This window comes from Eleutherodactylus coqui, chromosome 13 (genome assembly GCF_035609145.1).
Source record: "Eleutherodactylus coqui strain aEleCoq1 chromosome 13, aEleCoq1.hap1, whole genome shotgun sequence".
Lineage (NCBI taxonomy): Eukaryota > Metazoa > Chordata > Amphibia > Anura > Eleutherodactylidae > Eleutherodactylus > Eleutherodactylus coqui.
The window spans coordinates 63,271,932-63,375,695 of NC_089849.1; the positions used below are offsets into that span (position 1 = coordinate 63,271,932).

Below are 103,764 nucleotides of genomic sequence, written 5' to 3' on the forward strand. Positions count from 1 at the left end.
TGGTGCGGTATGGCTTGGTATTGAGGGAACGTCCTTGCAGGTTGTCATCAGGTTGTCTTCATGTCCACAAGTAAGGATTCCAATAGTAACTAGAGATGAGTGAGCATACTCGGTAAGGCGATATACTCGAGAGAGCATCGCCTTTTTCGAGTACCTGCTGGCTCGCCCCTGAAGATTCGCAGGGGCCACGGGGAGGAGAGTGAGAGAGATCCCCCCCTCTCTCCCTCCCGATCCCATCCGCAACCCCCTGCATTTTCAGGAACGAGCCAGCAGGTACTCGAAAAAGGCAATGCTCTCTCTGGAGTATATCGCCTTACCGAGTATGCTCGCTCATCTCTAATAGTAACATATATCATGGGTTTTACACAATTTCCTGATATATTACTTTAGGCAAAACCTTTTACCAGAATCATCGGAGGACATTTCCCATTAGCACAGACATAATGTTTACACAAATGAATTTGGGTTAAAAGCCATGAATTGGTTCAGTCCTCAGCATGGAAGTGATTAACGAACATTAAAAAGACACGGAGAATGTCTTCCAGTAAGTGCTTAATGGTGTATGGACCCTGAGGAAGACTCCACGCATGCTTCGTAATGGGTTATATTTGTTCACTTGACTCCAATGGTAAAAACAGGAGGTCCAAGGTGGCGATGACATTCGCATCTACACACCTCTGCCATTAGTTTACCATGATCGTTGATTGTCCTCACAATGGAAAATCATTATCCATCCCAAATGTCATAGAACACTAGTCCGTTTGTCCCTCCTTTATATCATTCTATGGGATGAACAGATATCGAAATTCTGCACCATCCAGAGTCCTAACCGGCTAAGTGGGCTGCAAACACCTCAGAGTTCACCCACATCTGCTAAACTGATCCCCAAGAACTGAGATGTCAATGATCCCATAGCCTCCTGTACTTTCCCTCTGTACTGGCATAACGTCGGGCACCGTGCCCAGCGGTTTGAGAACTCAATGGCAGATGTCTCTTAGGAAACCATACACAGAGGCCGCGCCAGTGATTGCCTATTAGCACAACAGCCCCTACTTGAAATATCTTCCCCAGCCAGTATTTCATTGTCCGAGCCCTCATCCAGGTCACAGTTGGAGCTGATCTCTGCCCAAGCCTCCTCCGTGGCTTCTACTGTCCATATGGGAATACTGACTTTCATCTGCATATCATGAAGCATCCTTTCCACATGCTCGATCTGACCAGCCAGATCTGGGGAGCAGGGTCTCTCGCCTCTTTGGGGGTTCTCTCGTACTCGGCTGCTGGGCGACTTGATGTTGCGTGCTCTATAAGCAACTTCTGACGTTTTACCTATAACCCCCGTGTTGACCAGTCTCTTCCGTCGGCCATGGAGAGGAAAGAGTTGGCAGAGTTGGTGCGCTTTACACAAATCCTGCTGGAAGAGCTCTAGGGTGGAGAGGAATAGCACCCAGGTTCGCTCCAGCTCCACTCGATCCTCCTGGGTCACCTCCTGCTCCATCAACAGGACCATCAAGGTGTTCATCAGATCTATAGGGAAATGGGTAAAGAGATCGGATTAGGTGTACAAAAACAATCAACGTGTCAATTCCTGATGCAGAAACGGAGCGTGGATCCTCACGTAAGTCTGCGCAGAATTCCAAGGCTCAGGGTTCTGCCTTGTCAGATCTGTCACATAAAAAACTTCACTTGGCCTCTGGGTATGTTCACACCGAGATATTCTGCAGTGGAATTGGCTTTAGTAAAACCACAGTAACTTATAGTACAGATTGTAAATCCATAATATCGCATTAAAATTCTACACCTCGCTTTACATGCATATTTAGGCTCAGATCTGCTCTACCCAGACGTAGCCTTAGGCCGTATGTCCTCTTGTACACACAGATTCCACTGCTGAATCCCGCAGTGGTAGCCATGCGTGCCCGCGGCCATGGAGAGTAGAAGAATGTTTCTTACCTCTCCGGGTCCTCTGAGCCAGCAGGATCTTCTTTCTTCAGCACGGCGGATGCGTCCAGAAGCGTTGGGTGACGGGCCCCAGCGCATGCACAGTGCTCACTTTTTTGTTTTTGGATCCCCTGCTTTCCCGCGGATCTGCGGCACCTCCACAGTGATAACTGCGGGTTTGCGGCAACAGGGACGGCTTTCCTTGATTTCAATGGAAGCCGTTGCTGCCGGAACCACAGAAAAATAGAGCATGCTGCGATTTCTGACCGTGCGTGCGATACGCATGCTGGGGAAAAAAATAAATAAATCACATCCGCATGCTTTTACTTGCAATGGGCGGCAAAAGGTGCGGATTTTATAGTTAAAACATTGGGCTTTAGGGGCTTCACGTGGTCGAATTTGGTGCAACTTAATTTGCACTGCAGATTTTAGTGCACCACATAGTGTGGATTTTGAAGTGGATCCAAAACAGATTTCACCCTTTCAATAGAAGGAGTGAAGCCTGCTGTGGATCAGCTTCACAATTAATGTCAAAACTGGTACTAACGGTGCGTATTTTAGTGTGGAATAGGACACCGATTTTGCTTTAGATTCTCTTAAGTGGAAATCTGCACCAAAATCCATATTAAAAACCACTCGGATTTCTGCAGTACCTCAATGCTCCAATTAAAAGGGTGAAATCTGCCGCAAATCCACGTTAAAAATTGCACAAAAACCTGGAGAAATGCAGCAGATTTGGGTATGGATTCGCAGCAAAATCCACTGAGCAAAATATGCCACGGATCCACACTAAAAATACGCCAAGTGTGAAGGTAGCCTAATGGTCGTTCACGCGGCAAATTCCACCATTGCAGTTTCAGAACGGACTCCGCCTACAAAACTGCAAGCAGATTCCACCCTGGCAATGGCCTAAATCCACATGTGGCGACTCCATTTTCTCCATCCCTCCCTAAAGGGCTAATCTAGCAAAGCCTCAGAAGCGTCTACTACACCGCACTACCATAGATACTGCGGTCCAGATTCATTGGGCAGAGCAGTGTGAGGTTACCGAAGTTTGTCCTCAGCCGTCCCATTCGCGATGCTGATCAGAGACGGCCACTGACAGACAGGACTGACCTCACACTGCACTACCCAATCTATCTATCAGACCCCCAAACTACTTTGGGGACTATGAAAGGGGTGCTCCTGGCGACTACTTCTAGATAGTACAAGAGTGCAATACTAACATGTTAGGGAATTGTTATTTATGCACTCCCCCAATAATTCATGTAACGTTCCTGGTGTTCCCCGAGGCCTGCAGAAGATTTAGTGCAAACGTCTGCTTGATAAACCCAAATGAACTACTAAAATGTGTGTTTTATGAATCACTTCTATTCCATTAGCGTCTCCTGCTGCCATTAATATTAGCATGAAGGATCCTGCCCAGCAGCCATCATTATCCCGTCACGTCTGCGCTAGATGGAATCAACCTAATCATTTTAATAGAGAACTAAGCGATTAAGAATAAGTATCCAGTAGGAAGGGGGAAGATTCGCTGCAGTTGTGTCCCCTGGAGCCTCCGCAAGGATCTCATTCCCCTTGTCGGCAAGGACTCAGTACGGTCGTGGCGCAGGATGATTCATGCGGGGGACAAGATATGCTGCAATGATGTCTCCGACTCCAACATGTGAAGAGAAGAGTACTACAGCGGGTATAGAGTCTACACACCTCTGTTAGAACGCCATGGTAAAAAGTGCGACAAAGATGAATCATTTCCGATTTATTTCCACCTTAAAGGGGTTGTCCCGCGCCGAAACGGGTTTTGTTTTTTTTTAAACCCCCCCCCCGTTCGGCGCGAGACAACCCCGATGCAGGGGTTAAAAAAAATAACCCCCACAGCGCTTACCTGAATCCCGGCGGTCCGGCGTCTTCATACTCACCTGCTGAAGATGGCCGCCAGGATCCTCTGTCTTCATGGACCGCAGGGCTTCTGTGCGGTCCATTGCCGATTCCAGCCTCCTGATTGGCTGGAATCGGCACGTGACGGGGCGGAGCTACACGGAGCTACACGGAGCCCCATTCAGAAAAGAAGAAGACCCGGACTGCGCAAGCGCGGCTAATTTGGCCATCGGAGGGCGAAAATTAGTCGGCTCCATGGGAACGAGGACGCCAGCAACGGAGCAGGTAAGTATAAAACTTTTTATAACTTCTGTATGGCTCATAATTAATGCACAATGTACATTACAAAGTGCATTATTATGGCCATGCAGAAGTGTATAGACCCACTTGCTGCCTCGGGACAACCCCTTTAAATGTGACCCGTTATCGGGACAAGTCTGAAATATTTTGGGGTGTAACAAAAATGTGGTTGCATAAGTGTGAACAGCCTCTTATATTTGAGGATGTGGTTGTGTTCAGAATCAGCCAATCACATTTAACCTCCTATTAAAGAGTAGTCAGGACTCCGCTGCTGTTATTTACAGGGATTCTGATTTACCCTATATAACGTTCAGCTCTTCTACCCTGTTTCCCTGTAAATAAGACCTACCCTGAAAATAAGACCTAGCATGATTTTTTTAAATGGTGTCCAGGCAGATATACATGTAAAAAAGAAATATTTTGGAGCAAAAAATATTATAAGACCCTGTCTTATTTTTGGGGAAACACGGTAGGAGGATTTTCCTAACATTGGTCCGTAAAGGGATCCGATTGTTGGAAGGTATCAGTCAGGAGAAGGGGACCCAAACATTACTGAGGCATTACATATACCATGGAACATGGTGAAGACGGTCACCAAGGAATGGATTCGATTTGGCACAGCAGTAACATCACCAAGAACTGGACATCCCTCAAAAATTGATCTGAAGAAAATGGGTCCGGGAGGCTGCCAAGAGGCCGGCAGCAACATTAAAGGAGTGTTTACACGTAGCGGGTTTTCCGCAGCATTTCCACAAAAGACACCGGCAGTACGGATTTTTACTCAAAATCAGCTGCGCTTCCTAACTATTTCACAAGATAACGCGCTCCCCCCACCCCCATGGTGCAGAAATGCTGTGGAATCCCCGAAAGAGCAGCATACCTGCAGTGAGGATGGTGGGGCAGCATTATGCTTTGGGCTGCTTTTCTGCTGCTGGGACTGAGGCTTATAGTCAAGGTGGGGGGAATTAGGAACAGTTCCAAATATCAGTCCATTTTGACACAAAACTTTCAGGCCTCTGCTAAAAAGAGGAATTCACCTTTCAGCACGACGACCCAAAGCAGACCGACGAATAAACCAAAGAATGGCTTCATCAGAAGAAGATCAGAGTTTCGGAATGGCCAGAGCCGGGCTGGGCACATTCATGTAACCACTGCTTCTCCACCCTAAAAGATCTCAGTTTGTTTTTCAATGTGATCGTAGGGATAGCGGGTGACGGGGGAGGGGGAAAGAAGTCATCTTTGTCCGATTTTTAATATGACAAAAACCTGGCATTATAACGGGGGTGTAGACTTTTTATATCCACTCTATGTGCTGAACATAGGGGGGGCGGGTCGGGTCTAGGCAATATTTTAGGAGAGCAAGCATTTCCTGTAATAGTTTAGGAACCGAAATGTAGCATCATATATTACAGGCTAGATGTATATTGTGTAGGCTCAGGAGGACTAAAGCTCCGCCGTGTAACCCGCATTATCATCATATATTACAGGCTAGATGTATATTGTGTAGGCTCAGGAGGACTAAAGCTCCGCCGTGTAACCCGCATGATCATCATATATTACTATAGGACTCCCAGGAGCTCCCCTGACCAGCAATGTTAGCAGAGCAGCAACGCTGAACAAAAACGGAAAGGAGTCACAGCGACGTATCTGCATCTACTCAACAACCTCCGCGGCGGCACCCTCGCACCAACCTCCGGAGATCCACCACTGTGGTCTCCTAGGCTAAAGCCATAGACCATCCGAGAGCACTTTTGAGCAAAGGAAGTATTCTATATGCCGATATGTCACCACGACCCTCGGCAGCATAGCCCTCAGCTAGGGTTTGGCCTCTTTATTACTACTGATAGGTTTCGCAGTAATGCATCGTTATCTCTTCTAGCAGCTACTCCCTTCTATGTTCCGTCAGCCTCCTGTACCGGTCAGACGGCGCTCCCATATCCATACGACGACTCCCCATGGAGAGGTATGTGACCAAGACGTTATGGCTCCTCCATTAATACAAGGTGGGCCTTCCACCTGAGCAGGTCTTGAACTGCAGAATTTGAGCACACTGTGCATCAACAGAGGTGGCATGATGAAGCGCTGGCCGCATACCACTCCATGGGGTGCCATCTAATGGATGGGAGGGTGGTGGCTTCTAGAGAATGCTGAACGGCACACTAGAAGAAATAAGGCGGTATTAGGAAGTGCAGAGCACATTACTCCGCTTCTCTCTCACGTGTTTGGGGGGTCTGGCTCTTCCCCTAGCGAAAACTTTGGCAATATGTAGGGTCCTAATTCCAGAGAAAAACTGCATTTTAAGTGTGGCACACTGCGCAAAACTGTGTTATGCCTGGCACTGGGTCGGAGGGGTGGTATACGACGTGCGCTGGGTATAATACAGTCTATCAGTGTTACAAGGAGTCACCCTTAAAGGGGTTGTCTGAGTTATAGATTATTACAGGTAAAACCCCTTCTACATGCAGTAACACAATGGGGTTATACTCAGCTCTCCCATTGTGTGACACGCCAGTGCTCAGTCCATCCTGCACTGACGGCTTCCACTGAAGTCAATGTAAGACGTCTGATCTGCAGCAGACACTGCGGGCGGGCCGCGGATCTGCGGGAAAGCAGGAGATTGAAAAAAAACCCAAACAAACATGAAAACTGTACTGCGCATGTCCGATGGGGAGCCGTGAGGACCGTGTGCAGTACAGCGAACCCCAACGTGGCGAGATCGGTGTGGATGACGCTGCTGGGGAAATACAGGTAAGCATGGGTCACTGGCCGCGGGCAGGGCTGGCATCTGCACGTGCCATGGACATGAGGACTAACTCAGACAACCCCTTTAATTAATCAGTTGGCATTCAGTTTATGGTGCAGTCATCAATGTGCCTATACAATGGCGTTGAGGCAACTAATGACCAAATCTATGCACGTAAGTAAACTGCAACACATTATGGCGACTCCATAGTTGGCACAGATGGCACACGTGCCACTTCTGTCTGTCCGACCAGAAGACACTTACCAGTGCTTAGCTCAAAGGCTTTCTTCCTGCTCTCCTCCAGCTCCTCCCGTAGCCGAGGACAGTCCGACGTCCCCCCGACGCACATCACCAGCTGCCGATAACAGGCGGTCACCTTATTTAATGAGTTATGAGACTTCTTGCAGTCTGTAACCGTGTCGTGATTGCTGCTCTCCACCGTGTGCCCACGGATTCCCCGCAGGGTTAATGTTCTGCCGACGGGGTGCAAGTGCGGCGGTGCCGGGCTGGCACCTTCTGGGGCTGACATGCTTAATGCGTCTCTTTCCTGGCATAAGAGGCACCTGGGAAGTAAAACAAAACATTTTTTACACTTGCCGCTAAAACAGACATCCAAGTCAACAAGCACATTAAATCCCCCCACCGCCCCTTCGGTAGTCACTAGTGCGGAGCAGGAACCATTCATTAGCAGGCTGCTCGCTCCCCCGACCCATCACTCCACAGGAACCAATAACCCTCCAGTGTGCCAGCACATAATGAAGACGAGGATTGGCGAGGACTTGCGCCAGCTTGTTGACATCTCACATTGATGGGTTTTACTATATTTACAGGGCAGTGACATCCACGCTGCTAATCTGCCCACTGACCTTACCCTTACCTCCAACATGTGCCTGCAGGCAGTATAGATGCCACCCGCTGCAGGCTGCTTTAACCCCTTAGTATCACAGCCTGTTGGCACCTTCACCACCAACTAAATATTCAGTTTTTGTTTTTTATTGTGGCATCCTAGTGTTTGTATTTCCCCATTGACGGATCTGGGGAAAGGCTTGTTTTTTGTGGGATGAGCTCTAGTCTTTATCTCATTTTTGGGTACATATAACATTTTTGATGATTTTTTTATGACATTTTTTTTCTAGAGGCAAAATGAACAAAATCTGCAATTCTGGTAGGCTACGTTTTTTAAATTAATTTTTCACTGTGCGACATTTTTTATGTATTTTTTTCTCTATAGCCACATTCAAAAGACCCCCCCCCCCCCCCAGTCCTAAAAGTCCATTCAGACGTGTTTTTTTTTCACGTGCAGGAAAAAAAAAAAAATCCAAAAAAAATGCAATATATCCTATTTCGGTGCGTATTACACCCATATATATTATATGCATGTTACTTGTGTATGTAACGGTGTACTGCGTATTACGCATGTAATACACAGACCCTATATGTCTGTATGAAGCTAGTTTTACGCAGCAATCGCAATTTTGCCACGAGAAAAATCGCGGCAAAATCATGTCTTTGTTCCCGTGGATTTTGAGAGTCAGCAATGCGCTTTTTTCCCCAGAATATTCTTGCATCGCATTGCAGCCGCCCGCAATAAAGTCACGCGCCAAAACTAAATAGGACTTTCTAATATTAAAATCGTATTGCATCGCAACGCAAATTTGTTCGGATGCACTAAAAAGAAGGCTCCATATATATATAAAAATGTCGCACATCGCCGAAAGATAGAGCACGTCACGCACCTACACGCCAAGATAGCACATGCGGATTTGTCGGCACGCAGCATTACGTAACGCATTGCGCACTCACCACGCGTGAGACATGTCTACAGGAAACACTCATCTGAGAAAGCCCTAACTTCGTGACTATCATTCTGCTTGATGGTTCTTATAATACACTGCTGTAGCCAGTATTGCAGTGCGTTATACTGCCTCTGAAGCTCCTGTACATGGCAGACCATCTCCAAGCCTCCTGACACTATAATAACCCTATTGGGACGTCCTGATCACATCACAGGGGTCCGATGGTTGACAGGTGAAGCCCCCTCCATGCATCAGCCTTTTACATGCTGTAGTCCCATTGATTGCCAAAGAGTTAAAGGACAGGAATCGGAGTTTTCTCTGGTCCCCTGCTGTTGGAGCAGATGCCAGGCTGTCATTAGACAGCAGAGTACCCATTCCCCCTGGCAGACCCATGCCAGGCTTGTGATGCAGCACCGTAAAAAGGCACATGCATCAGAATAAGATGTATGGGTGGTTGTTAAGGGGTTAAACGTAATGTCGGAGAATTGCGTTATCCATCGGATCTACGGATGGGGGTCATCTGCGCAGCACATGGGTGGATGTCCACGAACCCCGTCCGTATATACTGTACGCCGGAGCGCCACGCCATGAGGGGTACGGATGAGAAGCAGACCCCATAATTACTGGATGGAACCCGGATTATTGGGGCTATTTAACGAGGTTTCCAACCTTACGGAATGTTAACGAGCCAAATGTATCTGGTGGTGCTGCAGCAGACTATAATGGGCAGCCTAGAAGGGGCATAGGTACCCCAAGTCTGGGGGGGCTCAGACCCCCCAGACTATAGCAAGGCACCCTGTGTACCCACAGCCTGCATGGCAGGGAGCCGCCGTGTAACCCTGTCCTGCCCGTCTTACCTGTCACCTCAGCAGCCGCCTCACATCCCTCCGCGGCTCAGGCGGTGTAATAGGATAATGGCAGGAAGCAGCTGCTCGGCTGATTAAAGCCTCATGGAGCCGGATTCCCCGGGGAGCTCGTCCGCCCCTCAGTGTGGGAAATGCACGGCGCCGCCCCCGACCGCAGCCCCGGCCTGAGGGAGGAGGAAGCCGCGCACTCCTCCATGACACCGAGCTGTGGGACTACTGCTCCCAGCAAGTGCAGGGCTGCTGAGGTAGCCTGGCAGTGATATACCCGTGTGCCACCATGGCCGGCTGCTGCACGCCTTATATAATCAGTGTATAGTGGAGGGAACTGCAGGCTCCTCCATGACACCGAGCTGTGGGACTACTGCTCCCAGCAAGGCTGCTGAGGTAGCCTGGTGGTGATATACCCCTGTGTGCCACCATAGCCGGCTGCTGCACACCATATATAGGCAGTATATAGTGGAGGGAACTAGAGGCTCCTCCATGACACCGAGCTGTGGGACTACTGCTCCCAGCAAGTGCAGCGCTGCTCAGGTAGCCTGGCAGTGATATACCACTGTGCGCCACCATGGCCGGCTGCTACATGCCTTATATAGGCAGTGTATAGTGGAGGTGACTGGAGGCTCCGCCATGATACTGAGCTGTGGGACTACTGCTCCCAGCAAGTGCTCGAACTGCTGAGGTATCCTGACGGTAAAATACCTCTGTGTGCCACCGTAGCTGGCTGCTGCACGCCATACATAGGCAGTGTATAGTGGAGGTAACAGGCTCCGCCATGACACCGAGCTGTGGAACTACTGCTCCCAGCAAGTTTGGGCTGCTGAGGGTTGTAACCTGGCGGTGATATACCACTGTGTGCCACCATAGCTGGCTGCTGCACGCCATATATAGACAGTGTATAGTGGAGGTGACTGGAGGCTCCGCCATGACACCGAGCTGCAGGACTACTGCTCCCAGCAAGGCTGCTGAGGTAGCCTGGCAGTGATATACCCCTGTGTGCAACCATAGCCGGCTGCTGCACGCCGTATATAGGCAGTATATAGTGGAGGGAACTGCAGGCTCCTCCATGACACAGAGCTGTGGAACTACTGCTCCCAGCAAGGCTGCTGAGGTAGCCTAACGGTGCTCTACCACTGTGTGCCACCATAGCCAGATGCTGCACTCCGCCATTAGCCAGCAGCGCCTCAGGTTTATGGCAGCAGTGGCATGTTACGTGGCACAGTTACCCTGCGGTTATGCAGAACGATTATTGTCGCTGGTTCGTTCGACAAATAATCGTTCCGTGTAAACCCCGCGCATTAAAGTCAATGGATCTGTGAAAATAGAAAACAATGGAAATGCGCTCGCGGGGCATGAAGATACGCTCCGTTTTTTTCTCACCCACCCAATTTAATGGGCGTTTTAAATTACATCAATTTGGCCGCTATTTTTTTTTTAATTGCATGTGCATGAAAAGCGGATCACATGTGAACGACACGCTTTAAAAAGCTGAACGTAAACTGATGTAAAACGCACCTCTTACCGCTGAATTCCGTCGTTTTTCACCGACTAAAATCGCACTGGCGTCATTTCTGGCTTTGACCCACAAAATTACAGCAATCTGCAAAAACAGCCGCGTGTAAACCCTCCCTAAGGGTAGTCTGGCGATCGCAATATTGCCACGAGAAAATCGTTGCAAAATCGCATATGTGCTGATGAGCGGTTGGAGCGCCAGCGATGCTTCTTCCTGGCAATCTCGCACTGCTGCCCATTGCGATTTTCTTGCGCCATAGACAATAGGAGATTCTGATGCTACAAATGCATCGCATTAAGATCGCAAGTTCACGCGTTGTGATCCAATAAAACAAAGGCTCCATAGGGAAAGGGGGTTTCTAAATTTGGCTGCGCACATGAGAGAAGACATTGCAGATGGGAATGAAACCATTGAAAGGCACAGGTTTCATAATCACGCAAAAATCACGTGATTTTCTTGCAAGTGTGGAGGCGGCCTAAGGGGGCCAAAAACACGTGAGATTTGTGCATAGGGTCATATATGAGTGATTTCCCCCCCCCCCCCCCCCCCAATATCACATCACGGTGTAAACAGGCTCTGCGTGCACAAAAAGTACAGTAAAATGCGCAGATACACGTGCAAAATCACCTCGTTTATGGCGCAAATTGCGCTTAGGCACAAACAAAAATGCATATACAGGAGCCCTAAAAGAGTGTTCAGCCGTGTTGGACTTTGGTGTGGATCTACTAAAATGTCACCATTTGGTGCGTATTTTTAAAACAAATCTGCGGATCCTTGTCAAAAACTGCGCCAAATAGCGTGCGTTTTGGCACAGATGTTGGTCAGGATCTTTAGCTGTACATAATCAGCACCAAATTCACCGCCTGATCGCACTCTTAGGCTCGTTCAGACGAGCGCTGCTTTTGCGTATTATTGGCGCGTGAAAGGACCGCGGCTATACGGCACTAAAGATTACGCGAACGGGGGATTTAGAGCGGTTTTAATTAGCCCGTTCACAGGATCGGAGGTGCGTGTTATCCAGCTCCCATAGGAGTCTATGGAAAGCCTGCACCACAGAGGGGTCCGGTCCTATCTTTTCACGCACCGCGGACCTTAGATGCCAGCTTTGCAGTCGCATGTCCTATCTTTGTTAGGTGCGAGGATTTTGCGCATCTAAAATTCATTCATGTGAACGTTTCTACAGGAGACCATTGGTTCTATTAGAGGCGGCTGTAACGCGTGAAAACGGCGCTCGTGTGATCGAGGCCTCAGGCAATATTCACATGGGTGAGCGCGATATGGAGCTGAAAAATTGCTAACGTGTGTTTTTCTCGCCAGCGAGGCGTTTTTGGTTCAAAAACACCCCGCATCACTTCAGTGAAAGTTCGACTCTCGGGCACGTGTTTCACGCACGTCAGAGGTTTGCAAGCGTGTCACATTGTATTCAATGGGAAGCATCACATGGCACCCACATGCATATCACACGGCATGCGGTGTCTTATAAGGTCCTGTTAAAAGGAATGTGCACATAGGGGCGCATGTATTCAACACTGACCTCTTATACGCTGATCTTAGAGGAATGCCATTGCCTTTTAGTGCATGTGTCACATATTGGGACATACGTGCACCTAAAATGTACGCCAGCTACAATCCGGCGCAGCTTTCCGCTATTACGTAAGCAAGTCTCTGGAATAAGGGCCCCTTTACACGCAACAACTGTTCCGGCGATAATCACTCCTGAACGATTATCATTCCGATTCCCGTGATCCAGTGAGAAGCTGAATCGTTCAGTGTAAGGCCACCCTCACGATTGTGGTGTTTTGCCGTGATTTTACCGCCGTTTTCAGACGCAGGTTCCTGCCTCCAACGGTGGGTTTTAATGCGACCCATCATTCTGATTGGTGATGAGGTGCGTTAAATGCGGCAAAATAGAGCAGACAGCACTCCAAAATCGCGGTGCTTTTTTAGCGCACGTCTGCAAACCCCCATTGAGAACAATGGGAGCGTTTTACTGCGGCGTTCAAAACGCCGCGGTATTCGCAGTAAAAAGCACGTGTATGAGAGTAGCCTGAAAGGGCTTAAATTATAGTGAATCCACAGGCCACTGGCTGCCCTGCTAAGCGCTTTTACTCACTAGCGGTTTTTTTTTTTAACGCTGCGATATCGCTGCATTTTTTTAATGGTACTTTTTTTGGGTACGACTTGCAGTCCCGGCTAGTGTTTTTCGAGACTTGGGCGCAGTTTTGGGCGGTGGTTATTTTTACACACACATGCGATTTTTCTTTCTTTTCAGGATTTGTTTCCTATGAAGAAACCTATTGGAAAGCGCCGGTAAAAAAAACACCATAGACCCCCAAAATGCTCCAAAAGTTAGAAAAAAATGCTGTGAAAAATGCTCTGTCGCTCATTTCATAATTTCCTATTGACCTACCGCTAACACCTGGACACGGCGATAAAGCCTCTAACATCACCAGCAACTGAGCCGTTCACCTAGAAACTACATCTAATAATGGGCTTGTTTATATATATATATCAAACTTCAAATCCAAATAGCAAATTCTAGCCGACTGTAGACGCCCCTAGGGAGAGTCCACCGTATACAGGCTTCCAGCTACCAGTCAGTCCGTTGGTTTATACTGTAAGCTACCTGTAGGGGCAGCCAGAAAGTTAGCATTATTTTAATGTCATGTGAAGACAAGCAGCCTACTATATGAGGCTCTGTAAGGTAAGCCGAGCCCCCACCTGGTTTAGGCCGAATGCACGCGGGCGTATTTGCATTGCAGAGTCTGCAGCGGGCGTCCGCCTCTGGATTCCGCAGCAAATACTGCCCACAAACATGCTATTGAAAACCGCTTTTCCACGTACACGAGAGGAAGTCAATCGCGATTTTCCTTTGAAGTCAATAGAAGCTGTCCGATCCGCGGAATCTGCGTCATCGTCTGGCGACGGCACGGCATAATCTGTACTGCGCTTATGCGACGCCCGGGCCATCTGCAGTACAGATTAGAAGACCATTGGACAGATATGCAGGGGGCACAGGGTCGGATTCCGCTATGGGATCCCGCATGCAGAATCTGTCCCGGCTATGTGCATTCGGCCTTAGAGCGATATGGCACTATTTCTGCCACCAAAAAATACCCCCCCTAATCTTACCAAATTTGAGGCATTTTGCTGGCAAAAATGCCTCCCATCACTAGGGTGAAGCAGCAATCCTCCAGGGCGGCTTTCAGGCGCATTAGAGGATCAGCAAGTGTTTCCTATGGTAAAACTTGCATCGCCCTTGCATGCACATCACACGCCATGCGATTTGTATTACTGTCCCATTGAAAACAAGGGGCGATGTGTTCTGAGGAACGCAAAAAGATAGGAAAAGAATGCCATCATTTTTTTCCGCAGTCAATCCGCAAATGTATTTAAATATATTTGCAGATGCACAGTAGATCCTAAGCTTCCATAGAGATGAATGGAGCCATATCTGCGCGTGATCCGCGGTAAAATGGAGCATGCTGTGACTTATTATCCGCGCGTGGCATCCGCAAATCATTAAAAATCAAATCCGCAGTTGGTAAATGAAGAGGATGCCCCATGCTTCTCTATGGGCGGCTTGAACTGCGGATCACCCGCGCGGATTTTGCAAATCAAATCCGCCCGTGGATGTTGGGCCTAAGGCCTGATGTCCACGGCACGCATGGATTCTGAGTGTGGAATCTTGCACAGAATCCACCTGTGCCAGCAGCCATGGGACCTCTCCGGATCCAGTGCGTGTCTGTAACGTCGCGGCTGGACCTTCTTTCTTCTGCACGGCGGAAGTGCTTTTTTTTTTTTTAATTCTCCTGTGGGATCTGCGGCACATCTGCAGTGTCAGCTGTGGCTGTGCCGCGGATCAGACGGCTTCCGTTGACTTCAGTGGAAGCCGTCAGTGCGGGATCAGCAGAAAAATGCAGCATGCTACGATTTTCTCCCGCACGCCAAGAAAAATCACATCCACATGCTTTTAATTCTTTTGCGGATGCTAATGCATCCCTATGGGCGGCTTGATTTGCGGGTGACCTGCGCGGTTCCGCAAATCAAATCAAGCCATGTGGAGGAAATCTAAAAAATGGTGCCGAAACGTGCCACAATGAATCTACAGCATTTTTGAAAAATGCTTGGGATTCTTATGCCCAATGTCCATGGGCGGATTTGATTTGCAGCACCAGCACAGGGAATGCGCAAATCAAGCCGCCCATAGGGATGCATTAGCGTCCGTAAAACAATTAAAAGCATGTGGATTATATTTTTTCCAGGCGTGCGAATCGCACGTGTGGGAAAATAAATTGCAGCATACTCCATTTTCTGCGGATTCCCGCAAGGAAGTCGATGGAAGCCGTCCGATCCGCGGCACACCCGCAGCTGACACTGACATTGGATCTAAATCCACAGCATGTCTACTAATGCTGCGGAGTTTAACCCTTGCAATACAAGGGCTAAATCCTGCAGCATACCCGCAACTAAAAACGTGTCCAAATCCGCACCATTTATGTTTGGATTTGGCCACTACAGTGTAATTGCTGCGGGTTTTCTGTTATGGAATGCCCTCAGCGATTACGCTTATGTGATGGCGGCCTAAGAGAGACTATTTCTATTTTGCTGCTTTGGGTTTTCTAATGCCAGCGTCTTGAAGAACAGTCTTTTGAATAAAATGCAATTGATTAAAGCGGTTGTCTGTGACTTTACTATTGATGACCTATACCCGGGATAGTTGATCTGTGTAAGACCGCTGCTTGGGATCCCCATCGATCAGCTGATAATGGGCCAGGTGTTGTTGCTGTCCGGCTATCATTGTGAACATCGGTGGACCACAGCTGTCTGCTTCCGACTATCCACAACAACAGCGGGCCTGGCCAACAGCTGATTGGCAGGGATTACCCTCACCAATCCCCACTATCGCCCCACTATCATAAAAAAGTATGATAGAATTTTTGGTACAGGAGTAGTAAGGGATTTTGCTTTAGCTCCATACATTGTATAGGGGGCATTGTAAGCTCAGTTCTATTAAAGAGAACAGTATTTAAGTTGCAGTACCAATCTGGGCCACCGCACACAGTGTATGGAGCTGTCCTAGTTTCAGCACACAGTGGCTCCAGGAAACAGTTGATCGGTATAGTGCCAGGCATTAGGCTCCCTGTAATATTTTAATGACCTATCCTGAGAATAGATCATCGGTATTATAGTCCGAAAAAAACCCTTTAAGGATTGAGAACCTTTTCTCTATATGGATCTAGAATTTTCAAGATGCTCCAATTTCTGTTTCTATGAACTTTTTTGTGTAATATTTTGTTAAGTATCATCCACTTGATAATAAGTCTGCTTTGTAGAATATCATCCCTAATCGGGACGTATATCACATATACAGTGCAATTCATTAGTTATTACTTCCCTTCCATCATGGCTCAGTACTTGTGCCTATTAGCCATTTCTGTTCATCATCTCATGCATAGTATACAGACTGATTTTATATATATATATATATATATATACATACACATACACACACAGTGGTGCCTTGGGTCAGGGGCTTATCTATAGAGGATGCAGGGGATGTGGTTGCACCCGGGTCCAGGAGCCTTAGGGGGCCCATAAGGCCTCTCTTCTCCATATAGGGAGCCCAGTACTATGAATAAAACATTATAGTTGGGGGCCCCGTTCCAGGTTTTGCATTGGGGCTCAGGAGCTTCAAGTTACGCCTCTGCCTTGGGTTAAGAGTTTATTTCGTTCCGTGACGGAGCTCTTAACCCAAAACACTCGTAAGTCAAATCAATTTTCTCCATTTAAATGAATGGAAAAGCCATTAATCCACAAAGCTCCCCCACTAATTTCAATGGGGATGGCGTCGCCCCATTGAAAGCAATAGTACGCCGGCAACCCCTGCAGTAATTTTCGGGGAAGGGCTTTAAATATAAGCCCTTCCCTGAAAAATCATCCCTAGCTGTAGAAAAAAAATATATACTCACCTGTCCGCTGGGGCTCAGGCGCGTCCAGCCTGCAGGTGTTGCCGGCAGGCCATTGCTTTCAATGCGGGCAGCGGCGGCCCCATTGAGAGCAAGGCTCGTAACTCAAGTTTTTGCTCTTAAATCAGAGCAAAAATTTGAGAGAGAGCCTACTCTCAAGTCAAAAAGCTTGTAAGCTGAGGCACTCTTCACTCAAGGTATCACTATATATATAGTGATAGCTCTAGCTTATTTTAGTCTACATGTCCCAGCCTGCACATTGTAAACATGAGTTCCCGAATGCTACAAATGGCTATCCTTAGGGGTTTGCCTCCTTTTCCGTAAAGCCTACAAGCCCCCTCCCTCCTTCTCTTTTTCCACTGAAGCGTACTTGTCAGCTTGTGGGAGACGAAGTCTACAGTTCTGTAACGCATGAGCCGGGTAGAGACCTGCTGCTTTTCGCACCACCGTTACTTGGCAACCAGACAGCTATTAACCCCTTCTTAAGTTCAATAACTGCGTCAGTATAACCGAAGCAACCGAGAAACTATATTTCCATCATTCATGTCATGTCATACACCATCCACTTGCACAAAAGAGTGTGGACAGAATAAATAGGAGTCGGAGGCATACAGGTATTGGAAATATTATTTTTGATATTTTTGCAATGCATTGCACGTCTACTGAAAAACAGTGCAGACATTATAAATAGCACTGCCGTTGGATTGCCAATCTGATCGATGGGCAACAATAATGAATATTACAGTCATCGTCCCACTGCAGTAATAAAGTAGTAATATTATTACTTATGGACAGCATATTTAAGGTTTACAGTTGTAAGATAAAGTAAGTGAACCCTTTGTGATTGCCTGGATTTCTACTTTGATTACTAATAAAATGGGGTCCGATTGTTCGCTAAGTCATAATTATAGAGAAGAAATCTAATAACACACAAACTGTTTCACTGTTAAGGTATTTTATTGAGTGAATACCCACAGTGGAGGACAAAAAGCCAAGTGAACCTCGATGTAAATTACTTCTCTAAGAGCTGATTGGAAAAGGGGTTTCACTTGAGATTGAAAATGTGAATTTCACCAGTGCTTTGCCCATGATATGAAGAAACAGAAAGCCTGGTTACTGACAATTCTGTTCCTTCTCAAGAAACATTGGTTAGTGTGAACCATGCCTCTATGCACACAAGTTTCAAAAAACCTCACAAGACATGTTAGAAAGATTAATGAGACTGGAAAAGGTTACAAACTTTATAAACTGAATTTATTTGTGTAGCCATAAAGGCAGTAAACTTTGTAGATTATAAGGAGAAGTTGACATAGTGGTCTGGGACAAATGAAGAAGAAAGGGAAAAAAATGTCTATAAGCAAAGGTGACATCATCTTGTGGGCAAATGGATTTAACTGTACTGTATTCCCATATGTGGTTTGCAGATCGCCTGTGTAGAACTGTTATCCACCACTATATGGTAACTGATAGGGTATCTTGCAATACCCTATCACAACCTATTTCCATAACCACACCCTTTATTTGCACAGCTACACCAATAAACATGTTGGTGACTGGATAACGCCACCTATGCTTTTAGCTCTGCTTATGCCGCCTCAGACCCTAGACCGCTGGTGTATTTTAGGGGTCTGCCCCCCTGTTTTTGCTGCTAAGCTGCCTTTAGTTGTAAACGCAGACACCCAGCATATATTTTAAATCTACATCTATGAAGAGGAGTTTGAACTCCGACCGCTATAAAGGCTCCTTAACGTGCGCATATTCGCACACGTATTTGCGCACACAATACACAAATAATAGAATCCATTGATTACAATAAGCTTGTTCACATGCGAGTATTTTGCACTCGGATTTCGGTCATGCAAAAAAAACCCTGCAGCGTGCCCTACCTTTCTGTACATTTGCGCACCATAGGTCCCCATAGAAATCAAGGGTGGGTGCGCAAATGGATGTGCAATACTCAAGGAGATGCATAATACACTGCGTACGTCCTCTGAAAAAGAACACATCTGGAACTAATTAGCCATTTCAAGTAGCATGTCTTGTTTGCAGTGCGCAAAAGAGCTTGCCCTACGGACGGGAAAAGCTCAGTAAAATACACAGATACACGCACAAAAAACATAGTTCGTCCTGCAAAAATGCAGCATCAGGGCTTATTCAGACAGGCATATATTGGTCGGGTTTTCACGCCTGTCCGATATATGCTCGGGGGAGGAGGCGGGCCTGGCTGGGAGCTAGTGCACTGAGCTCCTGCCCCCTCTCCACCCCTTGCCACTATTTGCAATGGGGGGGGGGAGTAGCTAAGTTCCACCCTGTCCCGCCCCCTCCCATTGCAAACAGGGGCGAGAGCGCAGGGACAGCTTATATCGTGAAAACCCGACCGATATACGCCCGTCTGAGTAAGCCCTCAAGGCGCGTGCAAATGTGCACGTCTGCGCAAAGGAGCCTAAAGATATATTTAACGAGATTAATCAGCACAAAATAGTAAACCAATTTGCATTTACAAAACTATGATATTCATGAGCGGAAAATCCCTTTTAGCCCGGCTTGATATGGGTATATTTGCGCGCAGAGAATAGAACCCATGGATTTCAATGGGTTCATGCATATTTTCATATTCTGCGTGTGCTTTTCAGTCGTGCAGAAAAAATTAGATCATGTTCTATTTTTTAGCGTTTTTGCACATCAAAGGTCCCCATAGAGGTTAATGGGGTAAAACACTGCGTAACTGCTCTGGAAAAAGAACACATCTGGAAGTGATTAGCCATTTCAATCAGTGTGATTGTTTGCTGTGCGATCATGAACATGCCTTGGGGCGGGGCTAAATATACGGTAATATCCGCCAAAGCATGCGCAGAAAAGCATAGTACCTTCCGCAAAAACCCAGGGCCCTGACGCGGGCAAATATGTATACGCCCATGTGAAGCCGACCTAAGAATAAAGGACCATGGAGTGCTGGTTTCATGTGGTCACATATTTAGCCACACGACGATGACACGCTCCCATGATGTCACCCCCTATGCTAATCTACGGAGTAACCCTTATTTTCTGGGATTTGTGACGACATGCAAATATCTAACGTCTTAAAAAGGTAACGCTTTATACTAGAAGACAACAAGACATACAGCAATTTAACATTAAATGCTTTTCCTGGAGCCTACAAAGCACTGACTTTGCCCCATTGGTAGTGTATAATGAGCTCCTACCTATCATGGTCTCCCCTGCCGCCACATATCAGTTACTGCTGGAGGAGATGATAAGTTTTCTTAGTTCAGGGATGTTTGTTTCCCTTCCTGCTCCCTTCTTCTGTAATCCCTCCCTGTGTTCTTAAACCACTTCTCTCCCCACATGGAATGTATCTATTTTGGGAAGACACTACACATCCCCCCTACTCCGTCCCTATGGGCTGACTCTCCCTAATTATAAACAAGCTGAAGAGGGACACGCAGGCTCAGAATAGTTCACATTCCTCTGTGAAGAGATCTCTACATGCTGCACCTGCCTCTAACCATCCCACATATGTTGCAGAACATCTTCTGTTCTCTTACAGCCCGGGGGCGCTCTACATCTGTCATATAATGTGCAGACGTGCATCTTTCTGGCTTTACAGCATTATTGAACAATTGAGTTATTTTTGCACCTGTTAATTACTGATTAAAATGTTGCACTTTTTATCGCCGTTTTCTATTTTCAGCACCATTCAAGAGCAAGCATGTACCCAAACAGACCTAAGAAGTTTTCCATCAAATCTGCCAAACCGTCCATCATTTACTGAAAACTCACCCTTCAATTGCTACCAAGATAGATACAAAGAATGATTGAACTGATCTACTACTACCCCTATTGTCCACATAGGATTCAAATTAATTAACTAAACACAGCTATGTTCAGTGACCTAAGGCCCATTTACACGGAGGGATGAGAGCTAAAAAAAATCGCTAAAAGGCGATCGTTTTAGCGAGAATCGTTGCGTCTAAATGTGCGCCCATAGTGCACGTTTCAATCACTGCTAGCTGATTGTTAAATTCAGTCCAACCTAAAAATCATCAGTCAGCCTTATCAGCAGATCTCCACAAAGAGTGCTGATAGCATTGTTTCCCACTGGAGAACAAAGGATCTGAATGCAGATAAGAGCCCTCGGGTTATTAACTGCTTTCAGCTAAGGCTTTATTTGCACACTAAATTGCTCTTAACCACCCTCAACCCATTTGTGTCTAACCCAATGTACCTTATATTGTAATTGTTGTATTGTTTTGCATTTATCCATGCCTGAAAGCGCTGCGGAATAAGTTGGCGCTATACAAATAAAGATTATTATTATTATTATTATCTTAAGTAGCTGAGTAACTACTTAAAAATTTATGCAAAATGATCACTCAAAGCTGTCACTCAAACTGTCCTTTGAGCGATCATCGGGCCGTGTAAATGGGCCTTAAGAATCATTTCTAGGCACTCCAGTAGATTTTAGCACATTTTTCAATTAGCCCAAAACAATCAGATTGGCACCATAGGACCAGGTACTATTGTTGTGACTGCTGAATTGAATTGGGATCAAATGCAAATGTTTCTACAGCTACAGTATGTCCATGCTAAAATGTAAATTCAACATCAAGGGGCTGTCCCCTCAGGTTAATTAATGCCCATAGGCCTGTTAACAAAAATATTAGCTAATTGGTTTGTTTTCAGGTATCTAAATTAATAGTTAAATGCTCGATCATCGAGGAAGCTTACAAATCACACACACTAGATATGATTGGAAGTCATCTGTTTATTTAATTATTAAGCAGAAGTATACATATGAAGATATTTGAAATGAGGCTAGACCACGCCTCACTTGTAAGATTCTAATTTGTTTTAATTCATTTTTTATCATTAGTCAATAAATCTCAACAGAACAGTGACATCTTTGAGGCAGGACTTTTTTCAGGTCGAATGGAACTATTTCCCATGAGACTTCTGTGAAATGACCTTAAAGGCGGCCTTGCATTCTTATAACACAACATCGGTATAAGCTAAAGAGAGACAGTGAAGAGCTGTAAGAAGAGCAGGTTACAAAGCATACAATGGAGAATAGGAAATCATATTGTTTCTCTCACATGCCCTATTAGGCCATGTTGGAAACCCTCTCTATTATCCAGAGTGTTAGTGCTTCTAACTCTGGAGAACTCAACACAACCATGCATTACATGGGTTCCCATCTATTTAAAGGGGTTTTCTAGAACTGAAAAAATCTAATGTGCAGTGAAGGGTTTAAAATACAGTAATAACTAATACTAATCTCTTAAATTCCCGTCCCATTCCAGTCCCTACCTCTCCGATCCCAGAAGATACATCAGTCACCTCCCATTCATTGTTCATGTGACCATCTGGCTTCAGTTGTGATACTGCATGAACATCACGTGACTGCTGAAGTCATTGATTGGCCGAGCGGGCACATGTATAATGAATGGAATATGATCGATGCCCCATCTTCCGGAATCGAAGCAGCGGGCACTGGGGTGGCTGCACTAGACCTGGGGGTGTGGGGGTGGGGCATTTAAGAGGTGAATAAGGCTTTTTTTTTTTTTACTTTACACCATTCCCTGCCCATACTGCGCATGAGCCTTTGCTGAAAATAAAGCAAGATTCTGTCAATTAGTCCAATGCACGAATGAGCAGAGCTTCGGAGAAAAATAGTTTCCTTTGTTTATGAGCTGCTCCCGTTCACAGGGATGTTTAATTTTTAAATATCAATGTGTGACATTTTGAATGCGCACATACTGTATACTGATAGACTGCCCAGGGGATGTGTGAAAAGCTATCTTTACACTGTTTTCATACAGAGTGATTTTTCAGAAAAGTGACACTTTTTTGTGGCTTTTTTGTGTGTTTTGTCTTTGCTAAGAACGCTGTGGCCAGATGCTTCTTTTTGAAGTCTACTGTGCAATATGAAATGCACTACAATGAGATTCTGATAATGACTAAGGGTAGCCTTACATGGGACCACTATTATCCAACTAGTTGCTTGAAATAGTCGCTACAGTGAGTTGTCAGTGTACGAAGGGCTGTTGTTCCTGTGCTTTAACCCTTTGCAATCCAATTTTGGATTCAGGGTTTCCTAGGGGGCTTTCTCTTTCTGATATTATACAATGGTGCCATCTGCTGAATAGAGCCAGTACTGCGGTATTGGACATGCTGGAGAAGCCCCCGACAACAGAGCGGCCAGTAATATACAGTAAGAATACCCTGCCGGATGTCTTCCGACATCGGAGCTGTACAGCCTTCAATCAGAATGTCTTCAGACGTCAGACAGTGGATTGGAAAGGGTTAAAATAAAGTGATTGTTCAAGTTCAGTAAGAGATAATGAACAGCAGGCTAGTTATTGAAAGACAGACAATTGCCTGTTTACACCAGACAATAATTAATCAACCAGCGACTATTTTTTAGATGAGCTAAGCCAACGCGACTAGTGAACACATCCTCGCTCATCACCCTGTTGGTGGCTGTTTTTACACAGAAATCTGTTGTTAAAATTCACTGTATCAAGCGACTATATGGATGATAGTTGTCCTGCGTAAAACCACCTTAAGACCTTGTTCAAACGGGCGATGCGCCTTCCGGCTGACCGCAATGTAGGCGAAAAATCCATGGGTGGGTGAAGGTCGAGACAAAGTCGCAGCTAAATCTCGTGTTTTCTCGACCATATAGATGCAGCAGCCCGGAATTCTGTTAGCTGTGGAGAAATCCTTCAACTGGCTCAATAGAGTCTGCTGACATAGTTTAACAGCGCTAGCCGTTGCTAAACTCCCTCTCCCTCCCTTTGCCGGCAGCTCCCATAGGCTTCTATGGGAGCTGCTGGCTAACAGTGGCCAAAGGATAGGGCAAGACCTATCTTTTTCTGCCACACGTATAAATTGGCAGCGTATGTACTGTCTTTTACGGCCGGACGATTTTACGCGGCTAAACATCGCCCTTCTGAATAAATGTATTGAAATCCAATGCTTCAGATGGTCACAGTTTTTGACCAATGTTTTATTGCGATAAAGCTCTCTTGTGAATAAGGCCTCGGTCCAATAACTCAGTGTTCTGTTGCAAAATCTTGTGGGAAGCCTTCCTGACTTTTCCAATACACATATGTATCTTTTTAGTTCCACCATCAAACACTGTCATCATTGAATAATCTTCTACTTGAGCCAGACGAAAAGTCCCGGTTCTGATTGGCCGGCTGCAGTTCAGCTCTTTCACCAATAGAAAGCATTTGGTGCATTATGAAATGCAAAATCCGGCAAAGACTACCCGGGACTGTTGACCAACAAGTATCCTACATCACACAAGAATGGGACAACGGTCCTCTTCCAAAACTCCAGCAATTGGTCTCCTAACTTCCAAAACTGCTGTAGGAAGAATAGGGCAAGCTACACAATAATAGACATGGCTCTGCCCCAACGTTTGTCAGATGTGTTGCTGCCATCAATTTCTAAATTAGTACATTTTTAAAAAATGAAATGGAAAAATGTCTCCCTTCCACCTTCTGATATGAGGTCCAAGTTCTACTGTGAATAAAATATGATTATATGAGATTTCCAAATCATTGCCTCCTTTTTTCTTCTTTACATCTTGCACAGCATCCCAATTTTTGAGGAATTGGGTTTTATTAAGCACATTGTACACCGGGGGAAATCCTACTAAGCCTGGAGTTAAAGATGCTGGGCTTAGATGACTGTAGGATTCTATGGGGGAAATTTACTAAGTTCCAACCTGTGGGGGGCCCAGATCTTTAAGCATATGGATATTAACCCTTCGCAATCCAATTTTGAATTCAGAGTTTCCTAGGGGGCTTTCACTTTCTGTCATTATACAATGGCGCCATCTGCTGGCTAGAGCCAGTACTGCAGTATGTGACATGCTGGAGAGGCCCCCGACAACAGAGCGGCCAGTTCTCTACAGTAAGAATACCCTGCCGGACATCTACCGATGTCGGAGCTGTACAGCCTTCAATTTAGAATGTCTTTAGACGTCAGACAGTGGATTGGAGAGGGTTAAAACACAACTTTCATATGACCATGAACATCTGTTCAATGTGTAGAGATTTTTTGGATATTATCAATGAAAATGTTGTGTAGATTGATCAACTGGCCAAATCAGTAAGATCTGAAATGATTCCAACTGCTAGAATATCCAATCATATCAATGTTACTGCTGTACTTGCAGCCTGTAAGTAATGTGTTGTATGCGCTGCTTCTATGTTATGTACACCATGCCGTAGGTCATCCCCTTTCCTCCCACCCTTCATGCATATTGTTTTACTTAGCATTACCGAAATGTAGAAGAGCAGCACTTATTCTCCGAGCTGTGATCTAAGAGATTTATGGTGAAACTTCTGTGAATCCCATTGCATGTTTACGTTCCCATTAGTCTGCTTAATTAGCATCTTATGTAACCAGTACTGTAACGCGGCCAGCCCTCCAGCCTTCCTAAATCACAACTCGATTTCTAATGAGTGCAGATTTTTCCAGAACAATTTAGAGGTAAGATGTCAAGGTGACTTGATATCCTACGATAAATCATTGCTGAAACCCTTCCAATTGCACGACTTGACTCTTATTTGCTGGAGGCTTGAGGCACATCTGCTTGATGATTATCTGTTAAAACATTCAGTGCGTGTCTTTTTGAGCGAAGACAATGTATCCGAGAGGAAGTGAGTTCCAAAATGTAATTTACTAGAAAAGACATAATTATTGTGATATTAACCACTTGCAGACCAGTAGCTTATCTCCCACGTTTTCATGAATGGAAGAGGAACACACCAGAGACACATTTTTTTTAAGCTGCACCTCCCAACCCATAATGTGCCCGAACCAAACAGTCTTGCTTGAAGGGGTTTTTCAGGGCCTAAGTTTAAATGCCTATCCATTGCCATTAACCTGCCAAAACAAAGCTTGCCCCTCCTAGGATCCACAACGATCTGCTTTTCCAAGTCATGACCTCAAGGACCCCTTCATCTAACCTGGATTTTGCCCACCTCTATCCCAGGCCCTTATCTCCACTAGTTCCAGCCCTGTACTCAAGGATTCTTATTTCTCTTTTCTCATGCCCTGCTCTCAAGGGCCCCTCTCATAGCACCTCCTTTTACAGGGGCTACCCCGTTCAGTCTGGAGCACTTCACAACTGCACCCATTAGGCTGAACCTCCACTATAGCTTTTTTTCTACTCCTCACAGAACTCGCATGTTTCACAGTCCTGCCTGGATTCAGCTATGGCCTCCCTTAAGTTAGCACCACCAAACATGCCCCCCTGGTTGCTTCGAAGTTAACATGATTTCCACAACAGATATCCCTGGAGCTAATCTTACCCAGGCTGTCAGCACATTCAACCAATAACATTTAAGCGGCAGCCAGCTCAGAACACTGCAAACCACCCTCCTCCATAGCCAGCCTCCCTAGCCCAGGTTTTACAAATGGTTAATCCATTAGCTTACTATCTGTGTCCATTATAACAAGGCCTTGCTCAACAAAGCAGACAAGCTGCTCCCCTCCAGAGATTGACCTTCTCCGTTCTTCCTCCTGTAACATATATAAAGGTTTCCATCATGTCCTCCTCTCCCTTCTCTCCTCCTGTAACATATATAAAGGTTTCCATCATGTCTCCCCTCTTCCTTCTCTTCTCTTGTAACATATATAAAAGTTTCCATCATGTCTCCCCTCTCCCTTCTCTCCTCCTGTAACATATATAAAGGTTTCCATCAGGTCTCCCTCTCCCTTCTCTCCTACTGTAACATATATAAAGGTTTCCATCATGTCTCCCTCTCCCGTCTCTCCTCCTGTAACATATATAAAGGTTTCCATCATGTCCCCCTCTCCCTTCTCTTCTCTTGTAACATATATAAAGGTTTCCATCATGTCCCCCCTCTCCCTTCTTTCCTCCTGTAACATATATAAAGGTTTCCATCATGTTCCCCTTTCTTCCTCCTGTAAAATATGTGGAGGTGCCCATCATGTCCCCCCTCTTCCTTCTTCCCTCTATAAGTCTTTCCTAATACGTTTTGTTCTTGAGACCTTCCACCATTTTTGTAGCCCTTCTTTGGACTTGTTCTATTTTATCAATGTCTTTCTGTAAGTGAGGTCTCTAGAACTGAATGCAGTATTCCAGATGCTATGCAAAATGTATGCAGATAATTAAAAGTCCATTTAGCTTTGTGGCTGGAATTAAATATGAATTGAAGCTGTCATTTATAACTTCTATATATTGCAGCTTACTTCTACTAGATACAAGTGCTGGATTCTATCTCAAGAGAGCTTTAAGACAAGATTAGCATTAGCTTCAAAGGACTTTCTTCTTCCTTCAGGATCAACAGAAAAGGGGATATAACCAAAGGGAAGTTTGTAATAGAATATTTTAACCCCTTAACGACCAATGACGTACCTGGTACGTCATGGAGCGTCGGGGTATGTATGAAGAGAGGTTGCGATGCAACCTCTCTTCATACAGTGCGGGCATCAGCTGTTTATAACAGCTGACATCCGCGGGCAATAGCCGCGAGCGGCCGCGCGGCCGATCGCGGCTATTAACCATTTAAATGCCGCTGTCAATTCTGACAGCGGCATTTAAATCCCCCGAACGATGTTCGGGGGTCCCGCACGGCCCCCCCGCGGTGAGATCGGGAGAGCCGTGCATGTGTCATGGCAGCCGGGGGCCTAATGAAAGGCCCCAGGGCTGCCTTAGCAGACTGCCTATCAAGCCGTCCCCGTGGGGTGGCTTCATAGGCTGCCTGTCAAAAAGCAATATGACGTAATGCTATAGCATTACGTCATACTGCAGGAGCGATCAAAGCATCGCATCTTAAAGTCCCCCAGGGGGACTTCAAAGTAAAGTAAAAAAAAAATCAATAAAGTTTTTTTTTAATTGAAAAAAAAAAAAAAGTTGTAAAAGTTTAAATCACCCCCCTTTTGCCATATCTATTATTAAAAAATCTAAATAATAAATTAAAAATATGTATTTGGTATCACCGCGTCCGTAAAAGTCCGAACTATCAAAGTACCACATAATTTTTCCCGCACGGTGAACGTCGTCCGAAAAAAAAAATGAAGAACGCCAGAAATGCATTTTTTAAGTTACCCTGTCTCCCAGAAAAAACGCAATAAAAAGCGATCAAAAAGTCGTATGTATTCCAAAATGGTACTATCAGAAACTACAGGACATCCCGCAAAAAATGAAACCTTGCTCAACTACGTCGACGGAAAAATAAAAAAGTTATCGCGCGCACAAAATGACCGCAGAAAATAATTGAAAAAAATTTTATGTCTTTAAAAAAAAAAAAAGAGGAGTATAGTAAAAAAAAACCTATACAAGTTTGGCATCGTAGTAATCGTACCGACCCATAGAATAAAGTTATCATGTCGTTTTTGCTGCCATTTGTGCGCCGTAGAAGCAAGACGCACTAAAAGATGGCAAAATGTCGTTTTTTTTTCATTTTACTCCACTTAGAATTTTTTAAAAGTTTTTCAGTACATTATATGGTACTTTAAATAGCACCATTGAAAAATACAACTTGTCCCACAAAAAACAAGCCCTCATACAGCGACGTGGATGGATAAATAAAGGAGTTATGATTTTTTTAAAGGGGGGAGGAAAAAACGAAAATGGAAAAAGAAAAATGCCCGCGTCATTAAGGGGTTAAAGGGGTTTTACCAGAATTTGAAGTTATCCCCTATTGACAGGATAAGAGATAACTTCCATATCATGGGGTCTCAACGATGAGACCCTCACTGATCTCGAGAACTCTCCCATATCCCGCTGTCTTGTCACTGCAGGAGTTGCTTCTTCCTCTGCAATGATGTCAATATGAAAAGAGTGCTGGCTGAACATGTGCAGCCAACACGCCATTTGTTTCAATTGGGTTAACGGAAATACCTAAGCGGGTGCTACCCGGGTATCTCGGCAGTCCCACAAAAGGTAAAAGAAGTGCAGGTGCGCTTGCGCAACCAGCGCTTCATTCAGTCTCCTACTCACTGCCAAGGGGGCAATAACCTTGCAGTGAGAAGGATGGGGGACATGGGACCCCGTTCTTGAGATCAGCAGGGGTCTCAGTGATGAAATCCCCACCGATCTGCAAGATATCCCCTATCCTGCAAATTCTGGTACAACCACTTTAACATATATAACTATGTTAATTGTGACTCTTGCGGTCTTAATGAAAAGGACACCTGTCTTACCCTTCATGTGCCACAGGCTCTAAGCCTGAGCTTTATTTAGCTATGACGAGGACTGACTGTCATTTTCAGGCACAAGAATATTAATTACAACAATATATGCTGTAATAACCAAAATGTCATATACACTGGGCTCCTTGTGTCAGTTGCTGAGCGCCTAATACGTACTTACAGTATTTGTGTTTAATTGTTAGCCGAGGCTATAAGTAATCATTTCAATGAGCATTACCAGGTAAGCAAAGAAATGTGCTCTTTGGCACCTTGTGGTATGACCACCTTCTTGTACAGTATGTGTACATATTGTAAATCATACTATGTTTACAGGCATTTACTATCATTTAGAAAGTTCTAGAGAAAAGAGTCATAATGTGGCCCCAAAATGCATTGCTGCTTAATTAAAATGCAATCTGCATCTTTATTATCTTGAGGTCTTGCTAACTGCATGTTGACCAACCTTATTCTTTTTTTCCACATAACGTGGATCATTTTGCATTCACAAATTAGGATCTAAGTGACCATTTGTGAATGGGAAGCCTTTGGACAATCTCAGGAATTTATGTGCGTTAGATCTTTTATGCAATTATCCCTAATAGAGATGAGCGAACCTACTCGGCCACGCCCCTTTTCCGCCCGAGCGCCGCGATTTTCGAGTACTTCCGTACTCAGGTGAAAAGATTCGGGGGGCGCCGTGGGAGGCGTGGCGGAGCGGGGGGTAGCAGCGGGAAACAGGGGGGAGCCCTCTCTCTCTCCCTCCCCCCCCCCCACTCCCCGCTGCAACCCCCCACTCACCCACGGCGCCCCCCGAATCTTTCCACCCGAGTACGGAAGTACTCGAAAATCGCGGCGCTCGGGCGAAAAAGGGGCGTGGCCGAGTAGGTTCACTCATCTCTAATCCCTAATCTTTATATTTTTGAGGTCGTAGCTAAGTAGCATCTCCTCTTTGTAGTGCCCAACTCACAACTTCATCAATTGCCAGTTGGCCACAAAACAGAGGAGGCTGACATGAGTTGTGCCACAGGGGCTGCTTTTATGGAAGTTATTCTCCATACACTTACTTGAAAAGTACTCAAAAGTTCCAATCTTTACTAGAAAGTCAGTTTTCGGGATTGAATGAAATTTCACATGTGATTGTCACAATGATATAAGTGATTACAGTATTAGAGCAAAAGATTAATTTATGGCTGAAGGCTGAACATATGAAGGGAGACTCTAGTACCCTGTTGGACCGCCTCTAGCTTGGACGCAAGATATGATATGGACAGGTACTGTATGGTATCCTGCAGCCTATCAGTTCATATTTGCTTTAACTGAGCTTCTAGATTGTGCAAACTTGTAGGCTGTTGAAATTGGCGTCCCATATGGTCCCATATATGTTCTACTAGCGATAAATCTGGTGACCAGGCAGGCCATGAAAGTGTGGCAATGTTGTGGAGGCATCCTGTGACACTCTTGTGTGTAGCTGTGTATTATCCTGCTGGAGAGGAACACATGTGGCTGCAGGATGTCCTGAACATATAACGGAGCTGTCATTGTCCCTTGTACCACCACTAGGGGTGACTGGCTGTTGTATGCGATGGTCCTCCAGACCATAACACCAGCAGTGGGGGCAGTGTGCCGCTCCACAGCAAAGGCAGGATTGAGGTGCTCACCCCTAGGTCTCCATACACGAACACCTGGTTTTGTCGTTGAAGACAACCCGGTCCCACTCCATAACAATCCAGTTTTGTCATTCACAATGCTACTGCAAACAGACACGATGGTGGGTGTCAAAGGCAGTACATATAATTGGCACCATAAGGCCAAATGTCCTTCAGCCAAGCACCTGGGAATGGTTCAGACAGACACAGAGGCCTGTGACAATGGTGTCACATGTTTGGCGGACAACTAAACAGTTGGAGCTGCTTGTGTTTGTCGGGCAATCAGTTGATCCTCTCTACTGTTGGTCTGTTGAGGACATTCTGAGCCTGGTTGCCTTGTGTGTTTGCCCTTACACATCCACTAGCCCTAACACCTCCTAATAGCCTGGTCAGAACGGCCCAGATGGCGGGCAGGTCATTAATACGACTATCCATTTTATTGCATTGCAATAATGCTCCCCCTCTCAAACTCTGTTAACTGGGCGAAATCTCTTTGATTGGTCGTGGAGATATGTCTAGGGGTCAACAAGCTCTACGCAAGCGGAAGAAGAGGTCACTAAACACAAGGAACCACTGAGTGCCTTTTTATAGGCCAAGGAAGGAATCACTTTTAGGACCTCAGGTGGCAAGACTGTTCATCTAATCACACCACAACTCTAATCATTTGCATATCTGCCAGAAATGCAACTGCATACCGAGTTTTGCAAAAAAACGACAACTCCTTCTAGGTGCTGGAGTTGTTTTTTTTTTTTTTACAAAAAATGTACTTCTGCAAACCAAAATATTCCAGTCTATTTAATTGCTATTCTGATAAATACAGAATTCCCAAAGAATCGCTAAAATTATCTACATCTCAAATGCAAATAAGTGTCAAGCATCTCATGATCTCTGAAGGTATGAAATATTTAGCCTATAGACGTGCCGATATAACACACAGCTGCTCTTATGAGACATTTTATATTTTAGGATTAGCAGAACTTTAAGACTGAACTTTACAGAAATGTATTTTAAGGCATGCGGCTGATTCTCTGAATTTATATTTTTTCACTTATGAATCATCCATCCTTGCACATGTTTCTGCAGGCCTTATTTGGAGACGTGAGGATTCCAATTTTACTTTCTCAAAGTTCATCTTACCTGCTGCCTTTGTGACTAAATAGTGGCTGTGAAGACTGCTTTTTCAAGGAGTTAGATGCAGAATAGAAAAAAGGGGTGGAGCAACACCAATGTGGTAAGAGTGACCCAAAGGAAAGGCAACGGTCGTATGGGCTTGAAGTGTACAAGATATTACACAGGTGCTACCGACCAGATTGTGCTCCCCCCAACTGGGCATGGGTGAACGGAGAGTTACAGCAATAAAAAAAATGGTGGCTCGGCACAACGCTCCAGGAGCAATCAAATTCTAAGAATGATTACATTCAACTTCTTTATTTGCTAATATGAGTAATCAGCATTGGATAATGTATTTCGGGGCGAAACCCCTTCATCAGTTCATCTGGAATACATACAGTTGGAGACCTGAAGAATGTGAGAAGAAGAATTCCAACTGCTGGGGAAGAATACCAGAATATCGGTGGAGAGTACAACTGCCAGGGACGTCTTTTCCTGCCCTGAACGCTCCACCCTCCACCAATATTCTGGTATTCTTTTCTGGCAGTTGGGACCTCACATACTTCAGTTCTCTGATTTATGTAATCCAGCTGAACTGATGAAGGGGTTTCACCCCAAAATGCGTTTTTTCAAAGCTGGTTGCTCATATTACTAAATAAAGGAGAAGTTGAACTTAATTGTTCTAAGAATTTGGTTGCTCCTGGAGCGCTGCGTCGAGCCACCAGTTGTTTTTTTGTTATATCTCTCTTTTCAAGGAATTATCACCATTAGGAATCTGTGATGAGTGTAATAAAGAGTTGGCAACGATGTTGCGATTCTCAGCAGCCCTATGTGTGAACTTAAAAAAGAATTCAAAGCAAATTAACGTCAGCAGTGAATTAGTTCTAAGGAGTTTCGTGTTACTACTCGAGTGGTTGTGAGACATGAATGGGTTCTACGGGAAAACAACTCCTCTTAAAGGGAATCTGTCCGCTCAAGTAGGCTGTCCAAACTGCAGGTATGATATTATGGAGCAGGAGGAGCTGATCAGATTGATATATAGTTTCATGGGGAAAGATTCAATATAGGGCTTCTTGCACATGGGCATTTTAAAGGTTGTGCCCGAAATTCTCAGGCACAACTGGCATCGGACAGCCCTCAGACATCCTATCCATGTACTAGAGGCGTAACTTGAAGCTCCTGGGCCCCAATGCAAAACCTGTAACGGGGCCCCCAACTATAAGGCTTTATTCATAGTACTGGGCTCCCTATATGGAGAAGAGAGGCCTTATGGGCCCCCTAAGGCTCCTGGGCCCGGGTGCAACCGCATCCCCTGCATCCTCAATAGTTACGCCCCTGCCATGTACTGTCCAATGTGCTGAACATTGCACACTGATATGTGCTATTTTTGTCCAAAAATTAGACAAGAAGCGGACATGCTGCAATTTTCTTTACTCAATCAGAGTAAAAAAAAGTGTCCATATGTATAGGTGAAGGTAAAGTCCCCTGGCGCAAGCACCGAGTCATGGCTGACTCCCAGGGTGAAATCACATTGTGACGTTTTCTTGGCAGACTGTCTTTGCCGGGTGGTTCAATGGAAGCCATCTGTGTGGACACCGCACTATAATAGTGCATGCTGCGATTTTTCCTCTGCAAGCAGATTCCGCAATGCAAATATGCCGTGTGCAGCCAGCCTTAAAGTGTCAAGTTAAACTTTGCTGGAACTGTACCTAAAGCAAATGTTCTTATCTCCTGTTCTTTAAACTGCTAATGTTAAATTAAAATGATTTTTCCATTAATTTCTCCTGATGCAGTCTTATCCAACTGATGAAAATCTATAATTCTCCGCATGTCTTGGGACATGCAGTTTTACAGAAGCTAGAAAACCTGCCTGCTGTAATGAGAACCATAGAGTATATGAGTGAATGATTTCATGTGGTCAACCAGGTCATCAATGCTCTTCTGGTTATGCCAGATAATGGACTTATGCTAAAATATGATTAAAGAAGATTTTTGGAAAATCTTTTTTGCTGAAAGATGAAAAAAACTAAGCTTCTTTTCTGCTCCTGTTCTAAAACCCCAGAATATATTTTCAAGCTAGCAGTGAGATGCTATATGAGCCACCAAATGGTAGTGAAACTGTGAATTCAGTATTGTAGTACAGTGTATGCAGGCATCCAAGTCAGCTAGGGCCCTTTTACATGGGGCGACTGGTGGGTGTAAAAGCGTACGACAGCCGTCCCAGCGATAATCACTTCTGCATAAGAGCGATCATCGCTCAGTGAATGGAAGCAGAGCGGGCCAGAGATCACTTACAGACACCTGCCTGAATTCACAGTGAACAGGCAGTCATTTATAGATGAAGTTTGCACAGGCAAGCTGTCATTTGATTTTTGTGCCTGAATATTCTGAAGAATGAACGAATTATCGATCTTCGTTCAGATCATGAAGGCATTTATGCAGAACGATTATCGTTCATATTCCCGTGCTACAAACTGAATCTGAATGATAATCGGGATTGAGTTGAAATACCAGGCACAGCCACTACGAAATGTATGGCGCTGCATTTGGTATGAAGTGTGGAAGCTGCAGCCCTTTCAAACAGCCAATTGGCAGGGATGCCAGGAGTCAGCCCCCACCAATCTAATATTGTTGACCTATACTAAGTATAGGTCGTTAGTATTTAAAATTGTTCTATCATTAAAAAAAAAAATTCTATACTAACCTATATCTCCCCAGGCAGTCTCCTTACCAGATCTTCTTACCGCTCCTGTCTCCTGCAGTCCTGGGGGGTCACCTCACCTCCAGCTGGCTGAATCTTCTGCTTCCTGAGACGCTACGTACATTCACAGGCAGTCTTCTTCCTGTCCGGCAATGTACACTACGTCACTAGTTCACAGCGTAGCACGGAGTGCCGAGCTATTGCAGAGACTGCGCATGTCCGCTGTCTCTGCAATAGATCAACATTCCTTCCTAGCCGGTGAACACTACATCACAGGGACATGACCTTCACTGACCTGCAGGAAGAAGAATGTGAGGAATGCACGTTTCATAATCTGAGTTTTGTTGGGAATTTACTAGCGGGGGCAGAGGGCACCTCACGTCATGGTTCTTCGTCATGTTAGCAGTACAAAAAAACCAGTAGATTCTCTCCAAACTTCCAACAAGCAGGTCCGCACCGAGCACGTTTATAGCCTAATTCCTTAAATACCGGGACACAATATATTGGGACTCAACAGAGACAAAGGATCAATCCAACAGGACAATACGCTCATCTCATTCTACAGTCAAAAAGAAGAAAAATACATGTATGTTGGATGTGTGCAGGGTTTGTATGAAGCTGGCTCAGGAACTGAATCCATTAGCAGAAGGTAGTGGCTGTAAACCACTACTGAAACCAAGCTGTAGCAACCAGGCTCAGAAAAAACTCCATTCCTACCTGTTTAACCATTTAGATGCTGGAGTCAGTGCTGACTATGACAATTAAATGGCTGGACAAAGTTGAAGGCTCTTTCTGTTCCCCGATTGTCCCCCTCTGGTGATGAGATTGTGGGGTGCTATTTGGGTGTAATGCCAGCCTGGGGCTCAGTGACGGATCCCAGGCCTGTTGTGGATTTTAGCCTAATAGCCGGATGTTAATAAAGGGATTGTCCGAGTGTGGGATAATTTTTTAAATGGAACCTGTCACCAGGTTCATGCTGCCCAAACATTTTGAAGTTTGGCTCCGGAATGCAGCTCCTAGTTGAAGAGTTGGGCCACGTCGGCTTCTTCCCACCCGCAAACAGGTCTCTCTTTTTGCACATAGAGCGAGAGGAGCTGTCAGTCAACACATTGTCGGCGAGTAGAGCCCCACATGGTTCACCTCTTTGACTTGAGAGCTCCATTCAAACTTCACAGTCTGCTTATTCTGAAATGCCTGTGTTTCAGAATAAAACATATACGGAAGCATTGGACATATGTGTCCCCGGTTCTTTCAGCCCATGGTTCGGGCAGCATAAACCTGGTTATTGGTTCCCTTTAAATATCATTGCAAATGTGCTAAAACAGTAAAAGCAGCCATACTCGCCTGTTAGTTTTCCCGGTGATCTAGCGCTGCAGCTTCCACTGTCATCCTGGTCTTTGTTTACGAATGGCTGCCACCTCACAGCAGCAGGTATTCAGAGTCGGCAGCGGTCATGTGCCATTCTCCTAGTATCATGACTCCCAGGAAAATGCCATGTGACTGCTGTGGCCTCTGTCTGGCTTCAGCAGTCAGGTGGTAGCCATTTGTAAGCAAGGATCTGGAGGACCACTTGAGGTGCATCGTGGGATCCCTGGGAAATGAAATGGTGAGCATGGTTGCTTTTACTATTTAAACACATTTGTAGCGGGTTTAAAAAAAAAATCTTTCCACACCCAAGCAACCCCTTTAAATTGTACCATATGATGCGATACTGAAATATTGGAGACTAAAGAAAAGCGAAGTAAAAAATGATTATTATTTTTTTTAATAATAGCATTAAAAAAAATAGATTCAATCTTCCCTTTCCCATTTTTCAAGTAAAAAATCAAAACAAGAATAATTAAAACATAATTGGTATCACCATGTCTGTATAGGTTAGATCTATCAAAACATTATTTACTCTGCGTACTGACTGAAAAAATGAACAGTGCTAGAACAGGAGATTTTTTTGGGTCACTTGATGTCCCAAACCAATTGAATAAATAGCGATTAAAAAGTCGTATGTACTTTATAATGGCACCAAAAGAAAATACACCTCACCCTGCAAAAAAACCCCAAAAACCACGCAACCCCATTGATAGAAATGAAAAAAGAAAAGTTATGAGTGTCAGAAGATGGCGACACAAGCTATTTGTTTCATTAAAAAAGGTGTTTTATTTTTTTTAAATAGTAAAACAACATTTTTTTAAAAAAATGGTATCACTGAAATCTTACTGATCCACAGAATTAGGGCTTATTCAGACGTCCGTAGATCGGCCGGATTTTCACGTCCGGACGATATACGCTGTCCCCCTCTGCAGGGGGAGGAGGCGGGATGGGACGGGAGCAGTGCACTGAGCTCCCGCCCCCTGCCACTATTTGGAATAGGAGGGGGCGGAACTTAGCTCCACCCCCATCCTGCCCCTCCCATTGCAAACAGTGGCGAGGGCTGGAGAGGGGGCGGGAGCTCATTGCACTGCTTCAGTCCCGTTCCACCTCCTCCCTCTGCAGAGAGGGACAGCTCATATCGTCTGGGCGTGAAAACCTGGCCTATATATGGACGTTTCAATAAGCCCTAAAGCTGACGTGTTATTTTTACCACTCTTTGAATGGTGTAAAAACAAAACCTCCCAAAACTTTTTACAATTGCGCTTTTTCCATTTTATGTCACTTAGAAATGTCTTTCAGTACATTATATAATATGTTAAGTGGCACCATTGAAAAATATCACTTGTCCTGCAAAAAACAAGCCATTATTTGTCTTTGTCGATGGAAAAATAAAAAAGGGGTTTTTTGGTTTGTTTTTTTTTTAAAACGGAGATCAAAAAACTAAGAATGTCTGTGTCCTCAAGGGATTCAAGGTGCAATAGTTTAACTGGCCAGATTGAAACTCATAGCTGATAAAAAAAAACTCACTTCACCATTACCACAAAGCCTGGCTTGAAGTTCATCCACACGGGAATGCTTCATGACCCCGCCCACAAGATGCCTGACCTCTAATGCTCTTTGCGCTATGACTCTCCTGCTCTGCCTTCCTACATCCTCTATTCTGCATCTGTCGCAGTGAAGGCATTCATGAGATCTTACGTACGGACTTTTTTATTACCCTGTATCCTTTATGACTTCGGTGTGCTTTGTACACTCTTCTTTCTACAGGGTTCCATTATATCTACATGGAGTTCATGTAATAGATGATGTACTTGTTGTCAATACTAGCTTGTCGAGGATCCAAGACTTTTATCAGATCGGTGTAGTACCCTTTGTCCAAAAATTGGTATGAGTCAAATAGGGCAACAGTATAGGACTGAAATAGCATGAGATCTGTGCCTTCTCACACAACGTGACCCGCAATCATTTATCGCTATCCAGGTATTTAACAAGTGGATAGCAGTTTATAGTTACCAACATAATTCAGGGCATTCCAGCCCCGCTCTGAGACCGCTCAAAAATATCAGGAACACTCATGGACCGCCCACTTTAGGGAAAATTTGCACAAACTCCGCCCTCTTTGAGGTTGTTTCCCAGAATTGTTGGGAATTATGTAAAACGCACAAAACAGGCACATAAATACATCCCATTATTTGTAATGGGTGTATATACATTGGCAATTTTTCTCTTGCTGCGAGACAAAAAAACGCAGCCTGTTGTATTTTCGTTCGAGTCTCGTACGAGGATAGAACATGCAGATGTGCGGTCTCCTGCATGTCTCACAGCACATAGAATGAGTGTCCACTACTGAGAATGTTGGGTGCGACTCACTCTCGCCTGTGTGAATGCACTCTAAGAATCATTACTTCCCTAGCAGGGGAGTAGCTAAAGGCTCATGGGCCTGGGTGCAAAAGTTTATCTTGCCCCCCCCCCCCCAACTTCTCTTAACCCCTTAAGCCAGAGGTGTAACTTGAAGCTCCTGGGTCCCAATGCAAAACCTGTAACAGAGCCCCCAACTATAATGCTTTATTCATAGTACTGGGCTCCCTATATGGAAGAAGAGAGGTCTTATGGGACCCCTAAGGCTTCTAGGCCCGGGTGCAACTGCATCTCCTATAGTTACCCCAGTGTTCCCCAGTAGACCTATATTGTTAGCCCATGGATGTGTCCTGTGTGCTGACCCAGCAAATGTATGTCACGTAACCCAGTTACTTACTGAAATCCAGGGGTCACTTGTCATGTAGAGTGTCACACAACCGATACCATGTGTAGTCCTATTCATTTAGCCCATAGATTCATTACACAGATCTGATCCATTGGCTATACCATTCTACTGTGCGCCTATTCGTCAATTGCACTTTTATAATTAAGGAATGTGTATATTTAAAAAAAGTGTACCATTTCCTGTTCTATAAACCAAACAAATGCAAAAAAACAAAAATTGTAACAACTCTTTTTAAAGATTATGCAGACAAATGCCCCAAATGCCACCTTTAACCAATAGCATTTTCAGCTGATATGATCGTCCCCTATGGTGATGGCATTTTGGGAAGTACTTAGGTTTCTCAATGATGTAATGGGTTTTCCGGTTCCACACTGCCCTTAAGTGAATCACACGTTCTTTGTGGGAATGTATTGGTGATTGCCAGAAACTGGCTTACTTAAAGGGGTTGTATGAGCTATTTAATTAGTAGATAAACAGGTCCCCCAAGGAAAAATAATAAACCAGCTAATTAATTAGTCATCTCTCCTGATTCCCTGCAAATCTCCTGTCTGCAGCTGCAGGTCTCCTCTCTGCCGTATTATCTACAAGCTGCAGCAGCCTAGCAATCAATCACTGAGCTGTGTCATTGGCTGCAGTAGCCTGTAAATAATGTCAGAGGAAATAGTCAGAGCTTCCCACAGGAGACTTGTGGGACGTTGGGAGAAGTATTATCTGGTTTATTATTTTTTACCATAGGGGACCTGTTTACATACCACTTAAATAATTCAGACAACCCTTTTAATGACCTCAATCTTTTCTCAGAATGGTTGGCTACATAATCAACAATAAATGACTACCATTGTAGAACTTGTCTTTTTGACTTAACTAGAATTTGGAACAGGTGGTTGCAGTCACCTATGACTATATGTCTTTCTCAGAGTATGTTGTATGAGCCCACCCAGCCCCTAGATGTTGCCTTCTCCTGCCTTTTCAGTATCCCTCTCTCAGGTCCCCACCACGTTCATGACTGCTTTCTCTTCTCTTTGACCTGCCCTTATTAATGCACTTACCCATGATTTACAGACATCGGCTGTATGTATCTTTGTGATTTCTTCGTAGCTGTAGGAACTTGTTAGTTCTTCTCTGTATTCAGAACTTTATCTTGGCCAATACTCCTGTTTTACCTACATACCTATTGGCTTTTGATACTTTGCGTATTACTACCTGTTGATATTGTGTTATAGTAGTCCAAGACGTCTTGCAGGATACGCCTGTTAATTTGTGTATGAACTTCTGTAATATGGTAATGTGATCTTCAAAGTATACCCAGACGCTAGGACTTTTGTGCTGTCTTTATTTTGGCAGATGTGTGAACTTCTATTATTACACTCAAGAACTGTACAGTGTTACTTATTGGACTTGTCGTACTTGCATGTATGGTTGCTCTTATACATAAATAAAGTTTGACTGTTTAATTAAAAAAAAGTGCTCCAGAGGAATGTAGAGCTTATTGTACACCTTCCATCATCTTCAGGAACTCTGCAAAGAGATAAAGACAAGTGTACATAAGGTAACGTGTAGGGAATATTCTATGCTTCTAGGTTCGTCACAATGCCAGACTCATATGATGACAGAGTCAACATGACGAGTTGGTGGAATCTGCCTATCATAGGAAGGCTAAACTCACCATCAAAGTCAATTTTGCCGTCATTGTTTTTGTCCCCATCCTTCATCAACTCCTCAATTTCCTCATCTGTGATACTCTCACCCGAGGAACGGAGAATCTCTGCCAACTCCTCCCCATCAATGTAACCATCGGCATTCCTAAATGGAAACCAGAGAGTCCGTCAGGAAAGAGACATGGAGAGGGTCACCCGCATACGTGTTTATTTATAAACTTCATGAATTGGGTGAATGAAAGGAGATACTCACTTGTCAAAGATCCTAAAGCATTCAGCCAACTCTTCTTCGCTTTTTCCTTGAGCATCCTCTTTCATCTGGCGCACCATCATGACCAAGAACTCTTCAAAGTCGATAGTACCGCTGCCTGTAAGATGCCATCGTTATTTCATCTGCTATTTACCCAAAGATCTCTATGTTTATTACAAAAACATATTACAGGCCTCCGTTGTCACATCTAAACTATTAACAACCAGAGGATCATCCTCATAAGTGGTCAGGAGCTATCATATAAAGTATATGGCCACAGAACACCCACTGTAACGTATAGAGCATAAGATTAGCGTGTTGTAGAAAAATAAATGGGTCCAACAGGAATATAGATAGTAGGCAGAGAACTCGAATAACTTGATCTTTCTTCCATTTCTACCTAAACTCACCATCTTCATCTACTTCCTCAATGATGGCATCCAGTTCTTCTTTGGTGGGGGTCTGTCCAAGCATGCGCATGACAGTACCCAACTCTTTAGTGCTGATGTCACCGCCGCCATCGGTATCAAACATGTCAAACGCAGCCTTGAACTCTGTAGAAAGAAAGAACAATAAAAAGATATGTACCCGGCAGTGGCACCACAGGCATAACATATCTGCTCCAACATTCAATTGCTTGGAGGGCTTTTCCTCAAACCCTTGGACTACATTTCTCCTTTCAGATAATCTACTTTTCCAGTATACTTCTCCTTGCTCGTACTATACTAGCTCTGATAACCTGTTCTCCCATCCACCAGTAATTCTCTAACTGCACATATCTGGAGAGTAGCCTGCCTTTCTTTGACCACCACCTGTCTTTTACTACTCATCAAGATCATCATACTCAATTTGATGCTAATTCTAAGTTACCCCCCCCCCCCCCACTCCTGATATTATTCTTTAGGAACTATATCTCTTCTTAAAACTAATTTTGAATACTATTCCAATATTTTTTTTATTCGTACCACTTTTTTTAATCCCCATTCTTTACAATTTTGGTACTAGGTGTACAAAAACTGGGCTGAATTCACACATGCAATTTTTGGTGCAATTTTGTAAACCAGAGACTGGAGTGAAACTAAAAGGCTGGAAACAGTATAAAGGAGGAACTTTTATATTTTTCCTTTTTTTGTATCTATTCAGCATGTAATACTACATCAAAACCGGCATTTGTGAATCCAGCCTCAGAGAAAGCAAAAATGGTAGTTATACTAAAAAGTTGTATATTACGCATATATGTTGTTTAGAAACCTAAACCAATTGCCTTCTTGTCATAAAGTACAGCGTATTAGACATCATAATGGGCCTAATACAACTAATTCCATCTGAGCCCTTATTATATATATATAATATGGCTCTTATTAATCACTATGACGCCATTTTGAACCTAAAATATGGCTTCTAAACAGTTATTTTTCAAAGCCTACATCAGTTTGATATTACAGAATCACACACCTATACTCATGTAAAATGAGACGTTTTAGGTCTAACCACTTAGTAATATATGCAATTTAGTAAAAATCAAAGAAGAGAAATTCTTACCAGCGATCATTTCCTCGCTGAGGAAGGACCTCGCATCTTGCTGCTGGTCTGTGGGCTGCAAACCAAACAAATGTATGATATAAGTGCTGGTACCGACTGATAGAGTTTCCCAACCATTATTAATCCATCCATTAACTGTGTGAGAAGAATGGGCTACAGAAGAAGAGCTACAACTCCACTCCTAGGCAAGACATAGAGTGGAAGAGTAGGGCCTACTGGTGCCAGTGCTTTTTCATATTCCTTAAGTCGATCCAAATTTTGGTAAGCAATCCAGGCATTTTACGTATCCACAGGAATTGGCAGCTCAGACCAAACTTTCCTCTGCCAGATTTTATGTGAAAGTACAAAAATCCCACCCATGCCCAAAAACTAAGGCAGCAAAAAGTAAAGAAATAAAAGAATAAAAATTTAAAAAATAAGGCAGAGCTGGTAAACTCAAAAGCAAAGGTTCTTGAGCAAGGCTGGTGACACCAGAAGAATGCAGACTGACCTGCGCCATGGTGACTAGGGACACAGGGCTTCGTCACAGCACTATGTCCACAGATGTCTGAACCCCAAGTGGGTGCTGCTGGTGCCCAGATGATAAGAGCTGGTATAATTAGCAGAGTCTTCAAGGCTCCTTATAGGGAGAGGAGCTCAGAGGGGGATTATATTACCTTCTTACATATGAACCCCCTAAGACTGGCAGAGAAGGAGATGCTAGACGCTGCCAAACTACTAAATATACATTCTGCAGACCGAGCAAGCGTCTCTAAAAAACACATTTAGATTTCAGTTTACGACCCAGAATCCTTTGTTTTCTCCATTATCTATATGGTTTCCATATTTTCAATCCCGATCAGTGTGGACAAAGGTCTCTGGCAGCAACTCATCATAATAGAAACTAATATACACTAAATGTGCATGTTAATAGGGAATCAGTGGTGGTAATTGCCGGCTGGAGATCTATCAACTAAAAAGTAATTGATGTCCATGGGCAGCTTATTATGGCTTGTTTAGATTCTTAAGTACACTTAAGTGGGCCATAGACTGCTGAAAGATCTTTTGGCTAACAGTTGAGATGGTCAAGTCCCCCATGACATTTACACTCAGCTCAGATGATTCTAGGGGGACTGAGTGAGAGGAAGGTGGTCTTCTGCCAGACACCTCAGCTAATGCTTAGCTCGGTGGAGACAACTAAAATGGATAAAAGTGTCGGACAGTGTCCGCAGACCATATATGATGAACAGACCCCTGTAAGCATTGGCAAAAATTGTCTTCCATTGGTGCTACCAGTTCAGGGTGCCCGTGCACTCTGCGGCCGATTCACGGTAATCGCATACAGATTACTGCCAATGAGCACCTGGACTTGCCTATTGGAACAGTGGAAAGTTAAGGGGCACCCAGGCAATTAGCAGTAATCAGCATGTGGTTACTGCGGGAGGTCCGTAGCGTGTATGAGCACACTTAGGGTGGTCTCACATCTGTGGCAGGGATTCCGCTTTCCTGCTCCATTTGGGGAGCAGGAAAAGGGAATCCCCGTGGCCGAACGGTTTCATCTCTGGACGGAACCAAATGTCGCCAGCTGGACCCCATTGACTATAACAGGATCTGCCCAACTGCCCGGCTTTTGGGCAGAAGAAGCGCTGCTTTTGGCGCTTTTTCTTCCAGTATTTTCAGCCCGATCTACGATGGAACCTCCGGACGGGGATTCCGTGGCAGATGTGAAACCAGCCCTACTTTGGCTGATGTCAGATGAGCGTATTATGGCCACATTTCTGCATCCATAATACGGATGTGTGTCTTGGGCTGATAGTTAGGTTTACTGCCGAGAACTTGGAGCTATGATGCTCTAAGGTCGGCTCAATAAACCCCACAGACAGGACCGAACGCATGTCCGTTTTGCGGTTGCAGAAATGCAGATATAATACGCTCATCTGAAAACAGTCTTAGATGACCGTATGGAAACATGTCCGTTATACGGATCTGTACTACGGATGTGTTCCAGATGACATTACAACTTGTATGATATCAATATTTTCATCAGTATATTTTTTTTCCAATGGTCCAATAGAAAAGAATAGCTAAAAAATAGGTCATACAGAGTTTTTAAAAAACAGCCCTAAAGTACAGCCTTGTGAATAGACATATAGATTAAACTAGGTCTGTATCACCGTCCCCAAAACATGGACCAAAGATTGAGCTAAAATCCGCTCCTCTAAATCTCATAACCATTTGCCTTGTGCACGGTGTAGCTGGAGATGGTGGGGGTTGTAGTTCATGATGTAGGGTAGACGGCGCAGGTGGAGAGATTTTAATTTCTGGGGGAGAAAGTCTATGGGATTTTGATTACAAAAAAATGTGAATTAAAACTAATCATTAGCAAAATGAATAACAAATTGCTGATTTAAGCGACTTTAATGTCACTTCTAAATATGCAATCAGAGAAAGCAAATTCATATGCCTAAAAGAACAGCTGGTTTGCATATATTTAAGTAGATGTTCAATACCCTTCTACGTAAAGTAGGATAAAAGGCAGTGCAATGAGATGAGGGAATGCTCCCAGAATATCAACCTCCTTCTCAAGAACATAGAATGTAAGGTCGAAAAAAAGACATATGTCCATCCAATGCAGCCAACTCCCCCCCTCCAATGTTGATCCACAGAAAGGCAAAAACCCCAATGAGGTAGAAGCCAATAATCCCCATTTAAGGCAAAAAATTCCTTCCCAACTCCAATCTGGCAATGAGAATAGTCCACGGATCACCGATCCTTCTGAAGTAACCAGGCCCCTCTTGTACTCTTTTACCATCACCACGTCCTCAGGCAGAGAGTTCCACAGTCTCACTGCTCTTACAGTAAAGAACCCCCTTCTATGTTCCTGTAGAAACCACCTTTCCTCTAGATGTAGAGCATGCCTTCTAGTTACAGTCCTGGGTATAAATAGATCGTGGGAAGTATGAAAAGTCACACGGATTAGATATATATAGTCTCTGTGTAGGAGCTGTATATTTATAGCCAAATATAGGTCTTTCCGGGCTGCTGATCACGCGCCATGTAATTTTGGTACCACTAAGACTAGTGGTTGGCTGCAGCAGTCACAAGCTTTGGTAGCATGTGATTAGCCCTCTTGAAGTAAATGGGGACCAGCAGGGACTGGAGTGGCGGTACAGTAAGGCTAATTTCACATGGGGAAGTGCAACATTGGATCGTGAAACTTGGCCTGACATTATGCATCGCATTGCGTGCACCTAGTATGTGGTGTGATGCTGCACAATGGGTGATGTGAGGGCCCGCTCAAAGATAAAACATGATGCAATTTTTCTCCTGTAACAGTGCGATGCGGCAAGAAAATCGCTCATGCGTATGACCCCATTCCAAAGAAACCGTGTGACGTGTTTTCCTGTCCCACTGAAAACAATGGGCGATGCTTACCAAGGAACGCACAAAAATTAACCATGCAGCGATTCAAAAGAATGGTGTTCATATCCGTGCGAGATTTGTCGTCTTGCTATGCTCAAATCTCACGCGATTTACTCGGGGAGATTTATCATCCTTTTTGGGGATAAAAAAGTCCCAAAAGTTGACACCAGCCCAAACATTTGCGGCTTTTTGAGAGGTACACCGCTTTGCAGCTCTTTCCCCCCAAAGGGGCGTGGCTTGTCAGGAGGGGCGTGGCTCCCCAGACTCACACATTTATCATTTTTTTCAGAGACCGATGTAAGGCCAGATTCACACGAGCGTATGTGTATTCTCTTGCTCGCGAGAGTAGCGTTTTTGCTGGGCAACCAATGTTTTTTGTGTGCATTAGCGTATTTTGCAGTACTTTTTGTGCCCGCAAGGCATGCTCATTTGCGTGCTGCAAACAAAGACGCACCGATTGAAATGTCTAATTAATATAATGAGTTTTGTCCCGGGAAACGGACATGATTATCATGGTCGCATAATGCGAGAAAACCACGCTCGTCTGAATTCGCCCTTATCTAGTAGGACACCCGTTTGGTGGTTTCTGCACTATAATCATGGACACCTAAGGGCTGTCTCACCCGAGCGTGTTGGTATAGCGTATTCCGTGCACGGGGTTTGGCACGCGTAATATGTTGTACCAATCTCCCATACACACCAAGATAGTACATGACAATTGGCGGTACGTAATGTCATTGCTGTGAGATACGTTTGGTGTAACACTGGCCTTGCGCACCTATTTTTTTACGCACGTATATACGCAGCAAATAGGCACATAAGATGCGTATTTACCGAGCACCGTAAACATCCGTAGCCTATAATGTTCATAATACGCACCAAAATAGGACATGCTGAGGTTTTTTTTCATGTGCGTTAAAAAAACGCAGGTCTGAATGGCCCGCTATAAATCAGTGGGCTTTTAGCACTGAGTATTACATGCGTAATACGCAGCAAACATACGCCACTGTGGATGAGCCCTATCATGGATATTCCTATATTCAACCAGCAGAGGTCACTGGAGTGAAGAAGTTGGCGAGGGTTATCTCTCTGGGACTGTCATAAGTGCATGGTGAGAAATGACAAGCACAGACATAACAGGATACACAGGATATACCGAAATGCGTAGTGCGCGTGATACTTTTTAAACCCCTTAAGGATGCGTTCTCTTTTATTTATCCGTTACCGTAGATGTCTGAGGGCTTGTTTTTTGTGGGACAAGTTGTATTTTCCTATATATATATATAATGTACTGAAAAACTTTTAAAAAATTCTAAGTGGAGTGAAAGGGGAAATAAATGAAATTCCGCTATTTTTTTGCGCATCTCTTTTCTACTGTGTACACATTGCAACAAAAGTGACATGATAGCTTTATCACTACGATACCGAATTTATATAGGTTTTTTTTTTTGCTGTACCGATTGTGTAATGTATGGGCCTGACAGATCCGCTGGAATGGTTTGCCGTTATGACTCATAAACCCAGGGTGCGGAACGGGAGAACACCATCTATGACGGGCTCATACCTTAATAGGGCATACGGACAGCGGTTGTCTTTATGAAACCACTAGCTTGTTACCTGCGACTTAGGCCGCATGGAATTTGTATTTTTTTAAATCTAATCTGCGTATATTTTGCTATATATATGTAAAAAGAGGAAGTAGTGAAAGGAATGTAACTGCAATATGCTGTCGGCACCATTCTGTATGCTTTTGGTCTTGACATCTTTTGCTAGGATATAAATGTTTTGTGGGCTGTATACACGTGAGCCGCCACATACAGTTGCGAATGAGAAAAACATGTTTCTTCTAATTGTACACCTGCTACCTCAAGTGTTTGCCCTTGAGTCTTACTGATTGTCATTGCTATGCTGTGATTGGTTGCTAGAGCTCAGCTTTCATTTCTTACACAGCTGAGGTAAAATAAAAGCTGCGCTGTGATTGGTTGCTATGGTCAGCACAGATTTTCTTTAAAATCAATCCATGCTAATGTGTCTTTCGTTCAAGTTTTAATTCTAAGCAACGCAGCATATTTCTGCTAGCTTAATAATCGCATACGTGCGGCAACAATGTCTGCCCTCACGTGTCTGTTCATGTGTTCAGGCCTAGCTTATGATGTGCGCCCCCTTCCCCTCTGCCATGCCGCGGAGCGGAGGTGAGTCTGCGCATCACTAAATCGGTTTTGTCGTGCTCTCTAGAAAACTCTTAAATGTAGCCACTATCCTTCCTCAAGATCCCTGCCAAATTTCATCAAGACAGGCAGAGTTACCTTGCAGTTATAATATTAGTGTGGATTCCTTTTGAAGGGTATCTAAACTTTCAGCAAAATTCTAACATGTCAAAGTGACATGTCAAAACGTTTTGATCTGTGGGGGTCTGGGTGCTGAAACCCTACAATTGTTAAAACGAAGGGGCAGTAGCGCTCAGCTGAGAGTTGTGCTCCTGCGGGTGACTTTGGCGAGGGGTGTAGGGTTCTATAGAGCACTCCGAGAATAGCCGATCATCACAGCACTCAGATGGGCACTTCTGCCCATTTGTTCTAGTGATCGATAGGGGGTCTCAGTGTGCAAATCTCCACCATTCAAAACCTTGGACACATCACTGTGACAAGTCAGAGGTTTCCTGAGGTTTAGTTACACCTTAATGGGGTTGTGCAGGACCATATTGCTGCCCGTACACCTTGGATAGCTGTTAGCAAAATGTTTGCTCAACGAACCACTATTCCTCCTCGTTCCCCCATACACCTGCATGCTCAGGTAACACAGCATGTTCATTTCAGTGGGATGAGGAAAATAAGCAACTGTCTGATTCACAGCAGCAGCTTATCTCCCATGAGTACAAGAATTGGGCATGGTGAAATGCAACATGGACGATCAATCTTTGCACCACATATTCCATGGGAGAATCCGGAGACCACATACACATTAGTCAGTCATTCCGGCCAGCAAAATCGGCAGGTTTGGTGTCTTTTCATTAAGGCCACTCTCACACACCGCTTTGATTTTAATGGGGTTTCTGAGACCTGTGCTCGCACGCAGCGTTTGTACCTCCACGATTATCGAGCGCTGTCTGTTCTATTTTTCAGCGTTTTCTCGTTTCACACACCCCATCACAATGATGGGGTGCATTACAAAGTGCTGTCCAACACTATGACATGGATTCACAAACGCTGCTCGAAAACGCTGTAAAATGCTGTGGTTCTGAGCGGCATTTAACTGAACGCATGTGTGAGAGTGGCCTTAGGCTAACTTTACACTGGAGAGCGCGATGAGGGGCCGTGAATCCCGCCGCCATACCGAGCTCCTCAGTATGGGAATTCCCTGAGGATGCAAGGCGTTTTCATGGCGGGGCGACCTCTCTTCATACAGCACAGGCGTCAGCTGTTTGACACCCACAGGCGAAAGCGGTGATCGGCTGAGCGCGGCTATTAACCCTTTAAATGCCGCTGTCAATTCTGACAGAGGCATTTAAATCCCCCGTTTGCCCCCCGCAGTGAGAACAAGGGATCCGTGCAGGTGTCATGGCAGCTGGGGTTCTTCTGAAGGGCCCCAGGGCTGCCTTAGCAGACTGCCTATCAAGCAATCCCTGTGGGGTGGCTTGATAGGCTGCCTGTCAAATTGCAGTATGACGTAATGCTGTAGCATTATTTCATACTGCAGGAGCGATCAAAGCATTGCATGTTGTAGTCCCCCAGGGGGACTTAAAAGTAAAGTTTAAAAAAATCAATAATGTTTTTTTTAATTGTAAAAAAAAAATGTAATAAAAGTTTAAATCACCCCCCTTTTGCCATATCTATAATTAAAAATCTAAATAATAAAATAAAAATACATATCTGGTATCGCCGCATCCGTAAAAGTCCGATCTATCAAAGTAGCGCATTATTTACCCCACACGGTGAATGTCATATAAAAAAAAAAAGAAAGAACGCCAGAAATGCACTTTTTCAGTCCCCCTGTCTCCCAGAAAAAACACAATAAAAACCGATCAAAAAGTCATATGTATTCGAAATTGGTACTATCGGAAACTACAGGAAATCCCGCAAATGAGATCTCACACAACTACGTCGATAGAAAAATTAAAAAGTTATTGCGCGCACAAGATGACCGCAGAAAATAATTGGAAAAAATTAAATGTCTTTGAAAAAAAAATGGACAGTAAAAAAAAAAACTATACAACTTTGGTATCGTAGCAATCGTAGTGAACCATAGAATAGAGTTATCATGTCGCAGACTTTGGATAAGAACATACCCCCTAATTTACTCAGTAACGTACCATAACCTGCGCAAAAATCAATGGGAAGCCCTGTTGAACAAAGAGATCAAGGATATATCCCCAAATTCCTGAAAATTGATTTCTTTCCTCTTCTTAGCCACAAAACAAACTATTGCTCATTTCTGGCGTGAAGCTTCTCTGGACTTTTCTGAAGTTAAACGGCAAATGAATTGGTATCTGATAAATGAAAAGCTAACCTCGATAGTAGAAGATAAACATCATACATTTCTTGGTATATGGACTCCATGGATGAATTATGCCCTTCCTCCGGCGGGGGTGAGCCTACTAACCTAAATATGATTTCCTGGTGCCTTTGCCCCTGGGGGCGGCAGTCCTTAGAGAGAGAGGGAATACTTCCCCACCCCACCCCACCATCCAACCCTTCCCTTTTTCTCCCCTTGAAATACTATTTGGCCCTGGCCAGGCCATTGCTATGTATTGTATAATGTTCTTCTTGCAAATAGCACTGAAAGCTGTGAACCAAGATTACAATTGATTACTCGGCCGCGGTGATCCAGATTCAGGTATGCCAATCAGAGGCTGCAGCGTCACCATTTGAAACTCCTGGCATCTTGGTGCCCAGCATATGAGTAATGATGTCAGGAGGATGAGCCGTGATGCTGCACTGAATTGCCAGGGCCAAGGATAGGTAAGTACTGCTATCACTGGTGTAACTATAGAGGATGCAGGGGATGTGGTTGCACCCGGGCCCAGGAGCCTTAGGGGCCCATAAGGCCTCTCTTCTCCATATAGGGAGCCCAATACTATGAATAAAGCATTATAGTTGGGGGCCGTATTTCAGATTTTGCATCAGGGCCCAGGAGCTTCAAGTTACGCCTCTGCGAGGTGTAACTTAGAGATAGTAAATGGATTCCCAGATCATGATTAAATACAAAATAATATGTGTTTATGGCATATTCCAAGAAATGTGATAAACTCTCGATAGTAACTCACATCATTATCAACTTCATATGTAGACTCCTTCTGCTGGATGTCCAGGCCCATATTGTTCCAGAGAGCATTAAGAACCTACTAACCACAAGATATGCCATAAATGTCTTATACATGTGGGGGTCCCACCTCTGAGACCCACACCTATCTCAAAAGCAGGCCCCCCTTCCTTACCTGCATTAACTCACCTCGACTGTCAGAAGTGGCCAGGATTATGGAAACAGCTGAACTGTCTCTTCTACACTCCTTCCATAACTCCCATAGAAGTGAATCTACATCTCAGGACTTACGGAAACAGTGCAGCTTACTGTGCTATCTCCATAACTTCCATTCACTTCTAAGGGGGTCAAAAAAACTGGGTAAAAGGCCAGTTCAGCTGTTTTGGTAAACCCAGCCCCTCTTGATCATCACATCCAGATGACTGTTTCAATTTCAGCCATTTTTGACTGAGATGATAATACCTCTTTAAAGGTATTTTACCCAATTTGATGATCACTGCCCAATGTAAGCATGCCAGCAAATAAATAATTGTTTGTCGTGAAAGAGTGTTGTGCTGACAATAATGTAAAGTGGATGAGAGGAGGGGGAACGAATGATCGTTTGTACGAACTCCATCAGCATCGTTGCTACCTGGAAATGATAGTAAACAAGTGTCATTCAATTTCCTATATTTTTGAGATGTACTTGTCAGGCAGTTTATCTGCTTGTGTAAAAGGACACTTCGGTCGGCTCAGATGGGTGGATTCCAATTGCGTCATCTGTGATTGGCATCCGTGTGGAGGATCCGCGCCAAACACAGGCATTGAAAAACATTTACTTTCACTTTTTAGTTCACACTCGTGGACATGAATTGCGTATTCCGCAAGCGGAGGAAAAATCGCAGCATGCTCTATTTTGCTGTGAACTCCGCGTAGACGACCTCCATTGAAGTCAATGCAAGCGATTCGCAGCCCGTACACACTTAGCATTGCGTATGGGCTGCAGGTACCTGCATCATCACCTAGTGACGGCGTGGGAAATACGCAATATAGAAATAGCAGGTACACAGGGTCACCGGCCATAACCTTTTCCGATCCAATTTCCCTGCCACCTGCCCCTCCCCTCCTCTTATTTATTTTGGGTGGGAAAGCGTGTTGTGGATACCTCAATTACTCAACAGAAACATTAAAATGATGTCATCATAATTTTAGTAGCAATTTTTTGAAAATGAAACATAATTTAATATGTATATTAAACTACATGTATATTATTATATATTATTATTATATATGTATGTTACACTGTGCAGGAGAGACAGGTCTGACATTAGAGTTTTCTTCTGTATATGTATATTACAGTAAGGGCTTATTCAGATGATCGTATATCGGGCGAGTTTTCACGCCCGGCCAATATACGGCATCCCTCTCTGCAGGGGGAGGAGGTTGGAAGAGCCGGGAGCAGTGCACTGAGCTCCAGCACCCTCCCCACCCCTCTGCAGTATTTGCAATGGGAGGGGCGGGACACGGCGGTGCCAAATTCTAGGGGGGCCTTAGCTCCACCCCCTCCCATTGCAAATAGTGCAGAGAGGGACACCTTATATCGGCCAGGTGTGAATACCCGGCTGATATACGATCATCTGAATAAGCCCTAAGCCTAAGAGAAGTCCAAAGTCGGACCTCTCTTCTGCGTAGTGTTAGAGACAGGTGTTGGACCTCGCCCGAAATGGAAGCTATGTATGGAAATCTCAATGTCGGATGAGGTCTAATACTGGATTGGAAAGCCACCGCACACATTAGTGAAATGGCATCCCAACCTGCCAATTTCGCTGGAACCAGACGACTCTTGCATGCGTATGGGACACTTCCAAATTTCCCCTGACAGATGATGTAGAGGGAAAGATATATTAACATTGTTAGGCTTGACTGTGTGTTCATGTGTATAGGAGGGCTGGGAAAAATATCAGTAAGCCAACAGCGATTGGAAGTGTATGACTATCCTTAGGGCTCATGCACAAATCGGTAAAACAGTACCCATACACTACTATGCACCGATACATCCACATGCCTCCATTTTTACAGGGAGGTTGTCCTTCGGGGCTTATTGTCCAGGTGCATGTCTCACTATATGCTCTGCAAATCTGCTCATCTGAACAAAAAAATAACGTTGCTTACAATTACACTGTAGTACCTAGTTGCAAACTCTAGATGGCGGTATACATTATGCCAAATCTCACCAAAAGAACTTTGTATGTGTATTTACCACACCTATAAAATAACTTATACATAGCGCTGCACATCGCACAAACCTAAGTCACACAAAGAAGAAATTACAAAAGAAATGCAAGGAAATCACGTTTAAATTAAACAATATTTATCTGGCAATTCTTATTGCAAAAGAAAATGACTGCAGAAATAATGTAAACCAGCAGGAGGCAGCACAGGCATTCAGCCCAGAAGACTGTGTGATATAATGGGGCTCACACTCGCCACCACACGGTCTAGTAGCGTGATTTAGTCCTAACTTGGTGTAAGAATGCCTTCCTTCTCGTCCTACCTTGATCTGGCAGGGGCGCTGCTGCGTTAATGTTAAAAAATACGCTGAAGCCATGGACACCATTGATCGCTATAAAATGCTCGGAATGACCAATAATGCCTAATTAGGGCAGCTGTCTCCTTTTACCAGCGTTCTACGCAGGGTAACTCCCTCCCGTTTTTTCTGCTGCCATATAAGTCTATGAAAGCTTGCTGCGTATCACTGCAAAAGATAGGGCAAGACCTGTCTTATCACGCGCCGTATAAATAACATGACCGAAAACGGTTGCGTATGTCCTATTTTTCCAGGCGCAATTTTTTTACATGGCAAAAAAATAGTTCGTCTGAATGAACCCATTGAAATCCAGCGCTTCGCATGGTGGCGTGTTATGTGCGATTTTTTTTAACGTGTCCAAATACCTGTGTAAATACGGTCGTGTGAATAAACAGTCAATGGAAGCCGTCCGTCATGCTATCTTCCGCTGTAGTACAGCGGAAAAGATAGCGTGAAAACGCTTCCCCGCCCACCGCTGGCCGTGTCATATGACGCTGCTGGTGCGTCACATGACACTGCCGGCGCGTCATGCGCTCTACTGCGCATGCGCGCTGGATTGTCATGTGGAACGTCGGGCGGCGGATCCGGAGGTAAGTATGGGGTCTCTGGGGGGGCGCCGTGACGGGCTCCGCTGCGGTATTCAGCTTGCAGAGCCCGTCACGGCTGTGGGCACTAGGCCTAGTACTGTATCCCATTGTGCCACCTTTTGTATGCTGTTTTTTTTCTCCCTTATGGCCTCCTGCCCACAGACAGAGCAGAGCAGGAATCCCGTGGGGATAAACAAAAAAGTCCCCGCTGGCGATCGTGGAAAAACACGTTTTTTTACCACGTTTTTCCACAGTCTCCATTAATACTATATTAATAGAGACCTCCCACCGCAGAAAAACGCGGTAAAATAGAACATGCCGCGATTTTTCTTCTCGCAGCATAAATCCGCGGCAGAATTCCGCATGTGAGGACTGAGCCCTTAGGTTCAATAGAACCTAATAGCTGCGTTATTCTGCTGCAGATTTACCCGGCGGGGAATGCGGCATAAATCCGGCCGTGGGCATTAGCCCTACGGCTTATTTAGACGACCGTATTTGCACAGGCATTTCTGCACGTTAAAACGTCGCACATAAAGCGCGGCCATGCGTCTCATTGGATTTCAACCGCTTCATTCAGATGAACGTGTTTTTTCTGCACAAATTAGTCCAGGAAAAAATAGGACCTGCTCTATCTTTTTCGGCCATCTTTTTTATAAGGGACGTGAAGTGATAGGTCCTGACTAGAGATCGAGCATTGCCCCGTTAGCGAATACCTGCCCGCTCGGGAGCAAAGATTCGGCTGCCGGCGGGGTCGGGGAGCTGCGGGGGAGAGCGGGGAGGAATGGGGGGGGGGGAGATCTCACTCTCTCCCCTCCGCTTCCCCCTACTCACTCCCGCAACTCACCGCTCTCCCCAGCGCCGGCACCCGACTCTTTTGAGACGAGCCGGCAGGTACTCGCATAAGGCACTACTTGCTCGAGTAGTTTGCCTTAGCGAGTACGCTCGCTCATCTCTAGTCCTGACCTATCTTTGTCCGTGTTATGCAGCAAGCTCCCATAGGGTTCTATGGCAGCAGAAAGGGATAGGGAGGGAGTTACCCTGCGTACAATGCTGGGTAAAGAAGACAGCTCGCCCTAGCCCTTCCGAGCATTTCATCTGATCGTTGCTTCAGCGTGTTTTTTTACATTCGCCCTGCAGCGCTCCGTGTAAATGACTTCAAAAAAGCCAATTACGATCAGGAGTCGAGCTTGTTAAAAATTCATTCATGCTCATATACATTGCATACGGGCGAACGCAAACGCTTGTGTGAAGGAGCCCTTAGGCGAACTTCACATGAGCAAGGGCGATATCAGGCCGTAAATTACGGAGTTCGCTGAGTTTCTCCCATTGTTTTCAACGGGAGACCCCGCATCACATTTTGTGCACTTTGCACATGGTGGATGCTGCCGCCGGGCCCATTGAAAACAATGGGCGGTGCGATGCCAGAGCACGCACAATATAGGACATGCCGCAATTTGATTCCCTCATGGCATTACATCGCACTGCGATCCTATGTGGGGAAAAAAAATCGCTCATGTGTATGACCCCATTCAAAAGATTAGGATTCATATTTGTGCGTCTCGTAATACACGAATCTCACGCGATTTTCATGCCAGTATGAAGCCGGCCTTATATGTATTTGTGATATATATTGTGTGTTATAAAAATAACATTATTTTTTATGTTTTTTTTTCCCTTATTCTTTGCCTGGTGTTCTTTCATTTTGTGTGTTTCTGTTCTTATATGGAAGGTTTGGCGTGGATATTGTCCTTGAGGTTTTAAAAGTCTGTTAAATGTCAGATATTGACTTATACGTTAGCCACCATCCAATAGGTGGCGCTGTGGAGGCTTTATGCCATCGCTCTTTGGGCTAATTCCCACAAACGGATTTCTGCTGCATTCTCTGTGGCAGAAGTCCGTGGCGGAATAACGCAGCTAATAGGTTCTATTGAACCTAAGGACTCAGTCCTCACATGCAGGATTTACGCCGTGGGAAAAAAAATGCGGCATGTTCTATTTTTCGTGTTTTTCCGCGGCGGGAGGTCTCCATAATATAGTATTATTGGAGACCACGGAAAAATACACGATTGCCAGCAGGAACTTTGTTGCTTACCCCGCAGGATTCTCGCGGCGTAAAACTGTGGGCATATCCTGCTCCGTCCATGGGCAGGGGGCCTAAGGCGTAGGCTTTTTCTTTAGAAGATGCTTTATTAGAAGCTTGGTATAAAAAAGCACAAGTTCTGCACATCCAACAAATTAAAGGTAAGCCATGGCCGTGGCAATCCAGTACAAGCAGAAACCCATGGCAACAGCACTCATACACATTTACATCATGGAGTTTCGGTGTTCACATGGAGGGGGATCAGGGGTCAATCCCACTCCATACAATGCCAGTGCCACCAAGGCTGCCATTGCAGATTGCCTATCAAGATGCCTGTCAGATCACGGTATAATGTAATACTATGGTATTTCAGCATACTGCCGGAGCGATCAAACCATCACAAGTACTCGTACCCGCAGGGGACTAAAAAGAATTGTAAAAGTTTAAAATGTTTTTATTAACTATGTAAAAAAATAAACGGCAATAAAGGTTTTTTAAAACTTAAATAAAAAGTACCCAAAAGATATTTGGTATCGCTGCATCCATAAAAGTCCAATCTATTAAAGTAACACGTTATTTACCCCACACGGTGAACGTCATCACAAAAAAATTACGACAAAATTGACCTTTTTGGGTCATCCCATCTCCAAAAAAAAAAGTGATCAAAATGTCATAAGTACTCAAAAACTACAGGATGTCCTGAAAAAAAGGAGGCCTCACACAGCTATGTTGACAAAAATTTTTTAAAAGTGATGGCTGTCAGAAGATATCTGCAGAAAGTCATTTTATTTTTTTCCCAAAGATACTTTATATTTTAAAAACAGTACAGCAAAAAAAACCCTATATAAATTTGGTATTGTAGTGATCGTACTAAGGGCTTATTTACACGATCGTATATTGGTCCGGTTTTCACGCCCGGCCGATATACGCTCTCATCTAATCAGTTCCCCCCTTCCCTTTCCCTCACCAGCTCTCTGCCTCTCTCCTCCAGTCCAGTGTTTAGCTTAGCTCCGCCCCTGTTCTGCCCCCCTCCCATTGCAAACCTCTCGGGGAGGGGGGGAGAATTGCTTAGATGGGAGCGTATATCGGCCAGCCGTGAAAACGCTGGATGATATATGCTCGTGTAAATAAGCCCTAACACATAGAATAAAGTTATCTTGTCATTTTCGCTGCAGTGTGTACACTGTAGAAACAAAACTCTCCCCCAAAGATGGTGAAATTTTATTTTTTGCATTTCCTTCCACTTACAATTTTTTAAAAGTTTTTCAGCACATTATATAGCACCATTGAAAAAAATACAACTCGTCCCGCATAAAGCAAGCCCTCTAAAAGCTAAGTTGATGGATAAATAAAAGAGTTACGATTTTTTTCTAAGTGGAGAGGTGAAAACGAAAATGAAAAAAAAAGGGCGCGTCCTTAAGGGGTTAATATTTGCATAAGAATGCATAACTATTGTATGTACTATATACATGTGTGCTAAGAACCTTACATGTTTATGTGGTTAGTGTATACAACAGTTAGGCAAACAGATATTAAATGTGTATTAGTGCTGCTGCCAAGTGTTTTTGTTTGTATGGTTATTGAGAAAGAATGAAATACTGCAGTTACAAAAACATCCAGCAGGGGGAGCATTTAAACCGAAAGAGAAGGGTGTGGTCCTTAAAGGAGATGTCCCGAGGCAGCAAGTGGGTCTATACACTTCTGTATGGCCATAATAATGCACTTTGTAATGTACATTGTGCATTAATTATGAGCCATACAGAAGTTATAAAAAGTTTTATACTTACCTGCTCCGTTGCTGGCGTCCTCGTCTCCATGGTGCCGACTAATTTTCGCCCTCCGATGGCCAAATTAGCCGCGCTTGCGCAGTCCGGGTCTTCTCCTCTTCTCTATGGGGCTCCGTGTAGCTCCATGTAGCTCCGCCCCGTCACGTGCCGATTCCAGCCAATCAGGAGGCTGGAATCGGCAATGGACCGCACAGAAGCCCTGCGGTCCATGAAGACAGAGGATCCCGGCGGCCATCTTCAGCAGGTGAGTATGAAGACGCCGGACCGCCGGGATTCAGGTAAGCGCTGTGCGGGTGGTTTTTTTAACCCCTGCATCGGGGTTGTCTCGCGCCGAACGGGGGGGGGGGGTTTAAAAAAAAAAAAACCCGTTTCGGCGCGGGACATCTCCTTTAACCACTTAAAGGGAAACTGTCAGCAGGTTCGTGCTGATCAAACCGAGGGCCACTTAAACTGGGGACAGATATGCCTATTCGGTCCATGTATATTTCATTGTGAAATGCTGCAGCGTTCCAGAGAACACCCTTAGATGTTGGACTTGGAGATCAGCTGGAATGGCGTGAGAAAACTGCAGCACTATCACAATTTTGTTTGTGAGATGTCTGAGCGTCAGTCATGCTTTTTCTTGCAAAAACATGGCTGCGGCTTGCGATTTTCTTGCACATTTTTCTCGTGTGATTTTATTGTGAGAAAGACAATATGATTTTCTAATGTTAAAAAGGCATTGCACGAAAATCGCAAGTTCGTGCGTTACAATGCGATAAAATGAAGGATGAGTGAAAACATCGCAAATGTGAAGGAAACATTGAAAAACAGATTTCATAAATTTCCGTTTTCACGTGCTCTCGCATCGCACAAAAATCTCGTGATTTTATTGCTTGTGTGAAACCGGCCATAAGGCTGGATTCACACGAACATATATTGGCTCGGTTTTCACGCCGAGCCGATATACGTCGTCCTCGTGTGCAGGGGGGGGGAGGAGGGAAGAGCCAAGTGCAGGAACTGAGCTCCCGCCCCCTCTTTACCTCCTCTCCGCCCCTCTGCACTATTTGCAATGGGGAGAGGCGGGATGGGGCGGGGCTAATCCTCAGAACTTAGCCCCGCCCCTGTTCCACCTCCTTTCATTGCAAATAGTGCAGAGGGGTGGAGAGAAAGCAAAGAGGGGGCAGGAGCTCAGTTCCTGCTCCAGGCTCTTCCATCCTCCCTCCCCCCCTGCAGATGAGGATGACGTATATCGGCTCGGAGTGAAAACCAAGCCGACATACGTTCGTGTGAATGCAGCCTGAGGTACATACAACCAATTTACTAACTTATTAAAGGGGTTGTCCCGCGCCGAAACGGGTTTGGTTTTTTTTCAATAGCCCCCCCGTTCGGCGCGAGACAAACCCGATGCAGGGGTTAAAAAAGAAAACCGGATAGTGCTTACCTGAATCCCCGCGCTCCGGTGACTTCTTACTTACCTGGTGAAGATGGCCGCTGGGATCTTCACCCTCGGTGGACCGCAGGGCTTCTGTGCGGTCCATTGCCGATTCCAGCCTCCTGATTGGCTGGAATCGGCACGTGACGGGGCGGAGCTACGAGGAGCCGCTCTCCGGCACGAGCGGCCCCATTCAGAAAAGAAGAAGACCGGACTGCGCAAGCGCGTCTAATCCGGCGATTAGACGCTGAAAATTAGACGGCACCATGGAGATGAGGACGCTAGCAACGGAACAGGTAAGTGAAAAACTTCTGTATGGCTCATAATTAATGCACAATGTACATTACAAAGTGCATTAATATGGCCATACAGAAGTGTATACCCCCACTTGCTTTCGCGGGACAACCCCTTTAACTCTTTAACAGGTGGATGGAAAACAGCAATTTGGGCTTTTTTTGGAACGACCACACGGAAATACCGCAAGATATCCACGGGAGGAATGCTACTTCAAAATCTGCAGCCTTTTGCTTCGGATTTTGGAGCGGCTTCGCCGATAAAAAGGAGGGACCGCCCGTGGAAACAGAGAAAGAATTGACATGCCTTGTCTTTGAATTCCATGCGGCATTTCAATTTCAGCGTGGTTTGGCCGCAACGCATCGGCAGCAGGGTGTGGATGAGATTTTTGCAAATCCTGTCCACTTTGCTGGCTAAGGGCTTATTCACATGGATGTATATCAGTTGGGTTTTCATGCTCAGCCCGATATACGCTGCCCCTCTCTGCAAGGGGAGGAGGCGGGACGGGGCGGGAGCTAGTGTGCTGAACCCCCCTCTCTGCCCCTCACAACTGTTTGCAATGGGAGGGGCGTGATGGGGCGGAGCCCTGTCCCACCTCCCCATTGCAAACAATGGTAGGGGCGGGAGCACAGCACACTGCCTCCCTACTCGTCCCGCCTCCTCCCCTTGCAGAGAGGGGCAGCGTATATCAGCCCGAGCGTGAAAACTTGGCCGATATACATCCATGTGAATGATAAAAAGCTGCGGGCGGAGTTTCCGTGCAGAAAGTCTGCACGGAAAATCCGCGGCAATTACGCCCCGACTGAACCGAGCCGCACAGTGATTTATATAGTTTTTTTTTTTTAAGTTTGCCCAATGAAAGCATTTTCCCTTAAAAAATATAGCATTGTCATATTCAGGGGGCCATAACTTTTTGCCATTAATGAAGCTTGTGTTTTGTGGGGTGAGCGGTGGTTTTTATTAGCATCATGTTGGTGTGCAAACAACTTTTTGATTCCTCTTTATTTCATGTTTGGAGGCTGGAGGGTCGTGCAGAAGCCATTCTGGCTCTGCGTTTTGTCTTTACTTTGTTAGCCTTGTAGGGTAAATAATACTTTACTATTAGGGCGAGCACCCACTGGCGTTTGCGTTTTCCGCAATTTTTCCGCGCGTTTTTCGCGGCGTTTTTCGCGGCGTTTTCGCGGCTTTTCCATTAATTTCCATGGAGAAAAATAAGGACACATATGCAACTGACAGTTCCTATGTTAAAAACGCAAACGCAACGCAAAAAAAACGCCAGTGGACAGGAACACATGTTATCTCTATGCCTGTGCAGGAAAAACGCAAAACGCAGGTAAAAAAACGCCAGTGGGTGCTCGCCCTTATAGTGCGCTTGTTGAATGCAGAAATACTAGTTATGTCTTTTTTAACTTTATTTTAGATTATAAAACAATGGTGATTTTTGTTAGATTCTTTAAGGGTGCCTGCACACGGCCGGTTGCATTTTTGGGCAGGCGAAAAACTCAGCGATAGGGCAAACGTGTATCTGCTTTGTAAAGTGCGTCATTGTGCCTTTTTTACCCAAATCGAACAAATGATAGCTTCATATGAAAACATACGTGCATAAAAAGGCAAAAAAAAGCCAAAAGATCGGATATGCCGCGTTATTTTGATATCGCAGCATCACAACAGAGAACACATCGCAGATGTCAATTAAACCATTGAAAGACATTGGTTTCATAAATCTGCTTTCTTACACACTTTCCCGCAGTCATGCGGGACAACATCGCTCATGTGTATGAACCCATGAATGGGGTTCATATTTGTGCGTCTAAAACACACACAAATCTCACGCGATTTTATCACCCATGTGAAGCCGGCCTAACATTTAATTAAACTTTTTTTCACAATGAGACTTGACCATGCAATCACTTGACTGCTTGCATAATACATTTTTATACTTCAGTATTGCAGTCTATTATATGGCACTCATCAGTTTTAGGGCTTATTTACACAAGCGTATATCGGCCGGCATTTTCACGGACAGCTGATATACACTTCCGTCTAAGCAGTTCCCCCCTCCCCTCCAAGCGGTTTGCAATTGGAGTGGGCTGGAAGGGGGCGAAGCTAAGCTCCCGCCCCTTGTCCATAGCCAGCAATGGGAGTGAGCCAGACAGAGTGGAGCTTAGGCCGGAGGCACACAAACAGATTTGCATTGCAGAATCCGCGGTCGGCGTCCGAATTTCGGATCTGCAGCAAATACTGTTCAGGACATACTATGCAAAATCGCTTTTTCCTACACACTCGCGGAATTCAAATTTCAATGCCTGCGAGTGCAGGAAAAAAAAATTTGCAGCATGTTCTATTTTCATGCTGACTCCGCTTGGTAGTCAATGGAAGCCGTCCAACCCATGGCCCTTCCGCAAGTGATGGCATAGGGAAAAAAAAAAGATTTAAAAAAGAAAAAAAATATGTGCTGTGCATGACCGACAGTGAACCGCCGCAGTCAGCCGCCACACAGAAAATCAAAGGTACACGGGGTCGCCGTCCGGGGACAGGGACGAATTCCGCTGCAGGCTGCCACATGCAGAATCCGACCCTTTCATGTGCCGCTGGCCTTACACTGACGGGCAGCCTAATAAGCTTCTGTAGATCATCATGACATAACCCCTGCTCATGACAGATATATACGTCATAGAGTATGAAGAGGTCAATATTCAGTCCTCAGTGTGGTCAATCTGAAGCAGGTAATTAGAACCCTATTGACTGAACTCCAGGTTAGTAAAATTGCAGTGGTTGGAAATGAAGCCTGGCAAGCTACAACCAAACTTTTTTTTTTTGCATGAAATTATACCTTAGGTATATATTCACATGTAGCAGAAAATGGTGCAGGAAATCCGCATCAAAACCACAACAAAAATGCATTGAAATCTGTGTCATTGGTCTCATTTTAAAGCATATCAGTAGCACTGCTAGAACCACAGCTACACCTCTCTGAAGTGGAGTCAAGCATGCTGAATTTACAGCTGTCACACCTATGTACATGACGAGGGGGCAGCGGAGGACGAGCAAGCAGAGAATGAGCTGTAATATTATCCTGTCTGTCCCCCTGTCCCAGGCAAGGGCTGACCTGTACTTTTGGTCACCTCTTCCCCTTATCAATCAGAGAGCATATTTGCTCTCTGATTATCACATGAGGGTCTTTTTTTCCAGAAAAGAAGTGAAAAGATGAGTACTTGCTCATAATCACTCCTCTGTGCAAAAGCAGTAAAGCATAATAGGGCACATTCAGACGACCATATATTGGTTGGGTTTTCACGCCGGCTGATATACGGCGTCTCTCTCTGCAGGGGGAGGAGGCTGGAAGACTCGGGAGCAGTGCTCTGAGCTCCCGCCCCCTTTCTGCCTCCTCTTCGCAGTTTTTTTTTCCCCATTATCTCCAGCAAAAAATGAATAATGGTTACTCAATACGTTTTATAAGTCCAAAATTGTTTCCTACGGTATTACAAAAAGGACTCGTCCCGTAAAATGCGAAGTGTCATGCAACTACATTGACAAAAAATGTAAAAAGTTATGATTGCTAGAACACAAAAGGGAAAATAATTTACTGGTTGTTGAGGATAACATTAGTTATGTCACTAAGGGGCTATAAATACACTTAAGAGAACTGAGTTCTGCGCCAAATATATTTACATGAGACATTATTTCAAAATCTACAATAAGTGACATTTTTAGAAGGAATTTCCTCATTTTAATGGGACTGTAGTATTACCAAGTTGACTACAGAATGTGTAATCGTGGAGGTCCAACCTCTGAGGATGGGAGGAATGTGTCCCTGTTTGAATATAGTGTAGGCTGAGCTTCCGTGTTGCCACTCCATTCGAAGTCTATGATGGCGGACACAAGCCTTCCATTCTAGTGATACGTGGAGGTTCCAGCGGTAGGATCCCCACTGACCATTCTGTGGATAGTTGATAAATTGTCATTCTGGAAATACCTTTTTAAATCCTGGAAAATCCCTTTAAGCCCCTTTAAATAAATGTAATTGACTAGGACATGGGTTACTACAGGTGGGAACAGTATAGGTGAGCTTGGCCCTGCAGGGAGACATGACACTGCAACTGACACGCATTACTCTGCATGTGACTCATATAATGTAAACTGTCAGCTGGCCTCCCAATATATCTTCCTGTCATATAACGCCTAAGCGTCTAATGATTTGGATATTCTCTTGTGCCATTAGCAATAGATATAGACACTCGATGACCAGATCCATTTTCAGGTATCATCTTCTTTCTTAACCTGCCAATGATTTATGACATAACTTAGGATGGGATTTCACACTTGGAATTCTCCTCCCAATCAGAAGGACAAGCAGATTTACAGGCTGTTTTTTTTTCTAGAATTAGAACATAGCAAATCCAATGTAACAAATCCCCACTATAACCCCCATAATGGAGTCTCCTGTTACCACCACATTCTGCAGGTCAGATACCGGTGGGTCCGGTAACTACAAGTCTTTGTACATTGCAACTATTAAAAGATATGTGCAATAAAATGGGCTGCCCGCTAGTAAATTCAGCCTAAAATGGCTAATAACATGTAGCAATAGATGATATTCACTTACAACAGGCAGTGGACAGGTTAAATCCCTTTCCCACAAGCCCAATGATCAGGTACAAACATTCTTAAAGGGGTTGTCTCGTGAAATCAAGTGGGGTTCAGCACTTCTGTATGGCCATATTAATGCACTTTGTAATATACATCGTGCATTAATTATGAGCCATACAGAAGTTATTCACTTACCTGCTCCGTTGCTAGCGTCCCCGTCGCCATGGATCCATCTAAATTCGCTGTCTTCTGGCGTTTTTAGACGCGCTTGCGCAGTCCGGTCTTCTCCCTGGTGAATGGGGCCGCTCGTGCCGGAGAGCTGGTCCTCGTAGCTCCGCCCCGTCACGTGTGCCGATTCCAGCCAATCAGGAGGCTGGAATCGGCAATGGACCGCACAGAGCCCACGGTGCACCATGGGAGAAGACCCGCGGTGCATCGTGGGTGAGATCCCGGAGGCCATCTTGGTAAAGGAAGAAAGAAGTCGCCGCAGCGCGGGGATTCGGGTAAGTAATAAACTTTTTTTTTTTTTAACCCATCCCTTGGGTTTGTCTCGCGCCGAACGGGGGGCCTATTGAATAAAAAAAAAAAAACGTTTCGGCGTGAGACAACCCCTTTTAGAACTTTTGTTTGTCCAATCACCAGGCCATGGTAAACATAGGAGAAAAGGGGCTCTATAGCAAAATATTAAGGTGCTGGTTTTGACACCTAGAACGGAGGGGTTTTGTGTTTTTGTTTTCCCTTGCACTCCCTTTAATGAGCTTTAAAGAGTACCTGCACTTTCAATCTGCAGAGCTCTTGCTCCATTGGCCGTTTTTCAGATCCTCCCAGCAACTAAAGACTGCCCCATATAGCACATTTTTACTAATACTGTCTAGCTGTTAGACAGTGCAAACTTTGATAAATGTGGCACATTTAAAGAATGTCTATTCTAAGTGACTGTCTAGTCGAGCTTTATACCACCTATTAGTTGGTGTAGTTTACACGAAAAATTGTGCCAAAAGTTTGGCAAAATTGTTGGTGCATATAGGCTACCCCCCCTTTACAAAGATCCATGCTAAAGGCCTCCTAACATAAACAGAAATTCCGCGGTGGGATTTCACGCAGAATTTCTGCCCGTGCCCGCTGCCATAGGATTGCATTAGTTTATGCAATCCTATGCAGACAGCCACGATTTGACCACGTGAAAACTCACGCGGTAAACAAATTGGGGCATGTCCTATTTCTGTGTGACCCTCACAGAGGCCCGCACAGAAACGACACGGCTGACGCGCCGGCTGCGCAGCAGATGGCACATAGCAGAGCGAGATGCCGGGAGGAGGTGAGCGCCGGGTCACTACAGGGGTACGGGTCACATCCTGCTGCGATAATCCTCGCAGCGGGATCCGACCCGGCCGTCTGCAGGAGGCTTATGTCAGACATCTTAGAAAAATGTATCTAAGTGTCTAAAATGCATCATAAATAGGGTGCAAAGTTTGTTAGACAGTTTTGGTGGAATTTGTATAAGACGTTCCCAATAGTAAATCTGCCCTAGTATCCTTCCTTAGCAATAAATTAACATGGGAGCTTATTTACTATTGAAAATTCAACACTTTTCGGGGGCAAGTTGGGCAAAAATCTGTGAAACCTGCTTTGTACCATCTTTATTATGTGGTTAAAACACTTTTGGATAGTTTTTTTTTCGGTGTTTCTGACAAAGAGGTAAACATTATTAGAAAAGGGAGCTTGGCCTAAATTGCACCAAAAAAGTGCCGATAAATGGTGCAATTTTTTTTGTTTTAACCTAAGCTAACTAAAAAGTGGTATAAAGTTAGACGCAACAGTCTTAAAGTTTGACATATTTATCATCCAGCAGAGCCACTGTGATAAATCTAGCATATTTTAAGACTGTGTAGTCTAAGCTTACACTACCTGATGATTAGACAGTATTAGAAAACAAGCCCCATAGTTTGTATAAAGACATCCATCCATCCAGTTCGGCCTATCATCCTGCAACGTTGATCCAGAAGAAGAAAAAAAAAACACTTCATCTAAGGGAAAAATTCCTTCCTGACTCCAAATCTGGCCATCAGATCAACAAGCCATCTCCAGTAATCTAGTGACTAGAACTTGTAAGGCTGCTGCCGTAGACGGTTCGAGAAGCTGCCGCCTATATACTATTTAGAGTATGTGTAACATACTCCTCATCAGTCCATAGGTTGATGATCTAAGGGACTGAAGAAGATCCCTAGTCTTTTTATTCCCAACTATAAATAGGAGAAGGAGCAAACACCTGTTCCCCCTCAGCCTTGTGTAAAAAGCAGCTGTTCTTCACTAGGAATAGAAGTGAGACACAAGATGCATGCCTCCTATCATCCCAAACCCCTGCTCCTCTCCCACCCAACGCACCAACATCAAAGCACAAAGCAGATGGCACTATTTCATGGTCAGGCTATCAGGTTGCTGTCAGAACATAGATGAAGATAGAAGTAGTCCTAGTTGTAGATTCTTCAACAATCTAGTGAGCCTTTCTTGATTGCTTCACAGTCAGTGAAAGGGTTAAAGGTATGCTAGAACAGAGCGTGATATAATTAAAGGGCGTTTTTAGGGGTTTTATAGATTTTTCTTTATGGCAGTATGTGCCCACCTTTATGTGGTCCCTACCACTTGCTGCTCCTGTAATTGCGTGCAAGCTGCGGTTTCTCGATGTGAGGTCTTATACGATGCATGTAAATATAGAGCTCACTTGTCACGATTGAGTCACTATATAAAAGTTTCCATTTTAGTCCTCGGGCAGGCGATACACACAGCACAGTCTGTCCTAACATCTGACCAAAAATGAAGACTAGTAACTGCAGTGTGAAGCTGATGATTGGCTAACCCCATTATGACGAATTTGTGGGTTTTGTGTTGTTACAGTGGGAACAATATGTCCTGCTCCCATGAATACCGCGGCGTGGTAATGGCAGACAGCCTAGTGCTTATATCTATATGTGTTGAGCCAGCCTTATGTGTCGCATCCTTTTTTTTTTTTACAATAAAGGGGGTATTTTCCAAAAGTTATGTTGTTGCCATGTAATAAAATCTTACGGTTCATGACTGGTGCAATGAGATGTCTGAAATCAATTATTTAGCTCACTTATTAGTAACTCATCAGAACATGCACTCTCCACCAAGAGAAAACAGACTGGCCCTTCTAATGCATCTCTGTTAAACAGTTATATACCTCTTCCCGTGACATCACAGCACCGTTCCTTCAGAACACCACCTGTCTGTCCGCTGTCCTCTTTCTACCTAAAACTAAACCTCTCATAAACTGACCTTCTCCTGTTTCCGCCCTCTAACTCATGCCTGACATCTCCATCTCAGTGTGTGGCGCCACCATAACTCCTAGACAACATGCCCGCTGCCTTGGGGTCATATTCGACTCTGATCTATCATTTACCCCCTACATCCAATCTCTGGCCCGAACATGTCAGCTGCATCTCAAGAACATCGCAAGAATCCGCTCTTTTCTCACTGTGGACACACTAAAAACGCTTACTGTTGCCCTCATCCACTCCCGGCTCGATTATTGCAACTCTCTGCTGATCGGCCTCCCCTGCACCAGACTCTACTCCCTCCAATCCATCCTGAATGCGGCAGCCAGGCTCATCTTCCTGTCCAGCCGCTATTCGGACGCCTCTGCCCTGTGCCAGTCACTGCACTGGCTGCCCATCAAATACAGAATTCAATTCAAACTCATTATCTTCATCCATAAAGCTCTTCACAGCGCAGCGCCGCCCTACATTGCTTTCCTCCTCTCAATCGACCACTCAGTCCACCGCCTCCACTCCACTAACGAAATCAGACTGAGTGCCCCTTTAATTCGAACTTCTCATTCCTGCCTCCAAGACTTCTCCAGAGCAGCACTAGTCCTCGGGAACACATTACCCAAAGCTATGCAGGCAATCGCTGACACACAACTTCAGACATGCTCTAAACGCACCTCTTCAGGGAGCCATACCATATTCCCTAAGCCAAACCCCTCTGTACTCCGCCTGATAACATGCTCCCTCTCCTGCCGACTGCGACCTCTGCTAGCTGTAATCAACCAGCACCTGCAGTCATACCAATTCCACCACTATACAGCTTAAGGGCTAATTCCCACGGATGGATTTCGTCCACTTTTCATGCGGCGGGAATCTGCGGCATTATTCCGCAGCTATTGGGTTCTAGTAAACCTCATAGCTTTTCGCCTTGCAATGTTCACACTGTGGAATTCCGCAGCGTGAAAGAAATCGCGTCATGTTCTATTTGACGTAGAAAAATGCGCGGCTGGCTTCCCTTATAGTCAATGGAAGACATCCATCATGCGATACTTCCGCTGTGAGCACACAAATAAGTTGGCAAAATCCCTACCCGACTCCAACAGGCAATTAGAAGAAATCCCTGGACCTATTATCCATGTTCGGCTAGGTGCAACATCCATTTTACATTCACAAAAAACGGTCACTTTTTCATTTGTGAGCAGTTCTATGTTTCCTTTGCATTTGGTCCGTTTTTTTTCTTCCATATTCCATCTTTCTTTCATATTCACAAAAAAAAAATGAAATAAACCCAATTCTTTTCTTCTGCATCTTTTTAAAAAAGCAGCCCATGGACGGCACGCCATCTAAGAGCTGTCAGCTTTTTCCTATCCCCATTGACTTGAATGGATGAGTCTCGTCCATAACATGGATCAGCATAGTGCATGCAATGAGGTTTTTGTTCCTGCAGTCTGTGTCTGGGTGAAGAAGCTCTAGTGAGTGTTGCCACACTGAGTAATTTGGGCCCATATGCTGTCCATGTGTAGTCTGATTTTTTAAATAGGCAACTCAAGGATAATCAAAAACCCGCTATTGAACCATTACTTTTTCCCGCATTGCATCACAGCGCGGGAAAAAAATTGCAGCATGTCCTATCTTTGGGTGTTTCCTCGGAACACCGCACATTGCATCGCCCACTGTTTTTAATGGGGCTGGCACTGCATTGCACAGTGTGCAAGGCACACGTGAGTGGGATGTGAGGTTTGCCAATTGAACACAATGGGAAACACTCCGCTGCGGAGGATCGCTACTTCCCCACAGGGACATCGTACTTTGGCGAGCACGATTTCGGCCTCGCCCATGTGAAATTAGCCTGAGGGTTAATTCACCCTGAGAGCTTAAATACACTGCTCCGGCACAACTACCCTCGTTGGCACGGAGCATAGTTGCGCCTGAACGAGGAAAATTTCCTCTCCTTCGACAGCTTTTTAAACACCGTGCCAGAACGCAGGAGGTTGAAAATAACCGCGGGAATATAGGTGCTGCCCGATCTTTCCCGCACGTAGATTATCACAACTGTATAAAAATCAGTTCCATTCAACTGAATGGGGTCTGCTTTGGCAGCAAGTATATGGATTTCTACATGCCCCATTCACATGAATGGGATAGTCACGTAAATTTGCCCCAAATTAAATAACTAATAATCTCATGATTTTATAGAGAAAAACCCAAATCCATTCTAAATTCATTTGAAGAGATTTTTATCCAAACATTCGTAGAGTTATTGTTGTCCTTCAAGGACTTGTCCAACAAATAGTACTTATCTCGTATTGGTGGGGGGTCTGATTGCTGGGACCCCCACAGATCATGAAAATGAAGATCCCAAAGGTCCCTGAAAAAATATAGTGGTGGTCACACGTGTACTACTGCTTTGTTCATTTCTATAGGACTACCAAAGATAGCCAACATTTGTACTCGGCTATCTCCGGCTGTTAGAATGAATGGAACCGTATTGTGCATACCCATACCACCAATCCATTCATTCGGGAACTGTTGACAGCTCCCATTACTGTGATCGGTCAGACCCCCACAGATGCTAAGTAGTTTTCATGGGACAACCCCCTTAAAGGTAACATAGCTTAAGTGGTCCATTTACACCTGATGTAACATGCACTGATCGACACACATTGATCGGCGCTCATTTAACTTTCTTTTACACTGGCTGAGAATTGGCTTTTGGGGAGGAACAATTGCTAATATGATCCTTTTTTCCCCATAGGCCGGCTATGTATCTCCATGTTCACACAGGGAAATCTACTGCCAATCAGAGAACATTTTTATACTTGCTGAAACTGAACCATCAGCTACAACGAGTGTTTGCTCTTTCATCTGCTGATCGTTGGTTCCTTTACACATCGCAATTCTTGAGCAAACAAGCTTTTGGAGGAACATTTGGGTCCTATTATTGGCCTTTACTGCATTCTAGTCCCCTATTCATACTAGTCATTATGAATTGGGTGTACCGATGCTCGGTAAAACCTCCCAAGTCGTAAAGAGCCTTAACACAACACAGGCATCTACAGGACCTTACTTTACCATGTATCTGATTTCATTGGAATATTTCTAATATATTATTAGAACGTATCTTCCGCACCTAAAGTGTAATAATAGCTTGGAACAATCTTCCTAATAACAACAGTAGTTTTTTTTATCTAGCCTGGGATAAACATAAGTTCATGCTAGAAAAAAGAAAACCTAAAATACATAACATAATGAAAAAAGAAAAAAAAATATATAGAAAAGGTCAAGTAGAACATGTAAAATTAAATTTAAAAAGCCTGGCGCTAATCTGTTGTGAACGCTATAATCATTTTTTGGTTAATGGGCTCCTTAGCTGTGCTGCAAACAGATCTTCTTGAAGTGCCTCCTGACTTTGCATTTGTGTCTGTACTGGAAGCAATGTGTCACTGCGGTGGACGAGGTCCAGGAGAAGGTGGTGAGGAGGGGCTGTAAAATGCAGCTGCGCTACTTGGAAAGCGTGAAGATGTCTGAGTGGAAAATGATACGTCCTAGAACCTTCACACGGAACCATCAGCTTCACACGACACATTCACATGGCTCTCACCATACGATTGAACCTTCACCCAGGGGCGTAACTAAAGGCTCAGGGGCCCTGATGTAAAAGCTGAGCTGGGGCCCCCCTCTATCTGTATCTGTACTCGTACCCATACCTAAACCATGCTGCACAGAGGCATAACTTGAAGCTTCTGGGCCCCAATGCAAAACCTGTAACAGGGCCCCCAACTATAATGCTTTATTCATAGTACTGGGCTCACTATATTGAGAAGAGAGGCCTTATGGGCCCCGTAAGGCTCCTGGGCCCGGGTGCAACCGCATCCCCTGCACCCTCTATAGTTACGCCCCTGCCTTCACCCATACACCCACCAACCATTACTCTCACCTGTGACTGCTACCAACCTCATCCGTCAATCTGGGCACAGGTTCCGTCACTTCTGCCAGGTTCGCCATGTTTTTATCTAAAGCAGGTAAGGTTCCCAGAGATGAGTGAACGATGAGGGAGGTTTCACACACGGTATTATTTTGGAAAAGGCTAGTGCTGTTTTTAATAGTCTTCTGAAGCCAGAAGTGCATCCAGAGGGGAGAAGTTGAAGTCCCACCTTATAGTTCTAATCCTTTTTTAATCTGCTTCTAAAATAAAATGTATCAAAGTGCCAGAGTGTTTTCCAAAACATACTGTGTGAAACCACCCTAAAGGGCGGCTTCACACGGGCGGAGCTGAGCACTTGATACACACAGCATAGAACCCACTGATGTCAATGGGTTCGTACACATTTTTGTATTTTGCGCATGCAAAAAAACCTGTGGTACGCTTTATTTTTTACACATTTACGAACAAAGGTCCCCATAGAAATCTATAGGGGGTGCACAAATGCACGCGCAATATGCAAGTAAAATGCACAATACACTGCGCAATTCCAAAAAGAACACAGCTGGACCTTTTTAGGCGGAATAGCAATTTAAATCGAGGCATGGTTGTGTCCCGCGTGTACAAAAACCCTGCCTTGCACATGGAAAAAGTACAGTAAAATACGCCAACACACGCTAAAAAACAAAAAAAACTTGTGCTACGGCATGCTCAATTGCGTATACGCCCATGTTAAGCCGCCGTAAAAGATAACTTCATGTTTCATCCCGCCCCAGGAACCGTCTCTACTAGAGATGAGCGAGCACGCTCGGTTAAGGCAATTGCTCGAGCTAGCATCGGTCTTTTCGATTAACTGCATACTCGTCCGAGAAAATTCAGGGGGCAGCGGGGGTGAGCGGAGGGAGAGAGAGATCTCTCTCACTCCCCCCCCCCCCGAATTTTCTCAGATGAGTATGCAGTTAATCAAAAAGACCGATGCTAGCTCGAGCAATTGCCTTAACCGAGCGTGCTCGCTCATCTCTAGTAGAGACGGTTCCTGGGGCGGGATGAAACATGAAGTTATCTTTTACGGCGGCTTAACATGGGCGTATACGCAATTGAGCATGCCGTAGCACAAGTTTTTTTTGTTTTTTAGCCTCAATGTGTTTGCGATATTGGGTGACGCTGAAGCGTTATCTTGTATCCATAGTTTGTATACCACGAATACGTTTTAGTTGATTTTACCTATCAATAGAATATTTTATTTTATGCCCATCTTTCCATTTTTTGCCAGTATCAGGCTACGTTCACACGAGCGCGCATCTCACGCGCGTGAAACAAGATCGCTGTTACACTGAAGTGATGCGAGGTGTTTTTGCATGAAAAATGCCTCGCATCCGCGGGTAAAACACACATTGACAAGCGCGATATTGTGTCGCGTTTCTCAGCTTGATTTTGGTACACATTTTCCGCTACAGAATGTTAAAATGATTTTGTATCAGATTTTTTACAAAATTTACATCTAAACCTGCAGCAAGATTCGCTGCATCTAAGATTCGCTGCACACTTCATCTTAGTTCACATTTACCGAATGTGCTTGGGTAGCTTCTGAGACATATGGCAAATAGAGCCAAAGAATGCCATTCACCTGGCGGAGATCAGTTTGGCGGTTTTCATCATGGTCCCTGGGTTTACTCTAAGGATTACTGCAGGAAACTGCGCTATTCCATACAGAGGCATCCAGTTAAAAAATGTATGCTGTACGGTCTACGTTTTCTTTTATACTATGGCAACCTGTGGGGGACTAAGTGACATCCCTTAAACATCCAGATCCCAGGTTTGCATCATAAATCCTCCCAACGGAAAGGTTGGACATACAGAATAGACAAAGTATAGTTTTCTGCATGCAGCAGTTTCATGCATATGCAATCAGGTACTGCACTGTATTATGAAGATATGAAATCTCAGGCATTTAGAGTTACAATAGAGACCCCATAGCCTTCTATAGGTGTTATAGTTTGCCATTTTACAACTCAGGGGTCATATAGAGCTGCTATATGGACTTGCATATGACCCCCTACATGGCACGTGTTTGTTTCCTCAAATTCTGTATTGTGTTACAATTAATAGCATTATAAATTAATCCCACCTAATGATAAGCACAATACAGGGAAGCAGCCACATCAATCTACCCAAGTGTTAGAAGCCGATCGTTTCTACCACATACTTTACACATAATACGGCAGTTGCAATTTTATCACCTCGTATCCTCATATCAGACAACCTTTCACTCCTAAGACTCAACCTCTGCTCATTAACACTTCTTTCTAATCACTGAAATCAACAGCTTCAAGCTACACGGACGTATGAAGACGGCCGTACATCTAGCTGCTGCTGTGTCACCCCAATATGATTATGCCAATGCCCCCTATACCCAATATTTCTATCAGGAAGAAGTATATATATCCAGTTAATATGTGTATTCCATATGCAATATAAATGAGCCCCAACAACACCACACTTATCTCCTGGACATGTGCGATATATGTAATGCAGTCTGGGCACCGCGCCATCCGCAAAACTCCTTCATTCGCTCATATACACAATTACCTTTACCCCAATTCATCTATTTCATCTCTCTACAGATACATCTGGTTCACACATGCAGCACAATCAGTAAGCCTCATGCAGTTGTATTGATACAATGTAACTAAATGTATCATATGCAGCAAAGCCGAGTTAGTCACTTGTCACAATTTACCATTGTCCACAGGAGCTGAGTTGATGTAGTAAGTAATTGATACTAAGGAGTTAAATGTCAAGTTGTACTTTTTCTTCATTGAGACGCAGAACTGATGGAATTCAGACGGCGTCTAATTTTTTTTTAGTGGAAGACATTAGAATATTAGAAATATTTAGTTTTTTACAGCAACAGGTGTCCAACAACGCCCCAACGCTAGATAAAGCAAATCCTGCTATAATCAATAAGCTTGCTCTCAGGAACCCAAGGAGCTCAAGTCACGGCTGTGTTCGTCATAGTAATTTCCATCCGAGACACAGTTGCTCTTCTTTAAAGGTCAGCTGGATGGAAAAATCACATCCCTTTAGTAATATCCGTAACACGGGGGAACGGTCTACCGTATGAGATATATAGGAGGAATGGTAGAAATACCGTAGGAACCAATGTGACCCTGTATCATAGGTGACTATAGATTTCCGTCTTTCATTCTCAGGGATAGTGCAAACTTTCTTGATGATGAGAGTTATGTCAGCAATGTCTAATGACTGCGCCCACGTGTACCCTAAGGCATGTTATTGTGGACGCCGGTGCCATTTTTGAAAACTGTATAAGTCGCCCTCTACTATTCCAGCAATGACTTCACATAGGCATAATCCAAAGGTCTCTGCTCACTTACCATCTTGGTTGGGTCACCTCAGTGCCTGCGGAGAGAATGGACAGGCAGGAGGTGTCTGCTAGTTCCTCAGTACCAACACCCTAAGGTTTCTCTTGCCTCTAATTTGTACTGTGCCCATTCACACACCTGCTCCCACTTCGCCCGTGATTGGATGCCACTAACAACTAACACCCCCCCCACTTCCAAACTTAATCCAGCTATCCCCTGATTGGAGGGACAGGCATTTTACCAAATTTAGACTGTGTCATAGGGAGGGGGGCCAACACAAAAATAAAAGACCAGGTAAAGAGGGAGGGGTCGGTGACAAGTATGAACACATGGTGCTCTTCTCACTGTAAATAGTTAAAGGGAATTTCCAGTACTTGCCATCCCCCCTCTCTATAAGCAAGCCCTCCCCGTGACAGAGCTGGAGCCCCTGGATTTATGACAAGGGCTAGAGGGCCAGAGAAGAATAAGTATCAGATAACCCCACAGCCCCTTCCACCAGGCAACCGATTAGAAATAGAAGCAGCTGCAAACGTGACTAGCAATGGTACAATCTATGTCAAGAAGGTTGTAGGCAAACAGACTGGCATCTCACACCAGGGCATTGCCAACAGAAAGAGAACAGAGACAAGATAACTTCATGTTATTTTGCAATACCCAGTGCCACTCTAAATGTGGCATCAGGTAATACTCTAGTAAAGCTTATGTCTTTGGTGCATATATTTACTCCTTTATACAAAGAGTTGCTCAATTCCCCTAGAATGTCCAAAAAATGCCAGAATCAAGCCTTTAATTTCATTGTAATTTCCATAGTCATCATCCGGGTTACATATAATGTCTAAAGTTACTTAAACTTTTTTAAAAGTAAGCCCAATGCCAGTCACCCTGCAGAAAGGTCTTTGTGTTGTGTCATTTATTCGAGAGATGGTTATGGTATCATTCTAAGATATAAAAAAGTGATATACACACAATTACCCCATGCAGTGCCACAGATGGCGCCACATGCTTCCAACGGAAAAGTTCTCTGTATACCTGGGATTGATTACATGTTTGCAGGAAGCTTTCGAGTTGATCATATTAGTGTCCCATAAATTACAAATGTCACCACTGAAGGCTTTTACTACCTGGATAAACTTCCTGCATCCAAGGTAATAAAACTGGCACCCTCCTTGCTAGGGTGATGAATAACAGGCGGCTGAGGAATTCCCATAGTGTGCCAGTCACAACATTAAAGGGAAACTGTCATCAACTATAAGCACCATAAACTAAGTTATGGTGCTTATAGTTTAGGTGATATGGAATCTGGGGAACCTTTTTTCATACTCACCGGTCCCCGGCCCTGCAGTGTATCCCGCCAGAGTCAGCTTGACTTTTTCATAAGGATTCCCATTCATCTCAATGGGAGAGCATGCACACAGCTTTCTTAAAAGAGTCAAGCTGGCATGATTTGTCGGGATAAACTACCGTAACGGGGGACCGGGTGACTATGGAAAGACTTTGGTACAAGGCAGATGCCAAATATATTTCCAACCTGTGTGTGGGTGCTACAGGGGTCACTTAGGAAGTTACATAGTTGAGGCTAACTACATGCCCATCTTGTATTACAAAAGTGCAATTAAAGTCCTCATGCCAAATACCAGTCGCCCACAACCAATTGACAGTAAATACTTCTGTTTCCACGGAAAAAGTCTGTTACTTAAGAGTCCGAAACTGTAGAAGAGGCTCATGTGAGATTTACTTCTTGTTTGTGAATATCTTCCATAATTGCAATCTTCTAGGTTGAAGTACATTAGAAATAATCTGCCAGCAATACTGTGGAAAAGCAGAAGAGAAGTTCAGCAAAATCAAGGGTTCAGTAAATGCAAGGCTGTGGTTTCCATCTTCCTCCTCTACATATTATACAAGGAACTACTTACTTTCTCATTGAGTATACTTGGGTTGTAACTTACAGCCATACTAAGACTTGTATAGGAGTGCGTGCGGACTTCAGCAGTGGGTACCAGAAAGCGGGTATGTATGAAAATTACAGCAGCTGGCTCCTTGCCACCTTGCCTACCAGTACCACAAGGTAGTTTAAAGTGCTTTAGGCAGGTGACAGGTTCCCTTTAAAGGAAAACTCTGGGCAAAACTGATAACTTTACGAGGCTTCTGGGATGGTGCATGACAGAAGAATTCTCTACATGATACTCTCATACATCTCTGATTCATACATCTGTTCAGGCCATGTAGTAGTCATAACACAGAGGACAAGTTTTGCTTAAAGTGTTCCTTTAAGAGTAATGACCTCATACCAAAACCCTGACGAATACACATTCTTGAAGGAGTTTCCAAGAAGACAAGCCTATAAGGAACCTTTCACACGGCAGACCTGTGAATTGACTGCGTACTGCGGCGTAATTCCGTCCCATGTGAAAGATCCCTAAGGCATGAAAATTGCCTGCTACAGTGCATGCCCACAAGTCAGATTTAGGGCTCCTTCACACTGGCGATAAAATTGTACAAGACTTGTGGGTTTATTCACACTTGCGATGTTTTCTTGCATGGCACTGCATTGTAATGCTATGCGGGAAACAAATCACAGCATGTCTTCTTTTGGCGATATTGCCCGCTTTCTGCAGCGGGGCCGGCGGCGGCAGCGCCGACCCCATTGAAAGCAATGGGAGATGATCGCGATCGTCTGCTGCTGCTGTGACAGCAACAGCAGGGGATTCCTTCATCCCCAGCAACATTGCGATCCTTTGCCACTGCTGTGACAGCAGCTGCAGGGGATTCCTTCATCCTCGCGGGGAGTCCTCTTATCACTGAACAGTGATGAGGGGTCTCTCCACGGGGATGAAGGAATCCTCTGCCGTTGCTTTGACAGCAGCGGCAGAGGATTGCAATTATCTCCTATTGCTTACAATGCGGTCGGCGCTGCTGCCGCCGACCGCATTGAGAGCAATGGGATTCCCCACAGTGATGCGATGCTGTTTCCATGTAAAAACGCCTTGCATCCAAGGGTTGTAGAAGGTTTGTGAGAGTGATATCAGGCCCGAATCACAGCTCGAGGACTTACTCTACTGCAAAACACCAGTGAGTTCCTGTTCGCTGTCTCTAACTTCATATCCTCTCCCCATCTGAAACTGAAGCTTTCAAAAACTGAACTTTTTGGGTTTCTGCAATGTACTAATCTACCTAAAACGGCTTTCACACCTGCGTTGGGGCTCAGTTCAGCTGCTCTGTTTTTCGAGGAGAGAAACTGAAATCAAACTGAAAAAAAACTGATCTGTTTCTTCCCCCATTAATTTCAATGAGCTTTCAGGAACATCGAAAGCAAATGGAAATCAATGTGTTATTTTCACGCATGAGTTCCGTCCATATTGCAATCGGACAGAACCCGCTCGTGTGAATGCACCCTACACCCGTAGTCTCAGGATTCTAGTTGACCCTGATCTTTCTTTCACTTTTTATATTTAACCACTTGCTGGCTCGTGTCACCCGCACCTCAAAAACATCTCCAAATTCCACAAAAACTCCTACTGGTGCTCTGATCCATTTCCATCTTGACTAATATAACTCCTTACTGATCGGTCTTTCTTCACTAAACGTTCCGCTATCCAGAATGCAGCAGCCACTACACTGATGCCTTCACCCACTGGTTGCCCATCCATTATAGAAAAACACAGGGTGTCCCAAAAAACTGTATACACACTTTTGTACTGGTTATCTAAGCCCTTTTTCAAAATCTGAATTGAATTATGGTGGCAATATGTAGTATTACGTTATCTGTAAAGAGGCTATGGCACACTCTCACATGAATCAGAAACACGATCTATACGAGTGTGCGCCATTTTCTTATAGGTGGTGCTGTTTTTTTGGAGCTCAGTGCTTTCTGACACCTGTGGCTACACCTCATTATTGCTGTTCAGGTGGTACGGTCCCTTTCTTTTTTGGTGCTCTGATCCATTTCCATTTTCCTGTGCCATTATGGCAGCATCATTTGGTCAAACAAATCTATTTTGTGATGGGACTGAGTAGCCCTGAATATACCCCATTCATTCTAATGGGGACCGTTCGGTTGTCTAGCATTTTACTTCATGCAGGACTTTTTCGTCCGGCATTTCACACTGGATCTGCGACAGAACCTCTGAACCTAGATGTGAACATAGTCTAAGAGAGCGCCTTGGAAAGTTTACATCCTGAGATTGTTACACGCCATGAATGAAGATGACCCTGATGGAAGAATGCAGTCCTGTGAGTGGATCCCACACATGGTACCTCAGGATGAGGAGGTTGTGGAGAAAACTTTTTGGTCTCATGAAGCACAATTTAGACCAAACGGTACAGTAAATCATCATAATTATATTTATTGAGCTCCAGAAAATCGTGTAGTAGTTCCCTGAAATCAGAAGTGTCTGGATGTTAATGGTGACCACCTTGAGCACCTAATGTGATTGCAGAAGTCAAGTTGAATACATTTCTTAGAACATCCCATAACTCACACTGATCAGTCTCATCCATAAAGCTCCTCCACACCAGGTGATGCACTTCATAGCTGTACATACACAGATATCAGCTGGCGCCCGGCTCATACAACTTCATGTATACTTCCCTATTGATGTAAAAGATGGCCGGTCCATTGTGAGAATCCAAGATAGAAAAATGTTTGGCATGCTCCATCACATTCCTTCTGTGCTGGCAACATATGGTGGCCCTCTGTGTGCAAAGCAGCGTTTTACTCTCTCTTCAGGTTCACATCGGAGGAGTATAAATGTGAACATAAGGAGGAGTAGTCTATTGTTATTTACTTCATATAAATCGAAGGAGTTAAATACTAAGATTAACTCAGATTAAGTGTCCTTTACAACAGTTCATACTTTATCCTTCAAATCTGAAAAACTCATCAAGTTGTTTGAGAGGCAATTCTGAAGAGAACTTCATGCCAGAAGCATGTCATCAGTAAAAGGTGGTAATAAGTCACATACAGCAAGAGGTGACAGAGGATTACTCCATGAAAGTCATCCTTCCAAAGAACTACAAGTAATTTATGGTTAGAGTATCCTTCTAGTATACTAGAAGATCCTTGGTAGCGCCAGGACGTTCGTCCGCTGCTCCATTTAACTATATGGGATTGCCAAAGAGAAGGTGAGTATAGAGCCCAGATATCGCCAGCAGTTTCATAACGCTGACTGTAGCGACACTACGTATGCTCATCTGCCGCTCCATTCATGCTCCCCCTTACTGTAGTGGGTGTAGTGAGGAAGAAATGGGGACATGGGAATTCCGTTCTTGTGACCAGTGCTTGGAACCCAGTGATCAGATATTTATCTAGTACTTTGAGGATAAGGCCGGCTTCATACCACAAACTTATCATGAAGTCAATGCACATACTGCTGATTTTTGTTACAACAAGGTCATACAATGAGGAACAAGTGGCTAAAAAGTTCCAAAAAATTACTTGAGTCCTAAAAAAGCATCGAAATGTTCTTTCATCACTGATGTCTCATTGTACACTGCTGGTTTTAACCACCAGAAAACCTAAGGTTCTGACTAAAGGTGGGTTTACACTGGATGAATGTTGGGCGAACAATGCCTGACACTCATCCCCATGTGTCTTTGCTCCTGTGCTCCTGCATAGGAGCTAGTAGTGCTGGCTTGCTCCCAGAGCAGCCAGTAGAGGGGCGGTGCAGCTGCAGGAGATGTCTCTCTTCTCGTTCCCCGGCCATCTCCATTGACATAACACAGCGGCTGTTCAGTACTGAACGGCCGCTATTTACACTGAACTATGAGTGATCAGCTCATCGTCCATCGTTTATGCTGCATAAATGATGGACGATGAGCTGATCACTCATTGTTTAGTGTGAATAGCAGTACTGAACGGCCGCTGTTATATCAATGGAGAGGGGTGGGGGAGCGAGAGGAGAGGCATCTCCTGCAGCCTTCCAGCTGAGAGCTAACTATATTAGCTCCCGTGTAGGTGCATGGGAGCTAGTATGTACAGAGACAAGTGTCGGGCATCGTTTGCCCGACAGTCATCCCGTCTAAAAGGGCCTTAAGCCAGGCTCACACCCGTGGACATGCAGCAAGTACACAATGACATGTATACTTGCTGTGTGCCTCCAATCTCCATGCACTATCTTGTTGTGTATGTGTGCATAGTACGTGCCAAGATAGAGCATAATGCGATTTTATTTGCGCAAAAAAACCGCTGATGTCAGTAGCCCAATACAAATTAATGCGCTATTGGCATCGTGTGCCACATGTGATGCATAATGGCAATATGCCTGTGTGAGAGCGGCCAAAGACCTGGAGTTGACTTTGGAGTCGATCTCCCTCTGCTTTGGTTTATCATTTATGAGTTATAAGTGGAGTCCAAGTTACCCCAGTCCAACACCAATGCTGTATTTAGATTAATCTAAGAACTGCCCAACATTTGCCCTTTGGTTTACAATGCAAGTTTCCTATCATGTATACATAGTTTCGCAATGCTGCTGTCTAGCAGTATATTTCTTGTTTATTGATGCACAGCTTGCAGATGGTAATGTTGTGCACCAAGGTAAACATACAATAATACTTACCATTTCACTGAGGCTTCTTTCTATCTTCATCTTAGCCTTGGGGGACGCAAATACTCTATAAGTTGCAGGTCTTTGTGTTTCTCCATTTTATTTTCATAGTAGCAGATCTCACTGATTAATAATTATGTTGCGGGACGCTGGTGGGCTGATAGCCGCACCTCGGAACATCAGAGGGGAGGAGATGGAACCAGAAGGAGGATGATTCATGTAGGTCCACAAGATGATGCGACATGGAAGAAGAAGGTAATCTGGCTGGGCAGACCTAAGAGGGGGAATGATCACTCCGTGCCCTCTACAAGTTGGTGGCCAATGCCCTGTGCAACCACACGGGTCGCACATAGCTAAGGACAGCCATAATGATGTTATTGATTGGAGGAAACACTGTGAACTATGGAGCCACTGGTCCAAGAAAAAGACCTGTGTTTCAGAGTTACATCTACACAGATACCAGAAATAGGTCACATTTGGTGATGCCAATCATCTTAGAAAAAAACTTTTGTTTCTTCAATTGTGGACCCTCATAATTCTTGACTCCAGATCAGTAATCACTATTTTATCAGAATTTCAGTTTATAGCGTTCCAACCCAAATGGATTTCACTGCAGTAATATATAGTAACTATGTTGACTTTATAATAATAATCTTTATATATATAGCGCCAACATATTTCGCAGCGCTTACAATACAGGGGAAATAAAACAATACCACGGTTACATGTAGTAATCAATTGATGGAAACAGTAGGGGTGAGGGTCCTGCTCCAACGAGCTTACATACTACAGATAATGGGGTGATACAGAAGGTAAAGAGGCTGGAGATGTGCACGGTATGGCGGGGTGGAGAGTGAGGGATGCTATACACAGACAATGGTCAAACCGTATAGTGGCGGAATCAGGATGACTGCAGGTGCTGGTTGATTACAGCTATCATGGATTGCAGTCTGTGGGACAGGGAGCATGTTATCAGGCGGAATACAGAGGGCTTTGGTTTAGGGGATATGGTATGCCTCCCTGAAGAGGTGCGTTTTTAGAGCACGCCTGAACTTTAGCGTGTCAGTGATTGCCCGGATATTTTTTGGTAGCGCGTCCCAGAGGACAGGTGCTGCTCTTGGGAAGTCTTGGAGGCGGGAATGAGAGGTTCGAATTAAAGGGGCATTTCATTAGCAGAGCGGAGGGCGCGGGCTGGGTGGTGAATTGAGATGAGGGAAGCAATGTAGGGTGGGGCGGTGCTGTGGAGGGCTTTGTGGAGGAGGGTAGTGAGTGTAAATTGTATTCTGTATTTGACGGGCAGCTAGTGCAGTGACTGGCACAGGGCAGAGGTGTCCGGTTAGCGGCTGGACAGGAAGAGAAGCCTGGCTGCCGCATTCAGGATGGATTGGAGAGGGTAGAGTCTGGTGCAGGGAAGGCCGATCAGCAATGAGTTGCAGTAATCGAGCCGAGAGTGGATGAGGGCAACAGTAAGCGTTTTTAGCGTGTCGGCAGTGAGAAAAGGGCATATTCTAGCGATGTTCTTGAGGTGCAGCTGACATGTTCGGGCCAGAGATTGGATGTAGGGGGTGAAGGAAAGATCAGAGTCGAATATGACCCCAAGGCAGCAGGCGTGCTGTCTGGGAGTAATGGTGGCGCCACACACTGAGATGGAGATGGCAGGATGAGGTCGGTTAGTAGAGGGTGGAAACAGGAGAAGGTCAGTTTTTGAGAGGTTCAGTTTTAGGTAGAGAGAGGACATAGTGTTAGAGACAGCAGACAGACAGTCGGTGGTGTTCTGGAGGAATGCTGCTGTGATGTCCTGGGAGGAGGTGTATGGTTGGGTATCATCAGCATAGAGATGGTACTGGAAACCAAGTCTCCTGATGGTCTGTCCAATGGGGGCTGTGTAGATAGAGAAGAGGAGGAGGCCGAGGACCGAGCCCTGGGGGACCCCAACAGGAAGGGGAAGAGGAGGGGAGGTAGAGCCAGCAAAGCAGACACTGAAGGAGCAATCGGATAGGTAGGAGGAGAACCAGGAGAGAGCAGTGTCCTTTAGTCCAATGGAGCGAAACATACTGAGGAGAAGCTTGTGGTCGAATGCTGCAGAGAGGTTGAGGAGGATCAGTAGGGAGTAGTCGCCCCTTGATTTGGCTGTCAGGAGGTCGTTTGACACTTTAGTCAGGGCGGTTTCTGTTGAGTATTGGGGACGGAAGCCAGACTGTAGAGGGTCAAGAAGAGAGTTATCTGAGAGATAGCTTATAAGGCGAGAGTAAACCTTTACAAATAAAGTGTGGAGATGCTCAGGAGTAATGTAAAATATATATAGAACACGGTAAGGAGCATTATACAGCAACATAGTAATGAATATCAAACTACTGACTAGATCATTTGGGAATGATTTTGGCTCTCTTCTATCAGAGATAAGCAGAGACCACCTCAGGCATCCTCACTTTGATCACTCGCCCCCGACAAATTCTCAGGGTATCAACTAGACATACTGTCACCAGAGCTTCCTGTATGGCAGGCGGTGACAGCCGTTGATATTTGTCAAAAAGCCAGTTGCGTGCTGCCTGCAGATATCAATTTTGTGAAATCAGTTGGTCTCATGTGCATGATATATGAGTTATAAAGCCAAAAGGAAAAGTCCCAGGACAATGGAGAACAACCGCCAACGTGCACAAATGCCGTAAGGCAAAATAAACCCAATAGTCATTGCCCCTTATTAAAGTATAACCTTTATTAGGAGGATTAAAGCATCCACTATTTACTTAATAACCAGGATAAGGGGCCACTCAGTATATGTTGCTGTATATATGTTATATGGAAGCAGACAAATAGCTAATATAATGAGCCCTACGTCAATCCACCACCAGGTAGACTGACACACAGAGAACCGCACTGCAGTCTGTAGTTTCAAAGTGTATAGCGAGTGACGCTTTTCCCAAATTAAGAGCAAAATAGCCCCCTCCCGACATGTTTCGCCTATACAGGCGTCATCGGGGAATACTGTGTGGCTATTGCCACAACCCCTAATCAATTTCTCAGTGCCCCCCATAATAATAACGTGCCCACTGTGGTCCCACTAAGTAATAGTGTTAAGGACCGTTACACATGACCGGTCACATTAACCTTTCAAGCCTTGGGTTCCAAATTAGTTCATACCTGGATGCATCAGAGAGGCCAAAAACTATGATGTATAGTAATTAGCTCTCACAGATATGTCGAGATGAGCCGCGGCAAGTATATACAGCCCACTCTGCTTAAGGCGCGTACACACTGAAAAGTTTATTGACTGACTATAGTTCTAATACAGAAAATGAATACGTCATTAGTCACGGGGGTTAATCTCATTGGGTTAGAAAAAACATTGGAATCATGCACTGTTTAGTGAGAATATATTTATGTTCTCAAGCTTCAGCGTTATCTCGTCCTCCCTGGTCCTCCCTTTGTTATTCAGCTCGCTGTAGTACAGTCAGTTCCCTTGTCCAAGTTTTTCTGAAAGTGTGGGAGGACTTTTTCCTGATAAGAACTGTTGTCCAGACTTGGTTCTCATGAAAAAGAACAGAGAGAGACACATCATTACGCATTGCACCGAATCTCCTGCTGTAAAGTTATTTCTGCTTGAATAATTGTTTCACTACACACAAGCTTATTTACATCTTATAATGCTCCATTTTATATCTAGCGACCATTTTGAGACAGATTCTTCCATTTTATGAGCCTGTACTTTCTCAATTCCCCCTAGAAACTGTCTCAAAATAAACGGTACTTTATAACTTCTACTGGGCGGGGTAAGGTTTGCTTTCCCTATCTCTAGCTTATGATCTATGCCCTACCTATCATTGTTGGTCAGCTGTCCAAGGGCTAATCCCTTCCCCGACAACTAATCCTAACTAACTAAACGCGAAGACCTGATGGACACAGAAGGGATCTACAACATACATACTACTCTATTCTAATGGCTGGGAGACTAGAGTGGTCACCCCTGTTTCTGCTGAGACAGATCCATAAGGGGACAAATCGCTCTGTTGTATTATAGGCATATAGCCATCGCCCGGGGTCCCTATATCTACGTATACGGGGGCGATAGGTACCATCTGATCTGTAAGCTTAGCACAAGAGCGTCTCATGCAGGGCACAATACAGACAGAAAGTAGCAGGAGTATGATAAGAGTAACCAGAATCCCTATTCTTATCTGCATTAAGAATTGTTTCCATTGTCCGGTCCGTACAAACCACTCATCCCAGGAGTTAGTTATCCCAGAATTACGCTTCAGCTCTTCTGACAATGTGGCCAATTTCTTTATTGCGATAGTCACTTTACCTGTAGGGCCCTGTGTTATCTGGAATATATGTACAGCAAGTTTTCACCAATCATTTTACAAACACCACCTTTCTCGGTTAGCATCATATCCAGAGCCACTCGGTTCCGGAAAGCCATGGTGGCCGTGGGGCCCAACTGATCAGCAGGCCCCTAAAGTGCATCTCTTGTATAGCTCACAAACCTTTGTTAGTTGTAATATATATACAAACATTCTTATTGATGGTTACTATTCCAAACAGGGACTCAAATCCGGCTTTAACTTGATCCCTGGCTTTAAACTCATCTGGCACCCCCCCTTGGCAATCTGATTGCATCTATATATATATACACATGTGGATCAAACCTGCCACCTGGTTTCAGATTGTGACGCTCGTCTGTAGGACCTGAGAGAGAAACAGAGACCACAGAATGCGTTATTGACAATTCCTTGGAGAGACCTATGACAACATTAACAAGAGAATAATTTCCCAAACTTGGCTACTGTGGCATGTATCCTCCTGGAAAAAAGAAAAACTAATGAAAGACACTCAATTCAAAATTTGCCCATTTCCCACTACTCTGTGGACGGTAGGGTGTGTGAAAAGCCTGGAATATACCCAAAGCAGACATGATGTATTGCATTATTTCACCTGTGAGCATTTGTACCTTTGTTTGACTCAATCACTTCCGGTACCCTGTATCTGCGGATTACCTCATTCATGAGCTTCTGTGCAGTTACCTGCTTATTTACTTTGGTAACAGGGTAGGTCTCCAACCTGAAAAGAAATCAACAACAAGCACATATTCATGCTTCCCAACAAGTGGGGGCTGAATGTAGCCAATTTGCAATCTCTGAAATGGGTAGAGTGGTCCAGGCAAGTGTTATGTGGCAAATTTACTTCTGCCCTGTTGCTAACGGCAAAGATCATGCAAAATTGGACAAGTGATGATGCAGCAACTACAGGAAACCCAGGAGCCACCCGTCCTTGTTCAAGCGTCGACATCATTGCTGCTTTGAACGGGGTGCTGGATGAGGCAAGCATCGCCACCATGCTGAAGGAGGTGCTAGAAGGTCTGGAGTACCTGCATAAGAACGGCCAGATCCTCAGGGATGTTAAGGCTGGAAACATCCCCCTGGGTGAAGACGGCTCCGTGCAGATCGCAGATTTCGGCGTCAGTGTGTTTCTAGCCACAGGAGGCAACATTATCAGGAATAAAGTCAGAAAGACCCTTGTGGGCACGTCATGCCGGACGGCACCGGAGGCGACGGAGCAGGCCAGAGGACACGACCTCAAGGCGGACTTCTGGACCCCCGGTAGGTGTGTCTTTCCGTGCATTCGCTGGGCCATCATGGGGCACAGGGACCGTGGTGGGCAAGTTCTGTTGACTGTTCGCCATTCACCGTCCCATTTCTGCTGCTCCCCTATTTAGTCCATTTGTCTTTTTCTTCATTGCTGGCTTGTAACTGTAAAGTCTTTAGCATATCAAAGTAATTCAAAGTCCAAGTTCATATCAAAGTAATCAAAGTCCAAGTTTTATATCAAAGTCCAAAATTATTGTTAAATTCTTCTTTTCTTCTTTTCTTCTTTTCTTCCACGGCTTAAGGGCCGCTGCCTTTGCTGTGTGATCTGTGATGGCGTTGCCACTTGTTTCTCTGCTGTAGGAATTGGTGTGAGCTTTCCACTTTGTCACCGCTGCACCATTCTTAATTGGCTGTCCTGCTGTCTGGCCTTCCATGTTAGGCCGTAGTCATGAGCTATGCCAAATGCATACCGGGAGTCAGTGTAAATGTTTGCCGTCTTACCTTCTACCACTCCACACGCCTCAGCGAGGGCCTGTAACTCCGCTTCCTGTCCTGGGACATGCGGAGACATTCTGCTTTTAGGACATCTTGTTGCGTGATCACTGCATATCCAGCGTGGAGTCGTCAATCACCCTGGGTACCATCTATAAAAACAACTCAAAATATGCATTATTAACAAGGGCTTTCAGTTAACATAAAGAAGAGACAGTGTCTGCAATTGCATCTTCCTGGACATGTGCCAGGGGGTACTGACGGACCAAAGGGGCTAAGAGCTTGTTCCTCTGCGTACGTAAGAGTGAGGACGGGTAGAGGTGTCGCTTGGTCTGCTGCCATCCGACATAGGGTCGGGTGACTTTTCAGACCCGGGGTGTATACGAGCCTCACCAGACAGGTGAAGTTTGATACAACCTCCCAAGGGTCCCATCACGCAATTCTCAATATGCTTTCAGGACCTTCCAGCATAAGGAAGCGCGTGAGGTATCGTGACCCTTTAAACATTACCTCAAGCGGTTCAGTTTCCGCCAGCTGAATTGGCACTTCTGAACCCCTTGCACCGATTACCGCTAGACAATCAGGCTGGTATTCTATTTCGAATAGATTAGAACCTTATTGTAAAAAGGAAAAAGAAAAAAAGAAAAAAAAATTAAAAATTTAAAAATAGCTGACCTGCAACTGCAACACCTAGATCACCTATATCTTCTCCCCCCCCCTTTGAACTAGGGTACTTAACTGGGAGAGTAACCGAGTTCAAGGTAGTAGCTGGATTTGACGGGCCAGAAATAAGTGCTTGGGTTGCACTTGCGTGTATACACTCCGGATATCATGGGGAGGGGGTTAGTTCAATACCAACTCCGAAGATTTGTTAACCATTGCCTGTACTGCTGCCACCGCACAAACACACGAGGGAGCTGCTTCAGAGGTGAGAGAGAAAAGAATAATTGAAAGACAGTCATAGAGTGGTTGCATAAGTAGGGAAACCGAGTGCATTCATGGTCGGCAGTATGAAACAAGGCCCAGAAAGGTGCGGGGTTTGGCAACGCATATAGGTACAGGTATGGCCGGGACAGCAGCCTTTTGTTCCTATGTCAGATGTCCAGTTCCTTGGCCTAAACAGTGACCCAGGAGAGTTTGTCTTTAGAGGCTTTACAGACATTTTCTGCAAGAAAAATTAACAGTGAAATTGTGGCCTGTTGGCAGGCTTCCAGATTATCAGCACACAGCACCTTCATGCGGTAGGTGGCTGACTGACCCTTCAGCGTCTTTTCTGGACTGGAAAAAGAGGGGTGTTTGTTGGAGCAGTTAGTTTACAAAACTCTTCTGAACCGGCACCGTAAGATATCAGTGCCAATAATAAAGACATGAATATTCTACAAACATCTATCCACATTGAAAATTTTACAGTCTGCATATGCAGAAAGGGGGGAGAAAAACTTGTATCCCCAGTCAATATCTGCATCACACATCTTACATTTATCATAGTCTGAACACGGGTCATTAACTCTCATCCATCCATGCGGTCAAGTCTGTCTCTCTCATTCAAATGTTAGTAAGAGTTCACACAGGACGTAACGCGTATGATGCAACTGTCCTCATCTTGCAAACAAATGCATTCAATCACTACCACCTCTCCTGTCTGTAATACCAGAGAAGTATACCAGATTCCACAGCACTAATATTCCCCATAAAAGGAACACACATTTAGCAATTATGCACACGTCCGACCAGTCACAGAACTGACATTTACACAAAGAACAGCAAAAACTGGATTCATTTTGAGTTCTATTCTAGTCAAGCAAACTTAATTAATTGTCCAGTGTTCTCCGCTCTAACTCTCAAGGCCTAAGACTAGATCGAAGAGAAAAACAAAGGGAAGGGGGGAGATTGGAGACCTGCTCCGGCCTAGCTGCGGCTTCTAATAGATCAAGCATTAACCCTCTATGTACTCCTATATATTTATATATCTATATATATTATCACATATTGACCCTCTCCTTCGTTCTGTAAGCTTTCCTACTGCCGTCTGCGATCCTAGCACCTATAGTGGCCTTTCTTCTCAGCAGTATCTGACTTATGAGGAATGGACAACACGTACAGCAATGACACAATGTTATGACATTAAAACATACAGGACAGACAGCACGGTGGTTAATTGCACATAATTGTCTGCAGACTCTGCATGAACTTGCTTCATGTCATAGGGGGACACAGACTAGAGGATTCCCTTTCTCCTCCATTTTTCCCCCTTGCAAAGTGGAAAAGATTTTTCCAGCAACAACTACATTCATGGGAAATTTTAAGCACAGACCTACTTGGGATGGGGGTGCTAAACACAGACTGCAGAACAGATAATCGGGAGAAGGCTGTTTGCAGGTGGGATGAGGGGACTTGAATGTTTCTATGCAAAATTCAGAAAAGGCACTCGTCATTGCAGTGCGCAGAATTGGTATGCCAGGTAAAAACATACATAGATGGGAGGTCAGAGGCCAGCTCATTTCTGCTGCGGAGCTAAGATGACGTCTGAGCGGCAGCTGAAGGTATTGTTACAACAGATGCTAAAATGGCCGCTGGGCTGTGGCTGGCACTGAAATGGCCACCGAAGGCGTGGCCTAACTGGGCGATGGTGACGGGAGGGTCCAGGAATACTACATACTAGACACGTATCAAGATATATCGACTGGTATTGGCCCCAATAACAACACGGCCATCTAGGGGCAGGACAAAAGGGAGAAAAACATCGTCCATGACACGGCCGGGGCGGTGCCCTCAGATGGTGAAGAAAGGCTGCCTTTCTTTGTCTTCAACTCAAAGCATATGAATAATCGCCATCTTGAATCTGCAACTTTCTTACTTCAACTGTACGTCACTTACTGAAACATCTTTCTCTGCAAACTTGAGCAAACGTCTATTAACTACAATTCCTTCATTATCAGCTGACACACTTTTCACATAACTTCTTAACTTTTTTTTTTTTTCCTGCTCTACATGACACCAAGTGGACAGAATCAAACAGACCACTGTCAGGTACCTTAATTTAAACATGTTCCGAAACTAAACTCTGAGCCGTCTCTCAACCGGGATCTGCAGTCCCTGAGAAGTTCGTCTCTCAACCGGGATCTGCAGTCCCTGAGAAGTTCGTCTCTCAACCGGGAGTCCGAAGCCGTCTGCTCAATCACGTGATCGTACTTGTCACGTCCGATGCCGTCTGCTCAATCACTCCCTGAGAAGTATGCTCAATAAACTAAACCTCGAAGCCGTCTCTCAACCGGGATCTGCAGTCCCTGAGAAGTCCGTCTCTCAACCGGGATCTGCAGTCCCTGAGAAGTATGCTCGATAATACAATTTATAACGTCCTAAAAGATTCTGTCCCCTGGTGTCATAGACCACCCAAGACCTGAGGTAAACTTCTTTACCGATGACAACTATGATGTCAAACATCAAACATCCGACTGACCTAGGAGTCTGTCAATCAACTGAGCCAAAACAGACCAACGGCAGGCATCATATGATAAATATGACACTTACCGGGCTGTGTGTGAGGTTGATCAGTCCTCTGGTTTGGCACAGCGGATATATGTTCTCCCAGTCCGATGTCGTCGTCCGATGAGTGACACAAGAGTCAATCAATCAGTAAATCCTGCCGACTACGCCAACTGTTAAGGACCGTTACACATGACCGGTCACATTAACCTTTCAAGCCTTGGGTTCCAAATTAGTTCATACCTGGATGCATCAGAGAGGCCAAAAACTATGATGTATAGTAATTAGCTCTCACAGATATGTCGAGATGAGCCGCGGCAAGTATATACAGCCCACTCTGCTTAAGGCGCGTACACACTGAAAAGTTTATTGACTGACTATAGTTCTAATACAGAAAATGAATACGTCATTAGTCACGGGGGTTAATCTCATTGGGTTAGAAAAAACATTGGAATCATGCACTGTTTAGTGAGAATATATTTATGTTCTCAAGCTTCAGCGTTATCTCGTCCTCCCTGGTCCTCCCTTTGTTATTCAGCTCGCTGTAGTACAGTCAGTTCCCTTGTCCAAGTTTTTCTGAAAGTGTGGGAGGACTTTTTCCTGATAAGAACTGTTGTCCAGACTTGGTTCTCATGAAAAAGAACAGAGAGAGACACATCATTACGCATTGCACCGAATCTCCTGCTGTAAAGTTATTTCTGCTTGAATAATTGTTTCACTACACACAAGCTTATTTACATCTTATAATGCTCCATTTTATATCTAGCGACCATTTTGAGACAGATTCTTCCATTTTATGAGCCTGTACTTTCTCAATAGTACCCCCCGTCATGGTCTAAATAATAGTACTTTCACTGTGGCCCGACTAAGCAATACTACTGTGGCTACAATTAGTAATAGGTACACCTGTGTGCCCCAATTAGTAATATGACTCGCTTTGTGGCTCTAATTAATAATAGGGCCCCCTCTGTGGCACCAGAACTCCAGCTGGTGGTTGAGGTTACATTCGTTGATAGACACACATATACATTGTTGTCTAACGCTGCACGCAGTCTTTTCACAGCATAGCTTCAGTCCGTCCCTGGCTCCAGTACTCGGAGTATAGTGAGTGCCAAAGCCATGCTGTGAAAAGACTGGGTGCAGCGTCATACAGCAACAGTGTACGTGTCTAATAATGACGGCAACGTCTACCATGGGCTGGAGTTTTATGACCGGAGGATAAGCAGACGTAAACATTTGCTGGAGGTCCGACCTGGAGGAACTCATGCCTGCCTGCCTCCTTGGCTAGCCTGCCCCTGCTGGTTGGGGCCAGTGTTTCGAAAACTGCTAATCTAGTGGGGTTTCTTGTGTAACGCTGAAGAGTGTATACCAAGAATTGTGTGACATGGGGAAAATAAAAAAATTGATCCTGTAGATGTAAACAACTTGTCGACGAGAGGGATCAGAGGAGGATGGTAACAATCATTCTGACGAATAGTCAGCATACAATCAAAAGAATTGCAGCCAAATACAATGCTGGTTCTCCAGCTAACATGTCCCAATGCAGAACTTGGTTGAGCTATAACAGCAGATGACAAACTTGAGTGTCATTGCTAAGGGAAGAAGTAAAGCAGCCCTATAGTGGACAAAAGAGCTTAAAAAAATTGAATGACCAAGCAATGGGAAAACATCACCTAGTCAGGTGAATCCAGAGTTCTGGTGCACCATGCTGATGGGAGGGTCAGAATTTGGCACAAGAAGCATGAATCGATGAATCCTTCCTGTCAGGAAGATCAGTTCGTTGACCTGTTGTTGTTGTTAGCCGTTTAGTCGTTCGTGACCCTCAGTGACCAAAGGCGAGCTCCCTCCATGTTTTTCGGTTTTGCACTGCCTCAGTTGTGTGTAGAGATGAGCGAGCACGCTCACTTAAGGCAATTACTCGAGCGAGCATCGGTCTTTTCGAGTAACTGCATACTCGTTCGAGAAAATTCAGGGGGGCGGTGGGGGTTTGCGGGGGGAGAAAGATCTCTCTCACTCTCCCCCCCTCCGCCCCCCGAATTTTTGCGGACGTATGCAGTTACTCCAAAAGACTGATGCTCGCTCGAGTAATTGCCTTAACCGAGCGTGCTCGTTCATCTCTAGTTGTGTGATATCCATACCAGTACCAGCTCTGACAGTATCGGCCATCGTGTTCTTTGGCGGCTGGGTTTTCTTTTGCCACTGATCTGTCCAAGCATTATAGATTTTTCTAGCAACTCTGCCTGCATTTCATGGCCAAAATACGTGAGTCTGAGTCCGGTCATTTTGCCCTCCAGTGATACAGTATATTTGTCTTATACGATTCAGAACCTCTCTGTTACTCTCACCGTCTAGGACATACGCAGCAGCTTTCACCAGCACCACAGCCCAAACACATCAATCCTCCTTCTAACAGCTTTTTTCACAGTCCAGCTCTCACATCCATACATGGCTGTGGGGAAAACGGTGGTTTGCACTATTCTGCATTTAGTTGCTATACCGATATCCCTACTTTTCCAGATTTTGTCGATGTTTAGCTTCACGCTTCTCCCCAATGCTATCCTACGTTTTATCTCTGACATAGATTCTCCAACCTGGTCAATTTTCTTTTCAATAATTTTTATTACGTTTTATAGTAAAAGGAGAGAGGCAGAGAGACGGTGAGCGGGAAGGAAAGGGGGAACTGCTTAGATGGAAGCGTATATTGGCCGGCCATGAAAATGCCGGACGATATACGCTCGTGTAAGTAAGCCCTAAGGGTATTAGATATTCGCATGGCTGGGTGCCTGCGAAGATATTTTCTTATTTGCAGGAATATAAAAAACTCAGAAGAGCGAATTGTATATTTTTCCTGAATTGAGGAGAATGATAGCAGTTGACTGTTATAGTAAAAGTCTGCTAACGATTTAATCTCAGTGTTTGACCATACGTCATGGGAGATTTCAGGCATGACAAATTTTAATGTTGATAAGGGGATTGGGGTGATCTGGTTATCTTGGGAAAGGAGGTCTTTTTTGAAACACGCTCTCCACCCTAGTATGGTTGCCTGTAGTGGCAGAGTGTATGAAGAGGGCAAGTGAAGGGGGAAGCTAGAGAGGGCCAGGAAATAGGATTTGCAGTCTGATATTTGTGCAAAGTGAGATTCTAATGGTGGCCACGTTTTGTCGGGATGAGTAGCGCATAGGTGTTTGATTTGGTCAATCAAAAATGAGTTATGGTAGTGTTGGAGGTTAGGTAGGCTTGGCCACCATGTTTTTTAATTTTGGTCATTAGAGAGAAGGCTACTTGGGGTTTTGCTTTTTGCCAGATAATCAAGTTCATTTGTTTGTGGAGGGAAGCGAACGTTGTGATCGGGATGGGTATAGGGAGAGTCCTTAGATAGTACAGGATTTTAGGGAGTATGAGCATGTTATATAGTATAATTTTGCTCATCTATCCGAACTCCAGGGAAGCTAGTCTGTCCAATTCTTTTGTATTGAATTTATTAGGTGAGGACAGTTGGCATTAACCAGGTTTGAGGTATCAGGCATTAATAAAATGCTAAGATAGGGAATCGAGTGTGGGCTCCACTGTAATGTGAAATTGGATGACAAGTGTTGTTGAGTTTTTTTGTTATGTTAATTCCCATCATCAGAGATTTTGAAGAGTTGGCTTTATAATAGGATAGTGAACCAAATTTTTCCAATGTTTGGATGACATAAACTAATGATGTCTCTGCGAAAAGGTTTATTTTGTGCGTTGTGGGGCCCACTATAATTCCTCCAATGTTTGGATTATTTCTAATGTCCTCTGCTAATGGCTCCATGACAATCGAAAAAAATCACGGGTGACAGAGGGCACCCTTGTCTTGTGCCTTTTGTTGTGTCAAAAGTCTTGGACGGTAGCCCATTGATCAGAACCATCGCTGAGGGGGAGGAGTATAGGGCTTTAATAGCTTGGAGGATGGTGCCGGCAAACTCAAATTTCTGCAGTGTTTGAAACCTATATCCTCAATGGACCCTTGGGAGATAAAATCCTAAAGCCACAAGCTATAGCGGATGAATTTAGCCATTATTACCATACCCTTTACAACGTAAAGCTCGACTCCTCCACCAGTCAACCCCAACAAGCACTGATCCACGATTTCCTTAAAGGGTTAAACCTTCCTAGCCTAACACAAAAGCAACGACGGTCACTCAACGAGACAATTACTAAACAAGAAATACTCTGGGCTATCCAGAAGTCAAAATTAGGGAAGGCCCTAGGTCCTGATGGATCTTCCAACGAGTACTTGAGATCTTTTCATTCTTTTCTACTCCCACACATATGCAATTTTTTACAACCTGGCTATGACTAAAGCATTCCAGAGGAAAATTTAGAAAGCCATAATAATAGCCCTTCCCAAGCCAGGCAAAGAACCAAATGCCCCAAATTATTATCGCCCCATCTCTCTTTTAAATTCAGATGTGAAGCTTTATGCTAAGGTAATAGAGAACAGACTGCTTTGCTTGATGTCTAGTTTGATCAAAAATGGTCAGGTGGGCTTTAATAAATGCCGCCAGGCCCCAGATGGCACTAGAGGCCTGATAGACTTGGTGGATGTGGCTGCAAAAAGCCAGACGTCCTCCCTGTTATTATCCTTGGCCGCGGAAAGGACAGCCTGGTCAATTTTCAAACCAAGGAAGATGAAGTTTCACCATGTTCATCTAATAAGCATCAACTGCAAGAAGCTCTCCTGTCTACATGGACCAATATTCCTGTAGATTGATTTCCATATTTAGTGTAATCAATGCCATGACAAAATGCTGCAGTTTTGAAGACCAAAGAAGACCCAACGTGCTACTAGATGGGTGTCTCTAATAAATTGACCATTTAGTATAAACTTCTACTATTAAAGTTGTTCTCCGTCTTTGAATTATTGAGGTTTGGTCATCAGCCGTTGTTAAGTAGGGATACGCTGCCAGGAACCCCCACTCATCAGCTGTTTGCTGGTCCAGTGCACTTGAGTATGGAGCCACTGTGTTGGCAGAAGCAGTGGGCGGGTTGGTATCGTAGGCACTGTTCCTACTGATTCCCATTGATTGATAAGGAGCACCCTGTGGCTGTGCCATAAATGACTAAGATGGTAATAACACTCTGAGGTTTTAGAGTTTGCACTTTGTAAGAACTGGAAGTGTTCTCCTACTAAGTCAATGGGTTGCCCTATTCATAGTATCTACACGTAGCACAGTAGTCTTGTCATTAGCAAAGGCTGTTATGGCTTCTTACTGAGTGCAGAGTGAAGTGCCACATGCTGGGTATGGCTCTGGAGCTGTGCCCTAATTATACCCACTCTGATTGCTCATTGCATACAGCTAAGTGACAGGTGTTTGCAAGATAAAGAATAGATGTGCCTTTAAGAGCTTTTGCTTATTTGCTGTGATTGAAATTAGCATTGTTTTACAGCATTATAGCAAACACGGTTAGGATAGCGTCACAGTCTTTTTGTTTTTTTTGGAAAAACGCTGCAGTTTTGGTGTTTTTACCACAGGTATTGCTTTTATAAAAATGTTGCATCCACATACTAAAGGGGTATTCCAATCTAAGCTTTTCATGGCCAAGATGGGAAAACCCAGCGCTCTGTTCCGACCACTGGTGCTGCGCTGTTTCATTCAATTGAATGAGAGCTACGGAAATAACGCTGAGGTAGGCGCTGTGCCTTTTTTCCGTAGGCTCCAGTCACATGGCCAGTAACCATTAACCCCTTAAGGACATGGTCTATTTTGGACTTAAGGATGCAATGATTTTTAGTGGATTTTCATCTCCATTTTTCAAAAGCCATAACTTTTTAACTTTTCTGTCGACACGGCCGTATAAGAGCTTGTTTTTTGCGTGGCGAACTGTAGTTTTTGATTGTGCCACTTTTGGGTACATAGACTGTATTGCAAAACTGTTATTTTTTTATGACAGTAGGGAGAGAAAACGCATCAATTCTCCATAGATTTTTTTTTACAGCGTTAATCATGCAGCGTAAATGATACAATGCGTTATTTCTGCGGGTCGGTACGATTACAACGATACCAAAATTCTTAAATTTTTTTTTAGGTTTTTCCACTTTTCTGCGATAAAAACCCTTTTTTTGGAAATTTTTTTTTTTCTAAATCGCTGCAGTCAAAGTCCTGTAACTTTTTTACTTTTCCATGCACAGAGCTCTGTGAGGGCTTATTTTTTTGCGAGACGAGCTTTAGTTTTTATTGGTACCATTTTGGGGAACTTTTACTGCATTTTTTTGTCTCAGTTGTTTAGCGATTTTCCGTGCAGAATAAAAAGTGTGTTCAACTTATTGTACACGTCGTTATGGACGCGTCAATACCAAATATGTGGGATTTAAATTTTTTTTTACCTTTTTTTGATGCTAATGTGAGAAAAAGCACCTCAAAAGGGTTTTTTTTACATTTTTTTTTTACATTTTTATTATCATTTTTTTACACTATTTGTGTCCCTCTGGGGGACTTACACCATAGCACTGATGATGGCTGTGATAAGGCATAGCAGGACTTCTCTCCTGCAATGCCTTATCGCTTATACAGCGATCACAGGCACTGGCAATTCAGGACACCAGTATCTGGCGTCCTGTTGCCATAGCAACCAGCCGGGCTCTCTGCGATAACATTGCGAGAGCCCGGCAACTTCACAGAGGGAGCGCGCTCCCTCTGTGAACCCTTCCCATGCCGCAATCTACATAGTTCACGGCAGGGAAGGGGTTAACAGCAGGGGGCGCATCTCAGATGCACCCCCGCTGTCGCAGTGGGAGGCCGGCTTTCACTGACAGCCGGCTCCCACTGAGGGATAGCGCGAGATCTGTCATGACCTCGCGCTATCCCCATGACGTAAGGGAACGTCATTTTGCGGGAAGTACCCCGCTCCGATGACGTACCCTTACGTTATGTGGAAGGAAGGGGTTAAAGTGGTTTCCCATCTTGGCTATGGAAAGCTGAGATGGGACTACTTCTCTAATTGTAGATCAACAGGAAATCATGAAATGCATGACAAATAGTGTGTTTTTTTTGTGGTGGCATTACTTCTCACGTTTGGTTCGTTTTGGGGTCAGTGGTTATTTTTTCAAAAATCGCGTCATGCTCTGGGTACGGCATTTTATTTGCATCTTCCCATAAGCTGCTCCATAGGAAAAACAAAGGCAAACAAGAAAACCTATGTGTGACCAAAGAAACGCAAAAAAAAAACTACCTGTAAAAAAAATACTAGCATTGCCAAAAATTTTTATGTGATTTTTTTTTTGCCTGTTTTTTTCACCAAAAAAAGGTCCGAATAAAAAAAAAAACACTATTCTGAAAATATCCAAAAGTCGCATTTGTCAGATTCGCAGCGTAAAATCCGTATTGGCAAAAATCAACCCCAAATTGTGTGTCTTATGTTGCAGAGGATTGTGGAGCGGATTTGCAGCTCACTGAAGTGGTGAAATCTGCGATGTAAATCCACGGCATGAAAGTCACGAAGCGGATTTAAAATCCAGGTGTCAATTTCCGCAGCAGATTTTTTCTGCAGTGTGTGGATGAGTTTTCTTGAAATCTCACCCCTAATGCTTGCTCTGTAAAGCGCTGTAGATTTTCCGTTGTGATGCGTGCGGACGTACCTGTAGGATATATTCACACAGGTGTTTTTTTCCTTTCGGTCTGGAAAAATTTGCCCAATTTTTCGTGTGATGTTTTTGCAATTTCCATGCATTTATGTGATTTTTCATGTGAGATTTTCATTTGTCCTGCATCTTATTTTTACGTGTTTATGAAAAAAACACTTATTGATTCTTTTTTTGTTTATGGTAGCCGCGGTTACATTTACAACAGATGGCATTCGCATCAATAGTCAATAGGTAATGTTAGAGGAAAATGGTTTGCACTTGCAGGATGGTCGTGCGATCCGTTTTAATGCACATAACAATGGGGACCATAAGAGAACTGCAGGCGTTTCCCTTTGATTTCAATGGGAAACATTGCATTGCACGCGTATGCACATCACACAGCATGCGAGCGCCAAGCGATGTCTTTTAAGGTCTTATTGGAAACAATGGATGACGCGTTCCAAGGGAACGTTACAAAGATAGAAGGTGCTGCGCTTTCTATCCTCGCATCGTCATTCAAAAGAATGGAATTCATATTCATACAAGTTTTGCGCATCTCGCAACATGCAAAACTTGTATGAAATTCTCGTCCTTAGCTAGAGTATAAAGTATATACATGTATATATTACACCCAGGGCGGAAGTAAGGTTAGAGGGAACCGCAATTTTGAGCGGCGTTTTTCATCACGTGCCAAAGCATTTGACTGTTTTTCACGCACGCCATCATTGTAATGGGGTGCATTAAAAAACACGAAAGCGCTTAAAAATAGCTGAAACCTGGTGGCAATAGCTCCAATCATCTGCGCGGCCAATCAGGGCTGTTAACTCTTTAAGTGCTGCTGTCAATTCTGACAGTGGCATTTCAATCCCCCAAACGATGTTCAGAGGTCCCATATGCCCCCCCCCCCCCCCCGCGATGAGATTGCAGGGAGTCGTGCGGGTTTCATGGCAGTCGGGGGCCTTCTGAAAGGCCCAGGACTGTCATGGCAGTATGCCTATCCAGCCATCCCCGTGGGCTGGCTTGATAGACTTTCTGTCAGATTGCAGTATGATGTAATGCTATAGCATTACATCATACTGCAGGAGGGATCAAAGCATCGCTAGTTGAGGTTCCCTAGAGGGACTAAAAAAAAAGTAAAAATAAGGACAATAAAGTTTTACTAATTGTTGGGGAAAAAAAGTAATAAAGGTTAAAAAAAAAGGGTTTTGCCATATTTACAACAAAAGAATCTAAATAATAAAACAAAAATACATATTTAGTATCACTGCGTCGCAAAAAAAATGAGCTCTCGCACAACTATGTCGACGGAAAAATAAAAAAGTTATTGCGCGCAGAAGATGGCGGCAGAAAATACAGTAATTTTTAAAAAATGTCTTTGAAAAAAATACTAATAGTACAGCAAAATAAAAACTATTTTAAGTTTGGTATCGTAGTAATTGTATTGACCCTTAGAATAAAGTTATCAGGTCATTTTTTCAGTACATTAAATAGCTCCATTGAAAAATACAGCTCGGCCGGCAAAAGACAAGCCCTTAGACAGCAACGCCGATGGATAAATAATGAAGTTACGATTTTTTAAAAGGGGGGAGGAAAAACCGAAAACAGAAAAAAAAGAGCCGCGTCATTAGGGGGTTAAACGTTCCATTGAAAACAATGGACAAGGCCTTCCAGGAAAACGCCAAAAGATAGGACACGCAATGATTTTTAACCTCACAGCATCAAAAGAATGTGGAGTTCATATTGCTTTTAGACTTTTGTCTCGCAACGCACAAGACTCGTGCGAGATGCTTGCTCGTGTGCATGTAGCTTCAGTTCGATGTGCTTTAACCCCTTTAGTGGCACACCCAGAAAATCTCCTAAAAATCAGTGTTGGAATGTGTTGAAGACTACCTAAACCTGCCACCGAAGGGGTTAAATGGGATATGTACATAGGTCATAAGATACTTTATCTCACTTATCTTTAAAGGGATTGTCCCAGCACTTAAACATAGTCCCATAGGGGCTAAGTGTCAGATCAATGAGGGTCTACAGGTGTGGACCACCACTGATCCTAAGAACCTGTATCAATGAATGAATTGGTGGTCGATGGCCTATCCTGAGGATAGGTTATCAATAAGAACTCTTTGGCGGTCCCATAGATATAAATGAGACAGCAGCACACATACTCAGCTGCTGCGCCATTCATATGGGTGGAGCTAAGGACCCTCATTCTCGTGATTAGAGGTTGGACCCTTCCAGTGTCTTATTAAAGGGGTTGTCCCAATTGCTCATCTATATATCCATATGATAGAGGTGACCCCTCCTCTATTAGCCAGAACAGAGAGTTGCTAATGAAGTGTGGCTAGCGTAACCCCAACATGTGCATGCATCATATGGTTGGCTATGCATGTGAATGGCTGGCATGCAATACCAGATTAGCCCTGCAGGGGAAATATATGTCTGGCTACAACAGATATTGCCGGAGGTTTTAGAACCCAGAATTGCAGCCTTTACGAGACAAGACCTATAGTAGCGCCAGCTTACTTGTTCTGTAGACACCAGTGCCCATGCATGCCATATACACAATGCCAACCTCTAGGGCAATGGAAAGCAGCGCTATCTATGTAGTAATGTCTGGTGACACCTGAGCCCCCGCGCTGCTGAGTTATTTACATCTCCATCACGTCTTCTCATAGTCTTCCTACATCACACCCTATTTTCTCCTTCCCCGTCATTGTCCCCAGTGCCCGTTGCTATCGCCTCGTCACCCCAACACTACTTGGGGGAATAGACATCTTAATCCCCCAGTGCTTCTGTCCAGTGCGGGAGCGGCATGGAGAAACCTATAGCTAAAAGGGTACAGCTGCTGTCATGGGAGAAGCTGACAGATGGCAGCAAATGGCTCCTTGAAGTATTAATAGACATTCCAAGGAAGTGCCGGCCAAGCAGACTCAGCCGATCTCTAAATATGGAAGCACAAGCTGGAGTTAGGAAGAGAACGAAAACAGAGTCCTGAAAACTAGAATGAGCGATCCGCTGCGCCCCGAATACACACGTCAGCCGCCGCACCCGTGACGTCCGCACTACATTTAGCTGCATTATGACCCTAGTACTTCCATGGTTGGCCGATGATTGAACCATCCGGATGGATAGTGAGCTCTTCGGACCAGTAAGGGTCCGTTTACGCCAAATGATTAACGTTCGAACAAGCGAACAATCGTTTCAAATGAAAAATCGTTTACATTAGCTTATAAGGCCGGTTTCACACAGCTAAGAAAATTGCGCGGGATTTCTGCATTACGACACGCACAAATATGAACCCTATTCTTTTGCGTGGGGTCATACATGTGAGCGATTTTCTTTCGGATTTTTCCCCGAAATCGCAGTGCGGGAAAGCATCGCAGCATGTCTTACCTTTGGGCGTTCCCTCGGAACGCCTTGCATTGCATCGCTCACTTCAATGGAGTGGCACAGCATCTCATGGTGTGCGAGGTATAGGGGAGTGCAATATGACGTTTGGGCCTCATGCCCACGGCCGTGCCTGACTCCGCCGGCGAATATCGCAGCGGAGTCCGATACGGCACCCCATATTCACCTTTCCAAATCCGCTGTGCGAGTCCCTTCCGGTGAACCAGCGTGCATGCGCGTCACGCGCCAGTGGTGACACATAATCATGCGATACTTCTGCTGTGCTTACAGCGGAAATATCACCTAACGGACGGCTTCCATTGTCTACAATGGACGCCGGCCGCGTGTTTTTCCACGGCAATTAGAATGTGACGCAGTTTTTTTCATGCTGCGGAATTCCGCAGAATGAACATTGAAAGGCAGAAAGCCATTAGGTTCCATAGAACCTAATAGCTGCGGGATAACGCCACAGATTTCCGCCACGTGAAACGTGGCAGAAATCTTTTCGTGGGTGTTAGCCCTTACTCATTGAAAACAATGGGAAGCACTCCGCAATTCCTGAAGTGATGCAAGGCGGGTTTTAACACAAAAACACCTTGCATCCGCGATATCGCACTCGCCCGTGTGCAATTAGCCAAAGTGAATGAAAACAACCGAGTGATTGCTGTTTGAACTGAACGATAACATCTCATTCACACGACCGTGACTTCGGCACATATTATGTGCACGATACATGATGGAGTCAGTGAAAGTACATGGACTTTCATTGATCCATTGACATTAGCGTGTGTACATACACGGGGGTAAAGACCGCAGCATGCTCTATTTACCGCGTACCACGCAGCGTGAGCCCTATGGGCGCATATGCAGCGCGGTCCCTACACAATGCATTGCATATGAACGGCGATACATACACAACCCGGAGAATGTCCTACGGATGGGCCCTTTTAGGCCTCATGTCCACGGGGACAGATCCGCAGCGGGTGTCCCGCACGCGTGATCTGGGCCCCATAGGGATGCATTGGACACCCGCAGGTAGTTAAATATCTGCGGATGTTATTTTCCCCTGAGGCGCGGATTGCGTGTGCGGGAAAACACCCGCAGTATGCCCCATTTTAGTGCGGGTCTCCCGCAGGATTCTATTGAAGCCTATGGCAGCCGTCTGGATACGAGGCACACCCGCAGCTGAATTCCTGCTCTCTGCTTTACGTGGAACGGACCCCATTGACTATTAGGGGGTCCTTTCGGTTTTTCTCATCCTGGCCGACATTTTATGAGATTTGGAAGTCCTGTATGTCACGCTGGATCCCCGCCGGGTTCTGAATGGAGCCTGAATGGCGCAGACGTGGGCAGAGCCTAAGGCCCACTTCATACGGGCGTGAGCACAATTTTGCGTGCCTTAGCGCAACATTTTTGCAGCCTCTTTCACACGGGTGTCAGTGATATCACCGCTACAAAATGGCAGCTTTGTTTCCACGATTTCGTAACACCAGCGATGCCGTTTCTGGAGAACAATCTCGCATCGCTGCCGCCCACCATAACTTTGCACGATTTTTAAAATCAATAACGTCAATAGTGGTTTCTAATGTTAAAATCGCATTACACGAAAATTGCAAGTTCGTGCGATGCGATAAAAAGGAGGCTCAATGGGGAAACATGGGAGAGAAAAAATCGCACATCACAGAAAGGTAGAGTGTGAGCGATTTTTAGTTTCTAGCAACATCGCATCCGTGAAAACATCGCAAATGGGAAGGAAGCCATTGGCAACACGGACTTCACAAACATGTGTTTTGTAGCGCTGTTGCATCGCCGGAATATTGCGCAATTTTGTAGCTCGTGTGAAAGCGGCCTGGACTGAGTTTTTTTTTTGAGTATCGCGAATTTTATTGTA

General features: G+C 44.7%; 2 protein-coding genes across 6 annotated transcripts; both read right to left on the reverse strand.

Moving 5' to 3' along the window:
- Positions 1-385: 385 nt before the first annotated feature.
- On the reverse strand, positions 386-20,309 carry LOC136588541 (regulator of G-protein signaling 9-binding protein-like). 4 transcript variants are annotated; one of them, XM_066587850.1, is made up of 3 exons: positions 20,204-20,309; positions 7,124-7,422; positions 386-1,524 (listed from the first exon to the last, which is right to left on the reverse strand). In XM_066587850.1, exons 2-3 carry the CDS (start codon positions 7,386-7,388, stop codon positions 995-997), a joined length of 795 nt encoding a protein of 264 aa, XP_066443947.1. In that variant the 5' UTR covers positions 7,389-7,422; positions 20,204-20,309; the 3' UTR covers positions 386-994. The 4 variants fall into 4 exon arrangements, with proteins under 4 accessions (XP_066443947.1, XP_066443945.1, XP_066443948.1 ...); XM_066587848.1 differs by lacking the exon at positions 20,204-20,309 and adding an exon at positions 18,887-18,965; XM_066587851.1 differs by lacking the exon at positions 20,204-20,309 and adding an exon at positions 17,004-17,025.
- Positions 20,310-40,082: 19,773 nt separating this feature from the next.
- Positions 40,083-74,933, reverse strand: TNNC2 (troponin C2, fast skeletal type). 2 transcript variants are annotated; one of them, XM_066587245.1, is made up of 6 exons: positions 74,800-74,933; positions 42,217-42,271; positions 41,085-41,228; positions 40,678-40,792; positions 40,433-40,569; positions 40,083-40,284 (listed from the first exon to the last, which is right to left on the reverse strand). In XM_066587245.1, the coding sequence occupies exons 1-6, from the start codon at positions 74,800-74,802 to the stop codon at positions 40,253-40,255; spliced, it is 486 nt and encodes a 161-aa protein (XP_066443342.1). In that variant the 5' UTR covers positions 74,803-74,933; the 3' UTR covers positions 40,083-40,252. The 2 variants fall into 2 exon arrangements, with proteins under 2 accessions (XP_066443342.1, XP_066443341.1); XM_066587244.1 differs by lacking the exon at positions 74,800-74,933 and adding an exon at positions 42,707-42,818.
- Between the last annotated feature and the right edge of the window lie 28,831 nt (positions 74,934-103,764).

What these genes read in the sequence shown, in the direction of transcription:
- TNNC2 (XM_066587244.1), bottom strand. An exon ending in CAGCGAGGAAATGATCGCTG is followed by an intron (nt 41,229 to 42,216) that starts GTAAGAATTTCT and finishes TTCTTTCTACAG; the next exon opens with AGTTCAAGGCTGCGTTTGAC. An exon ending in TGAGGAAGTAGATGAAGATG is followed by an intron (nt 40,793 to 41,084) that starts GTGAGTTTAGGT and finishes GGCATCTTACAG; the next exon opens with GCAGCGGTACTATCGACTTT.
- LOC136588541 (XM_066587848.1), bottom strand. Translation starts at nt 18,909, where the DNA reads ATGGTGCGCAAATGTACAGAAAG. An exon ending in GTGCGCAAATGTACAGAAAG is followed by an intron (nt 7,423 to 18,886) that starts GTAGGGCACGCT and finishes TTTACTTCCCAG; the next exon opens with GTGCCTCTTATGCCAGGAAA. An exon ending in AGCCTTTGAGCTAAGCACTG is followed by an intron (nt 1,525 to 7,123) that starts GTAAGTGTCTTC and finishes ATTTCCCTATAG; the next exon opens with ATCTGATGAACACCTTGATG.